Here is a 124,519-nt window from a genome sequence, read left to right as displayed (position 1 = left end):
GTGTGGGTGAGTGTTTATCTCCTACCCTGGTACACACGATGCATATATATGTGCATGTGTGTGCATACATATACATACATATAGAAAAGAGAGCTGAAATGAGCTGAACTGTGTATTCTTCAGCACTTTCCCATTAAGCTGCTGTAATTAAATGAATTCAAGCCACTAAAGATGTCTGTGACAGAGTAACTAAGTGAAGGCGGCAATCCAATTTTATCTTTTAATATTTTCTCCCTGGGATATAAAAGAAGTGTGAGTGTCATCAAGGAAGAATTTTGAAATGTAGGGACAGACAGATTCTGCCTGACATATTAAGATCTACTTTAAAGCAAATGTATTCTATATTTTTGATGCTTTGGGAAAATAAGACGAAAGATCAACGGTTCCAGTTTTCCTAGGATTGAAGGATTCCCTAGAATATGATTCCGTGAGAGAGCAGAGAAAGTCTCAGACACAGTCAGCACATTGGTGTGTGTTGATTGTCCCATCATGAGAGACCCGATCAGAAGTCAGATCTTGCTAACAGAGAGCCATGACCCCCAAATCAGAAGAGCACCCACCTTCTGTGTTGTTTGCTGCTTTTAGAAACAAAAAAGGCAAGGTGGAGGACTCTAGTTTCTGTCCAAGTAGGTAGATATCTCCCAGTAGCTGCCTTCCTCTCATTGGAATGGAGATCTCAAAATCTGCAAATAATAGAGGGCAGTGTGTGTGTGTGTGTGTGTGTGTGTGTGTGAGAGAGAGAGAGAGAGAGAGAGAGAGAGGAGTGTGTGTGTGTGTGTGTCAGAGAGAGAGAGAGAGAGAGAGAGAGAGAGAGAGAGAGAGAGGAGTGTGTGTGTGTGTCAGAGAGAGAGAGAGAGGAGTGTGTGTGTGAGAGAGAGAGAGAGGAGTGTGTGTGTGAGAGAGAGAGAGAGAGAGAGAGAGGAGTGTGTGTGTGTGTCAGAGAGAGAGAGAGAGGAGTGTGTGTGTGTGTGTGTGAGAGAGAGAGGAGTGTGTGTGTGTGTGTGTGTGAGAGAGAGAGGAGTGTGTGTGTGTGTGTCAGAGAGAGAGAGAGAGAGAGAGAGAGAGAGAAGTGTGTGTGTGTGTGTGTGTGTGAGAGAGAGAGAGAGAGAGAGAGAGAGCAATGAGAACAATGAGAAGAGCCAGCTCCCTTTCTTTTCTGTTTCTGCTCCTATAATGCACTTTAGAGCTCTGTGCTCTTTCCTGTTCTGACTGCAGCTGGTGGCTCTCTAGAGCCTATCTTGCTCCTTGCAGAGCAACACTCTAGTGTTGCTGGCCACCATCTCTCTTGCTCATCTCCTGAACTGTGTCTTTAGCAGTCATTTCCCTCCACTCTCTCACGTCAGCTACTTCTGGTAAATACTTCAGGTCTTAACTGTGACACGAATCTTTCTGATGGGAAATGGGTTCCCATCTCAGAAGCATGGCATCTTGTATTTCAGAAAAGTCACGTGATGGAAGTCAAAGAAAGAAGAAACGACCTGTGGTGGCACAGGACAGAGGTTCTACCAGGTGAGCTGTAAGAGCTGCATGGCTGTCCCCAGGAATGTCACTGGTCACTTTGCTAAGGAGTCCTGCAGGATTAGCTGTGGGCATAGGAGCAAATTGCCGCAGGACGGGTATCAAATGGGTAGAGAGAACACACTGTCAGGTGAGTACCTCTCACATGACTGACAGAGAGAGCTAGAGAGTGAGAGCATAGGAACAAGAGCCAGGCGGGCGGGCATGCTGATGGAGTGAGAACCTCAGGGTGCCAGAGGGCTGACAGCCAGAGCGCTGAGTCACGGGGCTTGTCATCTAGAAAGATTATTCTGTAGCCTTCACAGAATAATGACTTGCAACGGAGCTTGGAATCTGCTTATTTCTTCTCAAAAGTGTGACATTTCCTAAACAATATATAGAAGTACCAAAAGGTAGCTTTCCAAAACTGCTCAACCAGCTGTGTATGGTGGCAGTTGGCAAACTCATTCATCAATGTGGCATCTTGGAGGGGATAGTTACTGGAAAGACTGGGTGTCCAGTTGAGCTATTTCCCTCTTCATCCAATCTCAGGGTCTCTCCAAGTAGTTCCTTCAGCAACAGAGTGGGATTTCTTAAGAAAGAACTTAGAGCTCTAAGATTAGTGGCTCCAAGAGACAGTGAGTGGAACAATGCGGGCCTGAAACTTGGCATGATGTCAGTTCTGCTGCATTTGATTGGTTATAGCTATTACCAGCCCCCCCAGATTCAAGAATGGGAACATACATCCTGAGTGACCCTCTTTGTTATGCAAGCCCTTACATGCCACATGTTTGAAAAGATTACCTATATAAGGGGCACAGCACAGATTCCCATCTGTACACTAGCCCCTGTATGTGTGTGTGTGTGTGTGTGTGTGTGTGTGTGTTTCTCAAGACAGTTTCTCTGTGTAGCAGTCCTTGATCTTGCTTTTTGACCAGGCTGGCCTCAAACTCACAGACATTCACCTGGATCTGTCTCCCAAGTGCTGGGTTTAAAGGCATGCCCCAGCACTGCCCGACTCAACTCTTTTAAGAGCGGGTTACTTCTAGATGTGCAACTGAAGTTTCTAAGAACCTTCTTACGCCATTGTTCAAGTGAAGGTGGGCCTGGAATCGTCCCTTCCAGGTCTGTGCCCTGCCTCACACATATGTCCATTTCTGTCTCCCCTGAGCTGGTGGAGATAGGAGATAAATCTCTTATTCATATGTTGCAGGAATAGGCAGGCTTCTCTTCCGCTATATATGTGTATATTCCACATCTTTAAATATTCCACATCTTTAAATCTTTTTCAGAATCCAGGAAGATAGAAATTGCTCCATACTGAAAGCAGTAAACTGGACTTTTGTCAAATGAGGGGTGGAAGGAGAAATACTCTTTAGGTAACTACACCACACTTTACAGTTTTCAATAAGGTTTAATTTCTTGGTTATTTTAATGCTGAGTGCTAATCCTTTTCAACAAGTTAGTTGTGGGTTCTGGCAACATTGGAGGGTAGTAGGCAACAAAGTTAGTTATAACTTAGGCTAATTATATGTGTTAATTACAGTTAATTATGCTATATTTTACTATACTTCAAAACTTAAGAGGGTTAATCTTAAGTCCCAACAGGGATTGCCACCTGTAACATTTCTGGTAACTCTACTTATCTATCTATCTATCTATTTATTTATTTATTTTGTTTTTTGAGACAGGGTTTCTTTGTAGCTTTGGAGCGTGCCCTGGAACTAGCTCTTGTAGACCAGACTGGCCTCTAACTCACAGAGATCCACCTGCCTCTGCCTCCCGAGTGTTGGGATTAAAGGTGTGCACTACCGCCGCCTGACACTCTTTTGGTATTGATGTGAGCAACTAGAAAGCTTATAAAGAATGAAGCATCCAGCCACTTCTCTTTGAAACGTCAAAGTTCATCCAGAGAAGATGAAGTGGCTGGTGCATTTATACTTTTTTTATCGGCCATAAGCAATAGTACATTTAGAGAACCGTTTCCCTAAAGGCCATTTTACTGCCTAACAAATGCACCTAAGTATTAATTGTGTGTAAAATAATGGTGTTCTTTTCCTAAAGTCAGATAGAAAAAAAATTAATTCTACCTGGAAACGTATTTTTTTCCTCTTTCCTTTTTTGGGTAGTTAGAGTTGTTTGTAAGCTATTCAAGAACCTTTAAATTCTGTCACAGAAGTGATACAGTCCCCCTTTGTGTTAAGCCGCTAATGGCTTCACTTCCCAACAAAGCGGGATTTTCTGGCGTTCACAGGCCGCAGGAGACAGCAGCTTAGAAATAGTATTTTGTGGGTCTTGGAGCCGCTGAGGGCTGAGTAATACTTATGAGAAAATAGGAAGAGCAGGCTCCTTGGGTTAAAATCTGATAGGATTTCGCCGTGGAGAGAGCGTTGACTAGACCTGGGCAGAATTCTCAACACCTCATCAGACTGCTGCCGCCTCTGCTTTAAAAGTTTTTATTTCTGCTTTGGAGGTGCTCTGGAAAACTTGGACAGAACTCATCTGAATACGGATGCACAGTATTCTTTGAACTAGCCTATAATGAGGATATTCTGTTAATATTGAGACCTATCTGCAGCTCAAATCCTTAAGGAATGTCCCTGGTCAGGATGTAGGTGATGTGTCTGATTGCTGTATCTCTACCCCACTCCAGAAGTGTGTCAATCATTTGGTAACTTTTGAGAATAGCGTAGAGTATTTGGAAGATACGTTCTGGGTAGTGACCCCCATTCTCCGAGAAAAGTGATACAAAATAACCACTAAAATCAACACCGGCCAAACCACTTCCATTCTTGAGGCAGAGAGAAGCAGGGATTCTGGTCAATCCCTCTTCGCGCTGCACGTTCTCGTTATTTCCCCGGTTTAAGGAATGACCGCGAGCTAGCAGACACTGCAGCCTCACATTGTTCGCACGCTATTTAGGTCGGTGCTTCATCTTTCGGTTTGTAGTTAGGATTGCCCCAAGGAGAATTCAGAGAGAACTCTATAGATACTCAGCAAAGGGAGCGTTTGGCTTTTTTTTTTTTCAATTTCTGAGAATAACTCACATCCAGTTGAGTGTGAGTGCGCGTGTGTGTGATTTCTAGCAACTTTGAGTTCGGTTAAAAGAAATTATCCGGTGTCGGGGCCAAGTGGTACGCTTGTGCGAGGGTCACGTGAGACCATGGCCGACTGGGGGGGGCGGGGAGGAAGAGTAGCGCTGAGTCGATGAAGGGGTTCCACAGACTTCCAGGCTGAGGGGCGCCGTCTCCGCAGGGCGGCGGGACGTCTCGAGGTCGCTGGCCGCGCGGGCCTGTCCCTTTAAGAGGCCGATCTCCGGGCCGCTCTGGCCGCGACGCCCGGACGTGCGGAGCCGCCCCGCCCCGAAGCCGCCTGTTTCCTGCGGGGCGGCGCGACGGCACCTGAGCTGCTGCGGCGGGGCCTTGAGCGTGCTGACCCGGCGGTGGAGCCCACGCCGCTCATCCCGGCCCCGTTTTTGGCTGTGCAGGGTGAGGAGCGGGGCGCGGGGGCTTCCGTGCGCTCGGGCGCGTCCGCCTGGTAGGCCTCGGCCCGGGGGTCGCAGTCTGCAGCGTCCGCCCAGGCCGCGCCGCCGCCGGCTCGCTCTGGTTCCGCCTGCGGGGTCGGGCTCCGGGGTTCCGCCTTGGCTTCCCCGGGGCCGCGAGGCCCGACCCGTGCTCCGCCACCGCCGGCGCTCCGGGGCCGCCTCCCGAGGGCGAGGTCGGGCTGCTCGGGCCGCGGGGTGACCGTGGAGCCTATTTTTAGCCGTGCCCGCGGGCCCCCGGGAGGGCGGGCGGATTAAGGCTCTGAGGAGGGTGGACGGAGGGAGCGCCTCGCCCCGGGCGCCCTGGGCCGCGGCCGGGCCACGCGTTACGCCTCGCCGGAGCCGCTCGCCTCCAGCCGGTCCCGGCACGCGGCCCCTCCCACCGCCCGGTGCGCCGAGTTGGGGGAAGCCCGGGAAGTTCCCCTCCCTCCCTCCCAGGGGTGTGTCCGCTTCAGTCTCAACAATGGGATGTGGGGCGTCCCGGACCAGGCCCCGTTCGGGGGTGAGGGAGCAGAGTCTGGCCAGCCCAGACCGGGACTCGAGGGGAGCAGCGTCCTCTCCTTTGTCCGGCTGCACCTGGATCAGGTTGGAAAGTGGCTGTTGCTAGTGTCAGCCGGTCTTGCGGGGAGGAGGAGGAAACCGGGATTCTAACAGCGGGGCCTCTGCTACACACGGATTCCCATCAGCTACTGGAGTAATTCTCTCTTAAAAAGCCACGGTTGAGCAGTTCAGAGTTGTAGGGTGTTTTGAGAAATTTACACCCCACACGCAGGGAAAGGGGAACACCCCAAAGATGAACTAGACACTGCGTTGTATTAGCAGATGACTTAGGGTGATTTGAATGTTTGCCCACCTCACCCAATGGGCAGCGGCAACAGCGGTTCCACTGTGGCTTGAGACTTGAGATACTCTTCCCTTGGGCCGAGCTGTAGCATTCTGGCTGACCTGTATGTTGTATGTCCCGCAAGAACTGTTCATATTTGATAAATAAGCCCCTCCCTATGCCTTTTTAAAATGAACTTTACATGAAATAGCCGGGCTTAAATTATGTAGGTTTTTTTCCCGTGCCTACTTTGAGTTAGAAGCATCTCTTAATTTTGTTGCCCTCAGTAGACGTAAGTGTCTTAAGTATCAGGTGCGTTTAGAAAATAAGATGTTTTACTTTACTGAGAGACACACTGAAACCTCAAATATAACGGGACCTATTGGAAAAATGCCTCAAATGTCTTTGTCATAAAGGCTACCCAGTTTATCCCTTTCTTGATTCATTGTCAGCATTATGAAGAGGCGTTAGTTTCTTTTTTTTTTCTTTTTGTTGCATTGGGTTATTTCTGTGTCCTCCCTAAGTATTAACAGTCTGTTGTAATCCCCCCCATGTCTCCTCTGTCTGTTGTAGTTCCCACCAAACAAACAGAATCAAACAAAATCAAAATCTATTCCAAACCCTCTCCACTCATGCGGTTCACAGACTTGCTAGTTTGTAAGTTTTGATTTTCTTTTGTTAGGTTTTTCTAAACACCTAAAGAGTAGAGGCATGTTCTGAGGCTTAACATTAAGATTGGTCGTTGGTCAGCTTTTAGCTGGAATTTTCCTTGAAACATTTGGAGGCTGTATTGTTTTAGCAGGGAGGGGTGCTTTGGGATGAACCAAAAATCTTGAAAATGCCTGACAAACACTATACTTTGGAGTGATACCTCTGGCCCTGAGATATGTATTGTTACTTCTGTGCTTTTTTTTAATAGCAAAATTTTGATTAAAAAGGTTTTTCACTACTTGGTAGTAAATGTAATGGTTCCAGGACGCTTTGGTTTGGGAATCTGACGAGTACTAAGGAAGTGCAGGAGATGGCCACGCTCTACATGGACGGTTAGATGTTTGCCAGTAACTGTGTAGGTGTTGTGTATTTTGAAAGAACTTTGAAGGCAAATCTGAAGTATGCATCGAGACTAGAAGCAACTGTCTAGAAGTGACAGTGATTGCTTATTTATAAACAGCCTGCATTTTATTTCATGCTGCTTCAGTTCTTAGGAACATAATCTGGGGTGTTCTGATGAAAAAGATGTAATTTTTGTGTAAGTACTTGGGGGAAGTGGTCTAAAAGTATGAACTATACAGAGAAGTTTAGTAAGGGTGCCATGAACTATACATAGAAATTTAATAAAGGTGCCATGAACCGAAGAGTTTGTTTAACTCCACTATCTCTAAAGTCTGGAAGAGAAAAGTCATAATTTACAAGTGTTTGTCAGGTGAATGGATTGGTGCTTACAGTGTCTTTGAAAGAGCTGACAGTGTAATAAATTGCTTTTAATCCTTTTCACTTTGAAAAAGTACTGTTGGGTATGATGGGGTCTTTAATCCCAGCACAGGCCAGAGACAGGTGCCAACTAAGGTCACATAGTAAGACCCTGTTTCCAAAATAAAAATAAAAAAGGTTCTGAGCTTTAGCTTTTAACACTGTCCCCTCATCCACCTTTAAAAAAAAGGGTCTAGTCTCTACCATAGAGATAGCTGTACCCCGAGTTTGTTAAAGGGTCTAGTCTCTACCATAGAGATAGTTGTACCCCCATGTTTATTTACTATAGCAAAGAATTGGAATCAACCTAGTTGTCTATCAACAGTGAGTAGATAATGAGAAACAGGTTTCTATAAAACAATGCTGCCCAGCTCTAAGGAGAAATGTCAAAAATTTGCAGGAAAATTGATAGACTTGTAATATATACTGGTAATTAAGGCCATACAGTCCCAGAAAGGAATAACTGAATGTTCTCTCTCATAAGTGTAGTCTAGCCTATAATACCTAATCCATATGTGAAACAGTGTACATGTATGTACATACAACATGAAGGCAAGAGAACAAGAAAGACTAAATATGGGAATAAGGAAGGATAGTGCAGGTGATTGACATGAGTTTTGTATGATTGAGGTTATGAGGCCAGTTACTTCTCTAGTTCTAATTCTGTCAAGGTTTTTTTTTTTTTATTTTTGGTAGTAGATAGGCACAGAAAATATATGTGATACTGAAAGTGTAAAATTAAGGTGTAGCTTAACAACTTCCATTTTGAATGTCAATCCTAACTGTTTAGAAGCTCATTAAGTTATATATACTTTAGGTCTGGTGAATTTTGTTGTTTGATGTTCTTATTTGCAATTTTTAAAATTAAAGTTTATAAAATAAATTAATGTAACACTTTAGTACTAAAACAAAAACAAAAACAAAGAAAGAAAGGTCCTCATTGTTTAGCCCTGACTGACCTTGAACTCAGAGATCCTTGTCTCTGCAGCTGCTCTTGAGCAGTACACCTGACTCCTGTGGGTTTTTAATTGTTTTATATACAAAGAAGCAAGACAAACTTTCAATAAAAAAATAATTTTGGTAGTGATTCTGATTGGAAATATAACATTCTCAGAAAAGGTACAGGAATCTCTCAGCTCTTTAAAAAGCTGTGTTTTACTACTGCGCATATCATTTATGCCCCACCCCCAACACCTAGCGTTGACCCTGCGCCCCGTGTGTGGTAGGCAAGTGTTGTGTTGCTCATCTGCGCACCTAGCTCTCCATCATTTAACTACTACAGGAGAGTTGAGAACTTTTAAACTACATGTTAAGTCTGATTTCAGCCAAGTGATTTGTTCACTAATTGTTGCAATTGTTTGTACTTCTTTTCTTCCAGGATTCCCTGCGTGTTGGGTTTCATCTCACTAATGTGCACTTTTTCTTTATTGGTCATCCTGTAAAGGGATATGTCCAATCCTTGATTCATTTTCTCTTTATGTTTTTCTGGCAGTATCATCCAGTGTCATGGCTCAAATGCCTGTTTATATGTCTAGTCTGATTTCCCTCTGCACTTCAGACAGTGTTAGTTAGGTCTTTCCACTCAAACTGAGTTTCCCTGTTTCTTCTCTATCTGCTTCTTCTGATGCTTGAACCCCTTTACAGCTGATGCCATTCATCAAACGGTCTGGCAAAAATTGTTGGCGTTATCTCCGCTTATCTGTTTGATACTTGACATGCTCTGATTTTTCTTGTCCTAATAACACGATGAGAATCCAGTCGCTCTGCCTTGCTAATGGCCCAATCCAAGGAACTCACTTCTCGCTTAGACAGCTGAAGTCCTCCTAACTGGCCTCCTTGCGTCAGGTCAGTTCTAGCTCCCCAGTCTTTGCACCACAGCAGCCAGAACATATCACTTTTCAGAAGTAGCCCTTACAGCCTGAAAGGTCTTACACAATCTGGGCTTGCCCTCTCCAGTGCTCCTTGCCTCAATTTAACTGCCGACCTCACCCCAGCTGCCTGGCTTACGGTCTGTAGATAATCTATTACCCTTCTTCTATCACTTTCCCCATAAGATATTTTTGTGACTTACTCTCTTACCTCCTTTGCTATTCAAGTGCCATTTTTAATGCCTATTTTATTTAAAACTATACCCCCTACCTCTAGTCTCTGTGCTGTGTTCTGATTTTTGTACTATGTTACGTTTTCTCTTTAAGCCCTTGTGCCTTCTAGCATGCTGTATAATTTTCCTGTTAATTGGGTTTATTCTTTCTTCTACCCTCAAACACATACTATAATACAACTTTTAACAGAACAGGTATTTTATTTATTTTGCTTGTTTATGTCTGTATTTTTTTGGGGGAGGGAGTATCTCAGGCTGATCTTGAACTTGCTATTTAGTCTAGGCTATGTAACTCAGGTTGGTTTGAATTTTTGACTTTCCTGTTTTCTCCCCAGTATGGGATTATAACTATATGCCACTACAACTGATAGCCCTTTGTTTAACCTAAGTGTTTAAGGCATTGTCTGGCTCTTAATAGGTGCTAAGTAAGAATTTGTCAAATGAATTAATTAAGCCTGTATCCTGCAGTTCCTTTCTTTGATGGATACTGCCTTCTGGATACCTGTAGCTTTTAGTTGGTTTCTTTCCTAGGAGCTTTCAGAGGACAGAAGAGAGCTGCATGGGGGCTCTGGAAACCTTTTGGTGAGGGAATAATGTTACACTGTGGTGGAGACTGAGTGCTACTCTGTATAAGATGACCTTGGTTAACTTAAAAAATGGATTAAAACAAGGACTTAAAATACTTCTGCACTTTAATCAGATGAAGTGGCACGTGCCTTTAATTTCAGCACTCTAGGTATGGGGGAGAGCAAACAAGTGATTTCTGTGGGTTTGAGGACAGCTTAGTCTACATACTGAGTTCGAGAACAGCTAGAGCTGCTTAATGAGCTCCTGTCAGAGACACATTAAATATTTGTTCTCAAAGCATTCAACATTAATTTATATGTATATCTTTTTATTTAGAATTTTCTAAAAGCACTGACTATGACTTTGTTATCTCTAACTTCTTTTCTTTGCTTTTTAAGGCAGGGTTTCTCTGTGTAGCTCTGCTGTCCTGGAACTTACTCTGTAGACCAGGCCTGGAACTCAGGGATCCACCGGCCTCTGCCTCCTGAGTGCTGGGACTAAAGACGTGTGCTGTCACCACCCTGATGTCTAAAACTTGTAATGATCTCTTTAAAGTAGAATGGAAATGTTGATAGTGGGAAGTTCAAAATCGTGGAGTTTTCTAGTCCTTTAAAAGGTCTTGAATTTGATTTCCTACATGTAGCTTTTGGCAGTCATTAGTCATGTGTTTCTGCAGGAGAGGGAAATGCAGTGCATTCAGGGAGAGGTCGAAACGGCAGCATTCTGAGTAAATGTCATGGTAAAGGGGCTGCCAAGGAGAATACTGCTTGTCCACATTTCTTTATTTAACTGGTTTTCTTTTTCTGAGTGGGTACTGGTGACTGAGCCCCAGGGACTTAGCAAGCTGGGGAAGTTACATTCCCCCCATACATTTCCTTTGATTCGAGCAAATTTGTAATTATCAGTACTTTTCTGGGATTCAGTGAGCACATTGTCTCTTAGGATGTACACTGTTATGCTACATACTCATTGGAAAATGTCAGAACCAGATGAACTGTCAAGTGAACAGAAGGAAGAACAAGATTGGAAGGAAACTTGCAGGTCTTAGGCTGTATTAATATTAGGGTTGTATGTAAGTTCCTTATGTCCCAGTTCTTAATTACATTGTCATGTGGCACAATAGAGACAGTGAATGTTAGGGTCTGAAGAGTTTGCTGGCTCCACCACCTGGTCATCGCTGCCTACCGCGGTCACTCAAACCTGTCATTCTGTGCTTTTTTTTTTTTTTCTTTTTTTTTTTTGAAACACAGTTTCTCTGTAGCTTTGGAGTCTGTCCTGGAACTCACTCTGTAGACCAGGCTGGCCTCGAACTCAGAGATCCGCCTGCCTCTGCCTCCCGAGTGCTGGGATTAAGGGGTGTGCCACCACTGCCCAACTACTCTTTGCTTTTTTTAAAATTTGCATATATGTTTTGTTCCTAAGCCATTTTTTGTTTTGTTTTGTTCCTTTTGAACTCTGTTAGTGGGACTCTTTTTGTATGAAGCTTCCCTTTTCCACTTAAACCTTGTAGTAATGGTATTTAACTTTTGTATGATTGCTTTTTCTTTCTGTGACAGGTTGCTCAGACTGACCTTGAACTCAGGACCTCCCTGCTTGCTGACTTTAGAGACCAGCTACATCATTGTGCCTGTCTGTCGCTTTCTGTATGTTGTTGGACATTCTTGTCTTGGTTTCTTAACACATGGCTGTTGATTTTTCCATTGGGTCTTTCTTTCTGGCTGTACGACCTGAAAACTAATTCATGGCCAATTATGTATTACAAATAACTTCTGCTGCATTTTGATTTATTGTCATTTTTTATGTTGACTGTATTAAAACTGGTTTAGTTTTATCATTATTTCCCTTGGTGATTTATACATTGTATCCTGAGATTGTGTTAAGATCAAGGGTATGAGGATATTCTTGCATTTCTGTGCTTTCTCAGTTCTGTTCCTGAAGTTGACTTTGTGATTTCTTCTTTCATGTGATGGTTTCTTTCTCTGCAAACTCTGCGCTGTGTCAGGTTTTTAGTTTTCCAGCTCTAAGATGTTTGCTTACTAGATTCCTTAGTAGTTCCCTACAGTGTAGGGCTGTTTTAAGGATTGTATCCATGTTTTGCCTTATTAATTATGTAGAATTCTTTTTAAAAAGTATAGATAGTTAAATAGTTTGAAATATCAAATCCAACGCCCATATGAAATGTAAAAGATTGTAAATATCTCAGACCAGGCCTGTGTTTGCTGTGGTTTTCTTAATTTGTCAGGACTTGCTGCTTAACTCAGTCTGAGGACCACTTTCTTTGTACGCTCTTGGCACAGTGCTTTTTGTACTGTCCCCACCCCCTTTTCTAGTAGAACTGTGCTGAACTCGACTGTGTGTGGGCTTTTCATCTCTGCTTCCCCTTAAATAGGCTGCTAGGATTTGCTTGTAGACTGACATTAAAGTCAGAATTCAAGTGTAGACTACAGATTAGATCGCAAGCAAGAATCAGTGAGCACCCTTGAGTTTGCCCACCTGAGAGTGTGTGTCTGTAGCATAACCACCCGGAAATAGGATGCATTATTTTTGTACTTATTAAATTTATTTATTTGTGTGTGTGTGTGTGTATGCATGCAGGTGTGTGGAGGCCAGAGAAAAACTTTTTGGAGTCAGTTTTCCTCTTTAGTTACATGAGTCCTGGGGACTGAACTCTGGTTGTCAGGCTTGGTGGTAGGCCCTTTATCCACTATCTTGCCAGCCTTATTTTTATACTTTGGTTATGCTTTTCCCAAAGTTCTCTTGTGATTGAATTAATTGTACTCAAACTAGTAATTGTGAAAGTTTTCTTCCCAGCCCACACCTTTAAATATTTGCCAACACTAGTGAAAGGTGATAATACTTTCAAATGTAATTTTCTGATGGTTTCCTGACCTCTAGCCCACAATAAGCCCATTTGTGTATAGTGTCGCTGTGCCAGTGAAGTGAGCCCCATTCTCACGCACTTGGTTTTCTTAGTAATCCCTCTTTTGCCCTGGTTGCCCAACTAAAAAAAGGTGTTACAGTGTTTCAGTTTGCTTATCTTAGTGTTACTGAGGTGGCTTGGGAAATACATACGGGACTGTGTTGGCATGGTGTGGTGCCTGCCTGAGACTCAGCACAGAAACCAGAAAGCTGGGAGGGAGAAGAAAAATGCCTACAAGCCAGTCTGATGAGTAGAATATGGTTTTAGGTAAAATTTTGCATTTTGATGGTCGTTTCAGGTAAGGTTAGTGCTTCATTTATAATGTCTTTTGTGTTAATTACATTATTTTACTTGCATTAGTGTTTTGCCTACATGTGTATTTGTGTGAGGGTGTCAGATCTTGTAGTTACAGACTGTTGTCAGCTGCCATGAGTGCTGGGAATTGAACCTGGGTCCCCTTGAAGAGCAGTCGGTGCACTTAATTGCTGAGCCATCTCTTCAATGCGTGTTATCTTTCACAGATTTGTTTATATCAGTCTTTTTTAAAGATCTCTTACTGGCAAATGTAGTGTATTTGTAAACCTTTAGTTTGTAGAAAAGCAACTCATTATTATCAGGTTTTGAGTACTTTGCTTTCTATGTATAAAACTTTGGATTTATTTAAAATGTTATGGTGTGTATGTATGTGTGGGTACACATGTGCCACAGTGCATGAGCAGAGGTCAGAAGACAAATTACACTGGACTGTGGTGGTACACACCTTTAATTCCAGCACTTGGGAGGGCAGCCTGGTCTACAGAGCAAATTCCAGGACAGCCAGGCCTGTTACACAGAGAGCCCTGTCTTGAAAAAACCAAAACCCCAAAAAGCTCCCCCTCAACCCCCCCCCCCCCCAAAAACAAACAAAAAACCAAAAAATCAAAAGAAAAGAAAGAAACTGACTGAAATTGTATGTCCATCCAGCAGGGAATCAAGGACTCAGACTTGAAATGGGCAGGCTTGGGTGGTGTCAGGTACTTGTGTACTGATAAAATACCTTGACCCAAAAAACAAAACTAGTTAGGGAAGAAAAGGTGGAGTGGGTTCTGGAGGGAATTTTTTTTTTTTTTTTTTTTTTTTTTTTTTTTTTTTTTTTTCTGAGACAGGGTTTCTCTGTAGCTTTGGAACCTTTCATGGAATTTGCTCTTGTAGACCAGGCTGACCTCGAACTCACAGAGATCCACCTGCCTCTGCCTCCCAAATGCTGGGATTAAAGGCCTGCGCCACCACTGTCTGTCCTGGATGTTTTTATTTAATGTAAATGATCTTGTCTTTGCTCTACTGATTGGAAATAACTTTCAATAATCTATTTGGATTTCCTTGAGTTAGCTTGTTTTTTGAGACAGGCAGGGTCTTACTGTATAGCCCTGACTGATCTAAAAGTCATTGTGTAGATCAGCCTGGCTTTGAAGTCATGGAGATGAGCCTCCTTGTGCTTTGAGCACTGGAATTAAAAGAGTGCTCTGCCATACCTGGTTTAGTGTTTTTTAAAAATTATTTTTAGAAACAGGGTTTCACTATAGCTTTGGAGCCTGTCCTGGAACTCACTCTGTAGACCAGGCTGACCTCGAACTCACAGAAATCTGCCTGCCTCTGCCTCCCGAGTGATGGGATTAAAGGTGTGAGCCACCACTGCCCGACTTTTTTTTTAAATTACTAAAAGAAAATATTTACTTTTATTCTTTGTGTGTCTATGTGTGTGTAAAGTGATTTTTTTTTTTCATTTATGGAATCTTGCAAAATACATAGTTATTTTGGGCTCCTCTTAATTTACAAGGTGACCTTGTTTTGTACTCCATTACTGTGGCTCTCTAATCTCACTGAAGGCACGTTAGTGGATGTCCTTGACAGGCTCATACTTTCTATTTCAGGCTGGCCTCAAACTGTCTGTGTACCTGAATTAGCCCTCCACGTGTTGGTGTTATAGGCTTGTGCCACCATACCCAGGCCCTTGAAATTATTTTTAATCATTTATTAGTTTTAAAATTTTCATTGCTTTTTATTTTGCAGAAATCATAATTCCTATTTTTTAAGTCACTTTTTCCTATTGACTGCTTTTTGTTAGTATTTGTCTCAGGGCTTCTGTTGCTGAAGTAAATACCATGACCAGTCTCAAGTGTGGGTAGGACGGTTTTGAATGGACCTCTCCTGGGGGTGGTTGAGGAGGCTTTTTATTGTAGATGTGTTGTAGAGAACAAACAGCCAGAGGCATCTGGAAGGGTCCAGACTGACCATGACCAGCAGACTAAACCAGGCTTTGAGAAGGGAGAGTGAGAGAGGAACCTAGGGGCCAAGAGAGTGCATGGTAACCAAGAGGGCATGTAGCCAAAATGGCTGAGTTCCAGAGGGATCAGAGGCTTGGGGGAAGAGAAAGGAAGCCCAATCCCCAGTGGCTGGAGAGGCTTAGGGTGGGGGCAGGGTGAGAAGTGGAGCCCCAGGTACTGAGACTTGTCTTGTGTGTCTTTAGGAACATGACAGTTTCATCTTACAGGTTATAGTTCATCATCCAGGGAAATGAGATTAGAAATTCAGGCAGGAACCTGAAGGCAAGAGCCCGGAGGCAAGAACTAATGCAGAGGCCATGGAGGAGTGCTGTTGGCTGCTTGCTCCTTATGGCTTGCTCAACCTGCGTTCTTCATTGCATACATGATCACCAGCCACCATGGGCTTGCCCACAGGCCTGTCTGGTTGTGAGCATTTTCTCAGTTGAAGTTTCTTTTTTCCAAAATGACTCTAGTGTCTGTCCTGTTTGTCATAGCACAATATTTATCACTGTGGCATTGTCATGCGTGGATCATATTCATGCCTCGTCTGTCCCTGTATCCTTCCCGGTAGTGCCCTTCTTCCTGGTAGTGCCCTTCTTCCTGGTAGTGCCCTTTATACATTTCATGTGTGCTTTTTCCTCTATTCTACATAGGAGAAAATATTTGATACTTGTCTTTCTGTGTCTGGTTTTATTCTGCTAACATGATTGTCTCTAGTTCTGTCTGTCCTGCAGACAAGATGATTTTCTTCTATATGGCTGAAAGAATTCTCTACTGGTATATGCTACATTTCCTTAGTTGATGGACACCAGAGTGATTCCATAAACTTTGCTGTTATGAATATTGTTGCAGTAGACATGGATGTGTATGTAACTTTACTGTGTGCTGTTTTGATTCCTTTAGTATTTACTTAGGGAGTGGTATAGCAGGCTATGATAGTTCTATTTTTATCTTTCTAGAGTCCCTCATACAAATTTTCAAATAGTTTATATTATATCAAATATATCAAATAGTTTATATTATATCCCTTCCCCAAGCACCATCTTTTGGTGTAATTTTTTTTAAGTGATTGACTAAGTCCTGGATATTAATCCTCTGTCAGATGAGTAGTCTAGAGATTTCCTTGAGTTTTTTTAGATGTTTTTTTCACTGTTTCCTTTGCTCCGTAGTTTGATGCAATCTCGTTGGTCACTTGCTAGTCCTTCCTGAGCTGTTGGGGTAATGTGTAGTCATTGCCTGTGTCTGTATCTTGCCATGTCCTCTGCTGGCAGTTTCAGGGTTCCGGGCTCTTGATTTGCTTTGGTCTGGTGAGAGATGACTCTAGCTTCAGTCTTCTGCATGTGGATGTCTGGTTTTCCTAGCACAGAAGGAGGCTGCCTTTTCTCCAGTATGTTTTTGCACCTCTGTTGATGGTTGGCCATGCATGCTTGGGTTTGTTTCTGAATGCTTAAATTGGCTTCATGGTTGTTTTTATGCCAGTACCATGCTGTATTTGTTGCTGGGGCTCTGTAGTTTAAGCTGAAATTCAGGGATTGCGATAGCTCTAGCAATGCCTTTTTCTGGGTGTTGCTTTTGGATATTTTGGCTACCAGTAATACATATTGCTTGTCAGTATGGCATACTGCCTATAAATGAACCATTTTTCTAAAAAAAATGCATTTGACTTAAAAAAAAGCAACATAAAATTAGGTATTATAGTCTTAAAGGACTGGAAGCATGATACAGTGGTGATCTGTTCAGGACACAGAGTATTTAGGCTCGGTGATCAGATTCTAGCTTGTTTTATCAGGATGTGGTAATAAACTTGCTCAATGTAGACCTCACAGCTCTTGCTAACTACCTTGTCCATTGAAGAGCATGCTGTGGGCTAACTCCTGAGCTTGCACATTTTCTAAAGCTTTATTCATTTAGTTGTCCCCATGCCATTGCTTTATTTAAGGAATTTTAAGTTCCTTGTAGTGATATTTTGTTTATGTTTTAGCATATAAAGCTTGCCTGAACATCAGAGTGCAGAACTAAGCCACCAGAGGCCAGGGAGTGGCCTTTTTTTGGGGGGGGGAATCTTTCTGTGTCTGTGTTGAAGGCCACCCTGGTCTATATAACTAGTTTTAAACAGCTCAGGCTGTTATACTGAGAAACCCTGTCTTACTTTGAGAACCAAAGGAAACAGAGGCAGGTGAATCTTGAGTGTGAGGCCAGCCTGGTCTACATAGCCAGTTCCAGGGTAGTCAGGACCACACAGAAAAAGCAAACTTATCTCTAAAAACAAACAATAAAAAGGTGATTACTTAAATTTCTGTTTTAATGTGAAAGAAATTTAGCCGTTTATGATTTCATTCTATTTAAAAATGTAGTGATTCTTTTGTATTCATAGTCTTGGTTTATGCTACTGTTATGTTCAATATAAATGATCTTTATGTATTTTTCTATATTGCAGTCTTAACTCTGTTGTGCAATATTTCTGTAGATATCCCACATTGAAATAATTTGTTTTCTCATTGAAAACAGTGAAATACACCTCTCTCTCTGTGTATACACACATATACTCTTGCCAGTTAAGTGGTTTAATTGGAATTCTTAAAATTATTTTTAGACTTAAATGTCTTTGAGCCAGGTCTCCCTATGTGGTGTAGGCTGGCTTCTTCACTGGTGACCTTCGTGTGTCAGCCTGCAGACAGTGGGCTTCAGTCACACTTAAAGCAAGATGATTACCAGGTAACTCATGATATGTACTCTCTCTGAAATACAGCATGTGAACTTACCCTCCTTTTTTCTGTTTGGAGTGCTATGGAAGTCACACATGCCAGGCACATACTTTACCATTGAGTAATTCCATCTTCTATATTGCTAATATTTTTGGTATTCTTTAAATGGACTGCAGGGTTGAAATCTTGGATTCTTATTTTAGAACAAGGTTTTTGTGCAGAGATGTATGTTTTCCCTTGAAAGAACCTGGGAATTATTTGTAAACATTAGTGGGTATACTTTTTTTTTTTGTAGAAAAGAAACACTGGGTATATTTCATCACTTTCGTGAAGGATTTAGCCTGAGTAAAATATAGACGACAATTGTGTGTGGACCGTGCTTTGAGCAGACTTTGGGCTTGATTTCTTGTGATCCTGTGCAAATTTCACTTCTGATTTACTTAACAGAAATTTCAGTTGCTATTTATTGACTGTTGCAGCATTCAGAATAGAATCCATTAACATTCACATGTGGTTAGTTTAGAAAGGTGATTAATACTCTATACCTGAAGGGAGAGGTTACGTAGGTTCTTTTGCCAAGTCTGTCTAGTCTCTGTTACCAGTTCAGACATAACTTTGTCCCAACCCTTTTTTCATTACCTTTTCACATGGTAAATTCATTATTTAGTTCATTTTTTTTGAGTTCACTTTTTATTTCGTTCCTAGGCCTTCATTGCCTTCTTTCCCCCTTAATGTGTAACCCTTTTGCCTGCAGATACAATTTGAGCTTGAGGTATAGTAATGGATATAATCAATGCTTATGTATTTTACCTTTTACAAATATGGAATTGAACATTTTGTAATCTTTTTTAAGTCAGAGCTCAATATTTTAAGGCAGGTGATTGTAACAGTGCTCTCACTAGTTTTAGTTATTGAATTTATTATATGTAACACATCTTAATCATCATGACTTAAACTTTAGTTATTAAATTTATTATATGTAACACATCTCCCTCCCCCCCACACCCCAAATCCTGTGTCCGAAGATAGGGTGGGTTTCACTGTGTTGCTCTGGCTGTCCTGGAACTCATTATGTACCCAGGCCTTGAACTCTGTTTCCCGAGTGCTGGGATTAAAGGTGTGTGCTACTCTGCCTGATTTATGAAACACTATCACCTGCCCTTTCTTTGAGACAGGTTTTCTCTGTGTCCTGGACTCACTCTGTAGACCAGACTGGCCTCAAACTCTGAGATCCCCCTGCTTCTGCCTCCCGAGAACTGGGATTAAAGACGTGATTTCTGACTTCAGTAGAACTGGATTTAACCAAGAGTCACAGCATTTATAGTTGTTTTATCTTTTTTAGATTGAGCCTTGTGTCAAAGCTGGCTTTGAATTTGTACCAGCACATCCAGTTTTAAATGGTTCTAAGGATTGAATCTCGTGCCAGCAAACACTCTACCAACTGAGCCACCCCCAAGTACTTGGAGTTCTTATAGATACACTTTGAGTGTATGGCGTCTGCAGTTTGTATGTGATGCTGCTATGTGTCCTGACAGTGTGGTCAGGTCATCCACATACAGATGAGGGCCATAGGAGTTCAAGCGAAAGTCTTGAGGGCGTCCATGAAAATCCAAAGGAAGACAGCACCATTCCTTCGGCTCTGTGGGCCCTGCAAACGGCCATAGAAACTGAGCAGAACTCTGAGGCCAGTGTTTCAGACTGTGTGCTCTGACATTGGACTCTTTCCATGGGCATTTGCTGCTCTTCCTTTCTATCTGAATGAAGTTGGTCAGTGTGATCACAGAGGAAGACTCTGGAAGCCTATGTGTGTATAGGTGTATGAAGTTGGTCAGTGTGATCACAGAGGAAGACTCTGGAAGCCTATGTGTGTATAGGTGTATGAACTTGGTCAGTGTGATCACAGAGGAAGACTCTGTGATCCCTACGTGTGTATAGGTGTATGAAGTTGGTCAGTGTGATCACAGAGGTTTAGCTTACTCTTTTAGCGTCTGTCTGCTGATAAGCAAAACTTTGAAATGTGTACCGGTTCATTTTTCTTCTTCTCTCAGTGGCCCAGTACAGTTGTATATCCTGTGGATACTTTAAAAAAATAAAACACTGAACACTGATCTTTAAGAACATTTCAGTTGAACACAGGCCGAACACAGGCCGACACAAACTAGATGAGGTGTTAGGGAGGAACAATTTTGAACAGTTACCATGTGATTCCTCCTCCCCTTGAACTTATAAGATGTTATTGTAGTAAATTGCTTGTGGAAATGCGACTTTCAGAAAGATTAATCTCTGTCGTGCCTGTTGAACTATTTTGTTTTCAGGTTCTGTTTCAACTTTGGATGTAGGTCATTGCTGGTGTAAACATGAATTAAGAATGCTGGTTTTAAAATGAGCTATAAATTAATTGAAAGACAAAGTTGATTTTAATAAGCTTAAAGCTGTTTATGATGAGCATATACAGTCGTTCTGTTTGGCTTGGCAATTAACATAGACAAATGGCACTTTTACTAACATATGTTCAGGGAGGATCTCATGTAGCTCAGGTTGGGTTTCAACTCTCCCCCAATCCCCAAGACTGTTTCTCTGTGTATCTTTGGAGCCTGTCCTGGAACTGGCTCTGTAGACCAGTCTGGCCTTGAACTCACAAAGAGTTCTGCCTCGGCCTCCTGAGTGGTAGGATTAAAGGTGTGCACCACCACTGCCCAAATTGGGTTTCAATTCTTGATCCTTCTACCTCTGTCTCCCAAATGCTGGGATTGCAGGTGTGCACCATCACACTGGATACCTTTACTTTGTCTGGTAATATTTGTAAGTTTGTAAAAATTTCGGTAAACCAAAGTTCTAAAGTAACTAAGAACAATGATTCTACATTTAGGAAGAATTTGTTTGTGTGTTTGTTGTTTCTTCTCTGGCCTAACTTGGTGTGAGGGTTGAACGTCTTACTGTCCTGCCACCAGCCCTGACTCTGGGATTCTGGAGTCATGTGTCACTACACCCAGCTAATGAGGGGAATCAGACTCTGTCCACTGTTTACATCCCCAGACCCCCTTTAAAAACAACACATTTACATATTAATCGATTGTTTCAATTAAGAAAAAGATCTCAGGTGTAATAGGCTAGTTTTGAGTTCACCATGTAGTTGGAGATAACCTGAGATGTAAGATGCTCCTGCTGTATCTCTAGAGTGCTGGGCTTAGGGACTTGTACTACCAAGCTTGGTTTTTATGAGGTGCTGGAGCTCAAACCCAGGGCTTTGTGACTGTTAGGCCTACCAGTAGATACATTATCTGCTTCAGAATTTGACTTCTTCTTCATTTTTTATTTATTATGTACACAGTGTTCAGCCTCCATGTATGCCTGCAGGCCAGAAGAAGGCACCAGATCTCATTACAGATGGTTGTGAGCCACCATGTGGTTGCTGGGAATTGAACTCAGGACTTCCGGAAGAGCAGCCAGTGCTCTTAACTTCTGAGCCATCTCTCTAGCCCCCAGAATTTGACTTCTTTAATCATCTCAAGACCATCAATTAAAAAGTTTAAATATTCTTAAATTTATTTTACGTTAAATGTGCAAAAGTTGGGACTGGGGAAATGGCTCTGTGGTTAAGAACATGTGCTGCTCTTGTAGAGGACCTGAGTTTGGTTCTCATGTCAGGTGGCAGACCTGTAATCCTTGCTCCAGGAACTCCGATGCTTCTGGCCTTTGAGGACACCTACATTCAGGTGTGTGTGTGTGTGTGTGTGTGTGTGTGTTTGTGTGTGCACGTACACACACACACGAAAATAAATCTTTTAAAAAAATACAAAAGTTAGCTTGTTTCAATTTGCTTTATTATAAGTGTGTTATAGTAATTATATCTGTGTTACACATGCTCCGTTTTTTACAACATAGTGGAAGTAACATAAGAACACATGTAACAGCCAGTTGGTGGTGGCTCACTTGGGAGGCAGAGGCAGGCAGGTCTCTGAGTTTAAGGCCAGTCTGGTCTGCAGAGTGAGTTCTAGGACAGGCTCCAAAGCTACAAAAAACAAGAAGAATAAATAGAACAAAAAGCATAGACATATATATAGGAACACTGATATCTAGAATCTAAACTCCCAAATCACTTTACTTGGAGTTTAAGTTCCGCAGAAACTCCAGGATGTGAGGCCTATGATGTCTGTGTTTAAGGCAGATGTGGCCAGGTAATGAGAGTACTCCTTCACACACACTGAGTCATCAGAAGGCGGTGTCAGGTGCTGCTGCTGAGGGAGAACCTCACAGAAGACAGGCAGTGCGCAGTGAGATCAGAGGATTGGAGAAAAGCATCTTCTTTGTGCTTGTAATGTCACTGCCATATCACATCATTGTGATTTTTCTTTTTAACTTCAGTTTCCATTTTCTTGCTGTATCTCATTACATCATGAGACTAGTTGTTAGAGGAATAAATTTGTTAGCAGTTGTCTTAATCACCCCTATCTTTTCCTTTTGTAATTTTTTATTTCTTCAAGACAGGGTTTCTCTTTGTAGCTCTGGCTGTCTTGGAACTCACTCTGTAGACCAAGCTGGCCTTGATCCATCCTGTCTCTGCCTCCCGAGTGCTGAGATTAAAAGTGTGTGCCACCACGGCCAGTCTCTCAAAGTTTGGTACTTTTAATGACGTTCGTGTGTTGGTAATTGCTAATATGTCTTTATTTTCACATGTAGTAAGTAGTATATATTATATACTGAAATGGGGGATTCTAAGTATTAAAATAAGTATCCAAAGTGAGGCAGGAGGTATAGTGTATTATTATAGGTGGAATATTTGGTCCTGCCTGCCAGCTCCCAAATAATCACCTGGAGACTTAGTATTAATTATAAGTGCTTGGCCGAAGGTTTATACTTGTTATTAACTAGCTCTTACAACTTGAATTAACACATATTTATTAATTTACATGCTGCCACATGGCTAATGGCTTGTCACCTCATCTCCATCCTCTGTCTGGCTGTCGGCTCTGTCCTTCATTTTCAGGAACAGCATTCAGAACAGTCTGGCTCTCCCGCCTAACCTCTTTCTCCTAGCTATAGGCCAGTCAGCTCTTTATTAAACCAGTGAGAGCAGCACATCTTTACAGTGTGCCAAAGGATTAGTCTACAACAGTAAATGGTATACATGTATTTGGGGTGTTCTGGGTTGAATTCCTAGCAGTATTTCTCCTGACTTGTCTTTCCCCTCCTACCTTGTCAGAGGGAGGACAGTGGAGAAGAACTACCCTCCCCCACCTCTCCCTTTTTCAGGTCTTGTCATGTGGTTTGAGAGGAAAGGACATGCTCCATTCTTTGGTCACCACCCATTTCCCTTTCTTAGTATAGTTCAGTTATAGAACCCATGTTTTTATTGCTTCTTGTTTTGGGCTATATTTGTAGATTGGATTTGATCTGAAATGCTAATTGAATGGGCAGGGTGTTATTAAACTTATAATAACTTTTTTTTTTTATAACTGACTGGGATTTTTCTTTGTCTTTTTTTTGCCTCCCTCATTTAGATTTCCCAGGCTCACGCTAAGAGAAACACCATGGAGTTTTCTGAGTCAACATACTTTGTTTTCCTTATCCCTTCAGTGGTTATTACTGTCATTTTCCTTTTCTTCTGGCTTTTCATGAAAGAAACATTATATGATGAAGTTCTTGCAAAACAAAAAAGAGAACAAAAGCTGATTTCTACAAAGACAGATAAAAAGAAGGCAGAAAAGAAAAAGAATAAAAAGAAAGAAATCCAGAATGGGACCATTCATGAGTCTGATTCTGAGAACATACCTCGGGACTTTAAATTATCTGACGCTTCAGTTGTGGAGGATGAGCAGTTTGTACCTGCTCCTTTGAATATGTTTGAAACTTCCAGCAGTGTCAGGGAAAGAAAGAAGAAGGAAAAGAAACAAAAACCTTCATTTGAGGAACAGATCATCAAAGAAAGTGATGCATCAAAGACTCCGGGCAAAAAAGTAGAGCCCGTCCTAGTTACAAAGCCACCGGCCCCGCCTCCTGAAGCAGCTGCCTTGAAGAAGAAAGCAGGGCAGAAGAAGTCTAAAAATGGAAGCGGTACATAATCTTTTTAACTCATTGCATGATTGCATTTAGTGAGCCTGAAACAAATTGTTCACCTAACTGTTTGCTTTGGCTAACAAGAATTGCCAGTAGAAATTAGCAGTGATTAAAGAAACACTTTAAACATCATCCAGAACTATGTAAAGACTCATTGGAAATGGGTACACCTGACTTCGGTGATTTAAGGGCTTGTAGTTACTGACAGTGACATTTCAGTGAACACTTTGTAATCAGTGTGATAGGGGTTGGAAAGGTGAAACATTGTTTTTCACTTTTGATTCAGCTTTCAAACAGTTCCATATCTGGAGGCACTGGGCCTGCAGAGATGAGTTATATGCCAGCTATAGACACTAGAATAAGAGGTCATGATGGCAGAACAAGATCAGGTGATCTGGGTCTCAGGACTTCCAAGGCGGGCCCCTTGGCACATGCAGTGCCAGGCATTTCTTTTAAAGCCTGAGAAAATTCTGGCTAGTTGTGATTGTGAATATAAGTACATATTTGTGTATGTGTACACATATATATGCGCATATATACACACATACAAATATACACGCACATGTATGTGTCTGTATAATCATTGGATACAAGATACTTGAAAAAAGATTGTTTCTGTGAAAATATCTCAAAGAGTGTCCATTTTCAGTATGGGTATTAATTTAAAATTGTTATCATTCCCTAGATAATATGCTACAACAACAATTTACATAACATCCATTTTTTATAGTGTGTTATTATAAGTAATCTAGAGAGATTTAAAGTATACAGATTTAAAGTTCATGGGCTGTAGTGAAATACATGTCATTTTCTGTAAGGGAGTTGAGCACTCAGGCTTTGGTATTGGTGGTGCTTTCTAGAACTGTCCCTCATGGGTGTCAGAACGAGTGTACAGTGAACAGTTCCTGAGAAATGGCGATTGATGTGTGCAGCTGCAGAGTTGGCATTGTATGAAGGGACTGAAATTCTTTGTGTAGCCTTATTTATTGTGTTAATGGTTAGGTTGGACTTAAAGGACTTGCTTGCAGCTATGACCACATATGGTACTAGAGAAATAATAGGAAGCACTGCATGCTTTAGGAAGGAGAACGTGTGAGCCAGTGACACATTCATAAAAGGTGATTAAGTCGAAGTATGGGAGAAGTAATGTAGAAGAAATACGAAGTCAGCAATAGTAATTAACGGTATTTATGGGTAAAGAGTTTATGGAGGAAGGTCTTACCCTACATTGACAGAAAGCTTCTCAGAGCCCAGGAGAGATACATGAATATAGAGTATTTTTCTTTTTCTTTTTCTTTTTCTTTTGTTGTTGTTGTTTTGTTTTGTTTTTTAAGATAGAGTTTCTCTGTATCTTTGACTGTCCTGGAACCTGCTTTGTAGACCAGGCTGGCCTCAAACTCATAGAGATCCACCTGCCTCTGCCTCCCTGAATGCTGGGATTAAAGGCATTTGCCACCACCGCCTGGCTATGAGTACAGAGTACTCTTGAGAGCGCAGTGGACAAAGTCGAGGTTTTCACAATACTTAGGTAGTGATGTTTTCTGTAAACACCCCAGAAAGTAGGGCTTACATTAATTACTGTTAGAGCTTTCGGTCAGGTTAATATAGTCAGTTTTTAAATTTTGCTATCATCCATCCATCCATCCATCCATCCATGATCTATCTATCTATCTTTTGAGTACATTGTAGGGGAACAGTGAGTTGAGCGATGTTAGATTGCATTTGATTTGTATAATGTAAGTATATTTAAAGAACTATATGCATATTTTAAGAATTTATTTTACATGTATCTGAGTGTTTGCCTTCATGTATATTTGTGTGCCAGTTGTGTTTCTGGTGCCTGAAGTGTGTCAGATTTTCTGGAACTAGAGTTTTACAGATGATTATGAGCTACCATGATGCAGCTCCTGGTTTTTGAACCAGGTCCTTTGCAAGGGTAGAAAGAGTTCATAACTGCTGAGCCATCTCTCCAGTCCCTGATTAGATTTAGATTTTAGAATTCTTGGACAGAATTTATAAGAACAGATTTCAGAGGCATTTTCACATGGGCAGAGAGACTGTTCAGACAGTATTCCAGAGCTAGGTCATGGGACCAGATTGTGGTAGTACCAAAAGGCACGAAAGTAGAGAATGACCAACCTCATTTAGGAGTTGGCGGCGGGGGATAGGGGTGGGGGTTGGGGGGCGGGGGGTAGTAAAGAAGATAGGCTCAAAGCTGATTGACAGTCTAAGTTAAAATAGGTTTAGCAGGCTTAAGTCTGTGAGCCAAGTCATCTTGACTTTTGTTGCCAAGAATAGATTTTGTGTTTTAAATGATTGCAGAAAAGAATCAAACAAAGAATGATACTTGGAGAAATGTAGAAATTATCAGCTAGGCATCAGCCCCATAAAACTATTTGAAACACAGGCATTTCTGTGTTTGTGACCAGCTTTCACAGTGGTGGATACAAACGTTCATGGTTGTGGCACTGCAGCATGGGGTGGTCCTCAGGGAATAAGGAATAGTTTCCAGTTTGTGAGTAGGTGCATGTTTCTTAGCCCTGAGGGAAGGAGTGCTGGAGAGCTTGGAGGTGAGAAGGGAGGAAAATGCCTTTGTTGTGTCTCTATGCAGGCACAGTGCAGGCTTAGACACCGGAAGTGTGAAGGTAGTAGTTGAAGTAGTGGGCATAGTCGTTCAGTGTGACAAACACCAGCGTGTGAGGTGTTCCTTTGAAGCAGTTCACAAAGGACTCTTGGAAGGAAAGTAAGAGAATTGGGGAGCTTAATTTTTTTTTAATTGTAGTAGAATTTGGGACTCAGATTTTAGTTAATCCTTTATTGGAATGGGAGAGTTAAAAATTAAGGGCAGTTAGTGGTCTGTAGAAAGAAAGCACAAACTGTTATTTTGTTCATGGGAATAGGATATGGAAGGTGGAAATTGGCAGTGGTAGGGAAGGCTTTCATCTTTCAAATTATAGTTGACCATACTGTGGGGTGAGTGGGGCTGGGAACGGCTCTGAAGTGAGAAGAAAGGGCTAGTGTAGGATTTGATATTGGAGAGTAAGAAAGGTGGAAGGAAAAGTTTTGGTAAGAGAGATTGAATATGAGATTAAGCTTTTTGTAGTAAAGCACACTAGGAATTTTTAATAATTTCTTGTTTTCTGCTGTGTTCATTGTTTGCTATGATTTTTCTCCCACTTATGTTTACTGAAGATGATCAAGATAAAAATGTGGAAATGCTGATGACACCTACAAAAAAGCAAGACATGTCACTGTTCCCTCACGAGACTAAACCGGAAGGTGGGCTGGGAAAGAAGAAAGGTGTGTCAAAGAAGCAAAAGACAGAAAATGGTGAGATGTGCCGATGAGCATTTTAGGAATGTCAACTGTAGAGAAGTGTGGGTCGTAGTCCTGGAGACTGCTCGTGTGTTGTAGCCACTGGAATTCTAGTGCGAGTCTAAAGTGATTTTCACCGTATAGCTTGCTTTGCTTTACAGATGTGCTAAGAATGCTTGTGTTTAAGTAATCATTCTTGGTTTTGAAAAATAACAGTATGTACGAGCTATATAGAGTAAAAATATTCCCCAAATGTTTATACTTAATTTTTTCCAAACTTTTTATTACAATTATTAGCCTGTTAATTGGATACACTAATAATTTTTTAAAGTTCTTTATTTGCTTTGAGACTGCCTCATGTTCAGGTTGTCTGCTGACCCACGTGTAGTTTAGGAGGACTTTTGAACTTTGATTCTCCTGCCTGCAGCTCCCCAGTGCTAAGTTCACCTTACTCATCCGGATTCTGTGTGGTGCTGAGAATTGAACCCAGGGCTTTTGTATGCTAGATGAGCACTGTGCTAACTGAGCTGCATTCCCAGCTCCAGGAATGGGCTTTAATGTGACATGTACTGTGAGGCGTTCACACATATGTATCATTTTGAGCCTTAACATCTTTCCTTCCCAATGTCCCTCCTTCCTCCTCAGGCTCTCTGCTCTCCCTGCATAGTCATGTTTCTGTTTTCAAGGCAGTTAGTTTTTGCAGATGAGAGAATAGATGCAATATTCATGCTTTTTAATATCGTTTGAAAATTATAACCCACATTTGTTAGACCTAGTGTTACCCTGCATTTCTTATTCTGTCCTACAAATTTGCATGGGTTTATGGTAGGCATCCAGTTAGAAGTGACAAAGCAATCTTAGATTGCAGAACTTTCCGGAGAAAGCTTGATTATCAGGTTTATGGTGATCACACAGCAATGTTTACAAATGGTATTCTAGGGTGTGCCATAGAAATTAAGTATATGACCTTAAAATGAGAAGTTATCTGTAAGCATAAATGACTGGTTTCGTATCTAGCATAGGAAAGTAACTTCATTCACTTCTGGATTGGCAAGCATGCAGAAAGTTATGGGTTTAATCCCCAACACTACTAAAACCAGGGCATGGAGGTGCATACCGCCTAGGAAATCATTAGAGCCACCCTGGGCTCGATAGGGAGTTCAGTGCCTTTTATATAGATAAAAATGAGCACTAATGATGGAAAAGGTTAGCTTCTGTTCCGACAGAGGTGGTTGGCATTGTAGTACATTTATAATTTCATCTCTTAGAAGGTTGAGGTGTGAGGATCCTGAATTCAGGATTATCCTGGACTATACAGTCTTCTATTTCATCTCAGAAATAGAAGACAACCTCAGAAAGATTAAACAAGATTAAACAAGAGTTAGCTAAAGGGTAGATGTAAGAAGTTTTCAATATTATCAGAGAAGATGTCATCCCTCCTCCCCCTTTTGTTTGCCTGCCTGCCTTCCTTCCTTCCTTCCTTCCTTTTTTCCTTCCTTCCGTCCTTCGTTCCATCCGTCTTCCTTCCCTCCCTCCCTCCCTCCCTCCCTCCCTCCTTCCCTCCTGTCCTTCCTTCTGTTCTTCCTTCCGTCCTTCCTTCCATCTTCAGTCCTTCCTTGACAGGGTTTCTCTGTAGCTTTGGAGCCTGTCCTGGCTGGCCTCGAACTCACAGAGATCCTCCTGCCTCCCGAGTACTGGGATTAAAGGCGTGTGCCACCACTGCCCGACTGATATCCCCCATTTTAAGATGACTTGAATGACGTAAGAATTTTAAGGTGTTATTCTCAAAATTATATTAAATGATGAAGTGGGAATTTGAAACTAAATTGAGCTAATAGTAAAGATTTTAGAATCACTGCATTTGTAATTAAATTTAAGTGTGCCGTGTATTGTTTACTCTGTTATAACAACTTAGTAATTATGATTTTATGGCTTAAATTGCAGTCTTGGTAGATGAGCCCCTTATTCATGCAACTACTTCCATTCCTTCGATGAATAATGCTAACTCAAATCTTGTGATGGATAAGAGAGAAATTATTGATATGATTAAACCAGACCATGTGGAAGGGATCCATAAATCTGGACCTAAAAAGCTGAAGATTGAAACTGACAAAGGTAGTATGAAAAATATGTTCTTTTACATTATAAAATTAGGATTTTGAGGCTTGGAGTGGTGTGCATTTTCTTATAGGCTCAGTAAATTGAAAAAGACTAACAAACATTGAAGTAAAAGACTTCTATCTAGTTCAGGATTTTTTACTTTTAAACACTGGACCATCTTTTTCTTGAGAGATTTTTTTGCCGTCCTAGGTATATATAAAGCTGGTACAACGAAACATTTACTGTTAATAAGTCAAAGCAATTTGTTTCAACAATTCTTTGGTATACATACAACCTTACCATTTGTTAAAGTTGAAAGGAAATTTGTATTCTAAGGAGGTGGATATGCTTGTTTATTTTTACATAAAAATTATGTAATTCTTAAATGTTAAGTATTTGTATTGCAGAACATCTGTATCTTTCTGAGTTGGTTGATATTTTGATTTCAAATTCTCTATGCTGAGAATGTGGCTTCATATAAATGTGTAGTACAAAATGACAGACGTGTTCAGGGCCATTCAGAAATGATGGAAATTCTGTCCTAAGCCTAGGCCAAAATTCATTTAGCATTAAAAAAAATTGAAACCTCAAGTTGGTAACTGAAACATCATTTAAAGAATCAAACATTCTAACAACGTAGTCTAGAGAACATTCTGGGGAATGACAGTGGGAAAGCACCCGTTCATTGTCTTCTGTCACTAAACCATGTGTCTGTGAGAGCAGAGGAGCTGGTGTGTGCTGCAAAGACTGTATGTTCCTCTGCTGTGGTCTTTGTTTGTTTTGACATTTGTGTACAAGCTGAGGTCATTTAGGAAGAGAGTTCCTTAGTTGGGAAGGTACTTCCTCCATCAGACTGGCCTGTAGGCGAGTCTGTGGGGCATTTTCTTGATGGTCGTGGGCCTAGCTTTCTGTGGGCAGCGACACCCCTGGAGGGGGCCCTTGGTTATTTAAGAAAGTAGACTGAGCAAGCCATAGGGAACAACACAGTAAGCGACGTTTGTGCTGACTTCCTTCCCTGACTTTCTGCAGTGATAGACTGTGTATGAAAACTGGGAGCCAGAAGAGGGTGTGTGATCTGGGACTGGATTTATAGATAGTTGTGAGCCCGAGTGTGGGTGCTGGGAATGGACCCTGGGTCCTCTGGAAGAACAGCCATTGATCTTAACTACTGAGCCATCTCTCCAGCCCTTAATAGACTGTGTTAGCTGGGCACATTCCTGTCCTTTAAATGCTCTGGGGCTACATAAAGAGATAGGGTCTCTATATATTTAAGATCAGTTTTAAGTTCGTATCAAAATTAAGTAGAAAATGCAGAGTTTTCATTTACTGTTCATTACTCACATGCACACAATCGTTATTTTAAACAAGTAGTGCAGCTGATGTGTAAAAGGCTTAGACTGGTTGCTTTGGGTCTCGGGTAGAAGTTCCTTGAAGAAAGGAAATTTGTTGCTTAACATGGAGTCCTAGGAAAATTAGAACAGGCGAATCCAGGAGACATTTCTGCATACAATGTCTTAAAGTATATTTGTATATATTAGATCTTTTTAGATGCAGATTGCCTTGTTATAATTATCCTAGACTTATTTCTCATTAGTGGAGTATGGTTTGCAAAGTCACAGCTATTAGAGTTAAATGAGAATACTGTGACTATGCCTGGTACAGATGCTGGTGTATACTAAGTGAGGATACTGTGACTATGCCTGGTACAGATGCTGGCGCATACTAAATGCCTAAATGTTTTTAAAAGTGAGGTAGGACTAGAATTCCTCAGTAGGTAAAGGTGTTTGTTTGTCAAGCCTGGTGACCTGAGTTCAAGCCTTGGGATTCAAACATGGCAGAAGGATAGAATCCCAAGCAAGTTGTCTTCTGAATTGCTCATGCTTGCTCCCCTCCTGAATAAACAAATAAATAAATAGAATAAAAAGCGAGAACATACTGGGAATTTAGTATCCTGCAGTCTGGGAAAACTTTTAGCTGATAGAACTTTTCCTAGGTGCAGATGATAGACACCTTGCTTTCTCTCTTGACTAAAGTATCTATTGTTACTTGACCTGAAAAGTCCATTTTCTTGTGGTTATTGACTTTCTGGGTCAGGAATGTTTTTTATGTTTACCTTTGCTCATAGTATTGCTTGGGTTGGGTCTCTACTGCTAACTTTCTCTTCCTTTTGTTTTTTGATTAAGAAAATGCTGAAGTGAAGTTTAAAGATTTCCTTCTGTCCCTGAAGACCATGGTGTTTTCTGATGATGAGGCTCTTTGTGTTGTAGACCTGCTGAAGGAGAAGTCTGGTGCCATAAAAGATGCTTTAAAGCAGGTAAGCATAGCTTTCGATTATGGCACAGTTTTCCAAATGAGAGGCACTATAGTAATTATTTCATATTCTGTTTTTAATGCCCTTATAGTCACATCTAAATGTTCAGGAATTCAGGAATGCTTTAGAAGTCATTTCATGTATCTATTCTAATTTATGCATAATTTATGCACTTGTTTAATTTATGCATAATTTATGCACTTGTTCAAGTCAAGCAACCTTTGAGTCATCTGCTGCTTTCACAAAAGCCAACTACTTAAAAATAGGCAAGATTTTTATGACTTTGAAGTCACTTGGCTCTTAACTAAGTTGGATCCCGCTTTGCTTTAACTAGAAGTTCTGATGAAGTCAGCGTCAAGGTGATTTCTAGATAGAAAACACAGATAATACTTTTGTGATCCAAGATTTCACATTAGAAAGACCCTAGAACCTTTCGTTCAGTGTTAGAGCATCTCTCTCTCTCTCTCTCTCTCTCTCTCTCTCTCTCTCTCTCTCTCTTTCTCTCTCTCCCTCTCCCCCTCATATCTCTTCAAGAACACATTGTTTTGGGCTGGACAGGTGTCTTAGTCTGTAAAGTGTTGATGCACAAGTGTGAGAATCTGAGCGTGATTTCTAGGACCCATCCCTGGGTACGTGGCAAACTATGATCGTTTAATAAATGGTTGGTGCTCAGTCTCTCATCGCTAGGACTCATGTTAAGTACTGGATGTGTGGCATGCCCTTACAGGCTTAGTGCCAGGGAGATGGAGAAGGAGGATCTGCTATGCTCACTAGTTTGCCAGCTGGCCAGCCCAGCTGAGTCTTTGAGCCCTAGGACTAAGGGAGAGACCCCGCCTCAAACAAACAAGGCTGACGACCTCGACACGTTCGTGTATTGCCCCTCCCCCATTTAGACAGTATACACTGCTGTGACCAACAAAAAATGTAAAATAAAAAACCTCCAAAACAAAACCCTTGCAACTAACATTGCGTTTATGGTCCATATTCACTATACTGTTATGTATACTGTGTTATACGGAAAATGTGGCAGGTTCGCAAGTATTAACTTGTATAAAAGATGACCTGGCATTCTGGGGTTTAGTGTCATGTGGTTGACTTAGTTTTCCTTACTTTCAGTCATGGTACACTCACACATCTACCTGCTTAGCTGGCTTTTAAACCTGTAACATGAGAGGGCCTGCTTGTTTGTGTTTCTGTCCTGCCCGCCCCCCCAGCTGTTTAGTCCCAGAGAAAAATCACACTGAGATCTCTCTAAGTTATAATGCTGATTGGCCTGTTAGGTCAGGCTTCTTACTGGCTAACTCTCACATCTTGATTAACCCTTTTTTTCTGATCTATTTTAGCCATGTGGCAAAGTACCTTTTTCAGTGGGGCAGCTCACATCTTGCTGCTTCGGTGGTCTGGGCAGGAGTGGGAGGAATCAACTTCCTCCTCCCCAGAATTCTCCTGCTCTCCTTGTATCATTTCCATTTCCTGTCTGGTTTTCCTGCCTACACCTCCTGCCTGGCCAATCAGCGTTTATTTAAAACATGATTGACAGATTACAGACAGTTCTCCCATGTCATAAACCCACTTGGGTTTTATCTGGAAGATGATGCTAGTGGGCGTTATCACCTGTCACCTGCAGTCGTCTAGCTTTTATTTTCTCAGACCTTTCGTCTGTTTTTCTGTGCATCTGTGAGGTTATCGTCAAGAGGAAAACCAAGTGATTTACTCAGCGTTTAAAATCCCCATTGGTACTTTTTTCTGCATGTAGACTAGTAGACTTTTTTAAAATGACTTTTTTTTTTTATTTCTTATTTTCCTCTCAGTGTTTCTTCTTTGTTATTTTTAAATTTATGTTTCCTAAACTTTATTTTCCTTGAGAATGTTTGTTTGTTTTTTACATCCCAAAGTTTTCCCTCTCGCTTCTCCTCCCACCCACGCCCTCCCAGGGATATCAGTCAGCCATTGTATGTCAGGTTGCAGTGAGACTAGGCACCTCTTCTCTCAAGGCTGGATGAAGCAATCTGGTAGGAGGAATAGGTCCTAGAAGCAGGCAGCAGAGTCAGAGACAGCCCCTACTCTCACTGTTAGGAGTCTCATGAGAAGGCCAAGTTGTAACATACATGCAGAGGGCCAAAGTCAGTCCCATGCAGGCTCCCTGGTGGTTGGTTCAGTCTTTGTGAGCCCAGGTTAGTTGGTCCTGTGAGTTTTCTTGTGCCCTTAATCCCACCTGCCACAGAATTTCCTGAGCTCCACTTAGTGTTTGGTTTCGGATCTCTGCATCTGTTTCCATCGGTTGCTGGGTGAAGGTGCTCTGATGACAGGTGGGCTGGGCATCAATCTGTGAGTACAGCAGAATATCATTAGGAATCATTTCATTGACTTTCTATTCTTCCAGTTGTGTTTGGTTCTATCCTCGGTCTCTGGGCTGTTCAGTCTCTGGGTCCTGGCCCTCAGGGCTGGGTTCCCTCTCAGGGTATGGGCTTCCAGGTGGGCCAGTCATTAGTAGGCCATTCCCACAGTTTCTGCCTCTTGTTTACTACATCTTGCAGGCAGGATAAATTGTAGGTCAAAGGGTTTGTGGCTGCATTGGTGTCCCAGTCCCTCCACTAGAAGTCTTGCCTGGTCACAGGAGATGGCTGGTTCAGGATCCGTGTCCCCTGTGGCTATGAGTCTTAACAGCTAGGGTCACCTTCATAGATTCCTGGGGATTTCTGTTGCTCTAGGTTTCTAGTTCATCCCAGAGATGCCTCCTGATTCCAGTTCTCTCCCAGTGCTCCCCCTCCATCCTTCCCTTACCTGATCCCTCTTGTTCCCATCCCCACTCTCCCTTCCAGCCCCTTCCACTAGCATCGTCTGCTCTGTTTCCCCTTCAGAGTGAGGTTTATGCATCTTTTTTCTTTGTCGTTGTGTTTAGTGACATTTTTCTTAGCACCCATTGCATGGTACTTGAACCAGCTCTTCTCTGACTCTTCCAGCACAGCAGTCTCCTCTCCGTGCTAGCATCACTTTCTCATGTGTGCCTAACTTAATTGCTAATACTCGATTGCTGTTCTGTCAGAAACTATGGAGGGTTTCTTGTCACAGCCTTGCAAACCTGTCCTTACTTCTGGGTATGTGAACAGTGCATCTAGCAAATCTGACATCTTACATTGTAGTGTACTAGCTACGTACAAACATACATACATAATACATACATGTAGCATGCTACCTAGACTGTGTGATTGTGCTAACAGTAGTCTAGTGTAAGTGACGTGTTTAAGACAATCAGCAAATATAAGTTACTTTGAATCTAAACTCAGATTGTTCCATTGCAGTTTTTGGTATTCTTTTAATTTTTTTGTTTTTCCTGACAGGGTTTCTTGGTGTAACCTTGGCTGTCCTGGAACTCACTTTGTAGACCATGTTGGCCTCAAACTTGGAGGTCTACCTGCCTCGGCCTCCTGAGTGTTGAGATCAAAAGTGTGCCCCACCACTGCTCAGCTTTCTTGCTACTCTTGGTTAAAGAATTTGTTCTTTGATCCATTTTTATTGTAGATGGGTGAATGTTTCTGAAAAGGTTTTAGTTATTTGTAGGATGTGGGAAGTTTGCAGCACGTGAGTGATTTCAGGTGACATTACTACCTAGCTGTTTAAAATTACTGTCCTTAAAGTTACAATCAACTGCATTTAAGTGTCTGTCGTATTATTAAGGATGTTGCTGCTGACTTATGAAGATAGTTATTTTATATGAAGCACTTTTGAAGTCTTAAAGACTGAATGACAAGTCAGAGTACCTTTGATTGTTTTTTTTTGTTTGTTTTTTTTTTAGTTTAGATAGGCCTAGCTAGAAGTTAAGTTGTTATTAAGGAGAACATTTGATGGTAAAACTCAAAGTGGAAATAAAAGTAACATTGTTTGGTCTGGTTGTAAATAGGCAGAAAAGGACACACTGGCATTCAGGTTCACAGTGTCCAGTGCCGATAGAAATAAATAAAAAGTAAAATTAACATTTTCTTCATTTACATATTCAATTATTTTTTTTTATAAAAAAGAACTACGATATAAATTTGTTCCTCATGTCAAATGGGACATTCTGGTTTTGCTTTGTTTTTTTTTTTTCTATTGGGAATGGTGCCTGTTGATGTCAGAGAACTGGGCACTGGTGGCATCTGGGCGTGTTGTGATGAGAGTTATTAAGCACTGTGTTTGATCTGCACTGTTCTGTCTGTTGTAGTTGGTGGTTTAGTCTTTTGGCATTTTGGGGGCCCACCACCCAGCTCCCCAATAAATCACACACAGAGGCTTATTCTTAGTTTTGAATCCCTGGCCTTAGCTTGGTTTGTTTCTTGCCAGCTTCTCTTTAATTATCTCCTCTATCTTTGGCCTTGGGGCTTTATCTTTTCCATCTCTGTACACCTTTTCTTTCCTAGTCTTTACTCCATGTCTAGCTGTGTGTTTGGGTGACTGGCCCCGAAGTTCTCCTCCTCTTGGCTCCTTTTCTCTTTCAGATTTTTCCTATTTATATTCTCTGCCCACCAGAGAATATAAATGCCTATCCTTGCTCATGCCTTGCTATTGACCATTCTGCTCTTTATTAGACCATCAGGTGTTTTAGACAGACAAAGAATCACAGCTTCACAGAGTTAAACAAATGCAGCATAACAAAAGTCACAAACCCTAAAATAATATTCCCTACAGCCTGTCTTTTCTTTTCTAGGCTTTGGGATGGCACATGATTGCTTTATGGTGAGAGGTCACATTTGATTTCATAGTCTCTTAATCTAATGGAAAAATAAGGAGGGAAATTGCTGTTTTTGACTTTTGGGCTTGTAAGTGTATACTTCTTTGTTAAATATGTTTCTACTCTAATTGTACTCTACTAATTTTGGGGTATGCACTGTGTTATGCACTATTGGAGTGACTGACTGGTATTTAGGAGTCATTCTATTTTTCTTCCCATTGACCCAAGGACTCTGATGCCAGATAGCTTACTCTCAGTTTTCAGTGGGTCATGTTAATTTACTCATTCTGTATTGATTTCCAATTACAGTCGAATAAAGGAGAATTGAGCTCTCTTCTGCATCAGCTTCAGGAAAAGGAAAGATTGCTCTCTGCTGTGAAAGAGGATGCTGCTGCCACAAAGGAGCGCTGTACGCAGTTAACGCAGGTGAAGACATTCTTAGTTAAGGGCTGCGTTTCCTGAGTCAACAGCAGTGAGGTCTTAAAGAGCACCCATGGTCCTTGATGTAATTCTCCGCCCCCCCCCCCCCCCCCCAGGGTTTCCCTGTGGCTTTGGTGCCTGTCCTGGAACTAGCTCTTGTAGACCAGGCTGGCCTCAAACTCCCAGAGATCCGCCTGCCTCTGCCTCCCAAGTGCTGGGATTAAAGGCGTGCGCCACCACCCAGTGTGTGCCATCTCTTCACCACCCACTTGACAGTGTAAAGCCTTTGTGTGCTTCTGACTAATGAGAAGTCAGTGGAAGCAGAGTCTGTAAGCCTGCTTCCTTATACTGAGCTTTAATATAGTTTGATGTGAATATCATTTAATACTGTTAATTTAAGTTAAAAAATAGATAAGTTACTTTTTGACATTTTGGTTATGAGCCTAGCCTTTAATGGCTAATTATTTCTCCATCCCACTAAGTTGCTTTTTAGTGACTAATCGTCCTGTATACTGGAGATGTGTATATGTAAACAGAGACTGCTTTTTCGTTTCCCAGACGCCCGATCCGAATAATCACACAGAAACTGTATTAATTACAACACTGTTTGGCCAATGGCTCAGGCATATTCCTAACTAGCTCTTACATCATAAATTAACCCATTTCTATTAGTCTATGTAATGCCATGTGGCCATGGCATTGCTTCATTTTCTACATGTCTTATTTCTTTAGGGACTGTCTTGTGGCCTCTCTCTCCATTGGCAGCTACATGGAGTCTGCCTGACTCTGCCTTCTTTCTCCTTGCATTCAGTTTAGTTTTCCCATCTACCTATATTCTTCCCTGTTACATGTTAAAGCAGCATCTTTATTAACCAGTGGTAATAAAACATATTCATAGCATACAGAGGGGCATCCCACACCAGTTAAATAGCTGGTAAAAAAAATAAACCTGACCTGACTTAATTACCTTTAGATAAAACTTATTAATGCTTTTGAACACTATATTTTATGTGGAGTTAAATAAAGTGCAGTACTTGTTTTTCTGTTTTAGTTTTGGCCAGTCTTAGGTTGCTTGGGCTACTCTAAAATTGGCTCTATAGCTGAGAATAACCTTGAACTCTTGATCTCCTGACTCCACTTCCAGATGCTGGGATTATAGATGTGTGTGCCATATACCTGCCTTTAGTATGGTACTTTTGTGTAAATACATTTAGTGTAAATCTTTTTTTTTTTTTTTTTTTTTGTAACTGCTGGCTGTTCTGGAACTTTGATCTGTAGACCAGCTTGGCCTCAAATTCACAGTTTCACCTGCCTCCTGAGTGCTGGGATTAAAAGTGTGCGGTACCACCTCCTGGTTTAGTGTAGTTCTTTAAAAAGGAATTTTTATGTGTATTGTATGTTGATATAACAGCTTTCAAATATAAGTCTTAAAAATGAAGTAAAGTATATAAATAGCTTCATAAGTTTTATGAAGACTTAAGTTCTGTCCCAGTTTCTTAAAGCTGGGCTGTAGTCATTCCTTCAGGTCACTAAACTTGCTCTTGCTTCCTTGCTTAGCTGTTGCCATGTCTCTTTTCTGCTGTAGACACACACTGTCCAAAGAGAGCCCTCCTTTGGTTTCCCCTTCTAGTATCCTTCCCGGCCTTTCACTGAACTCCAAAGGAGAGTAACAAACAATCACTATTTTGCCTTAAATTATTTATTTTTTTTAGGATCACATATAGGGTTTATTTTAGGTTTACAATCTTTAATGAGTAAATCAGAAAGTGCATTTGAAATAGAAGCAAACTAATGAGAGTCTGTACGATGAAGGAGTCGGGAAGAGTGGGGAGATACAGAAGACTCCTGGTTTCTTGGTTTTTAACCCCAACTCTGCTTTGTACCCAAGCTCTAATTGAGCATTCACGACTTTGATGCTCTTAAAACATTGCATCTTTGATAGTGTTATAATACCTTTTTCATAACAAGTTCTTCATAATTTTTTTTTCTGATTTGCTATTCTAGGAAATGATGACAGAGAAAGAAAGAAGCAGTGTAGTTATAGCCAGGATGAAAGATCGGATTGGAACACTAGAAAAGGAACATAATATATTTCAAAACAAAATGCACGTCAGTTACCAGGATGCTCAGCAGATGCAGATGAAGGTATGCTGAAGTCTTCGAAAGTAAGAGGAAATATTTCTGTTTATTTAATTCATAAGCTTTTAAGTGCCTTTTATGGGGTGGGCCATTGACATACAGTGGCAAGTTAAACTCACTCCTCATGCTAAAGTAAGTAAGTGTTTTGTGTGGAGATAAGGTGGGAAGGCTGGAACCTGATAGGGAAATACTCCATTGCCAGCAGAGGTGAGCATCGGGTGCTTTGCTGTAGTGGAGTGGGGAGGTGGGACAGAGTACTGATAGTAGAGAGGAGAGTTTTTAGACACAGTATCCAGACTGTGTTGAATCTTCTGAACTAACTTTGTCAAGAGAGAGTAAAGGAATGGGGAAAGGCTGTAAGAGTTACTTGGTGTAATTATTTATTCTCAGACTATTCATTGGCTCTATTTTGGGAACCCAGAACCTTGTGAGAAGTGCAGTTTTAAAGAAAAGATAGAGAAACAAGTATGGGCCTATTTAAAGGGTTCCCCTATGCCTGAAGATTGAACAGCCAGTGAATGAATTCAGGAAGCCAGCAGCGTGACTCATTCTTATTTACGGCGGTCACTCTGGCAGCAGTGGGGAGTGAAATAAGGGGCACTTGGAGACGCTAGCAGGAATCGAGTCAGAGCAAGGAGAAACCTGGTATTGTAATGAGAAGGTGTTGGACTGATCCAAAGATCAGATGGGCTCGGCATCACAGTGGGAGAGGGCTGGTGGGGAACGGTGATTCCCAGAGGGTCAGCAAGAGAGACTACTGTGTCCTGCTGTCCACGCACATTTCACCAGTCTCTGAATGTTCCCAGAGGTTCAGTTAGGTCTGGACAAATGATTTTGTACTCCTATCCTCCCTTTTTTCTCCCTTCCATCTCTTGCAGAACAAGGCTTGGATTTGTCATTTGTGGTTTTAATATTCCCCATAATGGAACTCTTCTAAATTGTTCCTTCCATTTGCTGGCTGACACTTTAGTTCTAAAGGACTGTACGGATCTGAGACTTAACATAGCTCATGTTAGATTCTTACTGGCCAAGGTGTTTTTATCTTCCAGTAGTTTGAGACGCTTTCCTTACAGTGAATCCTTTGACTTTATTTTCCAGTCTACAAATTTGTCTGAATTTTACAGATATTTTATGTGGAGCTGAGGCAGGTGAATATAAGAATAGCTTTTATAAGCTAAGGGACTCGGCTTGGTTTAGGCTGTGCATATACCCCTCTTAAGAATGCATCTAGCAACCTAGGATTCCCTACCTGCATTGAATTGCATGGTTGTCCCACTTCACCTCCAACAGTGAAATAGATTTCACCTTCTCTAACAACCTTTTTTGTGGTTAGTGTCTAGTAAGCATATTTTGGAACATACCAAGGTGCAGGCGGCAGCAGGCCCATCCAATCTGACCTAGTTTTAGATGGATGAGTGGTAAGGCAAGCTGTGTTCTCTGAGTAAATAGTGAAAAATCCCTGTTTACTTGCCTTCTTATAGTTGTGCATTAATTGATTGTGCATAGATTAAAACCAGATACAGGAAGCGACAGGTCTGTGTGAACAAAGGCTTACATCTCCTCTTAGCAACCAATTCTTTCTCCTGTACCCCATAAGCAAGGGCCTCAGACGGCAGCCAGGGGCGTTTGAGTGCTCTAGCTCAGGAAGCCGCTGCACACTTGGAGTGCGTCTCACCTGTTGATTTCCTTTCACTTCTGCCAGTTTGGTATCTGTGTGTACTTTTGTCAAGGTTTTGAATAAGGTGCCAAGAACCTGGAAACACCTAGTTCAAACAATTTAACCCTAGTAATATAGTATTCTTACATTCAGTTCTTTGCTTAGATTATATATATATATACACACACACACACACACACATACATACATATACACATACATAGACACATATAATTATATAGGATATAATTATATTATTCTATATATGATAATTATAACCCCTTACTCGTATGTTTTCCTTTGTATTCTAACCTATAATTGGTTCCAGATTTTTAAAATTAAAGTAACTGCTTCAGTCATATTACTGGTCTGATAAAAAAGTTTTCAGATTTTTCTTCACAGCTAACAAAGTTCAGTGTTTTCCACAGAAATAACAAATCGCAATAACAGAAGCGAGTGGCATTGTCAGGTTGTTGCTATCGCTGTTTCTGTGTCTGTTTCCTCTCCTGTCTTCTTAGTCCTCAGTCATGCCAGACATTCTCATCAGTGGGTTATTAAAGAACTGATTGTCATAGTTTGAATTTTAAAATGTGATCTTTTAAAAAATACCTATTTTAGTATTTTATGTGCATGAATGTTTGCCTGCATTTAATATATATGTACCACATGTATGACTAGTGGCCTTAAAGGTCAGAAGAGAGAATGGAATTCCCTGGACTTTCAAATAGTTGAGAACTGCCTTGCAAGTGCTGGGGATCTTCTTGGGTCCTCTACAAGAGCACCAAGTGCTCTTAACCCCTGTGCTGCCTCTACAGCCCAGTGATCTTTTCTTGATTACTATTTACGGCTCATGTGAAAATCAGTCAGCTGTTAGAGCATTTTCTAGTGAAGGTGAAAGGTTAATTGAATTCACTCATCTGCTTCTGTTGATAGATGACTTGTAGAGGTCAGAATGTATACATCTACATATGGAGTCTATAGACATCTCTGACAACTAGAAAAATACTTTCACGTTTGCTAGCTGAGTTAGTAAGATTATCAGTAGGTGTTTATTTCTCTTAATGGAGTAGCTTATATAGGAAAGGAAGACCTGTCCTTATGTGACTGTAAGAATCAGTGTTCTTTATTGTCTGATTTTATAATTCTGAAATTAAACAGTTATCGGTCAAAGGAATGTAAGAGTAGTAGTTGTAGAAGCTCTGGGGTGAATAGGAGCTACTTAGGAATCACATATATGCATGGTATACTGATGGGTATATAGCAGAATGCATATATTAATCATTGAACTTTGTATTCATGGAAATGGTGGAACCAGCAGTATGGCTTAGTGAGTAAAGGAACTTGATGCCAAGCCTGATAATGTTGAGTTCATTCCCCAGGACTGAGGTGGTAGAGAGAATTAATTCCCCAGTGTGTCCTCTGAACACAGATATGTACACACTCTTGCACAGCATACTATGCATAAACCAAATAGATATACTTAAAGAAGAACATGGCTAAGATGGTAGATTTTATGTTATTTATTATATGTTAGTTTGTACGGTAAAAAAAAAAAAAAAAACCCTGAGTGGTTTTCAAGTAGATTTTGTGGTGTCTGTTAGTTATGTTTAATTTATAACTTTATAAATGTGTTTATGTATCATCTATCTTTCTGTCTGTTGGCCTGTTGTTTTTTTGAGACAGGGTTTTTCTTTGTAGTAGTCCTGGCTGTCCTAGAACTAGTTCTGTAGACCAGGCTGGCCTCGAACTCACAGAGATGCACCTGCCTTCACCCCACCACCCCCAGTGCTGAGATTAAAAGTGTGTGTCACCACCACCCAGCAGTATATTTATAATATTTAAACTTTGACTGAAACTTTCATCTTACTATTTTTTTCTTTTTTGAGATGAAGGTCTCCATTTGTTGTCCTGCGTGGTCTGGAACTTGTGTGTAGACCAGGCTGCCTTCTGCCTCCCAGATGCTGGGGTTAAAGACGTGTGCCAAGTCATCCAGTTTACAACTTTAAACATATTGTTAATAGAATGTTGACTTCTTCTGGAGTCAGGACGCGGCACTTCTGTGTTGGGTGTGAGAAGTCCCAAACTTGATATATGCTTGTTTCTTATCAGGGTGTGAGAGTAGCTGTTGGTCGGTTAAGGTCTGAGCTAGGTGGTTTGTACTCACTTTCCATTCATTGCTAAGCAGCTTTTCCTTTGTCTTCATACTGACCTGAAAAGGATGGTTTGGATTTCATTTTCTTAATGCTTTTTACTCTTTTACTATGATGGAATTTCTCTTAAAGGTGGCTTTGCTGATCTCTGTTTTCTAAATCTTATATTTTAAAATAGTTTCAGCAAGTTCGGGAGCAAATGGAAGCAGAGATAGCTCATTTGAAGCAGGAAAACGGTATTCTGAGAGACGCTGTCAGCAACACTGCCAGCCAGCTGGAAAGCAAGTATGTTTCCTAATTCTCCTTTTCCACTAAATGACAAACTGTTTTCTTCTTTTTTCTTTTGTCATCAAAAGGATGCTTGATAGTAACTGGTTAGACTTCTTCCATTGCTTCTAAACTTGTTGTAAGAACAGCTGTTTCTTTGCGTGAAGGGCTCTGGCTCATGTAAGCCTCTGTGCAGCTGCAGCCCCCGAGCATCACTGTCGCTGTGGAGCAGCTCACACGTGCTGGAGCCGTCTGTTTCCAGCCCAGCACTCCTAACTTCATTACTTTGAGAAGTACCTGTCATACTGATTTAAAAAGCATAGTCTTGGTCCTCCTACCTCTACACAGATTGTGATCCAGGGGCCCAAAGTGGAGCCCAGGTGGTTCATGAGCCATTTGAGAAACCATTTCTTAGAGAGTCTAGTGGTTTTACACAAAGTAAGCACTTTTTTTTTTTTTTTTTTTTTTTTTTTTCGAGACAGGGTTTCTCTGTGTAGCTTTGGAGCCTGTACTGGAACTTGCTCTGTAGAGCAGATGGGCTTCAAACTCACAGAGATCCCCCTGTCTCTGCCTCCTGAGTGCTGGGATTAAAGGTGTGCGCCACCACCGCCTGACCCAAAGTAAGCAATCTTAACTGGTGATTTTTTTCAATAATGAAGTAAAAGCTTATTCATTAGAATTCAGAATGCTCTCTTCTTCCTGACAATAGGACAAGTCCTGCTACAGTGATGTTGGTATTAGGAAGGTGATTTTTTTTTTTTAAGATTTAATTTAGCCTATGAATATTTGCCTCTGTGTACCACATATATGCCTTCTGCCTATGAGGGGTCAGAAAAGGGTGTTGGATTTCCTAAAACTAGAAATAAGGATGGTTTTGAACAAATGTGGTTGATGGGAACTAAACCAGGGCCTTCTTCAAAAGCAACAAGTGCTCTTGACCTCTGGTCTTTCTCTCCAACCTCCATTTTAAGAAGCTTTTAGATTAGTTTAATGATAACATTGTCTGTTCATGCTCCTGAGTTTTTGGTTTTCTGTTTTTAAAAATATTTTTTAGTGATTTTCAAATTTAAAGTTATTTTGTTATTGTTAAGTATATGCCACAGCATGAGTTTCCTGTCCTGTGTTCCATGGACTGTGTGTATGGAGGACACAAAACAGCTCCTGCCACCATGGAATCTGGGGACGGAACTCAGGTGGTTGGGCTGCGTAGCTTTTACCCTCTTAGCTATCCTTTCTGCTCTGTAGTGTGCTTTTTAGAGTTTGCCATTTTGATTTGAATTATTTAGGAGTACACTAGTATACTTAGGGGAACAATGTTACCACCTAGTCACTTTCCTTTACCTTTGCCCGGAGGTGGGGTGCTAGCTCAGCACAACTAGCATAGCTAGCATATGTTGTTCTTGTGAGTTCATTGTGTGTGTAACAGCGCAAAGCCCCTAATCTAGCCACTGTTTTCAGGCAGTCTGCAGAGCTAAATAAACTGCGCCAGGACTGTGGGAGGCTGGTGAGCGAGCTGAACGAGAAGACAGGGAAGCTGCAGCAGGAGGGAGTTCAGAAGAAGAACGCAGAGCAAGCTGCTACCCAGCTGAAGGTGACGCCACCCTGCCTCTTTATTCCATGTTGTCAGTGTTATTGATGTCCAGCTTCATAACATGAATGTGTATGTGGAGTTCAGAAACTTAGGATGGAGTTTAATGAGACCCACGCTGTAGGGCTCTACTTCTTCAAACTTATATCTTGATGAAAGAATGTGGGCCTGGATTTGAAGCTAAAGACCGAAGATAATTAAAAATGAAATCAAGTGTTCGACACATAAGGGTAGAATTTTGTTTTATATGTGGTGGTTAGAGTCTACACATGTAAGGAAAAAAGTTATTTTAGAAAAGAACCTTTAACATTACTTTCATCATCTGTAACTTGAATTTCTCATCAATTTTGGTAGAACCCCTCCCAGCATTGGAATTCCCCCAGCGTTGGAATAGTTTGTTTTTCCCTTCTTTTGAACACGACACTAAAGTACTCCAAGGGTTTGCACTTGAGCCCATGGTGTACAAAAATCTTACTATTTTCCCGATCCCAGATGGTGGTTTGTGTGCTGAGGTGCGTACACTCTGAGGAGTTGTGGAGGGTTGCTCAGGCTGACTGAAGGAAAAGCAGGTTTATTCTCTCATATTACATCAACTCTGGAGTGTGTTGTGAGGAATGACAGCTACTCATTCCTCCTTTTACTGAGAAAAAAGATTTTTTTTTTTTAAACTTTATTTAACCTTATTTCATGTACATTGGTATAATGATGTCAGATTCTCTGGAACTGGAGTTATAGACAGCTGCAAGCTGCCATGTGGGTGCTGGGAATTGAACTCTGGTCCTCTGGAAGAGCAGTCAGTGCTCTTAACCACTGAGCCATCTCACCAGCCCGAAAAAAGATTTTTTAAAAAATATGTTAGTTCAATTTATAGAGGTTATGTGCAATCTCACTGTGAGATCCTTCATCCATATTGATATATAGAACACCCAGAGGCTGGTTCCAGACGCTTAGAAGTTATATAACTTGATTTCTTTCTTTCTTTTTTTTTTGTTTTTTTTAAAGTTTTGATGAATCCTTTGTGAAAATGATCTTTCCTTTAATACTGGGTTTCCTGGGGGATTTACTGCTGATATGGATGAGGAAATGTGTTCTCTATAGATATGAATAAATAAGAAATGGCATTACAATTAATAATCTTAGATTTTTTGTCATATGTATATTTCTAAATAGGAATTTTAATATTGAGATTTAGCAATAAACGTTCTAGCTTGTCTCTTAAAAGCTTATGGTAGATCGTGCAGGTGGATGAGATCAGGATGCAGCAGCAGCCTCTGTCTGGTCTGAGATGTTGGAGGAGACGGTGGATGTGCATAACAAATGCCCCGCCTTTTACTACTGAAATCTTGTCTGTTTGTGTTGACTTTCCTTTCCCCCTGTGTTCTTTCTCTTTTTAAATACCAAGGCTCAACTACAAGAAGCTGAGAGAAGGTGGGAAGAAGTTCAGAGCTACATCAGGAAGAGAACAGCAGAGCACGAGGCAGCACAGCAAGGTGCATCCTGGGAACTCCTGCTGTCTACCCTCAGAGGAGGGTTATTGTCATCTAGTCGAGCTGAATAATATTAGGTTTTGTCCTTTGGGATTGTCTTATCTTTTCATTCTCTGTTAGGTATTTTAAAGTGAGCAACCGTGTAGCCTTGTCTGCAGTGCTGCTGCAGGAGGATTAGGGCAGAAGAGCATGGTCATGACTTTGGTTTCTTTCTGTGGTTTGCCTTTGGTCTGGTCAAGATTCCTAGACTTGTGAAGAAGCAAGCTGTTTTCTTGGATCTGTCTACCTTAGTAGTAGTTGTTAACTTCGTCCCTCATCCATGATTTGATGCATTCATGTCTGCTGTTTTTAGTCCTGCCGTTGCCTTTTGTCTTAGTTAGGATTTTTGTTGCTTTGATAAACACCATGACCAAAGTCAGCTTGGGGAGGAAAGGATTTATTTCATCTTAGAGCTGTAATCTATCGTGTGGGGCAGTCAGGGTAGGAATTTAAGGCGAGAACTGATGCAGAGGCCATGAATGAACCCTGCTTACTGGCTTGCTTCTCATGATGTCTTTTTCTTCTTTGTTTTGGTTTTTCAAGACAGGGTTTCTCTATGTAGGGCTGGCTATCCTGGAACTTGCTCTGTAGACCAAGTTGGCCTGCCTCTGCCTCCTGTGCTGGGATTAAAGATATGTGCCACCACCAACACCTCGTCTCATTCTACCTTCTTATAGCACCCAGAACCACCAGCCCCATGGGGGCACCACCCTGGGCCCTTCCGCACCAGTCATCAAACAAGAAAATACCCTACGGGTTTGTCCACAAGCCAGTCCTCTGGGAACAGTTGCTTGATTAAGATTTCTTTTTTCTAGGTGATTCCATCTTTGTTAGATTACATGAAAACTAGCTAGCATATCTTTCATGCTTGAATACGGCTTCACATAGGATAGATAAGAGTTCTGACTTGTCAGCTCTTTGTTTTCCTCTGAATGTACACAAGATACTTTAAGACTTGTACTTTTATATAAAGTTGGTATTTCTGTTAAGATACTTAAAAATTTAACATTTTATCATTAAAACACAGGAATCTTGCTAAGAAGGCTGTCAGTATAAACCTGATAGCTCTAGAGTAAAATGGCACTCTTTATTTAAAGATTTTCATAGGTTTATCTTTTTTATTGTTTGTATATGAGTATTTTGCATGCATGTATGTATGTATGTGTATCATGTGCATGTATGCTTAGTGCCCAAAGAGGTCAGAAGAAGGCATGGGATCCCCTGGAGCTGGAGTTATAAATGGTTGTGAGCTGCTGTGTGCTGGTCCTTTGTAAGAGCCACGAGTGCTCCTAACTCCCGAGCCATCCTCAGCCCCATAACTATGCTCTTTTACTTTCTATGATTTACCTCGTATTTTTGTTTAACTGTTGTGCTCTAACTGATCTTGCCATTAGAGCCTTAGTATTTTACTCCATATTTTTAAACAAATGTAATCCTGATCCTTAGTATTCATTTTTTAGTGTTTCTTTTTAAAATAAACTTTATTATAAAAAAACCTTGTAAATCAAACAGATGCAATTTTATATTTCAATGAACTCAGAGTAGTTATTCCAGAGCTGAGGAACTCTGTTTACACTTTCACTATCAAATACATTTATATACATTTATTCAACACCAAAAAACCCCTTGTGCATGTGTATGTATGTGCCATGATGGACATCTGGGTTGGTTTTGATTCTTTGCTGTAGTGAGTAAAGCAACAATAAAGAAGTGCTTCCTCTCAGCAGAAACTGACTTCTCGTTACAGAAAGTAAAGCCTTAATCTCACTCCTCCCCTTGTATCTCATCGTCCTGAGCTGCTGATGGATTTCCATGACCTCAGGAGTCATGTTTTTGTCAGCATGCCAATAATGGGATGGTGACGTAGGATATTTGTTAAAGCGTATTTGTTCCTTTGCTCTGTTTATTTCCTGAAGCTTATTATTACTTTGTTTTGCCCTACTTGATGCTATTTTATTTTAAAATTTTTGTCTAATGTTAAATATTTTTTAATCCACTGCCCCTCAACATCTTGGGTGCTAGAAGCAGGGAGTTGATCTTTCCTGAAGGTCTGTCTTCTGTAGTGCTTGTTACTTTCAGGCTCCTCCACAGTCGTCTTCCTAAGACTTGCGTCCTCTCTCCATTCTGTTTGGAGTCTGTTCACTGCCACGGTCCCCTTCTGTCATTGAATAAAGCTTGGTTTTCACTAGCTGCATTTGAGTATGCCTGGAAGTGCATTGACCTTCAGTAATCTGAATTCATTTTTACTGTATTGGATTGGTTTGACTGGAGGCTCAGTTATTCTGTTCATTCTAGACCTTTTTGTGATGAGTTGTTAGTCAGCAATAATTTCATCTATAGAATTTTGACATCATGAACTTAATGCTGCTTTAACTGTTGGTAGTAAATATCTTGAGTAATAACCCCAGATCTATTCATTATATTTTAATTTTCAGGAGTTCTTTCTGAGTTATTTTGTTTTATAGATAGGAGAACTTACCTTTCTTAATGGAGACACATGCTCATGCAGAGCCACATGTTTCCATCTGTGGTCGTGGCTGCCTGCGACTGTGGACTGTTTGTTCATCAGACAGGCCGTGGTTCTCATGCTGCCTGCTCTCTCCTCATTGTTCTTTCTGATTGGGTGTTTCCCTTCCTCTTCTCTGCCAAGTTAGTGGTTGTCTTTAAATTTACTTTGTCCTCATTTATTGTGATTTTGCGTTAGGATGGCTTATATGTACTTTTTTTTGATATGTTTTTTTGGGGGTGTTATCTGTGGGGAGGATGAAAGGCAAACAGAAAAATTACCTTTCATTTCAGATTATTTAAATGACATTTTAAATGTCAGCTTTTACATAGGAAATTTCCTTGGTGTCTTTCTATGTAGCAAAGTTCAAGGAATTTACATGAAATTTGCTAGCATAATTATTCATATATCTCTGGGGAAATAAAGAGTGTTTTCAAGAACTGGTAGAATCACTTAAAATTTTTATATTCCATTTAGTTAATGTTTATTGAGTTTTGTGGCACGTCTTTGGGCACAGCTTTTGCTATGGAGGCAAAGCAATCTCTGACCCAGAAGAACAACAGGAGTTAGACAAGGTGGCTAGTGTTATACAGGGAAGGACAACCTGCTGAGACTGCAGAAGGGAAGGGGGAGATCCGTGCAAGTGCTCCAGAGAAGGTGACACATACCAGGAATGGAATGGGTGAAAGAAAGGCATTTTGTAAGATGTAGTATTTTTGTTTCCTACAGATTTGCAAAGTAAATTTGTGGCCAAAGAAAATGAAGTCCAGAGTCTGCATAGTAAGCTCACAGACACCTTGGTATCAAAGCAGCAGTTGGAGCAAAGACTAATGCAGTTAATGGAATCAGAGCAAAAGAGGGTGAGCAAAGAAGAGTCTTTGCAAATTCAAGTCCAGGTATTTGTTTTCTTTATTTAAAAACGAGTGTATTTATTTGTTTACATGTGTAACAGTAATAAAGATCATGCATTTGAGAGAGAGGGAGAGAAGCAATTGGAGAGGTTGGGGGAATGGTATAATTATATTTTAATTTATATTAAAAATTAAAAAAAAGAAAATATAAAACTTATGTGAATACATTATATTCAAATAAACTTTCATTTCATTGTCTAAATCATTAATAAAATGGAATTAGGATAAATGTGATATGTCTTAATTCTAAATAGTGGTAAATAATTAACATTTAATCTATGAGCATTTGTTTAAAGATGAGCTCATCCACTTCCTTAGGACTTCTTGTTATAGTATCAGGGACAGTAAAATAGTCTAGATGTCGTCCTTGTAAATTAGCAAAATGAAATGCCTAACTGCTTTAAACAAAGACAGTTTAAAGATAAACCAAGAACATGTAAATCATTGTGTTCATGTGCACGTGGGTATTTATTAATAAGACATTTGTCCCCTCTTTTTTTCCTGTTGATGAAAAGGATATTTTGGAACAAAATGAGGCTTTGAAAGCTCAGATTCAGCAGTTCCATTCCCAGATAGCTGCCCAGGTAATGGTGCACTTTTACTTGCTTGCTGTTAATCCTAGCTTTCCAGCTGTTTGAACAATTATCTGAATGCCTGTGTAGTGCAGACTTCAGTAGTTGGGAGACTAGTCAGTGAATCAGTATGTAGTGGCCCGCGTTTCAGACACTTAGTGCTTGGGAAGCACTAAGAACCCCAAATCTGTATAATTAGAAGGGTTAAGTGAAAGCACTCTCCTCTGGGAAAAATGCTCCAAACTCTGTCACAAAGCAAAAGAGATAGCCAAGTGGAGCCTAGAGTAGGGACTGATGTATTGATTGATGCACTGCCACACCATAGTAACGTAGCCTCAAGAATCTCACACATGACAGAGGGCAGCTGTGTTAGCTACAGCTCCCAATTTAAAATGTGTGCTTCAGTTTAGTTAATGGTAAACATTGCACAGGTTTTTTTTTCTTTTTAATTAATGGTATGGTAAGACCTGCGATTTGACATCATTGCCCCATGCTTTGATTGATTGATAGATCACCTTTGGAATATAAATGATAAAACATTTAGAAAAAATGAAAGTTTCCACAAATATATGTACTATAAATTTCAGTTCAACTTTTAAATTATCAAAATTATTTGTAGCAACAAGTACTTGAAATTTGAGTCTTGGGCTGGAGAGTTGGCTCAGCAGTAGAATGTGCCTGCTGCTCTTTGAGAGGATCAGAGTTCAGTTCCCAGCGCCTGTACCAGGCAATTCACAACTGCCTGTAACACCAACTCCAGGGGACCTAATGGCCCCTCCATCTGAGCGCATGTGTCCATGCGCCCCCATCTTACAATATTCAAAATAAAAACAAATCTTTAAAAAAGAAATTTGACTCCTATGTTAAAAGTGATTAAAAGTGTCTTTTAGAGTTCAAACTCCAAAGTTTTTTGTACATAATTTTTTTTTTTTTCTGAATTGCTCTCTTGTAGAGGTGATAGTTTAAAATTCACTGAGGCTGGATTGAGATCTTTATCATCAGAAATGTTAGCGAGTGCTGAGAGCCGTTAGCAGGGGAGGGGAGCACATGCTTCCTCGCCACTGTCTGATCATTTCAGGAGACTCTGCTGAGGAAGAGATGCACAGGGGTAGAGATGGCCTTTGTGAATGAACCTGTGCCTTATGTACTTGTTATGTGTCATTTTTATAGTCCTCAGGCCTGTCCACTTGTTTAAATCTTAATATTCCGTGACGTGGTATGTAATTTCCTAATACTGGCTGTTGGTGATCAGATGTGCTTTCAGAATGACGGCTACTCACCATAGGCCAGATATGTCTTTAACAACTTTATATGTTAATTTCTCTTTTTTTTAAAGCTCTGTTGTGATTATTATTGTACAGCTTTTAAGCTTTTTGTCAATTGCTCTTATGTTGATAATGTTTTTCTTTCTCAGACCTCCGCTTCAGTTCTAGCAGAAGAATTACATAAAGTGTAAGCCTGCATTCTACACTTCTCCTATAATTGTGTCATAACGACTAACAGATACTTGTTTGATACAATTCAGAATTATGTTCATACTCTGATCTGTTTGAAAAATTACTCTAAACTCTATTTTGCTCTTTTCTGTTAGCCTGTGTTTGTTTAGTCTCCAAACATTGCATGTTTTTGTTGTTATTGTAGAAAGAGCCTGTCAAATGTTCCTTCATTCGGGATATTGGTGATTATGTAGAGGAGGCAGTTGTGTTTTCAGAGGTAGTGGAACGAAGTTAGTGCTTGTTGTGGCTCTTCTGCATCTAGCCCTGTGACAGTAGCCTGTACACCCGGGTATGCGTTGTTTTCTGCTGCATAACTACAGATACGGCTCAGTTGTTTGCAGATGATCTATAATCTAGTTTGATGCCAGACTTCTTAATGTAAATTAACTTCTTTGACTCAAGTTTAAAACAGTGGATCTCTCTATGTATCCATCTATGTATCTATGATTCAAGGCCTCATTCTGTTTGAGTTTGTGCTGATCCTCCTGCCTTAGCCTCTTGAGTATAGGTGTGAGCCGTCATCTTGCTCTGACAAAGGACTATTGTGGACTGCAGGAGTACCTTCCCAGAGAAGGCTCTCACTGTCAGCCAGACAACTCAAATTTTATTCTCTGGTCTCACATGCTGGAAGGAGGAAGCAGACTTTCACAAGTTGTCTTCTGCCACAGACGCACTCAGATACACACACACACACACACACACACACACACACACACACACACTTTCTGTCATGCACACACGCACACACCACACTGTCTTCTGACACACATGCCTGTACATACACACACACTGTCTTCTGTCACGCATGCAGGCATGTGCACACACACACTGTTTTATGCGTGCACACACACACAGTCTTCTGTCACTCACGCTCACACACATATTGTCTTCTGTCATACACGCACGTGCACACACACGCATGCACGCTTGATATTTTAGGGTGCTATGCTTTGTGACAGTTATTTGTAGACTAAGTAGAGTCTGTAGAAAGAGAAAGTACAGTTATATGAAACTTAGTTACGATTATTCTTTCTAGGTAATGATTATTAAAAGCACAAATGTATTTCCTTTTTGAAGGATTGCAGAAAAGGACAAGCAGCTAAAGCAGACTGAAGATTCGTTAGCAAGTGAACATGACCACTTAGCAAGCAAAGAGGAGGAGCTCAAGGTAAGCAGCTCAGCTTCTGCTGTAGTATTTTATAGGATCCACATTGAAGACTGTAGTCAGTATGTGTTATATAAAGGATGGCAAAGGCTCTGGAGTGCATCACAAAGTGCTTCTTATTTCCGAGCTATGAATACTTTAGCTCTAAGAGGAAAACCCAAAAGGTTTTACTCAGATGATACATTTCATAACAATTTCAGAAATTTGGCAAGTAACAGAAATTGATGATGCTTCTTTTTGTTTTAGGAAATTTGTAATTTGAGACTTTTGCCTAACACTTAAAGTGGTACAGATATGCTGCCACAAGTTTAAAGTAAATTTTATCAAACTCTTTTAATACTGTGTACTTTTCTTTTGCTCTAGGATATACAGAATATGAATTTCTTATTAAAAGCTGAAGTGCAGAAGTTGCAGTCCCTGGCTAACGAGCAGGTGGATGGGTTTTGCTATTTACCTCTGAAGAATTTTGATTTGCCTTTTCTTGTTTGTTTGAGGCTGTGAGCCCAGCTTTCTGTGTATAAATACTGTCTATAATGATTACTTATGTTTGGCTTTGGGATGTATTATTGAGATCCTCTGCACAGACCACCTAGATGTCACCTGTTCATATTGGAATGTTCATATGATACAATGAATTCATCATTTCTGAGATAGAAGAGATTGTTAAAGCAGTCTTAATGTATTGCTTACTTTAGTATTTTCCTTTTATTGTATAAAAGTGAAACTTTTTATTTGGAAAAATTGACCTCTGAGAAGTAAAAACTAATGGACAATAAAAAAAGAAGCACATAGTTTTGTTATGTTTTAATCCAAGTGTGTAGAAATACAGTTTTTGTATGGTTAGATGAATAGTTTTATGGTTTTCTCAGAAATGATAAGATTTTCCTTTCTTTCTGCACACAGGCCGCTGCAGTGCATGAGGTAGAGAAGATGCAGAAGAGGTGAGTAGTGTGCTCTGTGCAGAGAAACTGGTGCTCACGTCCATGCGCCGTGCTGCTTGAGCTGAGGCTGACGGGCTGAGCTGGTCGTAACTGATTCTTCTTCTCATAGTATCCATGTAAAGGATGATAAAATAAGAGTGCTTGAAGAGCAGCTGCAGCGTCAGATCACAAGCAAAATGGAAGAATTAAAGGTGTGTGATTAAGCCTGTGAACTTAACTTTCTCAGAACAACTTCATATGAGTTTAGTTATAATGACTAAAAATGCTATTTTTTTTAACACAGTCATTTGGAAACATTATTTCTTTAATTTATTTGGTGACTTAGTGATTTTCTGTTGATTTTTCGAGGCAGGGTTTCTCTGTAGCATTGGAGCTGTCCTGGAACTAGCTCTTTAGACCAGGCTGGTCTTGAACTCACAGAGATCTGCCTGCCTCTACCTCCTGAGTGCTGGATTAAAGGTGTGTACTACTACCACCTGGCTGTGAATAGTGAATTTTTAATAGACTTTTATCTTTAAATAAATGTTTGAAATTTATTTTGCCCCAAGCATTCCTTGGCAATCTTTAAATGAGTACTTTACATTTGTGCATAGTTTTTTGCTGTCTATGCAGTTGCTGCAGTGCTAATCTCTGTTGAGCTCTGAATTTTTATGTATGTATGTGTTGTCTGAGGTCCTGTGGTCATTCAGTCCCAAAGAATCACACAGAGGTCTGCATTATTTATAAGTTGATTGGCCCATTAGCTCAGGCTTCTTATTATAACTAATTCTTATAACTTACATTAGCCCATAATTCTTGTCTGAGTTAGCCATGTGGCTTGGTATCTTTTTTGGCAAGGCAGTCACATATTGCTTCCTCTGCGGCTGGGTCAGGACAGCAGAAAGAGCTTTCCTCTTCCCAGCATTCTCCTTTTCTAGTCTCACCCCCCCCCACACACACACACTTGCTGCTTGGTTGTCCCACCTATACTTCTTGCCTGGCTACTGGCCACTTAGCGTTTTATTAAAATAAAATTGACAGGTACAAATCATTGTCCCACAGCATGTATGTATGTAATTGCCGCGTTGCTGTGAACAGTGTGGAGTTGCTTGTTGAAAAAATCTCAATTCAGATGATTACTGCCGTTCTCTTTCTCAAAAAGTAAATTGGGTTTTATCCCTCCAGATTCTGAATGACCAGAACAAAGCATTACAGTTGGAAGTTCAGAAGCTACAGGCTGCTGTTTCTCAACAGGTGAGGGTTTTCATGGAGTGCAAGAAGGTCTAGTGAGAAACCAACTGATGGAGAAATTGTGCTGAAAGTTAGATGTGTCTTCCCATGGCACCTGCCCGTTTTGTGCTTACCAAGGTTCAAAATTAAAGTTTTGTGTCTCTGAGATGAAGCAAATATTAATCTTTTCATTAAGTATTTTACAAAAAAGAAAGAAAAGTCCTGTTTTTGTAGTCTTTACCTTTTCATACGGTCAGTATGGTTTCTCAGGAGTGTAGGTTTGAGACTTAGGAGCACTTTGACATTGCTAACATCTCTTCACTCACTTAGTCTTTCACACCAGAGTTGTACCAAATCATCTCTTAGAATTGAATGACAAAACTTAAATATCCAAGTCATTTCTTTTTATTTAAAATGCGTGTGTGTGTACACACATGTACATATGTATGTGTATAGTAGCAATTAGGATGATAAGGAATACACACACACACACACACTCCCTGTCATCTAACTTAACAATACCTGTCCTCCTAACGAGTGGCACTGCTTTATTAGCCAACCTCTAGTTGTGTCTTTTCTTTGCTGCTTCCATGGTGTTGCTTTCACCTTTTTCTCACATCAACCCCTCGAATTATTATTGTACAGTGTTCTAGGAGCTGGCTAGATAGCTCAGCAGATAAAAGTGTTTCCTACCAATCCATGAGTGACATGTATGCTTATTTTAAAAGTTAAAAATATGTGCCTGAGGCCTTTTGTCTTAGCGAGTCAGGACAGCTTGTACTTTCCTTTAAACATGTATCTATTGCGTCCACACAGTGTGGGGCTTCAGAGAGCAGCTTGCAGTGTAGTTGAGGAGTCAGTTCTCCACCATGTGGGCCCCAGGGGTGGAACCCTGGGCATTAGCTTGGCAACAGGCACTCGCTTCTGGGCCGTCTTCCAGCCTTACTCTTCGGCATCTTGCAGTCGCCTTTCTATTTTCACTGACTGTGAAATAAGAGATAAAGTAAGTGTCCCTAAGTTTCTTTTCATTTTCACCTTTCTTTTACCTCCCCCTTCTTGTCCAGCAGTTAGAATTCCAAATGACAGTTAAGAGAGAACGAGTTTGTGATGTAAGACTTCCCGCTCTCTTGCCGATGGTTTTATTCTGGAGGAGGAGGTTGAACTTATTGAAGGAGAAACCGGTAACATTGCCATGTTGTTGTTTCTTCAGGTGTAGGAAGGCAAAGGCCAGAGGCCCCAGGTACGGGAGTGTGCTCAGACACTGAGCAGAGGGAGGCTGAGTGTGTGCAGGTTTGGGGTCACTAGCTAATGCCTGGGGAAGGCAGGTAAGCTCTGCTTGGCCTGTGGCTGGGCGTGCTTGCTAATTGTAATAGCCGAGCGGCAGCATGCCTTTAGTTTTGCTCCAGAAGGTTTTTAAGAGTTGTGATCAGGCTTACTAAGTAAAAATCATGGGAAATTGCTTTTGTTTACCTGACACCTATTCATGATCATACTGAATTGAAGGTTTAGGTTTATCATCCTGGAGCAAGTAATAGGACTGGATTAGGATGATAAAGAATGTAGTAAAATAAAAATGTTGGTTAGTATTTGAACTGAAGAACCAGCGTCCTTAAGTAAATATGACTTCATTAAGGGAAGTTGAGTTCATTGAGTGTTTGTTGAGTATACAGTAGATATTTATGTCTATGCTGAGGCTCAGAAGGTGGTTGGAACTTGATTCTTGGCTTGAGGATATGACTTACTGTGCAGATAGCTGTGTATAGAAGAAAAGCATGGGGAGTTAAATTATTGAGCTGTGTCTAAGTTTACAGTAAGATTTCATTTGAAGAGTGGAAAGGTAACATGGGACAGCTTAGCCAGGAGTTGGCTGAACAGTGAGGGGCCATGGCTGGGAGAAAACCTCTCAGCAGTATGCTGGTGTACAGCAGGGTCGACACTTTCAGAACGTGCTGAGATGCTGTGTGAGTGCAGAGAATAGGGGGTGGGGCAGAGAAAGACTTGCTAGGGCCTAATTAGGAAAAGCTTTGTTCATTGTGTAAGGCTTGTGAACCCAATGTAACCATGAAGGTCATTGCAAGGATGGAGAGAACTCACAGTGGTGGAAGTGAGGTGTCTGAAGGTAGGAGTCAGAGAGCAGTAGGATCCAGTGAGAGCCTAGGACAACTAAATAGTTAAGGCACAGGTAAGCTGGGCTTCATAGTGTTGTCTGTATTGTATGGTGGGGTTCATTGATACAAATGCGGATTAAAGACTTTTCATGAGAATGTTAAGTTTATAAAAAGTAACCTGTCAGAGTTGTTTCTACACTATCACACTGATGTAATCTGGGAACTTTTTCTATCCTTTTTTTCATAATGGAACAATTTTTCCTCATTGGGACACTTTTCCTTTGCAGATAACAAAGCAATTCTTATGAAGTACAGACAGAATCAAGGCGTTGTTGTGTTCAGGATGAGTAAAGCTGAGGACCTGCATTTAGGCACCAGAGAGAAGGGAATGATGTAAAAATATAGAAGAGGTGGAATCTTAGGCCTCAGATTTAGCAATGGAAACATTAGTTTTAATTTTGAAAATGAGTATAATGTGATAGGCTTAAAAAATCGGAAATTAACAGAATTAGGAGGTGTGGATAGAAAACTCCAGACCTGTTTGGCCAGATACTACATTGTCTAAGTGAGAACGTGAAGGGAGAAAGCTTTGCTTCCAGACACATAATAGTAACCCCAGAAATTGGTCCGTGAGCACATGCTGGGTTCTGGGACTGAACGGTCAGGTGCGTATGAGCAGCTGTAATGCCATGTTCTCCGTGCTTTATGAGGAGGTGTCTTATGTTCTGCTTCTGCAGTGCACACACTTTTAATACAGTCTCTGCTGTGCTCTGGTAACTATTACATCTATCTTCTTGTTCAAAATCCACCGATTATGAACAAGATTTATGCAATTGAATTTGTGTTAGACTTCAATGTTGGGGTAAAACAATTGAAAAAAGGAAAGGCCACACATAACAATGATGGCACATACCTTAAGTTCCAGCACGCGGGAGGAAGAGACAGGTGGATCTCTGTGAGTTCGAGGCCAGCCTAGTCTACAAGAGCTAGTTCCAGGACAGGTCTGAAAACTACAGAGAAAATCTGTCTCAACAAAACAAAACCAACCAACCAAACAAACAAAAACCAACAAACAACAACAACAACAAAAAAGGAAATGGCCTCTTGTGACTTTAGCCTTTAAATGCCCAAATTTTTTTATATTTGAGGAAATCTTTCCATTATCACTTAGTGACTGAAAATTACTGTTAAGTTCCCAGTTCATTTTGCTACTGCCATGTCCCTCCCTCCTTTTGTATCCTGAACCTAGATACCTTTTTTCTGCTCTTTTGAATAAAAATTTTGTAATTGTTAACAGTCCTCAAAGAAGGACTGAATTTTGGAATTACTTAGAATCCTGAACTATTTCCACAGAATCTTTTTCTAAATTAATCTTCTTTTTTTAAAAAATGATTTTTATTGAGCTATATATTTTTCTCTGCTCTCCTCTCTTCCTCTCCCTCTCCCTTTTCTTTTTCTGTCTACCCTCTCCCACGGTCCCCATGCTCCCACTTTACTCAGGAGATACTGTCTTTTTACTTCCCATGTAGGTTAGATCCGTGTGTGTCTCTCTCAGGATCCTCTTTGTTGTCTGGGTTTTGGGATTGTGAACTGTAAACTAATTCTATCTTATGCAAACTTGGTAGAATTAAGCTTTTTTTGTTGTTTCTGTTTTTAGCCTAATAAAGATATTATGGAACAAATGGAAAAATGGTAAGAGTTTAACTTTTCATTACTTTGGTGACTCATTCCTACCAAATTTGTGGTGACAGAGTTGTTAGCTGTAATAATCTAGGTTCTTAAAGTACTGTTGTGTTTTGTGTGGAAAAGAGTGTTCTGGACTGGAGTTCAGTCGGGGCTACTGTGTGGTCTGTTTGTGGGTGTCATGACTTGTTCAGGCAGTTGTCATCCGTAATTACCTGAGCATATTTTACTTATAACACCATGATTGAGATCCTCAGAAGTCTTTCTAGAATTAAAAGTTCATAATGAATGAGGGACAGAGGGGCTGATCTGTGTAAAATACTTAGGAATGATATTTACCTTGATCAAGTAGTTCATACATATGTTTTAAATTTATAATTTCAGCATTCAAGAAAAAGATGAAAAGTTAAAGACGGTAGAAGAATTACTTGAAACTGGACTTATTCAGGTGGCCACGAAAGAGGAGGAGCTGAATGTAAAGCATTTTCTAGCTTGTTTTCCTTGTGTTATTTTGTCAGCATGGAAGGGTTTCTCTGATTGTTTTCCATGCTGCATGCTATATGTTACAAGTCAGAAACAATTTCATTTAATTTAAATGGTAGTTCTTTAAAAACTGAAAAGGGATAGATGATTGTAGTATCCACCACCTCAGTTGGATAGATGCTGTCACTACAGTTTGTAGTGTGTGTTCCTCTGGCACCCGTGTTCAGATTATAACCAGCAGACATCCTAAATCTGTGACTGGCTGTGGGGTGAGAGCAAGTCAAGTACAGCTGCTCCGTGCTCAGTGCCCCTTACTAAATTACCATGAACCTTTGGGAAAGTAAATTAAAAGGTGTAATTGAATTTATAACTGCTGTGGCTTAGCTGAGAAACGGCACACTGGGTCTTTGAGGGTGTCGGCACTTCAGTGGAAATGTATATGGTGATAATTGAACTTCTGAATGGTTGACTAACTATCAGATTATAAGAAAAAGGGTAGAAGAGGAAGAATGGGCTAGCTTATTTTGAACTAGCGAGTGTTTCAAGAGTAAAAAATTATGTTGAGCTTATGGTTTTGAAAACAGGCCATAAGAACGGAAAACTCAACCCTGACGAAAGAAGTTCAAGAGTTAAAGGCCAAGCAGAGTGACCAGGTAATTCATATTGTGTAATGCTTGCTGTTGATCCTACACGTTTCTCCTTATAGGAGGCACAGCTGGTGCTTGAATTGCAACACTCAATTGTTTCTTTTCCAAGACTGAATTTTTCAAGTAAACTTTTAATCAATGAATCATTAGTGACTTGAGTGGTAATAGAAGCTGCTGTTTATTGAAAACTGTCTGCATGCTAGGTAGGCACTCTGTGAACTACTCCAAATAGGATTTCATTCTTTTTTTTCTTTATCTAGTTAAATTTACTTATATTTTATGTATATGAGTGTTCTGCTTGTATGTGTGTCTGTGCATCACATGCAGGCATTGCCCCTAGAGGTCAGTAGAGGGCGTCAGATGGCCTGGGTCTGGAGTTTGAGATGGTTGCGAGCGGCTGCGTGGGTGCTGGGTTCTCTGGAAGAGTAGCAAGTACTTTCAACTTTTGAGCCATCCCTCTAGCCCAGCTTTTTTTTTTATTTAAAAAAATTATTATTATTGTTGGTGTTGCTATTTGTAGGATATATGAAGGTACAAATGTACCAGAGATCGCTTGTGGAGGTCACAGGACAACTTAGGAAGTGCTCTCTCCGTCCACATTCATTACATCATCAGGCTTGGGTGACAAGCACTTTACCCTCTGAGCCATCTTGCTGGCCATTTTCTTTCTTTTCTTTCTTTCTTTTTTTTTTAATACAACAATAAAGGGTTTTGACTACACATATAAATCAAGTCTAATGACTGCAAAAAGACTACATGAATTGAGACAGTTTCTTAGGTGTAATTTTTTCACCTGGTTAGAATTACTAGTTAATTAAGCATTTACCTAATGATTATTCTTCTGGGCTGCGCTCAAATCTGCTTATTTTCAAAATGTTCCTCATTTTTACCATTATGACATTAAGAAAATCTAGAATTTCTGGGCTTTTTCCTTTTTGATTTTAATTTGTATAATAACAAATTTAGGGATTATGTATTTCCCAGACTCACTTATAATTTTAAAAGTTACTAAATTATGCATCTTTCTATTTCTAGGTTTCTTTTGTGTCTCTAGTTGAAGAGCTTAGGAGAGTGTAAGTGATAACATTGTTATAAATTGTGTTTTTTTTTTTAACCTATTTTCTTAGTGCTATTAAATGGAGTTTTCTTTATTTGGAACAGTTGACATACATTATTACCCCCCCCCATCCTTCCTCCCCCCCCCTCCCCCTACCTACCTACCTACCTACCTATCTTCTATAAGTGACATACATTACGCCCCCCTACTTCCCCCTATTTCTCACACACTCTCCCTTTCTAGTCCAGTCTGGCTGGGATTTTCCCTACTACTTAGGCCTGGTGTCTTAATTCCTGCTGCTTTTCTGTCACCTTCCTGAGGACTGAGATAGTGTATACACCACTCCTGACTCAGTTGAACCTGCATTCTAGAATTTCTATCAGTGAACTGAGGGACATTAGCATTGCTATCCAAATTGAAGGATTTTATCTTTTTAAAAATCCATTTTCATAATTGATTCTTTTTTTTATGTGACATCAATTGTTAATTTTCCGTGTTTAGCAGAAGCTGTTACAGGTGAGCTTATGTTGTATAGTAAGCTCAAAATCCTTTAAGCCCATGTCCCTGGATAGAGCTTGATCCTCCCTGGTGTTGGAATTTAATGGCACACATGGTAGGTGTCCTGTGTATTTTGAAGCACACCACCATCTTCTTGTATGCACAGATTTCTAGTGGCTGTTGATTACATTCTTCCTGAAAGGGGCATTAAGTATTTTCTCTGTTTCTTGTCTGTGAAATTGGATACTGTTTCACTTTCAGTTGAAGGAGTTGTCATGTTCTCATGACATGGTGCTGTTTTTATGCTTGGCTGGTGGGTCTCAGCGATTTTTAGTCAAGTTAATATTTGATTTGTTTGTTTAAGGATCCATGAGAAAGATGGACAGATCAAGTCTGTGGAAGAGCTTCTAGAAGTTGAACTTCTCAAAGTTGCTAATAAGGAGAAAACTGTTCAGGTATTAGGAGAGAGAACAGTGTCTGGGCTTTCTGTTCAACTTGAGTTAATACCATTTGATTCCATGTTTTTGTATGTTGCATTTCTTTGTCAACTTCAGTGTGTTTTCCATTGTCCAATCTTGTCTGTTTTATCATTGTCAAGGCTTTGAAACAGGAAATAGAGGTTCTAAAAGAAGAAATAGGAAATGCCCAGCTTGAAAAGGCTCACCAGGTAAAAAATCCCAGAGCCACAGCATGGCAGACTTAGTAGTGCCTATGTTATTTATGAGCTACTTTTAAATTTGATTCTTCTTGCTATTCAGAAAAACCCTTTAATAACTTACTACAAGTATATTTATTTATATTCCTTTTTAAAACCTTTTACTAAGGCCCTCTTTTAGAACAAGTTCTCTGTGTTAATGTTTCATTTTAATCCGTTTAAAAAATGCAAAATATACATCACTGGTAAAACAAACTGCATGGACCAGAATGTATTGTTATAGAATGTGTATTCATCCTCTGAACATAGAAAATAAAAATATGAGTTTCCTTGGAGATTCTAGAAGTAGACTTTTTTACTTGGTAGATGGGTTTTATTAAATTTAATCTGATAAGTCTTCATTAAAATGATGAGATTGTGTGGAAGAGATAATTTGTTCATTCATTGAATTAATGCAACAGCCTGTCAAAGCCCCATGCTAGGGTTGGAGATAGTGTTTTGTGAAGAGCTGACATCTGAATCAAGGCCTGAGGGAATGGGATACAGTGTTAGATTGCCTGTGACTTACTAGAAAGGAAGCCCAGGGCTGGGGAGGGTAAAGTGCTCATTGTACCAGCTCAGGATTGGAATTCAGATCTCCAGCTTTTCTGTAGAAGCTGCGCGTGGCAGTACACAGCTGGAGGACAGACAGGAAGATTGTAGACCTCACTGGCCAGTCAGGTTCACCAGGTCCAAGCGGCAGGTTCAGTTCAGAGACGATTTCAGAGCATGGCGTGAAGAGCAGTAGATGGCTGTAGATTCACAGTGTTGGCCTCTGCCTCTTTCGCACATTTAACACAGAAAACCATAAACAAATAGCATATATAAGTAAGTAAGAAATTAAGGGAAACACAGAGCGCTGTAGAGCAAATGTTCCTGAGGACCAGGCTGGAGAATTCTGATACTGCGTGGAAGTGTGTGGAGATGGGAAGACTCATGTTCTTAACTGTGGCGATACCTCTTTATGCAGGCGTGCTATTTATAATCATCATCATTACTTTGGCCCTGGAACTAGAGAAGGTGAAATGTAAACTCATCTAATTTTGGCATGGACAATTTAGCTTGGACTTTATATTTTGAAGTATACAGGTTATAAAGATTTACAATATAAAGCCTGATTAGTTCAGAGAAAGGGTTTGAATTGCGTCTTTGTCCTTTGTGTTGTAGTTATCTGTCGCCTCTCAAGTTCAGGAGCTTCAGAACTTGTAAGTAATGTTTGTCTCATTTTCCTGTAAATATCTCTTTTCTATAAGTTAAATTGAATGAAAATTGTAGCTTTTTTATAATTTGATTTCATTGTTTTGGAAAATACTGAGTTTTTTCAAAAGTCCTTAGGATTTTTTTGTTTGTTCGTTTTTGTAAGTCTTTGATTCTCATCATATTTTAACAGCTTCTAGTTTTTTGTGGGAAGGATGTGGTGATATGAGAATCCCTATTCTTTGGAGTTATAATTGTAGTATACCTTAAATACAGATGATGCTTCTTGCATATTTTAATTACCATGTGAAACTGGCCATGGAATTGACACCTGAGCCGGTTTGCTAAGCTGTGTGAAATTCCTGATTCTGCCTATATGGGATGGTGTGGGGTAAGAGTAGAGCTCCATTAATTCATCCATTCTCTGTGTTCAGTGATAGCTTGACTTTCTTTATCTTACACTTTTTAATTTTATATCTCAAATTTTGTATTCTTTTATATTAAAATGGTTTGTAGAAATATTTATTTCTACAATAGTACAGTGAACTTGGACTACAAAAACACCTGGGTATTTTTAGTCTTCAACACTTTTGCTTTTTAAGATCATGTAAAATTTTTACTTGTCCCTCTTAATAACTTGCCAGATTAAGAGGCAAGGAAGAAGAGGTGAACACCATGAAGGCTGCGTTAGAAGACAAAGACAGAGACCTGACAGATAGAGGGAAATGGATACAGGTGAGAAGCTGCAGACAGAAGTGAGAGTAACCCTTTCTCTGCTAGTTGAGTATGAATTCATGTCTATTCTTTTTAAGGATCTTCAAGAAGAAAATGAATCTTTAAAGGCTCGTGTTCAGGAGGTGGCGCTGCCTGCTTTGCCAGAGGTACAGTGAGCATGAGTGTGCTAGGGAAGCAGTGTGTGTCCCGTGTAACACTCTAGAAAGCAGGAGGGAGACCTTCTCAGTTTGTGTGAGGTGCCATAGTTCAGTTATTGCTCTTGTCAACTTTTATTACTGTCAAGCCAAGTTTAACTGTCTGATTTGTCAAGCTGATAGTGCAAGCATTTCTTTTTCCCTTCTTTGTCAAATAGACTCCAGGCTTATGCTTAACTGTGCTGCTTATTTGGTATACTAATCTAGGATCCTGGAACTCACTCTGTAGACCAGGCTGGCTTCGAACTCAGAGATCCTCTTGACTCTGCCTCCCATGTGCTGGGATTAAAGGCCTGCACTGCCACCACCTGGCTTAAAAAATACTTTTTGAAAGATAAGTTTGCTCAGGAAAACTCATTCCCCCAGGCTTGTTGGCTCACACCTGTGATCCCATCCCTTGGAAGGCTGAAGTAAAAGGGTCACTGTGGGCTTGAGGCCAGCCTGGGCTACATAGTGAGCTCCTGTTTCAGAAATCTACAGAAAGGGATAAAAAGCATTTCATTTTTAAATAAACAACCTAATCTTAAATTTAACACGATTATAATTTATTTTATAGTTGGGTATAATGTCGGCATGCATTTGTTTTGATGATGATTTGTTTTGATGCTAACATTAAAAGGTAAATCTGTTTCTTAGGTGTGTTCAACATCACGGTTTGAAGAACTTGAAAATATGTAAGTTTGCTTTTAGCTAGTATTTTGATGAGGTGTGCCAGAATGTGCTTAAAATTAACTTTGATGGGTCTCTGATATCATGGTCATTGAGTTCATGGTCAAGTATTAATTAAAGTCTAGAGACAGATAACAGAAATTCCTGCTTGCTGAGTAGTAAAGCAGAGACCCTTTAAATGTGTTAGAATACCTAAAGACTTGCCCATTTTCTCTAGTATTCTTTCTGCAAATGTAGACTTTTTCCACAAATTGTTCAATTATTATAAAGAGGAAATCAGTTGATTTCCATTTAATAAGTAGATAATCCTAGCCATAACTGATCATTGGCATATCATAATTGTATTTGCTTTTAGGAAACATGGATCTTGTCAAGCTAGTTCCATGCTGAATAAAAATATCACCACCCACAGAGATCTGCCTTCTTAGGTGTTCATACCAGAATAGTATTACAGTGTCATTTTATCCTGCAGAAGTCATTATTTTGTGAGACAGAGTCTCATTTTGTTGCCTAGGTTGGCTTCAAACTTACTAGGTAGATCACCACCACACCCAATAAATGTTTGATTTCTTTCTTTCTGTCTGTCTGTCTGTCTGTCTGTCTGTCTGCCTGCCTGCCTGCCTGCCTGCCTGCCTGCCTTTCTTTCTTTCCTTCTTTCTCTTCTTTTTTTTTTTTTTTTTTTTTTTTTTTTTTTTTTTTTGTGACAGGGTGTCCCTCTGTAGCTTTGGAGCCTGTCCTGGAACTAGCTCTTGCAGACCAGGCTGGCTTCCAATGCACAGAGATCCGCCTGCCTCTGCCTCCCGAGTGCTGAGATTATAGGCGTGCACCACCACCGCCTGGCTCAAAGTTGTTTTTCTTAAACTACATCACAAACTAAAGAATTAAAACTAGGTCCCACGTTTTTGGAGAATCACTTTAAACATTGATTGTATGTGTCCGTGTGGTTTTGTGAGCCATGGCGTGTGTGTGTGTGTAGGCTAGAGGGACAACTTACGGGAATCAGTTTTCTCCCTCAGCCGTGGTGCAGTGAATCGAATTGAGGTTGTCAGGCTTGGTGTCAAGTGCCTTCACTTGTTTGATGGGCCAGCTCCTTGGCCTGAGGAGGATTACTTTTGAAGCTTTTTTTGGGGGCAGGATATCCGTCAACATTGATTGACATTTGTTTAAGAAGAGCCTTCTTTGAACAGTATCTTTAAGATTATGAAGATTGCAGGTTGTGTTTTTGAATACAAGGGACTGGCTTTTCTGGGCATCATAATTTTGTATGTATTTATAGACCTGTTCACTGAGTAGCTACCAGGATATTTTTCTCTCATCTACTAGTAGGAGCTTAGCGATACATTTATGGCTTCTTGCAGTGTGTATATTAGCACTAAAGTATATAGTTTTAGGATTATTTTTATTCTTAATTTTTCTTGACCTGCCCTGTCATTTCCTTTTTAAGACAGGGTCTCACTGTGTAGCATTGGGTGGCCTGAGATTCAGACGATCTCCCTGCCTCTGTCTCCTAAGTGCTGGGACCATTGGGTGTGCACAGTGTACCTGGTTCTTGACCTTTTCTTTGGTAAATAATAGACTTTATTTGGGGAGAAGCTCTTTTAGATCCACAGAAAAGATTGAGAAGTCTAGTTTCCTTATCACTGCTCCGTTTTCTCCTGTTACTAACGTGTCAACCCTTACCACTGCTGAACAAAAAGCTATGGTGTTAGCGGCTGAACACTGTGTTTTCCATTAGCTCTTAGCATTGTTTAGGAACAATGCATCGTCACTGTGTCATGCAGGGCAAGTTTTCTCTCCTTCAAGGATCCCACTTGTTAACCTTTTCATCCCTCCCTCCCCCTCCCCTTCCCAACCAGTATCTCCCCTGAAACTCTAGGGTCTTCCTCTGTAGTTTACATTTTCCAGGAGGAGGGACCTGGTTGGAGCCTTGCAGTACATTCGGCCCTCTTAGATTGACTTCCCTTGGGGGAATGCATCTAAGACTCACCCTGCCTTTCTACCATCCATTCCTTTTTTTCCCTTTCTCTTACTTTGTTTTTATTCCTCCCCTCCTCCTTTCTCTTCCTCTACCTTTTCTTTTTCTTTTTTTCCCCCTTTCATTCAGGAAACAAGGTTTCCTTTGTCGCCCAGCTGGCCTTGGATGTACTTGTGGTCTTCTTATCTCAGCCTCTTGAGTGCACTCGTGTGCCCATATGTCTGACTTTCTTTCCCTTTTTTTTTTTTAAAATTTTACTGTTTATGTATGCCTTTGTGTCATTTTTTTGTAAGTACCTATAATTTCTTGACACTTTTTAAATTAATGAAGGATAAAAGTAGTGTTCTACTCAGCAAATACTTGATGAGTCTTGTATGTCTTTAGACACTGGGGACACTGAAAAGGATAAAGATAGCTTCTAGCCCTGAGAAAATAGACACATCCTTTAGTGGTGTTAGGTGTTGAGAGAGCTCTGTTGTTTAGAATGGAAAAGGCAGTTGAAATTGGCTTGGGCTAAATTGAAGCCTTACGTGTGTGAGGGAAGGCTCCTAGATAAAGGTGCTTGCTCCCAAGTCTGAAACTCTGGTTGAGAGAGAAACTGACTTCTTGGCACTGTGGTGCAGAGTCACACAGGGCACCGTGCCCCACACACGGTGGGAGAGAATTGACTCCTGTCAGATATTTCCTGACTTTTAGTGTGCACCATGGCGTCTGTACACCTGCTTACCCTTCACTCCATCTTTAGAAATAAACTACAAAGTTGAAAGAAGCAGAAGTATCAAATTAAACAGTGTGTACATATCTTTAGTACAAGGATGGAGTGTTTTTTAACTTCTAGGGTTAATGAATTGTGGCTAAGACATTTTTTTAAGTAGGATTTTTTTATAGTAGGTAGCTGAAATGCTGTTTTGTATTTAGCGTTTATTTTAGTTTTTTCACTTGTGCAATGACATACTTACTTAAGTGTTAGAGTAAAGTATGTTGTTTTAGATTGTTTTTGACTAGGAAATAGAATGCTCTTGAAAATACTGTCTTTTAAAACAAATCCTGAGTAGATAGAATACAGAAGGAAATGGCAGTAGGCATTGATTGTGCTGCCTTTTTTTCAGGGATGGTAGCAGAGTCTGGTTTTGTTTTGTACAGTACTAAATAAGGTCCTTGTAAAAATTCTAGGTTGAAAGAAAAGGAAAATGAAATTAAGAGAATAGAAGCTATATTAAAAGATACAGAGAGTGATCTTTTCAACAAATCAAAGCTGGTACAGGTAAGTGTGAGTTCTTAAAATTAATTAGTGGATGAGTTATTATCTTTGATGATTGTTCAGGTTGTGGGCTGGTTCTGTCTTTTGAGAAAGTGCTCAGTTTAAGTTCTGGTGTTAAGACTTTTCATAGAAATGCCTTTCTTGACTTTTTAACAATTTGTTTTGTTTTGTGTTGACCAAATCCAGGGAACCTAAGGCCTTGTACATGCAAGACAAATGCTCCATCTATACTTACCTACATCACTAGTTTTTGATTTTTAAAGTTTTTTTTGAGACAGTGTCTCAGCCTGGCCTTGAACTTGCTATGAAACCCTGACTAGCCTCTAACTTGTGGTCCTCCTCTTGTATCTAAGCTGGAGTATTGGAATTAAAAGTGTGTGCGTCACCATGCCCAGCTGCCCTTTACCTTTAGTGAGTTTGTTCATTATATACTGTATAAGCAATCACAGCTGATGAAGATACCTGGAATATTTAGGGTTGTTCTCTAGTTACAAGTATACTTCATTAGCTGTGAATGTTAATGTATTTTGAATACTATTTGTTTTATTCTTTCTTAGAAGTAACATTTTGTGTTAATGTTTTAAACAAGTTTACTTTGTTTTCAGAGCGATTCCTAGTTTAAAGAGAAGCTCAGTTTGCACTTTCTGTGTAGTTACTACTCAGAGTAGCCACAGACATTAGCCGGAAGGGGTAGTGAATCTGTCGCAGCGCAGCTTGCAGTCAGTGCCTTGGAGCAGCCTGGTTCATATTCATGCACTAGGCAGAGCCGTTGTCTGCCGCAAGCCCTCTCTCACTAAGTACAGTTATGTTCAGGTTTGTTAGGCCAGGCTGAATTGCTCCTTGAATGTGTTCTTACTTAAGCTACACTCTTGCCAACAGGACTGTTTCCCCTTCATGTCCAGCATTGGCAAAAGGTGTAGACATGATGTCATACTTAAAAAGAAGGATCATTTTAAATGGCTTTAGATTGAGAGAAGTTGAGATTTCTTAGTATGTTTAAGTCATGTGTATGTTAATTGAGCTTTTAATTTTGTTCTACAATTGTTCTTCTGGGATGACTTAAAAAAGAACCCAACTTTAAGATCTTTTTATATAATATTAAAAATTGAAAATGAATGTTTTGTTATTATGAGGTTTGACTTTCTTTGACTCCCATCCTCTCTTCTAAAATTGAGTGTTTATACATTGAAATATAAACAGTTGAAATATAAGCAATTCCTGTTTTAAGTCATAGGAAGAAAGCACTCTACTTTTGTGATTATGAACACTTTTGTGTTTCCTTTTAATAAGTAGAATTTTAGCTCATGTAGTTTACCGCACTGAGTGGTGCGAATAGCGTTCTAACCTTAGGAAGGGAAGCTAACTGTGCAGTAAATCTTTTCTGTCAGCACTGCAGTGCTCCCCACAGGATTTTATAACGGTAGCAGCAGGCATCTCAGGTTGTCGCTGCCCCTGTCTGGAGTCTGTTCAGATTACTAAATGACAGAAGAGCCTGCAACAGTGCTGCAGTGTGGTGCTTGAGAAACTTGCCCTAGCAGATGCATGCCACCCTACACTAGATCTTAAAGGTGTTGGGCCAGTTTATTCTACGGAAACATACCCCCTTCCAAGACTAGGACTAAATAAAGTTACTGTAATTTAATTTAGTAGTGCTTTTTCTTTTTTTTTTTTGGCTTTTTTGTAGACCAGACTGGCCTTGAACTCACAGAGACCCACCTGCCTCTGCCTCCCGAATGCTGGGATTAAAGGTGTGTGCCACAGCCCGGCTGGTAGTGCTTTTTAATTTGGCCTTTTTCATCTTTTTAAAATTGTTACTGTTTTGGAGTTTTCCTAGACTGTATGACATTTTAAAAACTTAGAGAAAAATCAAAATCTCTGTCTAGATATTCATGTTTAATTTTTGTTTATAGGAGGTACAAGATGAGAATAAATTATTTAAATCCCAAGTTGAACAGCTTAATCAACAGAACCACCAACTGGTAGGGATTATTCCACGTCTCACCTTTTCCTATATTGGTAGCTATTTCCAATTACTCTTGTTGTTTTTACATGTTCACAGAGAGTAAAAGTAATGTTACTATCAGTGTTCCAGCTCGATTATATACATACATGTGTGTGTTCTGATCAGTGTTCCAAGTCTACTTACTGTATATGCACGTGTGTAAGAGTGTGCTTTGAATAGTGTTCTAGCTCTATTATATACATATGTGTGTGTGTTCTGATCAGTGTTCCAGTTCTATTATATTCATGTGTGTACTTGTGTGCTCTGATTAGTGTTCCAACTCCATAATAATGTACACATGTATATGTATGCTCTGGTCAGTATTCCAGCTCCATTATATTCATATGTGTGTGTGTGTGTATGTGTGTGTATGCTCTGATTAGTGTTCTAGCTCTGCTGTGTATGTGTGTGTGCATGTGTGATCATTGTTTTCACTCCATTATAATATATGTGTGTGTATATATACACACATGTGTGTGTGTGCGCTAATTAATGTTATAGCTCTTATATAATATAAACACGTTTGTGTGTCTCTGTGTGTGTGTCATATGCACTGATGAGTGTTCCAGTTCCATTATAATATACACATGTGTGCATGTGTACTCTAGTCAGTGTTCCAGCTTTATTATTCTCATGTGTATGCTCTTATCAGTTCCAACTCTTGTTATATACAAACATGCTAATGTGCCTGCATATGCCCCAATCTTACAGAATGCTTTTCTTAGGAAGTCAGCTAATGTCTAGGCCGAGGTGTGTTGAAATCTAAGTTCACGTCTATCTTTTCTCCTTAAACAAAACATCAGTAATTGGAAAGAAACTGACAGATATATAAGATAGATGTTATAAGTAATGGGCTAACATTAATATGCCATTTAATATATAATACTGTTTGGTAAGAATAAACATAAGGTATTTTAAGAAGATATATGTGGTATGCACACTTTTTTATTTTTTGCATTTTGGAGGTTGAACCTACGGGCCTTTTGCATGCCAGGCACGTACACCACCACCGAGCAAAGTCCTATGCCCTTCCTCATGTGTGCCACCCATTTTTTTCTGAACATGCGTGGGTAGATCAGAGACAGTCCAAGTCCCTGTTGACAAAATGGGGCGGAGTTTAAGAAGACCAGTCATCATACTGTGTTTCCTTCGCATGGTATATAAAGTCACTTTTTTACTAGATGTGAGAGAAATCAGCTTTTTCATTTTTTTTTTTGTTGTTGTTGTTGATTTTATTTAGTTTTAGGAACCAATATGAAAAGTACCTTGGTGTTTTACAAAGTAAATCCTTTATGGAATGATAATGAAAATTGAACTTACCACTCAGTATACCTTATAAATTTGTATATGTTTTTATTAAAACCTCTTGATTGGGATGCTGGCATAATTTTGTTATGTTCTAGAAAACTTTATTTTGACCTAATATTTAATTCTTTTAATAGAAAGCTTTATTTTGAACTAATATTTAATTCTTTTAATAGGCATCTTTTCCCTCTCAGGAAGAATTACAAACCGTGTAAGTAATGCATTTATTCAAAGTTTGGTGTGTTATATAGTTAAATGCTGAATTACCTTTAGACAGGGAATTTAATGTAATTTCATGATTGTCTAAGTGCTCTGGACTTCTGGCTTGTTGACAGTTGTGCCTTTCTGTCTAAAGCGCCTTTTGAGGCTTGTCTCCCTTCCAGTTTTGTGGAGGGAGGTGTTTCTGTAGACATTCGGAGAACTCAGATGGGCAGAGCTGTGCTCTACAGGATTTCCTCAGATCAGCGCAGCCTGCCTTGACCCATTCTGGACCCATGGTGCAGACTTTGGGTTTTTAGGAAACTCAGAGTTATTAGAGTGGTTGCAGTTCTCTTTGAAAGAGACTTGTTTGTTTGTTTGTTTGTTTGTTGTTTTTAAGATACTGGAACACTCTTATTGCTCTTGGATTTCTCTCAGAGGCTAATAATTGAAAGTCATTTCTGCTTACAGTATGTTTGAAAATGCTAAATACGAACCATTTTAAGTATGTCAATAAATGATAATAGTCTAAATGTTTTTCCATCTTGACTTATTTGCAAACTTGCCCATTTAGTAGGCTAGTTGTTAGTTGTGTAACTGAGCCCTGAGTTCAGCTGTGTGAAGGAAAGAGCCTGCAGACATTTTCTCTAATGAGCTGATAGTATTTCAGGCTTCAGGAACCGTAGCAGGTCCAGTTTCATGCTGCTACTCTGTTTTGTGTACACATGGGTTTTATTCTTGTTTACATGTATGTGTGTTTGCCTGCTTGTCTGTCTGTGTTTCATGGAGGTCAGAAGAGGATGTTGGATTCCCTGAAGCCCCAGAGTGGTTGTGAGTGTCCTGATGTGGGTGCTGGGAACTGAAGCTGTGTCCTCAGCAGGAACAGCAAGTGTCTTGACCACCGAGCTATCACTCTAGCCCCTAATTTAGTTTTGTACACATTTTTAAACTGTGGAGGCGGGATGCACACAGTGGTGCTCACCTGTAACCCCAGCCATTGGGTGATGAGGCAGGTGGACCACTTGAGCAGTGAGTGTTGGACCGACCTTGCCAACATAGATTTTGTCTTAGCTCCCCCCCAGAGATACCCCACCCCTTAAACCAAAACCAATAGTATTACTGTATTAGTCAGACTTGTTACTGTGACCAAGGTACTTGATAGTCCATCATCGTTAGCTCTACTGATGCTGGGCTATAATGGGAGAAGAGGATGTTAAGAACCCCACCTCAGAGGACCTGGACTGGGAACAACGTAAACTTTTCAGTGGCCACTGCTAGTGATACTCTTTTCCCATATGGGTCTAACAGACCCTTTCAAAATAGCACCACCACATGCAGCCATACTCCCATCACATGAGTCTTTCTGAGGAAGTAATTTCATGTCCAAAGTATGACAAACAGCTTTTAAGCTCCAGGACCAAGTTGGTTGTTGGTCAGCACTTTAGTCTTAAGAAAGTTGTTTGTAATTGGATATTCTGCTGCAGTATAACACAAGTAAATTCTGAAATTTTGTCTTTGTTTCTGCATTTCTGGGAAATAACTAAGGCATTGGACAGGACCAGGAGAAAAACAAAGCAAAATCAAAACCATGAATCCTAAGATTGGGTAAAAATAGCAATAGATGCGGGTTACTTTAATGTTGTTGGTTTAATGAGCTAATTAGTCATAACTGATTTCATTGCCTTAAAATAAAATGCTATTAAAGACTCCTTTGTCTCAAACTCACCCCCAGCCCCCCTTAAGACATTTCTACAGCTCAGGCTGGCGTTCAGTTCAGTGTGGGTAGCCTTGAGCTTTCAGCCTTCCTGGCTCTGCTACCCAAGTGCTGGTATTGCAAGTGCTGCACAGTCACACATGTGGGGTCATATGTGGGATTGAAACCAGGGCCTTATGTGTGCTCGGTGCAAGCCCTCTGCTGCCTGGGGAGCTACATCTCTAGCCCCAAAAATCAATTTTGGAATTAAGAATTCATAGGATTGGTTCTTTATACTAAACAGTAATTGATCTAAAATTACATTTTTTCACAGTATTACCCGTTTTTCTTTTGTATTAAAAATATTGAAATGTAGGTATCTGAATGGTATTATTGTTTATCTAATATTTAAGTTGTGTTATTGTTTATTTTAGATGTTGTTTATCTAAAATATATTTACATTCTGATTTAGAATTTCAGAAAAGGAAAAGGAATTAACTGATCTTCGCAATGAGTTAGATTCTTTGAAGAATGCTGTTGAACATCAGAGGAAGAAAAATAATGTAAGCTACTATTTATGAACAACAGACTTTTCCATTATAGAGCATTAGTGTTGGAACAGGGCAGAATTTTTTTTTGTGTGTGTGTGTGTCTATTTTTTTTTTAAATTTAGATTTCTTGATCTTTGTGTGAAAGCCCTTTTGATTTCTTCCTGTCTTTGGGGATGTTACTAGAGCAATCATTTTATTGCAAAGCAATTTTAGTAGTAAAACGATGAATTTTTTTTTATGTGTCAAAATAATTTAATTTTCCCTGTACATTTCTGTTCACATGAGAAATCAAGATGCACGTTTATAATATTTACCTGTCATGAGACATTCAAGTGAAGTCAGATGGCATAAGTAGAATTCAATCACTAGTGAAATGTTTAAAAATATAGATATATTAAACAAAAATGTCTTTATAAGATAAAAATAATCTTCCACAATGCAATAAATTGCAGATCACTGAAACTTATTTTAGTACCAAAAAAAAAAAAAAACCAGTATGGAGCTTTTAAAAAAAAAAAAAGCTTAAAAAGAAACCCCAAATATGGTTGATTTTGTATTAAAACCTTTGTTTAGAAAAATAATTCTTTCAAACTTGTTATTTTAAAAACAAAGGCATTTCCTTTTACTTAAACAAGGTTAAATTTTTGTTGTTATTTTTGTTTTTTTTTTCTGATAGACTAAAAGAATTATTAGTTCAGTCTTTGTAATTCAGCTTGCAAAGCCTACCTTGACTGTTCTTTTTATTTCGAGTGAGAGGCAGTGAAAATATTGGTAATTAAGTTTGCTAGTGGTCTTAGAACTGAATATTTGCTAAAATGGGAGTGACTACCAGAAAAAAAAACGTGCTGGGCGGTGGTGGCGCACACTTTTAATCCCAGCACTAGGGAGGCAGAGGCAGGCGGATCTCTGTGAGTTGGAGGCCAGCCTGGTCTACAGGAGCTAGTTCCAGGACAGGCTTCAAAGCTACAGAGAAAACGTGCCTTGAAAAGCCAAACAACAACAACAAAATGGGAATGAGTAGTTCTTTCCGAATGATAAGTCCTGGTGCCTTTACTGAGCAGACAGATAGTCAATGCAGCTGAGTTTCCTAAGTCCCCTCTTACCAAAGGCGGTAACTTGTAGCTGTGAGTGTTCCTGCTAGAGAAGTGTTTCACACAAGAATATGCTTTCTAATTGTAAGCAGCATCAAGATGTTATTAGATGATAGGAGAATATCGATGATAAATGCATTTTTTAATGTAAGTTAAATCTTTCAAAGTTTGTGTTGAATTGCTAATAAGTTGGCATTTTCTTGTACCCTGAGTTTGTCAAAATTAGGTATGTGACTGCTCTTTGTGTGTTACGTAATGTTAATCACTAACAGCATTACCTAGCCACAAAATTTGGCATGAATGGTCCACTCTATTTCTAACATTGTAACTGCTTTATTCCGGGATTCTGAGATAAGGAGGGCACAGTAATGGAGTTTAGTTTATTTACCATCGCAACAGCAGCTCTGCAGGTGTGGATTTCAAACCTGTGGACTTCGGTCAGGGCAGCGGAGGCCAGCAGGGTGCAGCATCAGCCCGCTCCAGTTCTGCTGCTCATTTGTTCCACACACTGGCCAGATTTCTTAACTTTCAACTGTAGTTTCCCATCTATAAAATGGGAATAATAATCTCATAAATTATTATAAGGATTAATGAGAATTTGTTGACTGCTAAATATGCAGTATTTGGCATCTAAACCTGTACTAAATGATAATTGTTGGCTTTTAATTTTTGTTTATTCCTAATTCTGAAGATGAATTATAGCATATTGTTTTTATTTGTGTTTGCTAAGGAAACATTTTCTTTCAGAGCTTGTGTTTAAATGGCCTCTGTTTCTCCTTAACGGAATGTCTTTTATCGTTTCTCTGCCTCATTTACTTCAGCCATCTGGCTAGTACAGTTGTGTCTGATTGCATGTGGGGTCCATGTTCGATCATGCCAAGATACAGAACACATGGGTTATTTTGCCATTCCTAGGAAGACTGGAAACATACCAGTTTTATTTAAAATAAGAGTTAGAGGAAAAAAGTGTTATGCGGCAGTGTAAAGTCCTGTGTGGGTGATGTTGAACTTCATTTTCAAATTACAGAAGTCTTTTGCAGTACTGTGTGTATTTGCTCTGTCCTTAGCTCTAATGCCTGAACTTGAAGTCATGACTGTAATTGTGGTTGGTGTGTTTACCTTCGAATGCTTTCTTCTTTGTCACATTTGCACAGTTAATTGTTCTTAAAAACTGACATATTTGGTGTTGCTTACTAAAACATGAGAAATGGGCATCTTTATTTTCTTATTCAAACTTCTAAACATTACTTTTGTTTTAGCTAATATACACATTTTCCATTGATATAATTTTGCAGTAACAAGCATTTAAATGCAGTGCAAAATATTGATGAAGTTTAAGGAGAAATCTTTCAATAATGGATAAACTGAAATCATTCTTTCTAAAAATGATTAGGAGCTTCGGGAGAAAAACTGGGAAGCAATGGAAGCATTGGCATCAACTGAAAAAATGCTGCAGGACAAAGTGAACAAGACTTCCAAGGTTGTAATTAACTCCCAGACATGCCCGTGCACAGAGAAAGTCTGCAGCTTGTTTAGATCAGACCAGAGCTTTCCTTTACTGCACTTTATTCATAGTCTCTCCTCGTTGTCCACATTTGTCATCATCTTCATCTGTCTGCTACTTGAGCCCTTACTTCTGGCCCGTCTGGTCTGCTGGGCGACCTTGGTGTTTTGGTGAGCACAGCTCCTGCTGTGTGCAGACCTTCCTCCTTCCTTGTCAGATGCTGTGTGCTGCTGGTATAGTTAGGAGCACTTTGATGAAGTCCCTCAGTCAGAGAAGTTGATGGGAATTAATGGAACAGATGTAGAAACCTATCATTTGTCTAGCATACCAGGAGGAATCAGGCAAGGTGGGAAACAGTGAAATCTTAAATAGTACAGAAAAAGTTCCAATTCCAAGTATTTTGCTGGGGATGATTCCTCAGAAGAGAGAGACTTAAAACTCTATTTTGAAGTGGCTGGGCAGTTGTGGCCCACATGTCCTGTGAAGTATGGAATATTAGTATGAATGGAGAATTATCTTGATGAATATAAAAAATACTTCCGACAAATATGTTCCCTTCATCTTCAAAACAACAATGGACATTCTTCTTGAGCCTTGTCTGTCCACTGGGGAGAAATGTCCTAATAGTGGAGCAGTAGACAGCAGGACAACTGAGTATGAATGCAGCATGAATATTGAATTTTGAAGCCAGGTTAATTAATGCCCCCATATGATCGCATATGTTTCCACATTCTGAAAGTTTTTGTGTGCCAAGGTAATCTATTGTGTTTTAATTACAAAGTCTTTTGGATATTTGAAACAATTTCTTAGTATCAGCACAATTTTATGATTTGCTAATTTTATGTATATTTATGTCCTTTAGTGCAGCAGATTTATGCTTACTGTGGTGAAAATTTTCGTCCAGTTTTAGGTTGAGAGAGTTGGCGGCTATTACTGCCAGAGGGATTTAGGCCAGAGACTGAGGCTCTAGCCACACAGATGCAGTTTAATTGTGAAGGGTTCCTGTTGTGCAGTCACCTGTCACAAAGGGAACTTTCTAGTATGGGCTTTTCATGTTTAGACCTAATGTGTTCTTCATGCATTTCCTGAACAAGGCATTGCTGCATCTTCTAATGCACAAAGGGAACTCCAGTGTGTGCATGATGTCTTGATGCTAATGATTTATGGGGAGTAGACTCCGGTCTTTCCTTAACAGAATTGAGTCCTTTCATAGCATGGATGTGAGTGATGTTGACTGACTAAGTGCCACACATTGTGATGTGACTACATAGAGCACCGTTAGTGTTTTTAGGGGCTAGAAAGAAATCAAAATGAAGACTAGCTTACTGTTCTTAGACGTTTGTTTATTTATTTTGAAGCAGGCTTTCTTTGTGTAGCTGTGGCTGTAGATGTTTAGTTTTACATTAACTAGATTTTTCTTCTCTTTTTTTCTCTCTCTCTTTTTGATTGGGTCTCAGTATGAAGTCCATGCTGGCCTGACACTTGAGATCCTTCTGCTTCCATTTCCCAGGTCTGGGGATTGCAGGCAAACTCTATCATACCAGCTTCTGGAGTTTTATGTAGTTATTGAGCTACCACCCCTAGTCTAGAGTTACTTTTATAGTAATAAATACTTGTTAGAAACTGTAAATGACAGACTTACATAAAAGATACTTTGCATATTCTGATCGATGGATCAATAATTCAGTTTCTAAAATTAGATCCTTTTCAAGCATTGAGTGGAAATTGCTATTTACAACCATATTTATGTCAAATGAAAACTTTGTAACTAAACATTCTCTGTAGAATAGTATGCGTGGTAGCTGTTGATTACAAGCTAAGTTTTCTACCTCTGTGGTTCAGGATGCTTCTATTTCATGTTACCTGTAGTCAGATGAGATCAGTCATCTTAATTATTTCTGAAATAGCAATTGTTTTCTTTAATTGCTATTTCATATATCTTACTTTGTGCAGTTAGGTATATACATACAAGTTTTTGGACTTTACTAAATTTTTGAAAATACTTAGTAACAGCTATTCTAAAACATTACCACTAATCTTTAATAGTACAGCACCTTGTAGTGTGCATAGAATATGAAATTTCTAGTTTCTCTTGTAATAATTTAGATTTTCATGTGGTTAACATTTTCTTAAATTGTCTTAAGTCAGTGACAGATTTCAAAGAGCTGAGAGATGGTTGAGGTGCTGCTTGCTCCCCTCTTGTCATTTTCTCGACTCCAGTAGTATGTGGAATGATTTTGTTGGCTTTGGTGTGCATTTTTATAGGTTTATAGTGTCTTTTTCTGTTTGTTTGCTTTTGAATCTTACAGAAGTAGTTTGAACATTAGATTTGAAGAGATATGTGTGTGTGTGTGTGTGTGTGATCAGATTATTTCCCTAATTTTGACAAACCATAATTCTGAGTTTATAATTGGAGTAAGAAATCAAGAAATTTAAACATTAGTAATAGTTGAAATTTACTGCCCACTGTGTATCAAAAGTATTCTTATTAATGTTTCTAATTAGCCCCTCCCCTCCCCCATTCTTACTTCCCATCACAACGTATTTTTCCCTTCTGTTTACAGAACAGGATAGTGTCACTGCTCTTTTTGGTAACCTTTATTGGTTGCTAAGCCTCATTTATTTCCCCCAAATATGTTTGTCTTGGTAAAGTCATGTGTGAGGTTTTGTTGATAGGAAGGGATGTGTGTGAAGTATTTCTGGAGGGGCAAAGCACTTTATTTCCAATGCCAAAGACAATCCGTATTGTCAGTTACTGCTTTGGATTTATTAACTCAGGTATTATTTAATATTTAGGATGTTTTAGAGATTCTACAGATTTTGTCTTTAAGGAAGTATGTTTTGCTTACTTCCTTAAAGTGACAAAAATTATAATTTTCAACATTAAAGTAAGTTTTAAAAATTGACTTTTTTCTTCATTAGAGTTTCAAAGGTCATAGCTCCCCCTACCCCCTTGCAAAATTGTATAACCATGTAAGTTTGACCCGGTATGTCTTCTCTTTAGGAAAGACAGCAACATGTGGAAGCTGTTGAGTTAGAGGCCAAAGAACTTCTCCAAAGATTATTTCCAATGGTGTCTGTCCCTTCTAATTTGGTAAGATAAATCTGTTGCTTTTTAACATTTAACGTGAATTATGTCGGAAGTTGTCAGTAGCAGTGGTTCATTTTTGGATTTGATTTGTTAGCGTGCTGAACTGCTCAGTGTCCCTGTGACTTACCAAGGCAGGTGTGCTTCTGAGTAACTTGGCTCACAGCTCATCTGTCTGTGCCAGAAACTTGTGTTGTATTTTATCAAATTGAATGGCTTGTAGATGTGTTTGGAAAAGAGTTTTTTTTCTGAATGGAAAACAAAACCAACAATAAAGTGACTACTTCTTAGCTTTACCAGCTGTCCTTCAGTGTATTCCACCCGGCGACCGTGGTGTTCAGCTGTTCTTCACTCCAGGTGTGAGGTTGAACGTGGTTCTAGTAGGATAGGAAAGTAGCTTGCTCAGACAGCAGCAAGTATTTGAGGGCAGAGAAGATCAGGGAATGTCTCTGAAGTTGCTAGAATGGTGAGATAGGCCTTCTTAAATTTTTACTAAGAAAGTGTAGGCAATGGGATGACAATCCCAGGACCCACTTCCATTGTCTGTAGTGCTCAGCCTTCCCCTTGCTGTGCCGCCCTCCAGTAAATACAGTAAATACACCTCGTGCTGTGCTGCCCCAGCCAGAAAATTATTTTCTTGTTACTTCATAACTATAATTTTGCTACTGCTATGAATTGTAATGTAGATTTTTTTTTTTTTTTTGGAGATAAAGATTTTGCTGAGGACTTGTGACTTACATGTTGAGAACACATGGCTTGGTACATTTTCGTAGTAAGACATTCTCATCTTGTTTCCTCTGTGTCTGGCAGGTGACTGAGTCTACGCCTTTCCTCTTCCCAGAATTCTCTTAGTCTACTCACCCCACCTATATTTTCTGTCTGACTATTGGCCAATACTTGTGACACAGTGTACAAGAGCATTATCCCACATCATTTCCCCTTTTTTTTCTGTTCAAAACAAGAACTCTGAATCTAATCTCCTTTGTTTAGCTTTTTTTCCTGACCATTATCCATAACAACTTGTAACCAATACTTGAAACAAAGATAAACATCCATTATCCATTTTTTGAGAATGTGCGTGTAGTTTTCGAGACTACTTCCTGCTGATTGGGGGCACTGATATTCTTATGGGGACCCAAAGGAAGTTTATGATTTATGGTCAAGTCCTGACTGGAGTCTTCTGTGAGGCTGGATCATCTCAGTCAGCAGTCTTGAGGCTGTTCTGGGTATAGACCTCAGAGGAAATGGCAACAGAGGTGCTCTGGAATGTTGGATCACTTGGGTTCATCTGCTCCTATCAGAGATTTCTCAGGGGGGTCTTCCTTGATCAAACCTGATTTTTCTTAACCCAGCTTCCCATTTCCTGTAGAAACAAAAGCAAAACCTCTTCTCCAAAGTAACATATCTTTTGACTTAAATTTTGAAGTCAAGATATTTTCAAAATATCTAGGTTGTATTAATCCAGCAGCATTTATAATCATGTCTTTTAGCAGTTGTTGCTCCTTCCTCAGCAGTCAAACAATTCAAAAACCACATCATAACATATAGTTTCCCAATTTTCAGTGTATTTTCCATCTTTATGTGGCTTTTTCTTTTTACTCCATTTCTTTTATTTTAATTTTTTAATTTTTTTGGTTTTTTGAGACAGGGTTTCTCTGTGTATCTTTGGCTGTCCAGGAATTAATGCGGTAGACCAGGCTGTCTTCAGACTCACAGAGATCTGTCTACCTTTGCCTTCCAAGTATTGGGATTAAAGGTGTGTGCCACCATACCTTGAACTCACAGAGATCTGCCTGCTTCTGCCTCCCAAGTACTGGAATTAAAGCCCTGTGCCACCACACCCAACTACTTTATTTCTTTTTAAAGTACTTTCTCTGTTCTTTTTCTTTCCTCTCCCAAACCTACATATATTTTTAAACACTGTAAACTGTTGAGAGGTATTTCTCATCTGAATCTTTCTTTACTGCATATTTATATCTTTTTCTGACCATGTGAATCTTTAATCTGCTAAGCAATAGGCTAGGATTAAAGCTGCTTCTTTGGTGGCTAGATTCACCCCACTCCTTACCTTTCTGAGAGTCTAGCTTCATGGTGGAGGTTCTGGTAGGAGCCACATTTATTGCCACAACTCTGTGGAGTTTCTAGTTCATGCCATCACCAAGAAGCATGCCGCTTCATATGGTTCATAAACACCATTTAAGTGTTTGGTGGTAGGGCCTCTTAGAAGAGCTGCCATGTGATTTTTGCTAATGTTGAGTCAGGAAGGCTTTAAGGAGCAATGCCTCTACTTGCTGCTAGTAAACAGAGGCTATTGGAGTAAAGATGGCTACAAAGAAACTGTGCTTGACTCTGTTCTTGTTTGTCTAGAATTTTTTTTTTAAAGCTTTCTCAGGCTTTATGTGGAAATTCTTGCCAAATGTTTGGGTGCCTTTTGTGGCATAAAGTTTATGTCCCTCCTGGTCCCATAGCCATCCTGTCTCAAAGAAACAAACAAAGGCTTATATTAACTATAAACTGTTTGACCTGTTAGCTCAGGCTTATTATTAACTAGCTCTTACAACTTAAATTAATCCATAATTCTTGGCTATGTTTAGCATGTGATTTGGTACCTTTTCTCAGTAAGGCATTCTCATCTTGCTTCCTCTGCGTCTGGCTGGTGACTGACTCTCTGCCTTTCCCCGTTCCAGAATTCTTCTGGTCTGGTTGTCCTATGTATAGTTCCTGTCTGGCTTCTGGCCAGAGTTTTATTAAACCAGTATGAGAGACAAATCTTTCTAGTGTACAAGAGCATTATTCCACAGCAGAGAACCTCTGTTAGGTCACTCAGAAGGAGCTCAAGCATCAGAGTGTTTTATCATCAAATATTTTAACACATAGTCCTAAGAGATGAGAATTATTTAAAAAAATAAATATTAATTTTACATATTTAGTCATTTCCCTAATATACATTGCTCATGCCAATCAGATAAAGATATTTTATTTTATAATTAGAACTCAAATAAAATAACATGTGATTGGTGTTTTTGGTTGGCTGATTCCCTGCAATTGTACTGCATTTCACCTTTTTCATTGTTAGCCTAGAAGTGTCCTGTTATAGTTTCTGGTAGTTTGGATTTAGCTGACGGAATGTCCAGTGCTATTGTGTCCTCTGTCCTTTGTATAACTCATAAATTGGTACCCATTAGAGGCTTATCTGATTCAGGGTCAGTATTTCAAGGTGGGTAGTGGGACCTGAGGTCTGTAACATCTGCTTGCCTGGTTTAATGGAGCTTCCTCAGGCTGTCTGTGATGGCCTTTGGTAGCATGGACTGGCCCTTTTCTCTAGGAGGGTGCAGGGTGTGCTGTCTGAGTAGTAGAACGTTAGCTGCTTTCTCTCTTTAGGGTCTATGTACATGCACCCTACTGTTCATTCACGTAAGGAGGGAAGAGTCCTGCTTCTCTGTAGCTGTGGGGAGGGTGCACAGAACTGAAGAAAGGACTTTTATTAGACAGATCACCTAGGGGAAGGGGCTGTTAATACATTCCATAGCCTTTTCTTCAGTGGCCATAATCTGCTTTTGTTTCTACTTTATGTTTTATTGGTGGATTTACTTATTTGACAATATTTCATGAGCCAAGAATGCTGAAGATCTGTAATTTCTATTCTTCAAAGATTGTAGACATCACTTTTTTTTCTAATTAAAAAGATATTTATGTATATTGGTGTTTTGCCTGCATGTGTATCTGTATGAGGGTGCTGCGCACCTCGGAACTGGAGTTACAGACAGCTGTGAGCTGCGTGTGGGTCCTGGGAATTGAACCCAGCCAGGTCCTCTGGTAGAGCAGCCAGTGCTCTTAACCACTGAGCCGTCTCTCCAGCCCCCAGAGTTTTCCTTTTAATATTAACAGACCTATTGTTTGTTCTACTACTACTTGCTCGCGTGTCTGGGGATATGGTCTTGCCACACATGCAGCTCAGGCTGGCCTTGATTACTGATCCTTCTGTCTCTGAATCCTGACCTGGGATTATAAGTATGTGCCATCATGCCTGGTTAAATTCATTCTTAATGGCATTATTATTGACCTTCAGTAACTAAATCTAAATCACCATCAGACATGATGATATTCTTTGTGTTTTGTTCACATTCCTGTTAAAAGTTGAAGCTTGCTTCATGTTGTCTGTACTTTAAAATATATATTAGACTTTTCATGTGCTGGTTAAGAGTCATGTGCTCTAGCTTTCTAAAAGAACTGCTTAATTTAGCCAGACATGGTGGCTCACACTTCTAATTCCAGGAAGGAGAGGTAGGCCGTCCTGGTCTATATGACAGACTAGCCAGGGCTGTATACACAAGAAAACAAAGACAGGATTATCATAAAACTCATTATTATTAGAATAAATGAGCATAACTAGAGTTTTTTTTAATTGCTTGCTATTGCCACTGTATAAAATAGATCCAGATAGGGAACTATGTAATTCATATTGGATTCCAGTATTTGAACCTAAAGTACTTTGCTACAGTACACTCTTGTGGTTTGAGCTTATATTGTGAGAATGCCATTCTTTTAAATGGATAGAGGCTTTTGACATTGTCAGACCATGAAAGCATTGCAGCGTGGAGTGATGTCAGCACCACTCACTTTTCTTATGCAGCCTTGTAGAAAGCCCCCTTTCAGCTACAGAAATGAAGGCTTCATATTATAGAGTTAATAAACATTTTATCCATTTCCTTTATCAATTAAACTAAACCAAAAAATGTAAGAAGAAATTTGATTTTATAATATTAAACACTTGTTATCACAGGTTAAAGTTATGTTAACAAGCTTCAGAAATTTATAATTTTTTCTAAAGTTTCAGATAATGGCTAAAACAACAATAAATGTTTTGCTTTCTTTACTTGACCTATAAACAGAAGCCAATTTTTTGTTGGCGTTAAATGTGTGTGTATCATTCCCATTATGATTTAAAATGTTCTTCTAATGCAGGTTTTGTTTTTTAATTTGAAAATGAACTTTTGAGTACCTTCAAAAAAACTGAAATTCTCTGAACAGAACCCCTTCCGTTAGACTTTGAATTTTTGAATTCCACTTCATTTTAAGAATTGTTTCACCTGGAAAAGTTTTTGAAAAGCTGCTCATTCTAGATTTTGAATTTTTTAGAGATTGAGCTCAGCAGCTTTCTGCTCATGCGTACTTCTCAGGACAACAGAGCATAAGTTCTGAGCTGAGGTCTGTTGCCATCGCTTCCAAAATTCAGTGTGTAGAATTTGGTGTGGATAAAAAGCTTTTCATTTTATAGTAATGTGTGCGTATTTAATTTTTAGTGAACACTAAATTATTTATTTACTCATTTATTGCTGGCCATGGTGGCGTTTGTCTTTAATCCTAGCACTTGGGAGGAAGAGGCAGGAGAATTCTTGTGAGTTCAAGCTTAGCTAGGCAACATATTGAGGCCCTGTTTCAATTTTTTTTTCTTTCCCTCCTTCCCTCCCTCCCTCTCTCCTTTGTTATAGTTTCCCTATGTAGCCTAGGTTGGCTTGAAACTCACATGTATCCCAGGTTGGCCTTGAACTCAGTATCTTCCTGTTCATGCTTTCTAGGCTGTGTAACTATAGGCATGTGGCATCATTTGGCTTTTGGTGTTTTTTGTTGTTGTTGATGTTTATTTTTAAAAACTGGATTATGTTCAATCTGTGAAAGCTATATCCTCCTCTGATATATTTATAATGACAATGTATGTAGTGTGGTTTTCTTTTATAATGGTCTGATTTGGTGCTTTTAGATGCTTGAATATTTTTTTTAATAATCAGACTTTTTTGTAAATTGATGACTGGACCTTTCTCCCCACAGAGTTACAGTGAATGGTTACGTGGCTTTGAAAAGAAGGCAAAGGCAAGTGTGGCTGGGACTTCGGATGCAGAGACGGTCAAGGTCAGTTCAGGAGATAAACACACTGTGAGGTGGAACAGTCAGACCTTGTTCTCAGTAATGTTGGGGTAATAAAAGGACATATTATTAGTTGGGTAGTGAAAAAAATGTGGTTCCTTCAGTTTTAAAACCAAATGTTTAATTGCTATTATTTCTTTTTAGTTTAATTTTTGTAAGTAAAGATCAGCTGAGATACGTAGCCGCTCTCACTGGCTTCTGAAGCACCCCAGATAACTTCAGCCTCACTCAGAAACTGGCTTCCTTCTTACCCTTGACCACAGAGAGTGCAGGCCTGTGATTGTTCTGAGTCTTAGGCAGCAGGAGTAAAATCTCCTTATTCCTGTGTGGCATAAGCATTGTAGTGTTTATTTATGGGCCTCCTTAGCTGTTCCCGTGAGTATAAAGAGTGCATCCTTGCTGCAAATGTCACAAATGGACATCAGCGCATTGCTGCTTGGGAAGGTTGAAATGTGATATTCCGTCATAAGTCATTTCTGCCCGGTTATTATGTTGTCAGATACTGAACAGTTTCACTGTTGTTGTTGCAGGTTTTGGAGCACAGACTGAAAGAAGCTGATGAGATGCACACACTGCTGCAGCTAGAGTGTGACAAGTACAAGGCCGTCCTTGCAGAAACGGTAGGAAACGACTTGAATTACATTTTGATTATATGTTTAAGTCATTGATGTATTTCTCCTGGCCTATGTGATTTTATTTTGACACTAGAATATGAATTTTTTAGACTAATTCTGCCTTTGTCTACAGGAAGGCATCTTACAGAAACTGCAACGAAGTGTGGAACAAGAAGAAAGTAAATGGAAGGTTAAAGCTGACGAGTCAAGGAGGACGATTAAGCAGGTATTTAAGGATGAGCTTAGAGCAGCTGTGCCGAGCAGTGGGGTCCCTACTAGTGTCCTCTGGGAGCTGTGATATATCAGCTGCGCCTTACACCATGGTGGGGTAGGGATCATGTGAAGTAGCCCTGGCTGGGGTAGCAGCACAGTGCCTTGAAAGTGATGGTACCACATACGACAACAAAGTCAAGAAGCCCGGGTTCAGAATTCATCTTCAAATATTGCTCTATCCATGTTGTATTTAAGAAAAAACTAAGTCATTCTTCTGTTCGTGTTTTGTTTTTTTCTTGGTAGTCTTATTTTTTCTGCTATATTTACGGGTGTAGTGAAGAAACAAATGCATGAGGTACCTTGTGTGTGCAAGCTGCAAGCAGGCTGTAGGTTGTTCTCTGTAGCTTTGGAGGCTGTGCTGGAGCTAGCCTGGTCTACAGAGTGAATTCCAGGAGGCTCCAGAACTACAGAAAAACCCTGTCTTGAGAAACTAAAACACACCTTTGGGGATTACATATAGTGATTAGCTATTAATGTTAACAAAATTAAGTGATTCTAGCTGGCTCTTAATACAGGATCATATAAATAGGTAGGTTCTGAGCATTATTGAAATGAAGTTATATGTGAGTGAGGCTCTTATTTTTAAGAATTTTTTGACAGTTCAGTATGGGGTACATTTTGAAACCTCTAAGTGGGGTTGGCGAAAGGTTCTCAGGTAAAAGCAGCTGCCAAACCTGACAACCTGCTTCCATCCTCAGGACCCCACATGGAAGGAGAGAACTGATTCCTGCAAGTTGTCCTCTGACCTCAGTGCACAGTGCCTTTTATTTGCCCCTCCCCCAAATAAAATAAGTAAAAATTTAAAAAGCAAAACTAAAAAAACCCTGTAAGCTACCCTGTGATCTAGGATAGAATTGTGGCCCAAACATTTGTAGATCATACCATGTCCCAGCTCAGAACATGGACACCCATGTGAAAGGAGGAGCCTGTGCAGTCCACTCTTCTGGTGAGAGTGGGGTGCCTCTGTCCCCAGTGGCTCTCTTACGCTGTCTCATGTTTCAGATGCAATCCTCCTTTACGTCCTCAGAGCAAGAGCTGGAGCGACTAAGAAGAGAAAACCAAGATATGGAAAATGTATGTTATTTGATAGTTATACTTGTAACCTGTGAGCCCATTTTTATCATTTTGGATTGCCCAACTATCTGTTTTAAGGCTACTTTTATATCTAATGATATAATTAGGTTTTTTTCTTTTGAATAGTTTGAGTTAATATAGTTTTAAATTCCTGAGTATCCTTACTTCCCATTATGGGAAAAACAACAGAAGGAAAATGTGATGACTTCCTTGTTTTGTGTGACAGCTGAGAAGAGAACGAGAACACTTGGAGATGGAGCTGGAGAAGGCAGAGGTTGAACGGTCAACTTATGTGACAGAAGTCAGAGAGGTACGTGTGGCAGAAGTTCTTTAAAATCGCCTTTCAATTCAAATTAAGTAGAGACAGAGTGTTTTATTTCCGTTTAAGTTGTGTGTAGAAGAGCTTCCAGGTAGCTACCAAGTATGGGTCATCATGGCGATCAATCTTAAACTTTAAACTTCATTGCAGCTGAAAGATCTGTTGACTGAGTTGCAGAGAAAGCTTGATGACTCATATTCTGAAGCAGTAAGACAGAATGAGGAGCTTAACTTGGTAAGCAGCTGGCCTTCCTCTGAGCGCCCAGTGGGCTCTGGAGACACGTGTGCTGGGGTGACTGCCCCACCAGACTCCTCCTGGCTAACACCTTTAGCTTGGCACTTCTGTTCAGATGGAGCCAGTCTTCCTCTTCCGATGCCTCTGAAGATGGGTCTTTTTTTCTTAGCTCCTAATAATGGCATGTTTGGCTTTCAACTATATTTCAAAGTTTCCTGCCTTTTCTGTTCTAATTTCTCAAACAGTGTGTTACTTTTTGGTGAATAAAGAAACAAAAGATTGGAGGAGTAGCAAGGATTATTTCTCGAACTGTCTCAGGTAACTTGGCTTCCTGAGTGTCTGACCTGTAGGAAGCGTGTGAAAGTTTACAGATATGTGTTCTTCATTCAAGGGAGTGACCCAATCTAAGCTTCCAACTAAGTCGTTTTAAAAGTAAATTTCAGAATTTTTTAAAGTAATTTATTTGTTCTTTTGAGACAGGGTCTATTTATTACGTAGACTGATCTCGGACTCACAGTAATCCTTCTGTCTCAGTCTTTTAGCTGGGATTACAGATATAAGCCAGTATTCATTATCAATATATTATCTAACACATAATAACCTAAAATGACTAACTGACTCCCTTCTTCCCTTCTTTTTCTTTCTTGTGGTTCTAGGAATCAAACCTAGGTCCTCATGCATAATAGTCAGGCATTCTATCTCTGAAGTATATCCTCAGTCCCTCCCCCATTTTTTATTTTGATAAAGGGTCTTGCTAAATTGTCTAAGGTAGCTGAGAGATTTTAATAGTTCGGGTCATCTCAGCCTCCCAAGAGTGGGGACTGTGCCACCAGGCCTAGCTGCAGCTAAATGTTTTAAGACATGATCCTGTTGTTAAAGTTTTAGGATTTGTACTGATTGTTGGCATGCTGAGCTGTTAGGGTGGAAACAGCTGTCTTGTTCTGTTTTATAGTTAATCATTGTATCTTTCTGTGATGTAAAATTTTGCATATTAATTTTTTAAAGTATCTGAGCATATTAGGAAGAATACAGTAAGTTTCTCTTTACTCTAGATTGTTTCATCTCGCTCTGCACATGTACAAGGAGACCCTCCCACCTCATTACTCTCATTCCTGCGCTCTTTGTCGCCGCAGTGATGTTTGTGTGTTTCTTTTTACTGTTGAAAGTTTTTAAGTTGACATGTAATACTGGGTTTCAGCATAGCATCTTCATATATACCTCTCACCTTTTTCTTCCTCCCTACCCTTCCCTGTCTTCCCTTGTTTCCTCTACCTGGTTGTTTGTTCCTAATTGGCGTTCTTGGCCACATAATCCAGGCTAGCCTTGAACTGGCAGCACTCTTCCTGCCTCCGCTTTCAGAGCATTGTGATTTACTGAGACTTACAGGTGTGCACCATGACACCCAGGATGCATTCCAGTGATTTATTAGAATTAGTTTCTAAGAGTTATATGAGAAGTAAATACAGAGTACTATGTATATGTGTATGTACGTGTATATGTGGGCGCACCCACACACCCACCCACTCCTATTTTTAAAATTTGTTTCATTTACCAGTCCCTTGTTTTAATTTAGACCCATTTCCATTGCAATATAAGACTAGTTTTGTGCATGTATTTGCTGTATATTACACCTGCCAGGCCTGTGTATGTCACTGTGGTAAGCTTATAAATGTGGTTTAAAAGGTTCTTTCTACTATTAGGAGACCATTTTAAGTGATTGTAATAGTTGCCTTATTTTAAAATAAAATGAATTTGCTTGGCCATATATACATTGTTGTATTCTTGTGCCAAAAGGTGACCTTCTCTGCCAAAGAGAACTGAGCTCTCAGTTAAGTAAGAAAAGCAAATAGCTTTAGGCATTCAAATTTGATTCCCCAAATATATTGTCCAAGTGGAAATTCCCCATTACATTTTAAATGTCAGTATTTTTGTTTGTTTGCTTGTTACTTACTTGTTACTCTTATTTAGTCTCCAAAGTTGTTTGGAAGTCATGCCTATGGCTTGGAGGCAAAATCAGTAGTTTTTTTTTCTTTCCATTTTTATGACAGGATTTCTGTGTAACCCTGGTTGTCCTAGAACTCACTCTGTAGACCAGGGTGGCCTCAAACTCAGAGATCTGTCTGCCTCTGCCTCCCAGATGCTGAAATTAAAGGTGTACATCACCATGCCTGGCATTAACTTTTGTGGCAATATGGATGATTTCCTTTCTATTGAATTGACACAGTTGTGAGAGAAGAGGTATTATACATGGATACTGGGTTTATATACAGCCTGTTTTGACAAGTTGGTTATTGAACATTCTATGTTAAGACTTAACCGTTTTAAAAAACAAATAGTTTATTTTATGTCTACAAGTGTTTTTCCTGCTTGTATGTCCATGCATTCCATGTACGTCTAGTGCCCACCAAGGCCAGAAGAGGGCATTCGACCCACTGGGCCTGGAGTTAGGAATGGCTGTGAGCTGCGGTGTGGGTGCTCAGAACTGGAAGAGCAGCCAGTGCTCTTGCCGACGAGCATCTCTGTAGCCCCTTGGCATTTCTTACTGGTGCAGTTTAGGCTAGAATGCTCATGGCTGTTTTCAAAGTTTCTTAAACTGTTTTGACATTATAAACAGTTGACTCTCTTAAAAGTATTTAGGCTTACTATTTTATGTGTATGGATATTTTGCCTGCATATTTGTCTTTGAACCACATGAATGTTTGGTACGTGTGGAGGCCAGAAGAGGCGTTGAATCCCCTAGAACTGGAGTTAAAGTCAGTACATGGGTGCTGAGCATCAACCCAAGGTCCTCTCTAAGAGTAGCATGTTCTCTTAAACACAGCTAACTCTCAGTACCCAACTGACTTTTGTATTTGGAGGTTTTCATCGGGACTATTGGCTCCCCAGTAATGACACAGAGACTTACTATTATTTATGAAAGCTCAGCTGTAGCTTAGGGTTGTTCCTAACTAGCTCTTAGAACTTAACCCATTTCTGTTTTTCTACATTTTGCTATGTGACTTGTGGCTGTTACCTCTCCTCCTGTACATTCTGCTTCCTCTGCATCTGGCTGGCAACTCCACCCTGCTTCTTCCCAGTGTCATCTATTCCCTGAAAAATCCTGCCTACCTATTGGCCATTCAGCTTCTTATTAAACCAATCTGAGTGACACATCTTTACAGTGTACAAAAAGATTATTTCACAACATTTCCCTCTTTTTGTCTAAATAAAAAGGAAAGATTTTAACTCTAACATAGTAAAACCATATACAGTAAGAATTATTATCAGGCTGGTGGCTATGGCTCATGCCTTTAATCCCAGTATTTGGGAGGCAGAGGCAGGTGGATCTCTGAGTTCGAGGTCAGCCTGGTATACAAAGCGAGTTCCAGGTCATACAGAGCTGTTACACTGAGAAACCCTGTCTTGAAAAACAACAACAACAAAGAAAACAAAACAAAAAAATGAATGAATAAATAAATAGAAAAGAAAGGTATTAACTTTAACAAATGAAACTATATACAATAAGAACAAGTAAGAATTACATTTACAATGTCCAGTCCATTTGTATCTGGCATTTTAGAAGAAAATATGCCATTATTTATTCTATCTTGATGAGTCCAAAACTCTGTCAAACTAAGAAAACTACACTATTACTACATAGACTCTTCAAATCCATGAGAGACTTGGGCAGTGCAAGCCACTTTCAAAACTAAGAAACAACAGAGACAGACACCTCCAGGTGACTAAGAACAGCTGGACAGTCACCTCAAGATTTCTCTGCAGTGCTGGGGAATCCATCTTGACCTATAGGCCTAGACTATCTGACAGACTTTTCTGTGAAGCAGGAATTTTGAAGGACTATCACACCTTGTTTTGCCAAAGTTCAGCAGCCACATTCCTGTGTGTCCTGCCGAATGTTTGGCAGACTTTTCTGTGAAGCAGGAGTTTTCAAGGACTGACCTGCCTTATCTTGGCAAAGCTCCAAAGTCTTTTTCCTTTGTATACTGATTTTACAGTTTGTATAGCATACTGTCAGCAGTCAGGACAAGTGCAGTTTCTTGCCCAAATGGTGAGCTTTGCCACATTGAAAGCAAACTCCATATGGAGTTTCTTTGATACCCACCATCTTCTCTGGAGTAAATTGGTGCTACCATGAGCAGACCTGTCTCATTGTTATGAAAAGCCCTATTTTAACCAAACATTTTAAATGCCATGTTTTGTCAGTCTTTGAAGTGTTTGAAGACCATCTATCTAAAATATATCTGTTTGACCTTGAAAACATACCTGACGTGACTGCAAGTTATAGATGGCTAACTACTAACTTGTGGTTCTTTATTATCCTAAATAGTTTACAATAGTAACTTTTAGTTACTAGAAATTTATATTACATTGTTAAATAAGCTGCATAGATACAATGCCTTAAACAAGACTAGAAATGTATTTGCAATCTGTTCTAACAAAAATAACTTTAAATTTGTATCAATATACCAAAATCTTTATCAATGTAAGATATTTGAGACTAGTGGGTGTTCAAAAGTAAGACTCAGCAATTCACCCTTTTATCCCATCATATCTATATCATATCTATATTTTATCCCCATCATATCTATATCATATCCCCCATCATATCTATAACATATCTGTATCTTATCCCCCACCATATCTGTTTCATATCTATATTTTGTCCCCCATCATATCTATATCATATTGCTATCATATCCCCATCATATCTTTATCATATCCTCCCTTTTGTAGTTGGAAATCATTTCTCTGTTGCGTTAGATCCACTAGACCGGTTTCTCTTCAGCCTGCCAGTTCCCACAGCCACTTAATGAAATAATCATTTGGAGGCTTGATATTATAATTGTTTGGTCAATGGCTCAGGCTTCTTACTGGCTAACTCTCTATATAAATAAACTAATTTCTAATTATCTATATATAGTCATGTTCCCCATGGCTTACCAGTAATGTTCTGGTGTCTTAGTCCTCTGGCCGCTGCTGGTGTCTCCCCAACTATGCCTTCTTTCTCCCTGTCTCTCTTCTTGGAATTCCTGCCTCACTGTATTCTGCCCTTCTATAGGCCAAAGCAGCTTCTTTGTTAATCAATATAATAAAACATTCACAGCATACGGAGGGACCTCTCACATCACTTCTTCTCTTGAGAAAGAGGTCCCTGAATTGCCGTTTTCAGCATTTTTTTTTAATCTGACCATGACCAATAATAATTTGAAACTAGTCCCACTAAACCATGACAAACATCCATAACCCACTGAATGACCAAAAACTACCTACCCCATCTTTTGGGAATATGGGCGTTGTATTCTCTAGACTATTTCCTGTTTTCTGGGGGTTCTGGAATATTTGGGGGACCCAGAGAAAACTAAGATAATGGTTATGTCTTAGCTAAAATAGTCTGTGAGGCTGGACCATCTCAGCCAGCAGTCTTGATGTTCTTCTGTATGCAGAACTCTGGGGAGCCTTCAACAGAGGCATTCTAAGAGTCTGGATCATCTTAGTCACCTGTTCTCATTGATGTCTGGCTCCCTTGATCTTGAAAACATACTTGACATGAATTTTCAAGGGTAACGTATGTATGTACATTAACACAAGTATGGACTGTGCAGTGTGCAGAAGAGTAAAGGTGATTTTTCTATGTCTGAGTAGGTAGAGTACATGTCACCTGTCTTTCAGTTTAAGCTTTATTTCTCTTAGTCTGTAGCTAGTATTTTCAGACGGTCTTCCCCAATCAAATCTGATCTTTATCAACCTTGAATGAATCTACACTCTTTTTGTTTTCTGTAGAAACAAAGGTTTAGCCTCTTCTCCAATGTAAATATTTTTTGAATTCCATTTTAAATAAAGACATTTTAAAAATATATAGGTTGCTTTAGTTTAGTAGTTTTTATATTCCAGTGTCTCTCGGCTGCTCTTGTTTACTCATTAGCAGTCAAAAAATTTAAAGTCAGTACAACACCATACAGGATCCAGACTCTCTGTCTCTGTGTGTGTGTTTCATCTTTATGTGGCTTATCCTTTTTATATTTTATCTTTTTCTTAAAAGCCTTTATCTTATTATATATAAATTCTTTTTACTTTGACTGTCTATACCCATTTACTTTTCTTTCTTAAGCCTATGCACATTTTAAATACACTGTAACCTGTTTAGAGGTTTTATTCCCCCCGTCTTAGCCTGCTTTTATCTGTAACCTTTTCTGTTTGTACGAGCAAAATCTTAAACCACTGTGCAGCTTAGCTCTTGGTACGGTGCCCATAGGCAGTGATTGGGAGATGCAGTGGCTAAGGGACATGTCTCTGTACCATGGCCCAAATGAGAGATTGAGGAACTAGGAAGCTGCATTTGGCTCTGTTTTTGTGTGTTAGAACCTTTTTAGGTTTCATGTGAAAATACATGCCTTTATGTTGGATGCTATTTCTAGTGGGACTTTTTTGTAGCGACCTAGGGACCATCAGCTCCCTGTATGGTACAGAGACTTACTATTAACTAGGAAAGCTTGGCCTATAGTTCAGGCTTGTTTCTAGCTAGCCTTCGTAACTTAAGTTAGCCAATTTCTACTAATCTACGTCCTGTCGTGTGGCTTGTGTCTTACCTCTCTTGCTGCATGTCCTGCTTCCTGTGCATCTGGCTGGTGACTCCACCCTGCTTTTCCCAGCATCCTCTGTGCCCTGGAAATTCTACCTAGCTGCTGGCCATTCAGCTCTGTAGTAAACCACTCTGAGGGACACATCTTCACATTGTACAGAAAGGTTATTTCACAACAGAATTTTCAAAGAACTTTAGATTAAAGGAGTGTTTTAAAGCCAATTGAAAATTTCCTATTGTCCTTTTAGTTTGGAATAACTTCAATAAGTATGATCAGTAACTCTCTTGAAAGGCACTTTCCTAGCCTCTGGTTCTGGTTTGGGGTGGATGGTTTCTACACTAAACTCCAGCTCACTCTGTAGCTTCTCTTAGGTTATGCTCTGCAGATGGGACCTGTGCTGCCAGTTCTTCTGGGCTCTTGTCGGCTACTAGCTAATCCACTTGGCGGAAAGGCTGTTAAGAGCTCATTCTGTATTCATGCTTCCTAAGCAAATAGTATGCAATTAAGTTAATTATTCTGTTCCTGTGTTTCTACAGTTGAAGACACAACTAAATGAAACACGCGCAAAACTTCAGAATGAACAAAGTGAGAGAAAGAAGGTGGCTGATGATTTGCATAAGGTAAGACACTGCTTGGCCAGGAAACTGTCCCCGCCTGTGCTGTGCACACCTCCTGAGCAGACACTGGAAAACTGCTCTTGTCCTTAGAGGTGTGGGCTTCTGGTGCGTGGGGAAAAAAACTTTCACATACTTCCCCATTTGCTGTTAAAGTTTTTACTTTTTGTTTCTTTAGTTTTGAAAAATTCCTTAAAATTACTATTTGATGTGTATAACTGTTTTGTTGACATGTGTGTCTGCTTATCACATGGATACTTGGTACCTCTGGAGACCAGAAGAGTGCCTTGGACCCCTGTAACTGGATTACACATGACTGTGAGCTACATGTCGGTGCTGCAAACTGGACTCAGGTCCTCTGAAGAGCAGCCCCTGCTCCTAGCTGTTGAGCCACCTCTCCAGCCCTCCAAAGTTCTAAAATAAGATTTGCCATTGTCTTTTACAAAGTACATTTGTTTGCTTATGAAGAAGAATGTGTACACATCTGTAGTTTCAGAAGTTTGTTCCTTTCATTCAGTTCTTTGTGCCAGCATTTGCTTCTTTTCCTTCCGTTTTCTCCTGAGACAGGGCCTCAATATGTAGCGGGGGCTGGCCTTGATCTCAGGGACTGCTGAATTGCAGGTGTGTGCCACCATGTCGAACACAAATGCTTTTCTTATTCTCATACTCAAATTGAGGATTTTTGGGTTGTTTCTTGCTCTTCATTTGGTTCCAGGTGTTTTGTCACTCTGACGTGTGTGGTTGTCCTCACATGTAAGCTTTAAAACAAAGATGGCTGAGAACTATGCTGGGTTTTATGGGAGATTGTATATATATCAGAAAATTTGCCTGTGTCACTTTCTTGGAATTGCAGAATCAAGTATTTGCACAACTTAAATTTTGATACCTGCACCAATTACTGGGAACTGCTAAACATTTAAATATTAATATGTTAACAGATCTTTTAAAAGTTTCTTATTTAAGTATCATGCCATATCATTTCATAAGAATACGAAAAAGTTTTTGTTTTTCAAACTTAATGCTTATTGTTATTAATACAGAAGACTAAGAATTGAGAAATACTTGAAATATTTCAGATTATTTAAATGCAGATGAAATGTTAACTGGGAATTCAGGAAGTTTGTGTTAAAGTGCAAACTCTGTTTTGTTTTGCTCTGAGATAGGGTCTACTATGTAGCCTTGGTTGGTCTGTAACTCTCTGTAGACCAGCTGCCCTCCAGCTGCCTCCGGAGCCAGGATTAAAGGTGTGTGCCACCATGCCCAGAGAAAGTATAAACTCTTAATTTAATTTAGTCTGTTAAATTTTAAGTTTTGGCCTATGAATCAAAATATAAAAGATAGAATTTGAGCCTTGCAATGCAGTTTCTCAGACAGAACTTTGAGGATACTAAAGCAGGTGCTTAAAGATGTAGATAGGTCATAGTATGTGTGACGATGGAGTGATGAGGTCAGGTGGCACTGATAACGTCATTGGTTTGGAATGCACATACAGAAAATGGTGGAAAACCTAAAGTATGGTGGAGACCATTCACGGGACATTTTCTGCTAGTTTTATGTTCAAAGAAGAATTCAGACTAGGAGTCAACAAACTCAGTTTAGGATTAACGGTCTTCATGTGATATTTGATATTTTTACGTGTTTCATTTGGAAGCGAAAACTAGAAACGTTAGAGACACAGAACTCCAGGTGTGGTGGCGCATGGACATGACCCAGCTACTTGGGCAGCAGGGCTAGAACTTCCTTTCCTTAGTTCAGCATGAACCTTGTCTGAGCTATCAGGCTATCTCAGAATTAATTAAAACATAAAACTTATTCTTAAATGTGAGCTATAGAAAGCAGATAGTGAGTTGGATTTGGCAGACTTGTAATCTAGACTAAACCTAAATATCAGTGTTTTGATTTCTTTATACAGTTCCTGTATTTGAATTATTGAAAGTGTGAATATATGTTTCTTTAGCTTGTTGGAGATGTAGCTATTTTCGTTTTTGTGACAGAAGTTTTACATTGCACACTGCGAGGAGCTTTGATTTTGTACAATACACATTGGGTTCTTTGTTCTGTGTGTTCTGATGTCTATGTTCCCTGTTGGTTTGTTTCAGGCTCAGCAGTCACTGAACTTTATCCACTCGAAAATCTCACTGAAAGCTGCAGGAGACAATGCTGTGATTGGGAACAGTGCTGTCTCCCCAGAAGTGGTGCGTATTTCCTGTAGCTCCAGCTTTCTAGGCCAGTTGCCCTGTGGACGTTTTGAAGAACAGACATGTGCAAGACCAGTCTTCGGCTCCAAGCTGTGCTTCCATGTTTTGGCAGGGACAGACTCAGGGATCAGATGTTTCTTATTAACACCCTATGTGGCCCAGGGGAAACATTCTAGTTGCTCTGCTTCAATAAAAGAAAATGGCAGTTTTACCTGTCCTGGGGTTATCGGAGGGAACAACCAAGTACCATGGGAATACCTTGAAGGAGAGGGTAGCTTTGGCACCCAGTCAGAGCCCGGTGTGTGATGTTTGTGGTTAGAGCTGTTGGAGGCATGCTCTCTTTTGTGGACAGGTGGCTTTTCTTTTTTATTTCTTTTTTTAACATAATTTTTTTTTCTGAAAAGAAAAAGTACATTATTTCCAGTATGCACAGACTAGACTTTTCCTCTGTGGTCAGTATTTTAAGCAGCATAGTCTCTTCTGTGCCAGCTAGTTTGTACCACTAATCAACAAAGCATTTTTCTGTTCAATTTTTACTGTTGCTAATTTTTTAAATAAATGTTCAGATTTTCCATATTTATATTTTTTAAAATATCATCTCTTGTTTTTTGGTTGCACATTCTTGTTCTTTGTGTTTGAGGATTTTTAGAATTATTACCCCTTCCACTTTGTTTTCAGGAGGCTCCTGAGAAAGAGACAATGTCTGTGAGTCTCAATCAGACTGTGATTCAGTTACAGCAGCTGCTTCAGGAAGTCAATCAACAGCTCACGAAGGAGAAGTGATCCTGGCTGCGGGTATGGACACTAAATCCTGCTGCTTCTTTATGAGCACCATAGTGGGGGAGAAGTACGTCTAAATGCACCCTCCATCAGATCAGTTTTCCTTCCCTGTAGAGAAGATCTCTTTCCACCCTGTCAGTGTCCAGCTTCAGCTGTGACCTTTCTTGTTGGTTTCTCTCATGCACGTATTTTGAAGTCTTTTGGTCTAGAGGAAAAACATCTTAGTGTGGTTACTCAGTCTTCTGTCGAGCAGCTTCTCTGTGACTTGGCTACCTGCCTTGGCTGCTCGTCTGTTGTCGTGATGTCTTCAATTGCCTATTAGTGGATTCTGATCCTAGGTCAGGGCAAGTATCTCTGTGATATTTCCCTCCCTTTATGACTTGTGGTGCTTTTGGCTTTGTTTTCTTAATGCTGGACTGAAAATGAAGCCGTCCTCACTTTGAAACATGAAATGTGTATCCAGCGTTTGTTGTCTACCTAAAGATAGGAGCGTCAGGGTTCCATGATTGCTGTAGATGGAAGGTGGTTTGGCATGTTTGGTTTTGTTTGTTTCTTGTTTTGTGGTGACTTGCTCAGGTAGTGTTAGGCTAGGTCCCCACTGATCTGGAATTACATTAGCACCACTACACCAAGTTGGTGTTTTGTTTGAGTTTACTTTTGTAGATAATCCAAGAAATTTACTTTTTTATACTTGAAGTGAGAGTTTTGCTTTGGGAGAAATAATAAATTCATCATTAGATCATGGTATGCACTCTTGTTGCTTACATAGCTGTAGAAGCTCAGCTTTAGCAGCGTTTGAAAAGGCTTTGTATTCCTGCTGGTGGTAGAGGAGGCTTTGTTAACTATGTTTGATTTCTTTAAATGATTTAAATCATACTGCCTAGGGAAGAGCATTTGAATATACACAGAATATTCCGGATAGTCTTCTTTTGGGACTGTTTGCTCCAAAATAATGGTGATACCCTGTCCATATAAAGGGGCAACTCAAGCTGCCATTCAGAACCCATGCCATAGGCCCCGGGGTGGGTTAGGTGCATGAAAGAGTCGACAGACTTATCTTGTGATGTTGCAGACATGCACCGTCACACTTTATATTCAGGATACTTATCCTTTAGCCTACCTAAGCTTAGAAACCCTAGCCTCCCCTCAGAAGACTGAGCACACTAAACCATCCCAGTGCTCACTCCAGACAGTGTAAGCTCCTTTTCCATTTTCTCAAGTCTTATTTTTGGCACTTTGCTTTTCCAAATGGCGGACAGCTTTGCTTTTTGTTTCTAGAGAGCGTCTTGCATTTCACCTCTTCTTCCTGTGTTTCAGCCTTGCTGCTTTGATTCTGCATGACCGCATTCCTTTCTTTAATCTTGTTTCTCCTGCAGAGCATCAGTTGAAGTCTTTTGTTTGCTTGTTTAAATAAAACTTTTGTTTTTTCACTTTTTCGAGACAGGGTTTTTCTGTATAACTCTGACTGTTCTGGAACTCACTGTGTGTAGCAGGCTAGCCTCGAATTTAACAGAGGTTTGCCTGTCTTTGCCTCCTGAGGGTTGGGATTAAAGGTGTGCACCATCATCACCTTGAAATTTTAAGTTTCTATTTCACTTATTAACAAAAATTCCTTATAAGTCATTTTTCTCATTCTGTTTTTTCTTTCCTTGCTATAATTTCTTTATCTACTCTAGAATAACTTCTATCTAAAACTACTTTGCCAACATCATTCATAATTTGCTGAAGCTTTTCTTTGCATATAGTGAGTGGTATAGATATTGGAAATATGGGCAAAAGATGCAAGTATGCAGATATGGTGCTATGAATGGGCTTTAAAAAAAAAGTCCTGAGATTGGCTACAACTTCCTGACTCCAGCCTGTGTTTGTGCTTATGTTGTGGTTTATGCGTTCAGTCTGTTTAGTACTGGTGCCCTAGGTTTGCATTGTTCTGACCAACAGTAATAAAATGACTTTTCAGGGTTGTTCTCTCTTTAAGATACCCCTAAAAGTCTTCTGAATCCTGAGACTCCTCATTTGGATTACCATCAGTGTGCACTGCTCTGGTGCCCTGAGAGCGCCAGGGTGGATCTCACGAAACATGCATGGGGGTCTTTCCTCCCTTTGTTCTAAATGGATTGCTTTCTTATCTTTTACAGAGTGAAGTCTTTGGGAAATTACTCCTTAGAAGTTAACAGAAGGCGTTGTATTATATTTTGCCAAATTAAAGCCTTATTTATGTTTCACCCTTTCTACTTTGTCAGACACTGAACAGTTTTGTCTTTTCTAACCCTTGTTAGACTACTGACTTAAAGAGAAAACACTTTAAAAAGCCAACTCTGTAGACACCTCCAGAGTTTAGTTTTATAATAAAACTGTTTGAATAATTAGACCTTTACATTCCTAAATATAAAATAAATGTCATCGTTTACCTTATTTTGCTCAATTGTTCAGAAGATCAAAGTGGTGTAGACAACATGAAATTCAACGTTTTAATACTGATGTTGTCCACTGCTTTATTCAACAGGGAAGTAACTGCCTCTGACATCAGCTCAAGGAAACACTTTTGTTGCTAATGTACTCAGCAAATAAAGGGACACTTATTATTCAGACGCGACCCACTCTGATTCTCATTGAGTTTAACAGTGTCATTAGCACTTGGCATCATTTAGAATGCAGTTTCTAATTGCAGCCACCAAACAAAACAAGTCCTGTCTAGACCTTTGTGTCCTCTGTGGGACAGGGCTGTATCAGGTATCATGGCGTGGGTGAAGACAAGGAAGGTGCAGCATGCAGGTCCCACCCACATGGGGGAGGCTCTGCTTTATTTTACCATCACTGCTATGTTTTAGAGCAACATCTGAGAAATTTTCCTGTCCAAAGACTGTCATATTGTCATGCATTCTCTTTGCTGTTGGAAGGTGTGTGTGTGTGTGTGTGTGTGTGTGTGTGTGTGTGTGTGTGAGAGAGAGAGAGAGAGAGAGAGAGAGAGAGAGAGAGAGAGAGAGAGAGACAGACAGACAGACAGACAGACAGACCGACAGAGAGCGAGGGGTGTGGGGGGGCACTGTTTTTTTTCAGATGGCAATAACAATTGACAAGTATCTTGTACCATTGAGCATTAAAGTACTTTTTAGTATTATTGGTGTTTCTTTTTTTTTAAGTTGCTTTTTTTGTGTATGAATGATTTGCTTGCATGTACATATGTGTAACACATGCGTCTAGTACCTATGGAGGGCAGAAGATATTGAGTCTGCTAGAATTGGAGATAAAAGATTTGTGAGCTGCCATGTGGGTGCTGGAAATCAAGGTCTCCTGGAAGAGCAGAGGTTCTCTTAACCACTAAGGTATCCTTCCAGCCCTTATTACTGTTTTCTTGGACAAAGCAGTCATGCTTCTACCACACAGAGCTTTTGCACTTCGTGTTCTTTCTGTTTAGAGCTGTTTTATTTTGAAGTAGGTCTAGTGGTGTACGCCTATCTTAGCTAGGGTTTCTATGCTGTGGAGAGACACTGTGGCCATGACAGCTCTTATAAAGGAAAGCATCTAATTGGGGTGGCTGCAGTTTCAGAGGTTTCGTCCATTATCTTCCTAGTGAGAAGCATGGTGGCATGTAGGCAGACATGGGACTGGAGAAGGAGTTGAGAGTCCTACATCTTAATCTGCCGGCAACAGGAAATGAACTGTGTTTTGGGAATAGCTTCAGCATGTGTGAGACCCATAGTGACACAGTTCCTCCAACAAGGCCAAACCTTCTAATAATGCCACTCCCTAAGAGCCAGGCATCCAAAACATGTGTCTGTGGGGGCCCTACCAATTCAAACAACTACAACATTTCAGACTTCAGTTGGTAAGTAGAGGCAAGAGGATCATGAGTTAGAAGCTAGCCTAGGCTAGAAAGTAAGACCCAATCACAAAGCAACAATGGCCTCTTTTGTTTTAAATGTCAGCTCAACCCCCTATTACCTGCTTCCTCCATCAATGTTGTAAGCACACATTCATGCATCTTTTGCCTCTGAAGTGGTGGGATGTTCACAATAATGCTCATCCCATTTTGGGGCATGAGTAATTTTTAATGATTTCTTATATAAAATCATATTATAAAATTTGTCCCTGGAGTATCTGTCAGTCTGGTCAGCTTCTGGAGTAACATAGGGAAAGGTAACCATGTTCCCATTCAGTGATGGCTCAGTCGGGCAGTTGTAGCTCTGTGCTCTCAGTCTTTGGCCTTAGGTTCAATATTCCTAGAGCCGCAGTCGGACAGGCAGTGAAAGGCCTTGCTAGTCCCAGTCCTCATCTTTCCACTGTGTTTGGGAGCAGACTTGTCGATACTCCAAAAGAGAATGACGAGGTGTGGAAGGGATGGGTGGGAATGCCCATGAAGCGGCCCATTTCCCTTGGTGTGAGAAAGCGCATCAGTTTCTAGAAGTCAGTGACACTATGTAAATACTAGGCTTCAGCTCTCTTGAGCTTTCACAAATGAGGGAGCTACCGTACTGCCCACAGAATTGCAGCTATGACCAGTGCTAGGAGGATTTCCCTAGATGCTATAGGTTATAGATAGGAAATATAGCTCGCTTGCTCCCTAGGTCTGTGTGTTGAAGACTTGTCCCCAGCTGGTGGCGCTAGTGATAGGTGATTGTATCATAAAGGTTCTCGCCTCCAGCAGGTGATATATCATAAAGGTTCTAGCCTCCAGCAGGTGATTGTATCATAAAGGTTCTAGCCTCCAGCAGGTGATATATCATAAAGGTTCTAGCCTCCAGCAGGTGATATATCATAAAGGTTCTAGCCTCCAGCAGGTGATTGTATCGTAAAGGTTCTAGCCTTTGGCTTGGTATTCCCCAGCCAATGAAGTCAGCCAATAATAAACTGAAATCATTGTCCAAAATAAATCTTGCTTTAAATGGTTTTTGTCATGTCCAGCAATGGAAGGTGATTGTTGTGTAGGAGAGGAACAGAGACCACCTGGAGAAGGCTGCCCGTAGCACCCTCCTGTAAGAGATTCCATTATCTGGCTCCTTCCAGAAGACAAGAGAATGGAGGAAGGAAAGACCAGATAGTCTTTCTTACCAGAGCTGGGCTGCCAAGGGGGACTGGTCAGGGTTTGCGTAAAACACAGGGAAGCTGCACAGGGCAAGGTGGAGACTGATTGGCTAAGAATTAAGTTTAGGTGATGACAGACTGGTTGGCAGGTGTTTCTCATTTCACTCAGGTTTTGCTCTTTCTGCTTCCCTGGAATAATTTCATGTTCATTGGTAGAGTTCTATTATCTAGCAATATGCTCCAATTTATTGTGTACTAAGTAGCTTAAAAGCACTTACTTGGAGTGCATGTTTTATTCCTCACCAGGTTATATTGAGGTAGGCGAGGGATAGTCTTCCGTCATCCTCTTCCTTGTAGATGTGAAAACCTGGGTTTGGCTTCTCAGGAGAGCCAGTCCTGAGCCTAAGCCATTTGGCCTGTGTCCAGCATGTGAACATATACATATCTACATACACATCTCTGTAATGATGTGCGTGTAATTGTAGCTAAAGAAAATTTAAGATTGTGCAGGAAAGGTCAATTTAAAAGAAGATGTTTGTTCCTGGTGCCACTGTGCCTTCCTCGTCTTCTCCTGCCTACCTCAGTGGTTCTCTCAAGTGTGGCACCCCATGACCCTTGAAGGTCAAAACCAATTTAATAAGACACCACCTGCCCTTTTCACTGTGAGACTTGTGCTACTCCAAGGAAACAGTGTCTTCCAGACATGACCGGACTGATGCACATGGAGACTCAGAGACTGGCAGTGGCATGTGCCAGTTCTCGCCAGATGGAGTCGCAGCACTGCTGGGGGGAGGTGAACACGGCTCCCACCCCTAACCAAGAAGCAATCTGCACTTGATACCCACTGGCAAAGGAAAAACTACCTTTCTCCAGTGGAGTCTCACTGAGTATATAAACTACACTTCAGGGAAGGTTTCATGCCCAGGAGCGGCATCATAAAATGAGCTCAGTGGTGTTCTTAGTTTGCTTTGTTTGGGTGTTTTTTTGTCTTACTGATCTTTATCTTGTATATTTTGGTTTCTGTGTTTTTTTTTTTTTTTTTTTTTTTTTTTAAGAGAGGGTATGGAGTTGGATGGGTGGAGAGACGGGAGGATTTGGAAGAAATCAAGGGAATGGAAAAGCATGATCAGCTATGTTATATGAAAAAAGATTTTTAATAATTTTTTGGTTTTAATTTTAGTACATTAAATATTGATACAAAATAGATTCTTAAATCTGAGGGAATTTTTAGACCAAAAAATTGGAGAGCCACTGTGTCTGCATACTGTTTCTTTCCTGTAGTTTTTCTGATGGCATCTGGCAAATTATTCATACTTTGAAAAGTGTATCTTGTTTTGTATTTTATAATTTTTATTTTGCTCTTTGACAACTTTTGTGTAAAGTTTGTTTAAAATAAATTAATTTTAAGCTGTTTTTCTCTGAACTACTTTGTTACAAATTTTTCTATGTAAGGATTTGTTGTCTTTGAATGCAGTAAAACGGAACTTGACACCTACAGGAAATAAGAGGCAAAGCATCTTCCTCTCGTATCAGTTATTAGCATGTTTACTTAACTTAAAAAACAAGCCTGTACCGGAACTATCTTGTGTTAACATGTAATTCCATATTGTCATGTGCCCAGAGAACTGCACATACCCTCACAATAGGCTTTGTATGCTTTGAACACGTGTGTAGGTCTTTGTGCCTTTGTAGTTTAGCAGCAGATTTAAAGCTGTCTGCCCAGGTGCACACGCTCAGTTCTGGGTCTGTCAGGCGGTTTGCACGCTGGTTAGTTTGCATTCCACAGGAAGTAAACAGAAGCTTGCTTGTTCTGTGACTTCACAGATTGATCGAGATTGCTTTTGCCAGCAACATGGGAGTGCACTGAGAGACCTTATGGCTTGTTTAACAGCGGTCTGTGTGGTACCTGCATATCGTTGGATCCATCTTGCTGTATCCCTACACTGTAGCACCACAGCTAAGAAAATGAACGAAACCTTTAACTACAAAACGTTTCTGTGTCTCTGCTTCCTTGTTCCCAGCAGCTCATGTGCCTCTGTCACTGGGATTACTTTGAACTTTCTCAAATTTATATAAATGGAGTCATATAGCAGGTACAGCTTTTGTCTGGTTCCTTTGACTCACAGTAATAAACACAGTTCTATATTCCTGAGTGTACTGTACTATGTATACTGTATATTATAATCGGCTGGCCCACTCTGGGAATGAATGTTTGAATATATTCTTGTTTGCATTCTGTTGCTGTGGTAAACACTGTGACCAAACCCAGCTTACACGACTTAGTCCCAGGCCATTGCTGAGGGAATTGAGGGTGTGGAGTGAGTCTGGAGCAGAGGCAGGCGTCGCGGAGGAACACTGCTTACCCGATCAGGCTCGTGGCTCAGTTACTTTTTCACACCTAGAGTCACTTGCCCCGAGGTGGCCCTGGCCACAGGGGACTGGGCCCTTCTACATCAGGTAACAGACAAGAGACATGACACAGACTTGCTTCCAGGACAATCTGATAAACTTGTTTCCTCAGCTGAGGTTCTCTTCTCAGACTGGGCCTTTATAGAGAGAGCTAGAGTGTTTCTCTCCAAGACTTGTGTAACTAAATGTGTGCAGCCCAGATGAAATGTCCAGAGTCGCCCTTCAGGATAGAGCACGTCAGCTTTGTCCCTAGTGCCCCTGTGGGGTCTGTTCAAACTCAGGGTTTATCTGCTTTGTGGGGGAGGTGAGGAGGCTGGGATTCTGCACCAGGAATGTTACTGGTGGTCTGTCTGGACCTGATGTTCATGCGAGGAGCAGAGGAGCAGGGCAAGCATTTATGGTGGATGTGTTTCCTCGAAGAGAGCAGTGGGCTTTGAGTGGTTTATGCTGGAGTTGTGGTTGCTGCCTGGAGCTGCTTTTGTGGGTTAGGAAGAGAACAGATTGGTAGGGGAAGAGCGTCGGTGAGGCTCTCTTCTTACCGACAGGCTTTGTTACCAGTCTTGGTTCTTCTCCCATCATGCATTTGCTCTTAATCATACTCATGGCCTGTTATGCGTAGGCATAAGATGGTAAATATGCATTCTCCTAAAGTTCATGTTGCCTTATTGTGTGTGCACCCTCAACCGGCTTACTATCCCTAGTTTTGGGAATGTTTTAGGCTTTGTTTGACCACAAAAGGGGAGTTACTAAAAGGATTTCTAAGGAGGGAGCTACAGCTTGGAGTGGCCTGATTGCTTTGTTTGGAGAGGGATGTGCTGATGCTCCTTTCCCTTGGAGTCCAAGGTTGTTGAGTGCATTATTGTATAACGACAACAACAGAGTTACAAGTATATGAGACACTTGTCTGAAACCTGCACAATGAAATGCTCCTTGGAACAGTGGCTGAATGTGCTTGAGATGGCATGTCTCAGGAGGATTCTAGGTGTCACATGAAGAGATAAGAAACATCTCCATCTACAGAAGGAAGTAAACTACAGATACAGCAACGGCGCTTGAGATACTTCAGCCATGTTATGAGAATGAATGACGGCAGATACCCGAAGATAGCACGGCTTGGAGGAGTGCATGGGGTAAGGTGAGGAGGAAGGCCCCCAAAACGCTGGATAGACAGCATAAAGGAAGACTGTGGAACCTTGGGTATGACAATAATATAAGCATCTAGGACTGGCCAGGACAGGAGCAACTGAAGAACCGCCATAGACGGGCTGCCCATGCGTGCTTTAGCATTGCTGGGACATAAGTGATGATGAACAATTGATGATGTCTAGATCTGAAGGCAAGCGGTGGCCTGGGTTACTAAGCTTCCCATACTTGCCTGCATCACCAATCTGTGCACTAATGTGCCATTTCTGCTCCCTACTTCAAGTCCCAACACCCACTTCTTGACCACGCCAGATACCAGCTCCACGGTAGAACTAACTACTAGCTTTTCAGTATTGTTCCTCTGATCCTGTTTGTCAGATGCCAGGCACACAGGCTTGAAGGGAAATGTACCCTCATGAACTTCCTAAGAAAGCCTAAATAATTGACAACAGCCTGGGCGCTTTGGTAGCCAGGCACAGTTGGGCAGCGCAGAGTGCTGGTCTCATTCACAGGAAAAGAGTGGCAGATTGATTCTATTCCCACCGTCTTTGTGAAGCCACAGTCCTTCATTTTCAGTATTTTAGTGATCTGTGTCATAGCACACTTGATGACTGTGGCCCAGCCTGTCTCATGGGATCCTGTTTACCGGCTTCTACCCGTGGAGCTGGCCAGAGGACTCCCTGCCAGAGCATTTAGGTGAAGGGTGAGCTAGAGCATACGGTGAGCACGAGGGTTGGAGGCTGGTACTGTTGTATGCCCGGATAGAGCCAGTGCCCTTCCCTGTGGTTGTTGGCTAGTCTAGATGGGTCCACATGGGATAGAGTCCAGGAGAAGGAAGAGCAAGTGTAATTTGATGTCTTGGGCTCTTTAAGTGTTGGGGAGTATCTGGAAGTCCTTAGTTATTCACAAGTCTGGCCTTTGGTGCTCCCCAGAGCCCAGTTAGCCAAAGGCCTTTGGGTTTTCAGGTTTGACTGGGTATGGCTTGGACTGTGATACACCAGATGACATCCACAGGTGGTGGCTGGATCAGCTGCACACCGTCAAAGCCTCCAGCTCTTCGGTGACTACTCCAGATTCAGACCAGCGAGCTCACTAGCCTTGCGGAGCATCCTCCCTGCCTACTGCCCCAATGCCAGGCCCTTGCTGCCACGTTTGCTGTGTGTTAGCTCTACGTATGCCCTCCACTGTTCACTGGAAGGTAGATGTGGAGTCATTTTAAAAAATGTTATTTATACTATGTGTCTTTTACATCATGTGTCTTTTGCATCTGCCCTCCACCCCTATTACCTCCCCCCATAAAACAAAATTTAAGAGAAAAAAAGGGAAAAAAGAAAAGAAAAAAGGAGAGAAGAGAAGAAAGAAATAAAGGGGAAAAGTTAAAAAATCTGGTCATGGAAGCTGCAGTGTGACTTAGTAATACTGAAAACCCCTTCGTCCATGTATCTTATAAGTGCTCACTGCAGAGTCATTGGTCTGCTTCGAGGCCTCTGGTTTCTCCTACACTCTCGATGCTGGGCCCTCACTGGGACTCTTCCTGTTGTTGCCCTGTTTTGTGGAGACTCTGAAACTTTGGGTCTGCGGTTCAGGTTCCTTCACGTGTTCCAGCAGGTCATAGGTGGGGTGGAGGTAGGGGTGGATCAAGTCCTAATTCTGGGTCTGCCCAGTGAGAAATGGGGACAGCTCTTCTGTGTTTACATCTTCGGGGCTAGCTCACCCACACGTGTGCCAATAGAGAGCTGGGTCTTAAGGCTTTCTCCGAAGTTGCTGCACTGACTAAGCTGTGTCAGCACAAAGTGTAGGAGGAGTGTGGCCTGGGAGCACCTTCTCGTTTTGGTGGTTTCCATCTTGCTCCTGGATGACAGCTGCCAACAGCATGTGTGGGATGCATACACCAGTGCTCAGCCATGCTGAGTGTCAGCTCCAGCCCCAGGAAGATTCTCCAGGCGATGGTGGGCATCATCCCTGGTGCTCAGCCATGCTGAGGAGTGTCAGCTCCAGCCCCAGGAAGATTCTCCAGGCGATGGTGGGCATCATCCCTGGTGCTTAGCCATGCTGAGTGTCAGCTCCAGCCCCAGGAAGATTCTCCAGGCGATGGTGGGCATCATCCCTGGTGCTCAGCCATGCTGAGGAGTGTCAGCTCCAGCCCCAGGAAGATTCTCCAGGCGATGGTGGGCATCATCCCTGGTGCTTAGCCATGCTGAGTGTCAGCTCCAGCCCCAGGAAGATTCTCCAGGCGATGGTGGGCATCATCCCTGGTGCTCAGCCATGCTGAGTGTCAGCTCCAGCCCCAGGAAGATTCTCCAGGCGATGGTAGGCATCCCTTTGGCCAACCCAGGGTAGAAGAGTGTTTCCTGGCTTCTAGTATAGCAGATGGAATAATGGCCCCAGAGACGTGTGTGTGTTATAATCTCTGAGAAGGAAATAAAATTGTGGGTAGAATTGAGGTGTTTGACAGATTATTCAGGATTATTGGGGTGGCGGTGGGGTAGACAATGAAATTATAAGAGTCCTTTAAATGCAGAAAGAGGGAGGAGGAATTCAAAGACAGTTAAGTGATGAGAGAAGACTTTGAAGAGAGAAGTGCCACTAGAGATGCAACAGCCATCCTGTGTCCAGGAAGGAAAGGGCCAAAACCTGCGGGAGAATCAGCCATTGAAAATGTCCCATCTTAGAAACAGCTTACCTTCAGACTTCAGAGTATGCAAAAGAAAAATTAAAACAATACTAAAACACCACAGTGATTTCCACTCTGGTCAAGTCCTGCCATGCCACACTAGAAAGACATCCACACTAGAAAAGCAATCTTTGCAGTTTGTTTCACACTTAATACATACGGCCTTCCATCCAGGGTCACTAAATGGTACTCATTTTTTCCCCCCAGCTGTCTTAGATTTCCTAATTCTGTGAGTACCTTGGCGCCAAAGACAATCTTACTCATCTCAGTGACCCCCAAGGTCTACTGCTGTGCCTGGATCCTAAGAACGTACTAACAACTTCCTAGTACTTTGTTCAATGAGTGAATGTGGGGATGGGGAGGACGGGGTGGGGGTGGAGGAGGGGGGGAGAAGGGGGCACTGGTGGCAGTGAGCCCAGCCGAGAGACAGTAGCAACTGAGAATCCAGGCCAGAGGGAACCAGCCTCCAATCAGAGAAATGGGTGGGATGAGGCCGGTAAAGGAGGAGACTACAGGATGGAGACTGCTGGCAAATCTTGAAAGTGAGGTGGGTTTGGGCATCCACTAGCTTATGACTGGGGCAAGCCCTTCAGCCATGTGAGTTTCTCTTGTCATCTGCAGAGTAAACAGCAGGAGAGTGCACTGTGTACAGAATGCCCGTCCCGTGCTAGAGTAGGCCTGCTTAGTCACACGGGTCATCGCTGGCCAGACTGTAGAGAAGGAAGAAGTGTCATCTGACTATCTATCCAAGAGAAGATAGGATAGTAGGGAAGTGTGAAGGTTATGGAGAGAAGAGGGTGAGAATTCACAGGAATGGGGAGCCCAGCTGGTGGGAGTGTGCAGAGTAACTTCAAGATGTTAGCGTCCTTCTCTATCCCTGAAAAGAAAGACTATTTAAGTGAGCTGAAGCCTTTTAGGAAGCTTAAGAGAAACAGTATTAGAGGCAGCCTGCCCTTAGTTGACTTGTACCAACTGCTTATACGGCTTTGATTATAGTTTTCAATGTGCCCCAGGAGGCTTGGGGTCGGAAAAAAAGAGTCAGGCACATTCAGTTTTAATATGAAGAATTGAACGCCACTCTGGGGGCACAGTAGAAGTCTCAAGAGGGTTGTACCTAACGGATTTCTACAGTTAATGAAGCCTAGATAACAAGAGTTGTGATGGAGAGCCATTAGCCACAAGATAGCAAAGATGCTGCAGGGCCAGGCAGGTGACAGCAGGGGGAGAGCGCTCGTAAATGCCAACGGAAGCCTGTTACCAGATCACTGGGGACAGTGACAAAGCCCCTCTTTACTGAGGTCCTCAGGGGGTCAAGTGTTGCTTTAATCTTTTTCTTTTTTGTGGGGTGGACGATTATGTGCTCATTTTTAGGAGTTGCTTAACACCTACCAACCAGGAGGAGGTAGAATCGGGGTTCTGGTGCGTATGGTTGCCAGATGTAGCCATTTCCTCTTCCCCTGTCACCCAGTGCATAGTATTGCTGCACAGATGTTCATCTGGATAGTGTGCACGTGTCTGCATTCAGTAGGACCTTCCTGGCTCACACTCATCTGCAAGCCTGCTAATCAGAAGGATGGGAACATCATGGCTATCCTGAGCTGAAGACGAGAAAGCCAGGGGGAATGCTCAGGCAGAGCTCAGTGAAGAAAGCCTGCTGCACACGAGGCTAGACGTGGGGCACATTATTCTGGGCGTTGTTGTGAGGGTGAGCCCAGGTAAGACAAGCTTTTAAGTTGATGGACTGTTTTTTCTAACATTCTACACTAGTGAGAGTGGGTTCCACACATAGAATTGAAAACTTGCATGGAGCAAGAAGGACAGTTTCCTCCAGTAGGAAGGAATTTCTCCTGCCTGGTGACAAATGAGGACACTGGTCATTTTCCTGCCTTTTTGAAGTTGAAACACTGCAGCCAGCTGCCTCACCCTGCAGGATTTAGGATTTATTAGCAATTCATATAGACAGACACATACATGTATACACAGGATATGCATACGTAGTGTATAATTCATGTATACCATATACGTTTTTTACATTTAGGTGTGTATATATGCATACATTTCAGCTATTTTTATGTAGATTCCTGATAAATGTCCTGCTGAATTCTGTGCACACTTCAACAATTGTGGTAAAACAGGCAAGCACTATATCCTTCAAAATGCAGGGGCGGCCATATACACAGTAGCATGTGGACTTGAAGCAAATATTGCTAATTCCTGGCACTGTGAATCCTGGGATTCAAGTAAGGGACAAGTCAAGGTGGCCAGGCTCTGGTGGCCAGAGGAGTGGACACTCCTAAACATCTAGTGTAAGGTCGTCAGTGCCAGGCTCCTATCAGAGCTCCTGCAATGCATCGGTTACCCTGGTGACTGGTGGCCAGTCTGGATGCTTTTCTTTCCCCTTGGTCTAATTGAAATGCTTCCCTGCTTATGGCCTAGATGAACAGACAGACTTAGGATCCGAGAGAGCATCAGGAGAGGTCACAGACTTGATAACTTAAAATGCCAAGGCTTCTTTCCTTCGGAACTGCACTATCAGAGGCCTGGCCAAGAAGGCAAAAGTAACAGGAAAGCAAGAGGCTTAGAACGAGGGAGAGATACTGAGTTCTAGTGGTGAGTTTTTAAAGTCAGATTGCAAAGAATTGCTGTCCAGCAGGTTCAGAAGCCATTGACAGACCTCCAAGAAGTGATCAATGCCATTTGGGGCAGCAGCGACTATCACCACCGCCACCACCATTGCACCTGAGAGGTCTCACCTCACCCCACACAATGCTTGTAAAGTATTAAGTGACTCAGCCTTGCTGCTTTTGCTCATCTCTGACATGAGCAGTCTTAACCCCATTTTATATGGATGAAGACAAAGAAAAGGGCTTCAAATCCCAGGGTGGTTTTTCTTCTCCCATTTTGACTGGTAGACTGTAACCAGCATGCCCAACCTGTGGGCTCATAGGCTAAATGTGTCTGAAGACAGTTATGAATGTAGGCCAAGGTAAAAGAATAAGCTGACTTAAAACATGGGATGATTGGGGAGTGAATTCAATTGGTAAAGTGCCTGCATCCTGGCATGAGGATTGGAGTTTGCATCCCAAGCACCCATGTAAAAAACTAGGCAACTTGGTTCCTTCCTGTAACCCTAGTGCTGGGGGCATGAGATGGGGCAAAGAGAAAGGTGAATCTCTGGACGTCATTGGCTTCCCTGCTGTCTTAGTTGTTTTCCTATTGCTGTGATAACACATGGCATGGTCAATATTAGGTATCTTGAAGTCTCCTCTGCCAATGATTTTAATCCAGAACTTTAAAATTTAGCCTCTGACAGATTCTTAGGACAAAAACAGCCAAATCCTTTACAAGAATCATCTCCAGCATAATTGCTAGCATTGTTCCCCTTGAAATCTCCTAAACTGGCCTTCATAGTTCACATTGCTCTCAGCAATATTGTTTTATAAGTTCCTGCTAGGATGGCCTGCTATGCCCAGCTTACAGCATTCAACTCTTTCCCACATTTCTCCAAACACCAGCATCCAGGCCTGTCACAGCCATAGCTCACTGCCTGGTATCAACTTTCTGTCTTAATTACTTTTCTACTGCTGAGAGACCATGACCAAAGAAATTTATAGAAGAAAGCATTCAATTCAGGTCTCTATTTCAGAGGATAAGTCCATGAACGTCGTGGTGGGGAGCATGGCAGCAGACAGGCAGGCATGGTATGGTGCTGGAACAGACACAGGTGTGTGTGTGTGGAGAGAGAGAGAGAGAGAGAGAGAGAGAGAGAGAGAGAGAGAGAGAGAGAGAACGCTAGCCTCTTTCAAAGGCTACCCTAACCAAGTGACACCATCTCCAAGGCCACACCTCCTAATCCTTTCTAAACAGTTCTACCAACTAGGAACAAAGTATTCAAATATATGAGCCTATGGGACCATTTTTTTTTTTTTATTAAAACACTACACCACCTAAGAGGCTCCCTCCCGCAGCCACCTGGCTTGGGCAGAGCAGATGACACCGGAGAGGCCCTCTATCTGCACCTCATGGCCCATGGGTGCCACTTCAATAAGCAAGTGTGTCTTAGGGAGATGGGAGAGAAGGAGAAGTGGAAGGGTTTGTGCACTAGGAAGAGAGGTGGAGCTGGAGACGGGAGGATGATGAGGGCCAGCCTGATGTGATAGCCTATGCTGCCACCTGAGGCCATGGAGTTGTCCTGGCTTGTGGTGCCACCAAGGGCTATGTTTGAGTCCATGGCCCTGCAGCAGCGGGGGGTCTGGATCAACATCTGTGGTCCACGTTACCATCAACGGCCATGTGGATATTCCTGTCTAGGCTGCCCATGTTGATATCAGGGAGCTGTGCAGAACTGGTCCCACCCCTTATCAGCTGGGTGGTGATATGCGGGCATAGGAGAGACGCCTCTCACTACCTGTGTTAGATGGAGAGACGCCCCTCACTATGTGTGTTAGGTGGAGAGATGCTCCTCACTACCTGTGTTAGGTGGAGAGATGCCCCTCACTACGTGTGTTAGGTGGAGAGATGCCCCTCATTACCTGTGTTAGGTGGAGAGATGCTCCTCACTACCTGTGTTAGGTGGAGAGATGTCCCTCACTACGTGTGTTAGGTGGAGAGATACCCCTCACTATCTGTGTTAGGTGGAGAGATGCCCCCCTCATTCCCTGTGTTAGGTGGAGAGGTGCCCCCCTCATTCCCTGTGTTAGGTGGAGAGATGCCCCCCTCATTCCCTGTGTTAGGTGGAGAGATGGCCCCCTCATTCCCTGTGTTAGGTGGAGAGATGCCCCCCTCATTCCCTGTGTTAGGTGGAGAGATGCCCCCCTCATTCCCTGTGTTAGGTGGAGAGATGCCCCCCTCATTCCCTGTGTTAGGTGGAGAGATGCCCCCCTCATTCCCTGTGTTAGGTGGAGAGGTGCCCCCCTCATTCCCTGTGTTAGGTGGAGAGGTGCCCCCCTCATTCCCTGTGTTAGGTGGAGAGATGGCCCCCTCATTACCTGTGTTAGGTGGAGAGATGCCCCCCTCATTCCCTGTGTTGGGTGGAGAGATGCCCCCTCATTCCCTGTGTTAGGTGGAGAGATGGCCATACACCTCACTGACTACAGCACTCAGGAGAGTGGACCCTGGTCAGCACAATAGAGCTGATCCTGTTGATGGGGGTGTGGTGAGCTGGCCCCAAGAGCGTGAGAGCAGGTGAGCTGGTCCTGCCCCTCACCAGGGCCCAGATTCAGGGCTTTGAGTTGGTTCACCCCAACATCTACCTCGTCTAGAAACCGCTGGAGCTGACTGAAGGATCCGGTCCTACAGACCCCAAACTGCAGGATCTCCAAGACACAGGGCAATAGTGGGATACTCGGGGAGTCCCAGGGAGGACCCAGTACAGATGGTGTAGCAGAAGCCAGAGGCCTGCAGCCAGACCAATGACTCTTCGCAGTGAACGCTTGCGAAGAAAGCTGTTTGGGCTGGCGGGTGGACTGCCTGAAGCACCGTGACACACCCTAGCTTTCTTGGCAGGATTTTTGTTTGTCTTAATTTAATTTTAATTAATTAATCTTGTTTGTTTTTGTTTTCTTTGGGGGGAAGGTTGCAAGGGCAGAGGGAAGATATGGAGGGATGGGGAGATGAGTGGGATTGGGGTGAACGGTGTGAAGTTCACAAACAATAAAAAGCTAAATAAACAAAAGCACTTTACCAGCCTAGGCGAATTGATGAGGTTCAAATTCAGTGAGAGGACCTGTCTCAAAGACTGAAGATGGAAGAACTGGAGAGCTGGACTCATTCAGAGCCCTAGCTGCTCTCCCATAGGACCCAGGTTCAAGTCTCAGCACTCACACGGGTGACTCACGACTGTCTAACTCAGTGTCCTTCTCTGGCCTTCAAGGGCACCAGGCACTCACCCAGTGTAGATACACATACGGGAAAAATGTCCATACTCATAAATTAACAACCATAACACAAAAGGTAGAGAGTGATCAAAAGGAAACAGACACCTGATGTCCACCTCTGGCCTCACGTGCACCCACACACACTGGCACACGCCAAAACAAGTACACACACCACACCATATACACATGCAAACAAATACTAACAGGTTTTGTTTGCAATTTAAAAAATGTGTATGTGCCTTATATGTATAAGTGTATGTGAAATGTGTATGAGTATGTGTAAAGTAAATATGTGTGTATATGTAGAAGGTTTCAATGTTGTGAAGAAACACCATGACCACGGTGACTCTTATAAAGGAAAACATTTAACTGGGTGTCTTACAGTTTAGAGGTTTAGTCCATTATTGTCATGGTGGGGCATGGCAGCACACAGGCAGACGATGCTGGAGGAGCTGAGGATTCTACATCTTGATCCCAAGGCAGTCAGAAGCAAACTGACTGTCACATTGAGCAAAGCTTGGGCAAAGGGGACTCAAAACACACTTCCACGGTGGCATGCTTCCTTCAACAAGGCCACACCTCCTAACGGTACCACTTCCTATGGACTTGTGCGGGGTTGATTTCATTTAAACTACCACAGTATGTATGTATACCATGCACATTCCTGGTCCTTGGAGACTAGACTAGGGCACAGGGAGCTGGAGCAACCACGGGATGTGGGTGTTGGGAACTAAGCTAGGGTCCTCTGTAAAGTAGAAAGTGCCCCTAAGTGACCAAGCCATCTCTCCAGCCCCATGTTTGTGATTTTTTTTTCTTGGAACTTGGTCACATAGTTCTCAAGTGTAAGTTTGGAAATGATAACATTGATATCAAAAGACCAAAGAAGCCTGGGTCTAAAGCAGTGCCCAAGTGAGCTGTGTTGGTGGGAGAGTGTGTCCTGTTCTCCAGAGCTGCCCGGATTCACGGGGTTACCTGCAGAAGCACACCGAGGGACCTACAGCACCATAGGAGCAAAAAGAAGCCTTCTTACTGCCACCATAGTCACGATGGGGTCACCAGCATCACCGTCCTGGGGTCCTTTAACTTCCAATGCCGCTGACATTCCCGTGTTCAGACACTAGGGGGAGGTAAGAGACAATGCATATAAGCAAACTTGGGCTTGGAGGGAAAATAGTTTTCTGGAAAACAATGCTTAGGAACTTAGCATAGGTGAGCAGAGGTTTGTTTTCAGGGCTGCTGCCCTCCCTCCTTATCAGGGTTAGAGCTTTGGTCACACAAAGGCGTCCTCCACTGTCCCTAGTGTTTTAGATCTGCAGCCTTCCTATTCTCTGACTTCTTGCCTGTCTCCCTCTGGAGCGCTACCAGTGGCCATTCCTGTTTTTCTGGGGTGCCTCAGTCTCTGTTCCACTCCATTGCCATCTGAGCAACAGTCCTGCAAGGTGCCAAGTGGTGGCTCGCGTGGGGTCTCTGAGCTTGGCCTGTCTGGATACTGTGTATTCTACTCTGGATGGTTCCAGGTCCTTTCATCCCCCACGTCTCTTCCTGTGGTGACTCCTTCTTTTCTCGTTCCATTGTTCTGAAATTCCACATCTGTTTTCATTTCCATTCTACCTGGTGGAAAGAATTCCAGGCCTGTGATACCAACCAGCTAGTGCCTAGTTAGCCGTGAGGTATGGCAGACCCCTGCCACGTCTATACTTCAGGAGAGGTCGTAACTAGAAGGTGACCTGCTCCCCTCCCGGGAAAGGACTGTTTACTTTGTAGTACTGGTTTGCTGTCTCTTGGCTCAGTTGTTCTTGTGGTTGGCCACAGTCTCTTTTCTCCATTCTTCAAAAGTTCTGTGACTATGTCCTGTCCCGCGCTACTGTCTCGCCAGCAAGAACGACGCAGGGCACGTAGGATCCTTCTGCAGAACAGCTTTTAATGCGTCTTGAGAGCGAGAGCATAAGCCAACATGGCGGAGACCCAGAGCGAGGCGAACCCAGCCCTTATATAGGAAACAGTCCCCGCCTCGGACGTGTCACTCTCAGATTGGTCAGCTGCCCATCATCCCAGATGACGCCTCGGGAGAGGCAGGGACTACAGCGTTGGAAATTTGCCAACACATGCGCGTTATCCTGTTTACCTGGCGGTGGAACCGGATGTCAGCGCCATCTTGGAATGGCGAATGTGGTTGCGGTCCTCGACAATGTCCTCACTGTGGGGAATGCTCTGCTCCCTCAGGTACGCGTGACACCCCCATCGCAGCCTCAGTGGCTTGTCTGTGGTTTTCCTGGACTAAAGCCACACAGCGTGGCTGGTCTGCTATTGCTCTTAGCGCCATTCTGCGGACAGATGTAAACCCCAGGACTGTGCTCTGGGTGTGAGACACCTGAGATTGGGGCAGGCCAATGTGTGGCACACCACATGGCCAGGGTGTGGTGAGGGCCTCTTTTGGGTTGCAGATGGCCTGCTTCTTGTCTCCATGAAGATAGGTGCCCGCCCACTTCTGTCTGTGTGCTAAAAAAGAAAGCGAGAGAGCACTTGGCCCCTTTGGCCTGGGTGCTAATCCCACTGATAAGGGCTGACTCTCCTGACCTGCACGTCTCCCAGAACCTACACTTCTCCTTTTGTTTTGTTTTGTTCTTTGAGACAGGTTCTTTCTATGCAGTTCTAGCTGAGGACACTGGTATCTAATCCCTAACAGGCTGCCCAAAGGAAGCATGGCTGGTTTTGTTCTTTTCTTTTTTTCCTTTTTTTATTTCAGGGAAGTGAGTCAGTTTGCTTGAGCCTCCATGAACTGCGGGGCTCAGCGCTCCCTCTTGGTTGCCTCTCTTACCTCAGGGCTAGCAGAGGTCGGCTTGCAGAGTGGCCCCAGATTTCTCTGGAAAACCCCTGCTCTTCCCAGACAGTTATCCTAGTTAGGTTTAATTGTGCATTTGACAAAGCCCAGAGTCAGCTGAAGGCTTCTAGTTTTAGGCCAACTGGACACAAGCTGGAGTCATCTGAAAGAGGGAACCTCTATTGAGAAAATGCCCCCCAGAGATCCAGCTGTAAGGCAGTTTCTTAATTGGTGATAAATGGGGGAGGTCTCAGCCTATTGTGGGCGGTGCCATCCCTGGGCTGGTGGTCCTGGGTTCTATAAGAAAGCAGATTGAGCAAGCCAGTACGCAGCACTCCTTCATGGCCTCTGCATCAGCTCCTCCCTCCAGGTTCCTGCCTTGCTTGAGTTCCTGTCTTGACTGTTAGTGGTGAACAGTGATGTGGAGATGTGAGTGAAGGAAACCCTGTCCTCGCCTTGCTTTGGTCACGGTGTCACCACAGCTATAGCAGCCCTAACTAGGAAGCCTCACTTGAGATACTGTCTGTGGCCGTGTCTCTGGGGGACTGATGAAGGGGGCGAGCTCAGCCCACTGTGGGTGGTACCCTTTCCTGAGCCTGCTTGTTCATCCCTGGCTTCCCAGACCCAAATAATCACATAGAAACTATATTAATTGCAACACTGTTTGGCGTATTATGTCAGACTTCTTATTAACTAACTCTTACATCTTAAATTAACCCATTTCTATTAATCTTTGTATTGCCATAAGGCTGTGGCCTACAGGTATGGTTCTGGTGGCAGCATCTTTCTCCTTCAGCAGCTACATGGCATCTCTTCGACTCTGCCTACTCTCTCTATATCTCTCTTCCAGCCTGGCTATATTCTGCCCTGCCATAGGCCAAAGTAGCTTTATTCATTAATTAATAAAAGTAACACATATACAGAAGGACATCACTATGGTTCCTGTATCCAGGTTCCTGTTTGAATTCCTCCTTGATGGACCGTAACTGAAACAAGCCCTTTCCTCCCTAAGTTGCTTTTGGTCAGAATGTTTTGTATCAGCAACAGAGAAGAAGCTAGAGCGACAACTGAGAATCCAGTAGTAGTGGTTGTGCTTGCTTCCCATAGCTTCCTGAATTATTTACCAAACAGATAGTCGTCTTCCTCTTCTTCTTCCTCTTCTTCCTCTTCCTCTTCTTCCTCTTCCTCCTCTTCCTCTTCCTCTTCTTCCTCTTTCTCTTCCTTTTCTTCCTCTTCCTCTTCCTCTTCTTCTCCTCCTCCTCCTCCTCTTCTTCTTCTTCTCCTCTTCTTCTTCTTCTTCTCCTCCTCCTCCTCTTTTTCTCCTCCTTCTCTTCCTCCTCCTCCTCTTTCTTCTTTTGGTTTTTCGAGACAGGGTTTCTCTGTAGCTTTGGAGCCTGTTCTGGAACTAGCTCTTGTAGACCATGTTTTCCTTGAACTCACAGAGAGCTGCCTGCCTCTGCCTCCCAAGTGCTGTATTAAAGGTGTGCACCACCACCACCCGACTGCAGATGGTATTCTTAAGCCCACCGGTAGATACCGCATGTTTGTCAACCGTGGCCATGTCTTCATCGCTTGGCCAAGGGTGAGTCTCTGTTGGCTTGTCATTTTTAGAGCTCTTTCTGTTATCAGTCCTTAAAGGTCCTTTCTGTTTATTTCTTCGAGCTATTACTTCCATTTTAAGTACCACTAAACTGTGCTCAAAACTGAAGAGTATAGGATTTACTTAAAGGAGTTCTTTCGGCCAAGCAAATGAAGCTCTCAGTTTATACTTATACCAAATAAAAGGGAAGAGAGAGGGAATACCGTCTTCAAAAAATAAGTATTCTTATTTTATGTGTATGGGTATTTTACCTGCACAGATTTGTGTGTACCACATTTGCACACAGAAGCCAGAGGTGGGTGCTGGATTCCCGGGAACTATATTTTCCGCCAGTTGTGAAGCATCTTGTGGGTACTGGGAACTGAATTTTGGTCCTCTGTAAGAGCAGGTGGTGCTCTCGGCCACTGAGCCATCAGTCCCTGGAAGCCCCCGCCCACCACTTTTTTTTTTTTGTAGAAGAATGGCAGTTAATGACTTCTCCTACAAAGTAATGGTAGAATTGAAAAGTACCATTTCAACCATCCTTATAATAATTCGGGAAAGAATTTTAGTAGATGCTAAAGTCACTGAGTGAAAGGTTGTGTAGAAGAGCAGATCCAGTCTCAAAGTCTTGTCTCATAGAGGTTTGCTAAGTACACAAGAAAAGGCGCCCTTTTGTGGTGGTGAAGTCTGGCAGACACCACTTGCTTAAATGACCAGACTTTGCTTCCATGGTGGATGTGTGTGGACACAACACTTTCTACATGAGATTCCTGCCCCAAATGACAAATCTGAGCCTAATAGAGAAGAAACAATTACAGAAATCTAAATCAAGGGATAGTCTGAAAAACAGCTGACCTAGACATTTCAAAAAGTCATTGGTAAATCACAACCAATCAATATGTGAAGTTGTAGAACACAGTCCCAATGGAAACATCTGCAGAACACTCCCACACCTAAGGCTCAGGAAACATTAAGGAAGAGGGGCTGGTAAGGTTGTGTCAGAGGAATCAGTGAGCTTGCTATGAGAGTGTGTCTTACAGTAAGATCAGAAGCTACACCCATAATGTTTCAACCACACAACTTTCACACATGACCTGAACAAAGACAACAACAGTAGACTAGACAAAACAGATAAAGAAAAGCCCAGAGGGGCAACCCTGCACAAAGACCTGCAGGCAACTAAGGGGTGAATGCTGGGAGTGGCGGAAATGTCTTCCTTGGGAAGAGCATGACAATTGGTTACCCAACACAAACGGTCTGTCCCTAAAACATACCTCACGTACAGTTATACCCAACACCAAATGGTCTGTCCCTAAAACAGACCTCACGTACAGTTATACCCAACACCAAATGGTCTGTCCCTAAAACATACCTCACATACAGTTATACCCAACACCAAATGGTCTGTCCCTAAAACATACCTCACGTACAGTTATACCCAACACCAAATGGTCCATCTCTAAAACATACCTCATGTACAGTTATACCCAACACCAAATGATCTGTCCCTAAAACAGACCTGCATGTACAGTTACACCGACTGAGTAGGTTGTATTTAGGAAAAAATAAGTATATACATTTATACATATAGCTACAATAAATGAAAAAAGAGGTCTTGAATTTGAAAGAGAGCAAGGAGGGATATATGAGAGGGTTTGGAGGGAGGCGAGCAGAAGGATAAATGATCTAATTATATTATAGTTAAACAAAAATGTCAGTGGTATAAAAGATAAGAATTGTCCCAGATTACAAGAGATCAGTAAGGCATTCAATAACTATTGTCTAAGCCATTATCAGAAGAACAGTATAAGGAAAATTTAAATCACAGTAGTATAACCATACTCAAAAATCACAGTTTAGTTAATAAGGGAAAAACTAAAAATAAGCAAAACATTATTCCTTATTTATGTCTCTTCTGACCCCTAGTCCTCAGTAGTTATTGAGAGACAACATCCATGGGTTCCAAAGATTTTGATAATTCACCATGTTAGCAGGTCACTGATGGATCAGGGCTGCAGGACAAGGACCCGGAAGCCCTGTTCTCACAGTCCTGAGCAGGGACAGAAGTGAGGTTTATAAGCACAAAACCATAAATAGTTGTTGCCAAGTTACAATTACAATTTTCACCAATCAGGACTTAGATGTTAGGGGCTTCCTTGAATGTCCCATCATTGCCAACTGATATGCAAGCCTTTCAGTTCAACCAATCAAATTTATCTCTTCCTTCAGTTGTTAGGAGCAGTCATGATGTTCCTAAAGAACTAAAGATGCCAAGGACTTTTCCTGTGGTTTAGGAGGAGGTGGGTCAGCCATTGGGAAGTCACCAGCTCCCCTAGGGCTTGGAGACCTGAACTTTATTTCACCCTGCAGGTAAAATGGAGCCTGAGATCAAAATGGCAGTATTCAGACCAAGGTGCTTTTGCCTGCTTGGATTGCTTGGTTTCTCAGGATTGTGAGACTCGCCCTTTATTGTCTCCCTGTTCTCCCAGATTCCTACGGAAGACAAGGACAGAGGGTGATTTACAGAGGGTCCCTTTCCATCCATTCTCATCTCATGGCCAGCCTCAGTCTGTACCCAATCACCTGATCTAATGGATGATGGGGATGGCAAGACCACGGTTTCCCCTCCAGATTCCTGCCTTGAGTTCCTGCTCCAGTATCTCTCAATAATGAACTGTTGCCTGGAATGGGAAGCTGAAGTGAACTCCCTTGTTGCTTAAATTGGTGCTTATCTCAGTAACAGACAAGCAAGCACCAGTCACTTAGAGAGGCAGACACATAAGGACCTTTCGCTCCCTAATCTTCAGATTCTGTCCAGCCCAGTGATGGGTTAAAAGCTGAAGACAGCTATGTTGACAATAACTGTCTGGGATTGAGGGGAAGTGGTTTCCTTTTGCCAAGTATCCTGTCATTTTCTCGAACACATCTCAGGTGCCTTTATTCTCTTGCCCTCATTAAGTCTCCAAGGATTGCACTGTCTCGGTCTTGAATATTGATTCTGGCAAGGCTCTGATGTAAAGCTGATGCCTGAGGCTAACATTCAGAGTGTCTGCTTCTGTTACCTTCTGGACATGGTTGAATATCATGCCACAGGGTGTGGGATCCTGGCTTCTCTAGGGAAATGGGATATTTGATGGAACTCAGAAATTACCTGTTGGCAGAGACTGTTCTTTTGTTTCCCAGCTGCCCAGACCAAATAATCACATAGAAACTATATTAATTACAACACTGTTTGGCCTATTAGTTCAGGCTTCTTATTAACTAACTCTTACATCTTAAATTAACCCATTTCTATTAATTTGTGTATTGCCACGGAGCTGTGGCTTACTGGTAAGGTTCTGTTCTGGCCTCTTTCTCCTTCAGCATCTACATGGTGTCTCCTTGACTCTGCCTACTTTCTCTCCATATCTTTGTTTGGATTTCCCATCTGGCTTTGCTTTGCTAAGCCATTGGCTGAAGTAAGCTTTATTCATTAACCAATGGTAATAAAACATATTCACAGCATACAGAGGGGAATCCCATATCAATTACTCAACAAGATTGAAGATGGGTAAATACATTCTCTCTCCAATCTTCTCTTAGATAGACAGTTGGATGATGCTTCTTCCTTCTCTACAGTCTGGCCAGCGATGGCCTGTGTGGCCAAGCGAGTGGACTCATCAGGAAATAGCTGCATCTCCTTGAGACTTGTTGGGAAATAGTGGACGGCACAACACAGCATCCAAGCGCACTAACTCCCTTCCTAGTCCGACACCCCCTCTCCCTGTCTTGCCACTGTACATCCCTCCGTTTCTAAGGAATCCAGAGAGGGGATCACTGGTGTGGGCTTTAATTTTTAGAGTGAAGTTTTGTCTCAACTCTATTGTGGTCTACACATTTCAGTTTTAAGACAAGGCTGGCTAAACAGCAGAGCCCAGTAGCTCTCAAGGGAGAGGGATGATCTCTTCCTGGCCAGTTGGGTGGGATGGAGAATCCAGGAGTAGAAAATCATGATACTGGCTACTGTCTTTCATTCCTTGCTTGCCCAGTGCTGGTTTGGTAGCCTCACTTTTCCTTCTTTGTGCACTTGGAGGCATGCCCTCAGCCTTCACATGGCATTGTATTGAGTCTCTCCACATTCCTTTGGGCGAACTTTGTGTTTTTCCATCCTAATATGCTAAATGGTGACTCAGTCTCCTGGGACCTCAAATCCCTGCTATGAATTGGTGGTATTAGAAAATTATGGCCATAACTTTCCATTCTAATCGCTCCGAGTTCCTTTGCTCTGATGTGACTGCCAAGTTCCCGCAAGATCCTTCCCAGATGAGTTCCAGACAGCTGAGTATTTTTGTCAACAGACAGAAATGAAAATTAGAACTTTGAACCTACTGGGCTGGAGGAATGCGAAGAGTAAAACACAATGACACTGCTCCTCTTAGCCAGGCATTTGGCCGTCTACTGGCCCCTGGCTATGGAGCAATCTCTTTGTGAGAAGCCATGGGGTTACCAGAGGCCTATATTTCAGATCTCAATGACATAACCCAAGATCTTATGAATTCATAAATCTTGAAAACCCAGTACATGCCTTTGGAGTTTAGAAAATGTCCCCAAGTTCTTTTGCAAATATCACAGAGAAGAGTCCTGTAACCAAGCTGTGGAGCCTCCACTCCAAGCCTTCGCAATTGTATGAAGAAAGTTGCTTTATTTGGGGAAGAAGAATTCATCTACGGCTTTAGGGCCCCTTAGGCTGGGTGGGAACAGGTCTTTGATGGTCCGAGCAAGATGGGGAATGATGACAAG

General features: G+C 41.1%; 1 protein-coding gene across 23 annotated transcripts; it reads left to right on the top strand.

Moving 5' to 3' along the window:
• Positions 1 to 4,860: 4,860 nt before the first annotated feature.
• Positions 4,861 to 105,387, top strand: Ktn1 (kinectin 1). 23 transcript variants are annotated; one of them, XM_085698494.2, is made up of 45 exons: positions 4,861 to 4,985; positions 23,429 to 23,981; positions 27,177 to 27,314; positions 29,244 to 29,414; positions 31,583 to 31,713; positions 36,728 to 36,844; positions 38,843 to 38,983; positions 42,963 to 43,069; positions 44,510 to 44,642; positions 46,042 to 46,129; positions 49,401 to 49,567; positions 50,098 to 50,166; positions 51,569 to 51,606; positions 52,728 to 52,818; positions 53,179 to 53,247; positions 53,719 to 53,756; positions 53,866 to 53,947; positions 54,921 to 54,989; positions 58,731 to 58,765; positions 59,141 to 59,231; positions 59,824 to 59,892; positions 60,922 to 60,959; positions 61,806 to 61,896; positions 62,040 to 62,108; positions 63,303 to 63,340; positions 63,977 to 64,067; positions 64,145 to 64,213; positions 64,898 to 64,935; positions 68,079 to 68,169; positions 70,077 to 70,145; positions 71,650 to 71,684; positions 73,837 to 73,927; positions 76,400 to 76,486; positions 79,515 to 79,604; positions 85,428 to 85,508; positions 86,054 to 86,143; positions 86,271 to 86,363; positions 87,413 to 87,484; positions 87,711 to 87,794; positions 87,954 to 88,037; positions 95,155 to 95,238; positions 96,396 to 96,476; positions 97,332 to 97,427; positions 98,109 to 98,225; positions 100,349 to 100,799. In XM_085698494.2, exons 2-44 carry the CDS (start codon positions 23,459 to 23,461, stop codon positions 98,211 to 98,213), a joined length of 4,134 nt encoding a protein of 1,377 aa, XP_085554620.2. In that variant the 5' UTR covers positions 4,861 to 4,985; positions 23,429 to 23,458; the 3' UTR covers positions 98,214 to 98,225; positions 100,349 to 100,799. The 23 variants fall into 23 exon arrangements, with proteins under 23 accessions (XP_085554620.2, XP_085554618.2, XP_085554619.2 ...); XM_085698492.2 differs by lacking the exons at positions 4,861 to 4,985; positions 100,349 to 100,799 and adding an exon at positions 105,060 to 105,387; XM_085698493.2 differs by lacking the exon at positions 4,861 to 4,985 and having other exon boundaries at positions 100,717 to 100,799.
• The last annotated feature ends 19,132 nt before the right edge of the window (positions 105,388 to 124,519 follow it).

The sequence above is a fragment of the Myodes glareolus genome, chromosome 12 (genome assembly GCF_982192425.1).
Source record: "Myodes glareolus chromosome 12, mMyoGla1.1, whole genome shotgun sequence".
NCBI lineage: Eukaryota > Metazoa > Chordata > Mammalia > Rodentia > Cricetidae > Myodes > Myodes glareolus.
Note: the sequence above shows the minus strand (reverse complement) of the source record. Positions and strands in the feature narration are given on the sequence as shown.

Excerpts from the sequence above, each read along its gene's own strand:
- Ktn1 (XM_085698492.2), top strand. The coding sequence starts at position 23,459 with ATGGAGTTTTCTGAGTCAACATACTTTGTTTTCCTTATCCCTTCAGTG. Across the intron at positions 49,568-50,097 it reads CTTTGCAAATTCAAGTCCAG|GATATTTTGGAACAAAATGA; the intron begins GTATTTGTTTTC and ends GTTGATGAAAAG. Across the intron at positions 63,341-63,976 it reads GTTCAGGAGCTTCAGAACTT|ATTAAGAGGCAAGGAAGAAG; the intron begins GTAAGTAATGTT and ends ATAACTTGCCAG.